Below are 113240 nucleotides of genomic sequence, written 5' to 3' on the forward strand. Positions count from 1 at the left end.
CCTCGGCTGGCAGAGCACGTGCACAGGCAGGGGGGCAGCTGGACGTCGCCTCCCATCGCGGGCACCGCTCCGGGGCTGCCCAGAGGTCCGGGGCGCCGGGCGGGCAGCACGAAGGACTGGGGGCCGGGCGCCCTGCCGGCGTGGGAGCACTGTCGCGGCAGGCTGCGTGCTGCAGGCAGCAGCGGGCTCGGTGCAGGGCTGCGCGAGGGCACAGGCAGCACCAGCCGCGCTGCAGCTCCTCCGCAGCACCGAGCACTGTGACACGGGTGGGGGGACAGGACTGCCCTGCTCCGCGCAGCCCCCCCAAGGACCATTGCCTGGAGATGTCTGCACGGCCTAATGACACCAGGGAAGCAGGGTGACCCCGGGGCGCCGCACGCGCTGTGCACGGGGCCTGTGCTGCACCCGCGGCGTGCCGCATGCGACATGCACCGTGCACTGTGCAGCGTGCACCATGCAGCGTATGACGCCATGCACTGCGCAGTGTGCACCACGCAGTTTATGACAACACACATGCACAATACGCGCCGTGCAATGTCTGACGTCATGCACTGCGCAATATGCACCACGCACCATGCCGGGTACGACGCCACGCATGCGCAATGCGCCCCGTGCAATGTCTGACGTCATGCACTGCGCAACATGCACCACGCACCATGCGGTGGATGACGCCACGCATGCGCAATGCGCACGACGCGCCACTGCCAACCCACCTCCGGCCCCCTTAAGGCCTAAGCCCCGCCCCGCTGCTGTTAGAAGAGTGACGGCGGCGCTACCCAATGCGAAGCGAGCTCGGCGCGCGGGGCGGCCTATGGGCGGCGAGGGGGGGAGCTGGCGGCCTGGCGGCGCGCGCGCGGCGGAGCCCCGGGACGCGCGGTGAGTCGGGGGCGGTGCGCGCTGCTCCGGCGCATGCGCGCGGCGGAGGCGCCCCGGGGGGGGCTGCAGGCGCCCCGCGAGCCCTCCCCATTGCACCCTGCACCCCCGAGCCCTTCCCTGCTGCACCCCGAGCCCTTCCCCTATTGCACCCTGCACCCCCGAGCCCTTCCCCTATTGCACCCCCCGTGCACCCTGCACCCCCCAGCCCTTCTCCTGCTGCCCCCCCCGTGCACCCTGCAGTCCCCTGAGCCCTTCTCCTGCTGCACCCCCCGTGCACCCTGCAGTCCCCCGAGCCCTTCCCCTGCTGCACCCCCCGTGCACCCTGCAGTCCCCCGAGCCCTTCCCCTGCTGCACCCCCCGTGCACCCTAGCAAACCTTTCCCCCATTGCGCCTTGCAGTCCCGCAAACCCTCCCCCTCTCTCACCCTGCAGACCCCCGAGCCCCTCCCCTGCTGCACCCCGTAACGCAGCAAACCCTCTCCCGCTGCGCCTCGCTGTGCGCCCTGCACCCCAGCACACCCTTCCCCTCTTCCACCCTGCAGTCCAGCAAACCCTTCCCCCCTTGCACGCTGCAGCCCAGCGCACCCCCTTGCACCCTGCAGTCCAGCACCCCCTTCCCCTTCTGTACTCTGCAGTCCAGCAGACCCTTCCCCTACTGCATCCTGCAACCCAGCACCCCCCCACGAAGCCCACACTCCCCCAAGCGCTTCTTCCCAGGCACCCCACGCTCCGGCCAGCCCTTCTCCTACTGCTCCCTGCAGTCCAGCCAGCCCTGGCCCCCGCAAGCTGGCGACTCCTTCCCTAGTTACAGCCCCCCACGCACCCCGCCGCCGAGCGAGCCCTTCCTCTCCTACGCCCCCCTGGACATCCCCCAGTCTAGCCAGCCCTTCCCCCCCTACATCTTCCAGTCCAGCAAACCCTTCCCCCCCTACATCCCCCAGTCCAGCAAACCCTTGCCCCCCTACGTCTTCCAGTCGAGCAAGCCCTTCTCTTACTACAGCTTTCCATGCATCCTGCAGTCGAGCCAGCCCTTCCTCTACCGCAGCTCTCCGTGCATCCCGAACTCCAGCGACCTCTTCCCCTATAGCCCGCTGTATGCCCTGCAGTCCAGCGAGCCCTTCCCCTGCTGCGCGCCCCCGTGCATCCCCCAGTCCAGCAAGCCCTTCCCGTACCGCGCCCCTCCGGGCATCCCCAAGCCTGCCGACCCCTTCGCGTGCTACCTGCCCCCGTACGGCCTGCAGTCCAGCCAGCCCTTCCCCTACCGCGCCCCGCCGGGCATCCCGCAGTCCGGCCGGCCCTTCGCCTACTGCAGCCCGCCGGGCATCGCCAGGGCTGGCGACCTCTTCCCCTACTACGTCCCTCCGTCCTTCCCCTACTTCAGCCCGCTGGGCGTCCCCCAGTCTAGCAAGCCCTTCGCCTGCAGCCCCCCGCAGCCCGGCGCCCCCCAGGCCAGGGACCCCTTCCCTCACTGCATCCTGCAGCCCAGCGAGCCGCCGTTCCCGGGCTGGCGGGCCGCGGCCCCCCGCCTGCACGCGCTGCGGGTGCCCTCGCCGCCCCCCAGCCCCGCGGCGCCCTGAGCCGGCGCCTGAGAGCTGCCGTGCCCCGCAGCGCGCCCGGGCCGCGGTGCCATGGCGGAGGCGCCGGCGGCGGAGCTGCACGCGGTGCTGAGCGGCGGAGCCTGGGACGTGGCCGAGAGGTACGACTGCTGCCCGCGGCCCGCCGGCCCCGCGCGGCTCCGCAGGAACGCCTGCTACGTCGTCCTGGCCGTGCTCTTCAACGAGCGGGTGAGCGCCCGGCGCCGGCACCGGCCCTCCCGGCCTCCCTCCCTGCCGGCCTCCCTGCCTCCCTGCCTCCCTCCGCAGGACGAGGTGCTGCTGACGCAGGAGGCCAAGCCCGAGTGCCGGGGCAAGTGGTACCTGCCCGCCGGCAGGATGGAGCCCGGCGAGAGCATCGCGGCGGCCGTGCGGCGGGAGGTGCGGGAGGAGACGGGGCTGGAGTGCGAGCCGCTCACCCTGCTAGCGCTGGAGGAGCGAGGGCCGGCCTGGATCCGCTTCGTCTTCCTCGCGCGCCCCACCGGTGCGTCCTTCCGCCTTTCGGGGGGGTGCATGCTCGGCCCTGGGGAAGAGCGGGGTATCGCCAGCCCTGTGCTGGGGTATCTGCATCCCCGCCATCCCCATGATGGGGTGTCAGCATCCCTGCCAGTGCTGTGCTGGGGTATCGGTGCTCCCTGCAGCACGATGATGGGGCACGCGCATCCCTGCCTTCCCCGTGATGGGGTACCCGCATCCCTGCCATCCCCGTGCTGGGGTGTCAGCGTCCCCGCCAGTGCCGTGACGGCGTGTCGGGGCCGCTCTCCCTGCAGGTGGGACCCTGAAGACGCTGCAGGATGCTGACGCCGAGTCGCTGCAGGCCACGTGGTGGGCCGGGGAGCCGACGGCGCTGCCCCTGCGCGCCCCCGACATCCTGCCCTTGCTGGAGCTGGCCGCCCGCTACCGCCGCAGCCCCTCGCACCCCGCCACCCTGCCCCAGGAGCTGCCCTGCGCCCTCATCTGCTTGCGGCTCCTCGTGGCCTTCGCCAGCGACGCCGGGGAGCTGTGGGTGCTGCTGAGCACGGCCGGGACCCCCCACCTGCCCGTGACGGCCTGCGGCACGGCCGCCTCCGAGCTGCGGGGCGGGCTGCGCGCGCCGGTGCTCCGGCTGCTGCGGGACTGCCTGCCGCGGGCCCCGCCGAGCCCCGCGCCCCTGGGGCTGCTGGGGCTGCAGCACCGCGCCGGCGGTGCCGGCGGCGCGGACGGCATTTGCTTCAACGTCCTGCTGAGCGTCGCGGCCGGCAGCCCCGGCGCCGGCCCCCCCGAGCTGCGGGGCCCCGCGTTCTGCTGGTGGCGAGTGGAGGAGGAGGGCCTGAAGGGCAGGATCGTGCAGCGGCTTCGCGCGGCGGCCGTGGTGCCCATCTACAGCTAGCGCCCAGGTAGGCTGCGCGGGGCAGCACCCGGGGGTCCCTTTTGCACCGCGACCCTTTCCCCTGCGCCGATGTGCCGGCCGCATCCAGGCGTGCGGCGCCGGGGGAAAGCACCGTGCTGGGGCCGCTCGCCGTGACCTGCCAGCTCTGCTCGGCCGCTGGCTCCTCGGCTGAGCCCGGTGCCCGTGCTCACGCGCAGCTGATTTTTGCATCGCAGATCAGCAGCTCCGAGGGCCCCGGCGCTCGGGGGGAGCACGTCGGTGCCTCCTCGGACCCGGGCTGCCCTCCACCCCGCAGCGCTCACCGGGATGGGGATGAAGCTCGTTGGGGCTCCCCGAGTCGGCTCTGAATTGGGACAGCGGTGACAGACGGGTGAGTGGAACCGGCCTCCAAGGCGGAGGCTGCGGGAACCTGGGGCACAGAGCACGCGGCCCCGGGGAGGATGGTCCGGGGCGCCGCGCCCTTGCCGGAGGGGACCGAGAGCCAGCCAGAGCCGAATAAAAAGGGCCATCGCTTCCTCGCATCCGTGTGGCTCCTTGCTGGGACCGAAGGCGGCTGCGAGCAGGACGCCCGCTGCGGTGGGGAGGGCAATGGGGACGGCAGGGCGGCACGCTGTGCACCCGGCAGCGGTGCTGGGGGGGCCGGGACGGCGCCGTACGGACGGAGGAGTCGCAGCGTGCGGTGCTGAGCTCACGGCTTTATTGCAGCAGGCAGAGACAGGTCGCTCGCGGGGGACGGCCGGTGCCGGCGAGGCCCCTCGCGCCCGCGGGCGGGAGCCACACCAAGCGCACAGCAACGCGCACGCCGTGCCCGGGCTAACGGGGGGCTGTGGAGGTCGAGTTGCCCCAGCAGGAGAGGGGGTAATAACCCCCCCCCAGGACGCCCCCGAGCAGCTAACAGCCCCGCGGGGAGCCGGTCGATTGTCACGGGAGGGCAGCGCCTGCCGCGTGTAGTATTATTGCCAAAACCACCATGCCGAGGCGTGCCGGGGGGCAGCACCCCTGCCCGCACGGAGAAGCAGCGTGGTGCACCCCGAGGGGCCCGTCCCGGGCCAGGTGAGCGGGGAGGTAGTTGGGATTTAGCACCCGCTGCACCCCACGTCTTGTGCCGCCGCCTCGGCGCGGAGGGGGCCAGTGCAGCGCCCGTTGCAGGCTGCCACGGCCCGGGGAGGTGCCAGACGGGGCAAGCAGGGACCAGAGCACAGTGCTGGGATTAGGACCCACTTACTGCCGCCCCGCTGCACCGGGTGCAATGCCAGGAGAGGGCTGCGGAGCCAGGCCGGCATCCCGGCTGCTTCGGGTCGGGTCGGCCGCAGCCTGGTGCTGTCCCCGGGCTTGCCGGCCCCGGACACACGCTGTCCCCGGAGGCCACCGCAGCCCGGCAGAGGAGGACAAGGAGGCGGCGCCCCGGGGAGCGGGCGCCGGGCTCAGGCGGGCCCCTCCGGCGGGACCTTGACCAAGGCGATGGCAGCCAGCTCCTTGCAGAACTCCTCCAGCACCACGACCCCCTTGAAGAGCGTCGCGTGCTCGATCCTGCGGGGAAGCGAGCGGGGCGCTGCCGCGAGCCCTGCACGGGGCACGTGGCCCCCGGGCCCGCGGGACGCCGGCACTTACTGCTCTCCGGGCACCAGCCCCATCAGCTGCCTGCGCACCAGCAGCAGCTTGGCCCTGAACTGCGGCACGCGCTGGATCCTCTGCATGAGGTCCCCGATCACCTGCGCGAGGCAAGCAGCGGGTCAGGGTCAGCCCCGGTTTCGGGGGGGGCATCCCCCCCCCCCCCCAGCCCCGACGGTGACGTTACCCGGACGAGGACGGAGAAGAGCGAGCGGCAGCCGGGCGCCAGGTTCAGGTAGGGGTCCAGCAGGTACTCGTGGAGGTGGGGATGGGGGAAGGCGGCCAGGCGGGACAGCACCGAGGTCACCTGCAGGTTCAGGCTGTAGGGCTGGGACACGCGCAGGACGCTCAGCGGGAGCCGGCACGCTCCCACGGGGATTTCAGCCCCTTCCCACCACCCGCGGGCTCGGGAGGGATGAGCAGAACGAGCCCGTCTGCAAACGCTGCCAGTGCCCAGGAGCCCAGGCTGATGCCTGCGGCAATCTTACCCCTGCTCTCAGGGGTGGAGGGGTGCCTCGGGGGGCCGGTCCCATGCTCAGCCTCGGAAACCGAGCAAGGCCTCCACGGCATAGCCAGGACCCCTGGAAGGAGCGGAGGGCTCCCACCCGCCCTCCCGCGCAGGGCTGACAATAGCGACGCTAACGCACCGCATCCCCTGTTCACATGCACCCGGCTAAGACAAAGGGTGGCTGCGGTCCAGGAGAGCCCTTTGATCACGGGCAGAGTCGCTTGGGAACTGTCACCTCCTGGGAACCTGCTCAGAGGGGCTCCCGCCACCCCGGGCCGAGGTTATGGGAGGATCTTGGTGGAGACTGGGGGTTGCGGGTCCCGCTGGGGTGGGTGGGCTCTGCGACGGGCCGGCAGCCTGAGCAACGAGGCTCTGCTGGAGCTCTCCCAAGGGATCTGCGGTCCCAGGGGCTGGCTTGTTAATTAAGTGAGGAGCAGAGGTGGTGGCAGGACGCCTTGCGCAAAGCCTGCACCTCGTCACAGCTGCCCCGGGAGCCCGGCTGGAGCCAGCCTGCGCCTCCGCCCCGCCCCTACCTGGTCCAGGATCCGGGCCATGCGGGCGAAGAGCACCTCGAGGAAGTGTCCCTCGTAAAAGGCCGCTTCGGGGCGGCAGGCGTCGAGGGGCCGGGGCGCGGGCGGCCAGCCCCACGGGGCCGCGGTGGCGCGGCACGCCTGGACCTGCGGCGAGCGGCGGCGGTGGGCGAGCGCCGGGGCGGGCGCCAGGGTCTCGGGGCCCCCCCGGGTACTCACCATCCCCAGGGCGTCGTGCACGTAGGTGTCGTACCCGGCTTCTTCCACGCACGAGGAGGTCTTGGCCTCTTCGGGCACCAGGCACAGGAAGCTGGAAGAGCAGCAGGCGCCGGGGACGGGAGGGCTGCGCGGCGACACAGGGCCCCTTCCCCATCGCCGTGGCGGGTGGCCGAGTCCTACCTGCTGACGACCTCGTTGGTGTGTCCCTGCCCCACCGAGCGGGACGCTCCCGCGAGCGGCGGCTTTTCTGACGGCTGCAAGCCGCAGTCTGGGAACCCATCGGTGAAATAAGGATCCTCCTCCAGCTCCCTGTGGGGCCGGGAGAGCAGCGTTAACCCGGCGGGAGCCGCGGGCACCCCCAGTCCCGCCGCGGCCCGGCGCTCGCCCCGCTCACGGCGCGTCCTCGTCGAGGTCGGGCTCGGGGCCGCCGCGCTCGTCGGGGCCGCGCTGGGCGTAGCCGCGCGCCTCCAGGTTCCGCAGCGCCAGGCTGTGCAGCACGTGCTCGTGGGGCGCGCGCAGGAGCTCGTCGAAGAGCCGCAGGCTGGCCAGGCTGATCTGCGGGGGGGGCGGAGGCGGCGTGAGGCCGGCGGTGGCGGGGGGGGCCGGCGGCGGCGGTGATGGGCTCACCTCGTCGGAGAGGTGGTCGCAGCGCTCTATGAGCTGGGCGCGCAGGAGGTGGGCGCAGGCTCCCGGCGCTTCGGGCTGCCGCTCCGGCCCCAGCAGGAAGAGCACGAGGCCGCGGAGCAGGGCGGGCGCCCGGAGCTGCCGCACCGTGCCGGTCAGCATGGCCGTGGCCCTGAGGATGGCGAGCTCGGACCTGCCGGGACGGCGCGAGCGCTGGGTGCTGCGAGGGGGGGTGCTCCGAAGCAGCCTGGCCCTCCCCTAGCTCCCACGGGGGAAATGGAGGTGCAGGAGAGGCCGAAGCGAGCAAGCCGGGAGGAGACCCCAGCAGCCGCGGCCCCAAGCAGCCTCTGCTGCACCGTGCCCAGAGAAACCATCTCCCAGCCGTTATTTTGTGCCCCGCTCCACCTCTGCAGCGGGCTCAAACGCTCCGTGCCCGGCAAGATGCACCTTCCTCCATGGGAATACGCGGCTAATACCGCACGGTGCTGCGCCGGGAGCCGCAGGCCGGGGCTGCGGCACTGCCAGGATGCAGCAGGACTGCAGGAGCGGCTGCAGGAGCTGCAAGCGGGCATGCACCGTGCAGGGCTTCCCCAGCGCCCTTGGCTCCCCCCTCCCCGTGGGACGGCGAGCCCCGTGGCACCGCCCCCGGCACACTCACATCTGCAGGAGCTGCGGCTGCAGGATGCCCCGGAAAAGCTTTTCACACACGGCCTCGGCGACGGCGTCGGCGACGATCTGCGGGCGAGCACAGAGCCTCAGCGCCGGCGCGTGCGAGCCAGCTCCCCACGCCCGGCGCGGCGCTCCGTACCGGGTGCGCGTCCCTCGCCAGCTCGTCCAGGTAGTCCAGCCAGCTGAAGAAGGCCGCCAGGCTCTCCTTCCCCGGGAAGGCACCGTCACCGCCGGCCTCCCCCTGCGACCTGCGCGGGCACAGGGCCGTGGGCTTCGGCACGGCGGCCCCCGAGCCCCCCCGGGGGGGATGCACCGGGCTGGGGCAGCCCCGCCGCACCTCCAGCTGGCTCTGTCCAGGGCGAGGATGTCGGCGGGGTCGGCGGCGGCGGGCACGGCCCCGTACAGCTCGCAGAGGTGCTCCGCAGCCCGCTGGCACAGGGCGCTGCGCTGCAGCAGGCGGGCAGCGGCGGGCTCCTGCGCCAGCCCCACGAGGAGGAGCAGGTTCTCCCGGGCTTTCAGTGCCACCCGGCTCTTCTGCGAGAGGAAGAGGAGTCAGGCAACCACCCGCGTCCGCCCGGCCCCCGGGCCCGGCGCTCACCCCCTACCTGGCTCTTGCACAGCCCCACCAAGGCGGTGATGAGGTTGTCGTCCCTCCGCGGCGAGGAAGGCTCGGTGTCAGGCGAGCTCCCGGCTTTCCCGGCCGGGGGGATGCCGGCTGCAGCTCCCTGCGGATGCTCTCCGCCCTCTCCCTCGGGGCAGGCGGGCAGCTCCGCCGCCCTCTTCCCATTCAGGAGGCTCTTGCCCTGGTGAAGAGAGGAAGAGGAGCTGTAAAGCATCCTAGCCACAGCCTTCCTCCCCCTTGTCCCTAGGGCTGGAGCCCAGGGAGATGCAAAGCACATGAAAACACCCAACTAAGCAGGCCAAATCCAGCCCTGAGGCCGGCAACGCTGCAAAGTCCGCAGAGCGATTTGGGCGCAATAGGGCCCGTCCTGCACCGCGCGCTGCCTCGAGGCTCCTCACCTCCAGGATGTGCGGCAGCAGGGCAGGATCCTGCTTGATCTTCGCGCACAGGACGGCGGCGAACTGCACCTCCTCCTTCTCCGTGCTGGAGCCCAGGGCGTCGCTGCCGAGCTGGAGCAGCTTCTGCGGGAGCGCGGGGAGCTGGGGCAGGGCAGCCACGCCGTGCCGTGCTGCGCACCCGGCTGCATCGCTCCCCCCGGGGCTCGGCGGGGCCAAGGGCAGCATTTTCCCCTCCTCGGCGTGGGCAGCAGCGGCCCCGGAGGGGCAGGCCCGGGTGAATCAGCGTTGGAAGCAACGCCACGACCAGCCCCAGCACGCAGCGTGCCAGCACGGCCGCTGCCATGCACCGCCTCAGCCCCCGCGCGCCTGTTTTCGGGTGCTCACCTGGACGGGCCGGTGCACGTTCAGGTAGTGCAGCAGGGGATGCTGCACCTGCCCCAGGACCCTGCTGAAGAAGAGGAGCACCTGCTGCCTCATCCCGGGGGGGTACTGAAAGGAAGGGGAGCAGAGACGTCAGCAAGCCCCCGCCGGCCTGTTTACACACCCGATGCCCTTGCAAATGCCCCCAATCTGCCAGGCAGCCTGGAGCCCTGCAAGACCATGTCTGAGCTGAGCTCCCCAGCCCTCCTGCGGAGAAACGGCGGTGGGATGATCTTCCCCTTTCCCACCGCTGCGTTAGTCCTGGAGCGCTCTCGCCAGGGAGTTCAAACCCAGCGCCCCACACAAGCAAGTCCTCGCAGCAGCGAGAGGGCCAGCGTGCACTTCCAAAACACAAAATGAAGAGCACTATTTCTACCATTACCATTTTCCTCTGCTTGAATAAAAGGTTATTTATAGGGAGCCACAGTATTATTAGTGACAGAGCCTGGGAGAACTGTTATTTTGAGGCTGTACTTACTTTGAGAGGTGTCTTTTTAAAAACACAGTGTCCTGCAAATCACAGGACTGATGTGCCAGCAGTGTGAACTCCCACTGCAGACTGCACAGCACCCTCCACATAAATCCATGTTTAGGAGATGCAGGAGGCATCCAAAAAAATTGAGCAGGAGGAATGATCCCAGCAGGGAGGAGGGAGTACCTAGGCCAAGCAATCCAACCCCCCAAAGACACAGGTGGGCACTGCCACGCCAAAAATCTCTCGGAAATACCAGGCCAGACTCCACAAACTCCTATCACCCCAATATAATACCTTCAAAGCTAAAACTATGGAGTGCTACCACAAGCCACGGGAGAGGGATATCGCCAAAGGCCCTCAATACTTGCAGCACGGAGGTTTTGGCGGGGCTAACCCTCCAAGAGAGGTTTCCCCAGCGATGCACACGCACCTCCGCTTTGCCCAGTGTGCTGAGGGTCTCCAGGACCTTGTGCTGCAGCAGGTACTCCAGGCACGGCCCGGCCTCCCCCGCCGGCCGCTGCTTCTCCTCGTACACCAAGATGTCCAGCATCTGCTTGAGGCGCCAGGGGATGTCGGTCTCCTTGGCCGGGGTGCTCTCGTCTGGCAAACACAGCGCGGGCGCTGGGGGAGCCGCGGGGTCTCCTCCCCCCCCGCCCCGTCCTCCCGGCGCCGCTTCCGGCGTGCAACACCCAAAATGTTTGGGGATTCCCAGAATTCCCCATAAACAAAGGCCGTTAATGCTGGCGACGCTAGATGGCAACACTATGGTGCGTCCCAGTGGGACGAGAGGTTGTTTCCTCCACTCGGGGCCTGCTCAGCTCCCCTACGTCCCCAGTCCCTGCCGGGGCTGCAGGGGTTTCCCGGCACGCGGTGCAAGCCTGGGAAAGCCTCCAGCACAGCCCAAGGGCCAAATTCCTGCCGGGGAGAGGACGTGAAGCAGTCAAGGCCTTGTTTTTAGTGCCCTGGGATGGCACCGTGCACCTGGGGAGAGACCTACCCCAGGCTGGACACCGCTGCAGCCTCTCAGGAGTGTCTGCACCAACCCAAACCCCCAGGTTCCCCCAGGGACACAGCCCTGCCTGGCCCCATGGCTGCCCCACACCCCGGCCCTGCGCGCCCGCTGCAGCCACCTCGGGGAGCAGGGCGAGGGCTTTGCGGCAGCGAGGCGAGCCCGCAAAACCAACAGCAGCGTGCTAGGGTCGGTCCCTGCGCCCTGCTGCGGCGTGGGGTCCTGTCCCAGGGCGCAGGCCCCTCTCCTGGGGCGCGGGAACCCCACTCCCAGGCCGTGGGAACCCCATCCCGGGGTGCGGGAACCCCATCCTGGGGTACGGGAACCCCACTCCCAGGCCGTGGGAACCCCATCCCGGGGCGCGGGAACCCTGTTCCCAGGCTATGGGACCCTGTCCTAGGGCACGGGAACTCCGTCCCCAGCCTATGGAAGCCTCTCCCAGGCCACAGGCACCTACGTTAGGGCCCGGGAACCTTCTCCTCGGGCACAGGGACCCCGTTCCCAGGCCGCGGGCCCTTGTCGCAATGCCCAGGGCCCCCCCGGGGCCGGCGCCCGCCCCCAGGCCCCCACTCACCCGTGGCCTCCAGGTAGTAGCCGGTGATGCCCTTCCAGTGCTCGGTGAAGGCCTCCAGCAGGTCCACGCTGGGCTCCCGCTGCGCACACCGGGACGCGGTCAGGAGCGCCCGGCCCCGGTCCCGGTCCCGGTCCCGGTGCCCCCCCGCGCCCCCCGGCCCCACTCACCGTCTCCACCGCCTGCTGCAGCAGCGCGCCCAGGCGGCTCAGCATGGCTGCGCCGGCCCGGCCCGGTACCGGCCCCGGTACCGGTACCGGCCCCGGCCCCGGCGCCGCTCCCTGCGCCCGGCCCGGCCCCCGCGGTGGCTCCGCCCAGCGCCGGACGGGGAGGGCGGCTCGGCCGCGGCGCCTCCCCCGGCGGCTCGGCCCGGCTCGGCGTGGCGCTGCGGGGGGGGAAGGCGGCGGAGGGAGGCCCCGGAGCCCGGAAAGGGCCGCGGGTGCGGGCGGGGCGCGCAGCGGGGCGGGGAGACCCCCGTGCACACCTTGCACCGGGATGGGGGGAGACCCCCGTGCACACCTTGCACCGGGAGACCCCTGTGCACACCTCGCGCTAGCAAAGGAAAGACCCCCCTGCACACCTCACACCGGGACAGGGAAAGACCCCCGTGCACACCTTGCACCGGGATGGGGGGAGACCCCCGTGCACACCTTGCACCGGGAGACCCCTGTGCACACCTCGCACTAGCAAAGGAAAGACCCCCATGCACACCTCACACCGGGACGGGGAGACCCCCGTGCACACCTTGCACCGGGACGGGGAAACCCCCCGTGCACGCCTCGCAGAGATGAACGAGAGCACCGCTGCGCCATGCTCCTTCACGCAGTGAAAGGAAAACCAGCAGCTCTCCCGCAGGTTAGGGAGGCCCTGCCCGGTTAGGGAGCCGCTGCTCGGCCCGGCCCAGCTCACCTCTTCCCCCGACACCATCTGGTCCAAGCCAGGTTTGTTTGTTTTTTTAATCTCACAGGATGTTTCTACAATTAGAAACAACAACAAACACAACCCAGCTGCTCCCTTAGCAGCCCAGGGCTGCAGCCCGGCGAACAGGGCGCGTGCGAAGCGGGCCGCAAGGGCCCGGTGCCAGCCCGGGAGCCCGCGGTGCCCCTGGCCCCGCTGCGGGCACGAGGCCGCGGCTGGGCACCAGCCCGTCGCTGCTGGGGCGCAGAGACAAGGCGTCCCCTTCACCCTGCGGCAGCTAAACTCGCACCCGGCGGCCCCGCTCCTTGCAGAGCCGCTGCCCGGCGGCATCTGCCCCGGCGGCTTGGTCCTCGGGCGCATCCAGGGGGGCCGCGACCTGCCCGGGCACCGTTCTCCAGCGGATCTGCGCCAGGGACAGAGCTGGCGGCAGTGAGGTTGCAGCCGGAAAACTGGGCCCAAAGCGCAAAGCTGCTGGGAGCAGCCCTGACCCCGGGCCAGGGAGGGGGACAAGGCAGCGGGGCCCGCGAGGGGCTGCCCGCCCTCGGTGCCGCTGCCGAGAAACTGGAAACCCAGACAGGGAGTTCATATATATATAATATATATAAAAAATAGATACACGTAGTTATAGCGTTGATACCAATGGTTAAAAAAACAGATACCGAGGCGGTCCTGCACGGTCCACGTGCAGCGTTGCTGTGCTGAGAGGTGCCCGGGCGGGCAGGGTGTGTGCGGGGCGGATCCTGCCCCCGGGACGCGGCGCGGGCACGAGGGGCTGCTCACAGGGCAGACTTCATCTCCCACTCCTGGAAAGCAGCAGAGCCGGGGCAGCTTCTGGCAGGACCTCCGGGGTCCCGGGCTGCACCCGGGTCACCTTAACTCTGCCCACGTGTGAGCGAGCGTCCCCGCCTCCCCGCTCCAGCCGTACCTTCCTCTTCTGCAGCACCTTCCCCTTTTCGATGACGACCACGGAGGGAGCTCGCTTCAGGGCGCTCTTCGCGGAGGCCGTGCGCTTCAGCAGCGGCGTGAGGAAAGAGCCCTGACAGCAAAACCGGGGCGGGCAGAGGGGAGAGGGCGATGCCTGCTCTGCCCAACCCCGACGAGCAACGCACAGAGACCCCGCTGCCTTTCCCACCCGGCCAAAGGCCCCTCGCAGCCCTCCCCAGGCCACGCGCGCCCCGGTCCCCGCCACCGCGGCCCTCCTACCTCGGAGCCGGCCGAGCTCGCGGTGGCGGCTATGTGGCCCTTGAGCGACTTGCCGATGGCCAGCAGGTTCATCTCGGAGCCGGCTTTCAGCCTGCTCTTCACGCGGCAGGCCCTCTCCAGCTGCCCCACCTTCTCCTCCAGCTTGGGGAAGGCTCTCCTGCCTGCGCGGGCAGCGGGAGGCTGAGCCCGGTGCTGCGCGGGCCGGGGAGCGGCACCCCGTGCACCGTCTCGCGCGGGCTCCGAGCCCGCCGCATCCTACCGATGAGGAAGTCCAAGCCGTCGCGAGCCCCCTTCCTCTCGGGCAGCGTCAGCGTGCGCTGGGAGCGGAAGAAATCCCTGCTCTTGAGCTCGGGGCTCACCTCCGCCCGCTGCCGGCTGGCAGCCTGGCCCAGGCGAGGCGCGGCGGATGCTGCGGGAGGAAGGGCAGGGGAAAGGGCAGCCGCGGCGCGGGGCTCGCGGGCACCGCGTCCTCTCCCGGGACGGTCTGCACGGGGAGCACCCAGGCGCGGAGCGGCTGCCCCGAGCGAGGGGCCAAGGAGATGAAACGAAGCCAAGCGGAGCCGGAGCCCGCTCCTCACCTGCCTGCGCCGGCACGGCCCCCCCCAGGGCGGTGCTGCAGGCCCCGCTGGGCACCGCGGAGAGGGGTCTCCTGTGCGGCCGGGGGGCCGCGCGGTCCAGGCTCTGCTGCTGCAGGAGAACGGCCCGTGGGCGAGCGGCCGGAGCGAGCCGGCCCCCCTCGCCCTCGCCGGCCCCGGGACCCGCGGGGGCATCGGTTACCAGCTGCTGCAGCCGCTCCACGTTGGAGTAGACGGGGTTGGGGGACGCGGCCGGCGGGAGCTGCCCGAAGGGGTCGTCCATGTAGGCGTTGGGGGTCGGGAAGCGGCGCAGCAGCAGCCCGCTGCAAGCAGGGGCGGAGGTGAGTCCATCAGTGCTGGCAGCCCCGTGCCAGCCCCACGGCCGCCCCACGGCCGCCGCTGCCTCCTTACCCTGCAGCCGGGCAGCTGCCGGCATCTCCCAGGCTCGGGCTGTCCGGCGGGGTCCGCTCGCAGGCCGGCTCCGCTGCTCCCCTGGCCCGCAGGGTCTTCAGCCAGGCCTCCCTCTCCTCGTCCGAGCGGGTCTGGCCGGCGGGACAAGGGGGACGGGCTCAGGGCGGGCGGGCAGGGGGTGCAGGGGGGCCGTGGGGGGCCGGGCGCTCACCTGCAGCACGGCGAGCTCCCTGCCCCGCTGGGCGATGCGGATGCGGAGGCGCTGGGGGGTGCCGGCGGCGGCCCCCGGGCTCACCTCGCAGCCCCGCAGCGGCACGGCGCACACGGGGTGCCGGGCGCCGTCGGGCTCGGCGAACATGCGCAGGGCGCCCTGCCGCACCGCGCACCACAGCCGCTGCCAGCGCCCGCTCAGCCGCACCGCCAGGAAGCCGCCGGGCCCCGCCGCCTCGCCCCCGGGCTCCCCGCGGGGATGCCCCCGCTCCCCATCCCCGCCACCAGCGCGGTCCCCGCGCGGGGGGCTGCGGGCAGGGCTCCGCGGCGAGCGGTCCGGGTCTGAGTCCGAGCCGAGCCGTGCGTTGGCGGCCTGGGAAAGGAGAGCGCCGGGCTGAGCCGTCCCCGGGGGGGCCGGACCCCCCTGCACCCCAGTTTCCCAGGCGCAGGCCGGCGACTCACCCTGCCGAGCCGCGCGGCGGGCGATGCCGGGGGGCTGGGGGCCGCCAGCCCGCTCGCAGAATCGCTGCTCACTTCGTCGATCACCTGCCGGGGCAGAGGGAGCGTCGCTGCCCTGGGATCCCCGGGGCAGAGTGGGGGTCCCGCGCCCCCATTTCTCCCCCCTCTCCTGCCCACGCAGAGCTCTGCCAGGCTGTGACACCTCCAAACCTTCCTCCAGTCCTCGGCCTGCTGCCGGCTCTGGAAGCCGATGACCAGGGCCTCGCCGGCCGTCCCCGTCACCCTCAGCTGGTGCTGCACCTTCTTGCCGGGCTTGGCCTTGTAGGCCACGCGGCAGCCCCGCAGGTCCAGCTCCAGCACCGGCTGCAGGTCCTTGGCGCACCGGAAGCACTGCGGAGGCGGCGGCCGCGTGAGCCGCGGGCTGCTGGCACGGGGACGGGCGCTGGGATGGGACGGGGACGGGTGCCGGGGCGCGGAGCGGGCGCCCGGGCTGGGACGGCGCAGGGTTCCCGCACAGACCCCCGGAGAGGGGGCTGCACGGGGCCGGGGGACCCACTGCCTCCCCCCAGCCGGGCTCTCACCAGCAGCACGTGCTCCCTGACGATGAAGAGCTGCTTCGTCCACTGCCCCAGCCAGCGCTTCCTCCAGAGGAAGCCGCAGAGCTGGGCCTCGGGGCGGCCGGGGGGGTCGGCGTCGGGCCCCGCCGCCGGCGGCCACTGCAGGTAGTGGGCACGGTCCTTTGCGCACTCCTCCTCCTCCCCGTACGACTCGTAGTGGCTGCTGTCGCTGTCGGCGCTGCCTGCTAGCCGGGGCAGAGGGGCAGCGTCAGGGCGCGGGGCGCGGGGGGGTGCCGGGGACCGGGCGCGTCGGGGGGCTCACCGGCACCGACGGGCCCCCCCAGGCTGGAGGGCTCGGCGTCCTCGTAGGAGTCATCGGCCGGTGGCGCGGCGCCCGGCGCCTGGCTCTGGGGAGGGAAGGGGCAGGGAAGGCAGCATCCCCGGAGCTGGCAGGCAGCATGGGAACATTCCTGGCCTGGCCGGGCCCCCCGCGCTCCCGGCTCGGCACTCTTGGCGCGAGCGAGGCTGCAGCGCAGGGATCTCCGCTGGGTCCCCCTCTCTCACGCCCTCGCGCGCCCTGGGGCCGGTGGTGCTGCGGGCTGGCGGCAGGGCCCCCCCCAGCCCCGTGCCGCCCGCTCTTACCCCCCCAGGTGAGCTTGGGGCGCTGGCTGGGGGGCACTTGCACGCTCTTCCTCCCGGTGCATCCGGAGTCCCAGATCCTGGGGGGAGAAGCAGGATGAGCAGCAGCCCTTCCCCGCTCCACAGCAGCGGCAGAGCTGGGCAACCCGGCCGAGCCCCCGCGGTGCGGCCACTCACCCGGCCGGGGGCCCGGGCCGGCCCGGCCCCGCAGGCTGCCGGTCCCCGAGGACGGCGCGAGGCAGCGCATGATCATGTACTCGGCGTCCTCCGCTGCGGGGGGAGCGCGGCGTCACGGCGGGACCCCGGCTTGGGACCGGCCTGCTCCAAACACCCCCCACCCCGCAGCCCCTTCTGGGCTGGACTAAAGCTCCTGGCCAAAAGCTTGGAGCTGGCGGAATAGGGATGAGAGGCGGCAGGAGGCCGGGTGCTCCGGGGAGGAGCAGCCCCCGCGCCCCCCGCCGCCCGCTCACCCGGCGGGCTCCGGAGCCTGCCCAGCAGCTCGCCCACCGACTCCTTCTTGGCCTGGGCCGCGGCGCTGAGGTTCTCCCGGTCCAGGATGAGCAGGAAGGACCGCAGGTCCGAGAGCAGCTTGTCCAGATCTGCGGGGCACACGGACGCGTCCCCTCGCGGCCGCCACTGCTGAGACCCAGCGACGAGGCCGGGGCGACGCGGGGACAACGGTGACGGAGGAGCGGGGACGAGGGCGGTGGTGGCTCCTGCCCCGTGCCGGCCACCTGCCCCGGCGCCCCGCACAATCCCGCTATTGACGGGGCCGGGGGCGCCCGGGGCAGGGCTGCGGTGGGGGGGCCGAGGCTGAAGGCCGCTCTGTGTGCGCGCACAGAGCCGGCTTGTTCTGCGCCGCGCCGGCCCCGGGAGAAGGGGGCCAGGACCCGTCGCCCCGGCCGGCCGCGGGGGCGGCCCGAAGCGCAGCTCCGTCGCCGGCGCCCCACGTGCCCGCGGAGGCGAGGAAGAGGAGGAGGAGGCACGCTGAACGGAAACAGCTGATGGAGGCTGCTGCGGGGCACGCCAAAAATGCCGAGCACGCACCGGCTGCCCCCTCCCGCGGCAGGGAGCACCTCCGTCCCCAGCCGGGGCCGCGGGGTCCGGGCTGCAGCATCGGCAGGGAAGCCCCGGCCCCGCCAAGCCATCCCGGCGGAGCGGCACGGAGCCGTGTTATGCCCCCTCGCCCCGGCTGAGGCAGGGAGCCAGGCAGGCGTCGCTGCTGGCCTGTGGCCCCCAGGCGAAAGGGGCCCCCCGCCCCATGCAGTGGCTGCATCTGCTCCGCGTCCGGGCAGGCGTTTCCTGTGCTCAAGGCGCAGGTGGCAGAGCAGGGTCCTGCATGCACCCCTGGCCCGGCCTGTGCCCCCTCCCTGCGCCAGCACAGCCCCCAGCCATGAGTGGGGACGGGGACAGGGACGATACCCCCCAGTCCCCCCGGTCCCTGCCCGCCTTTCCCCAGCTCCTTCCTGCCGTGCATCTGGAAGCGGTTTGCATCGCTCCTCTCCAGCCGCTCCGGGCTCTGCTCCCTGCTCCCAGCTGCGCTAAAACGTTGCAGACCCGCTGTCGAAACCCCTTGCCCGCTGGTGCGGGGTTGGGCCGGCCCTCCCGCCGCGCTGTCCCCCCCCGGCCGCCGCGCTCTGCTCGCCGAGTCCCTCCTCGCCTGCCCCCTGCTCCCAGCTGCAATTTCCCGCCTGGAAAAGGCCCAGCGTGGGGACAACCGCGGCCGTCGCCTTCCTTCCGTCCCGCCGAAGCGCCGCGGGCTGCCATCCCCGTGCTCCCTCCGCACCCCCGCGCCCGCGATGCCTCCGGCCAGCGCAGACCCGGGAGCCCGGCACCCCGGGCAGGGCCGACCCGGGAGCGCACACGCGCTGGCCCTGCCCGGGGGAGCGAAAACATCTGGCAGGGCAGCAAGGCTGAGCAACGCCGGAGCTGGGCCCAAACATCTGGATTTCCCTGGAAACCGGGGAGGAAGGGGGGGACTAACTCCCGGCGCTCCCCGGGATGCCGGTGGGGGAGGCTGGGGACGGGGGCCGGCAGCAGAGCAGCCGTGGGCAGAGTGCGAGGGCGGAGGGGCCGGGGGGGCCCGGGAACGGCCCCCGCTGCCCGTGCCCGGTGTGCCTGGCTCTTCCCTCCCCTCCCTTTCTCCTCTCCTCCACCCAGGCCAAATTCCTCGGCAATGACATCTCCGTCCATCCGCTCCCCCCAGCCCTCTCTCCGCATCTCGCGCTCCCCTGACCTTCCCCAGCCCCCCCGGTGCCCGCGGCCCCCCCGGCCCGCCCGCACCGGAGCCCGCAGCTGCAGCGCCCGGGTTGTGCAGAGCGGCACCCGCGCCAGCGCGGCGGGGTCCGCAGCTCGCCCTGACACCCCGCCAGCCGCCGGGGCCAAGGAAACGCAGCCGAGATTAAAAACAGCTGCCTCGGTCTCCATGGCGAGAGGGAGCCGGGGAGGAAAACGCCCCCCAAACGCACTCGCGCGGCTCCGAGCAAAGCGCCCCGGTCCTGCAGGCCGCGGCCCCGCCGGAGCTGCACCGCAGGCAGGGCACGACCGCGGGAACTGGGGGGCCGCGCTGCCCGGCCGGCACGTGGGGCACGGGGCGCCCCTCGGCCCGGGCGGCCCCGGGGGCACGGCCGAGCTCCAGCGCTGGGGGCTGCGCTCGCCAAGCGCCCGATGACTCAGAGGATGAGGCTGGACGCGAGGCCGTGGCGGAGCCCGCGGTCCCTCCTCTCGGCAGCGTGACCGCTGCGGGCCCCTCGTCGCGGGGAGGCTTGGCCCTGGCGGCCGCTGGGTCCCCAAAGCGCCCCTCGCAGCTGCCGGGCAGGGTGCCGGCAGGGCCACGGGAGAAGCCAGCACGTCCCAACGGCACGGCGCTGGGGGGGCACCGCAGCCGGCCCTGCTGGGGGGCACCCGGTGCCCGGGCACCCCGTGCACGCTCTTCCACCCGCACCTCGTCCTGTACCACCTCGCACAGCCCCCCTGCCCCGGCCCCCCGGGAACCCCCAACCGTCCCGCAGCCCCTCTTCACACCCGCTTTGCACCCACCGTCCTCATCCTCACAGCCTTCCCGTGCGTCCCAGTGCCACCGTGCCACGCTCTGCCCTCCTCCTCCTCCCACGCGTGTTCCCCTGCCCCACGCACCCCCTTCCCTTCCACCCCCCCACACCCCCGCTGCGTGCGCTCCCACCGCCTGCACCCTCCTGCACGCTCAACCCCCCCCGCCCCCCGCACCCGCTCCGGGCGCCCTCGCACCCCCTGGGCACTCACTCCTCCCCCGTTTTCACCTTTCTGCCCCCGCACGCCCCGCCGCACCCCCTCCGCACACACTCACACCCCTCCGCACCCGCCCTCGCCCTCTTTTCACCTCCTTTGCACGCTCGCAGCCCGGCTGCCCCCTTGCCCGCTCACGCCCCGGTCCTCCCCGCTTTGCACGCTCACGCCCCGCTCGCACCCTCGCACCCGCCCTGCTTTGCACCTTTCTGCCCCGGCCCCGGCCCGGCCGCGCCCGCCCCTCCCGCTCCCCCCGGCCCGGTACCTCTCTGCCGGGCCATGGTGCGGGCGGCGCTCACATCGCGCCGGGGCCGGGGCCGCTGCAGCGCTGGCCCGGCCCGGCCCGGCTCGGCTCGGCTTGGCCCGGCTCGGCTCGGCCCGGCCCGGCCCGCACACGCCCTGCGGGCCCCCAGCGCAGCCCGCCGGGGAGGAGGGAGGGCGGGGAAGGGCTCCGCAGCCTCCTCGGAGCACCACTGCCATCTGCAGGGCAGCGGCCCGGACGCCTGGGCCCTTCCCGGGCCGGGGGGGGGGCGGAGCGGCGGCGCCGTGCCTCAGTTTCCCCAACCGGAGCGAGGGGCCGCGCAGCGGGGAAAGCAAGGCGCCGGGAGCCGGGTGGAATAAAGCCATTTCACCTTTAATTATAAGCAAAAATCACTCTCACACGGAATTCTCTGACACCAGCAAATAAAATAAAATCTAACAAAACAGAGAAAGTGAATCACTGTATTCAAATCAGAAAACAATCCATATTTATATATATATTTATAGATATGTCGTTTGTAGAAGTAGCAGTGAAAGGCAAGAATGGGCCAGTGATTTCCCGATAAATTACATTCTTTACATCCCAACAAGGTTTAGCGGCTGGAGAGTGGCGGGAAACAGAAACCGGGGAGCGTGGGGGGCCGGGAGTGCGGGGCAGAAGGGTCTCTGCCCGAAACGTGTGCCCGGAGAGGGGACGGGAGAGGGGCGGGAGGGAGGCGCTGCCCGCCGCGGGTGCCAGGGCCGCGACGCCTGCCGAGCCCTGTCCTGCGCTTTCCCCCCGGCCGCCCGCAGCGAGTCCCGCGCTGCCCCGACGCCGGGTGATGGGCGAGCGTCGCCCGGGACGTTTGCAGCCGGGGAAGGGCGGCGAGCTCCGGAGCTGCTCCCCGGGCTCCATCAGCCCCCGCTTTTGCCGGCGACCCTGCTCACCGCCGCCGGCTGCGAGCTGCCATCCGCCCCGCGGCGCGGCTGCCCGTCCCCGGCAGGAGCACAGCACGCCGGGCCCCGCCGAGGTGCCGGCCCTGCCTCCGCCGGCCCGCGGTGCCGCTGCGCCGGGCGGCTCTGGCAGTGTACGCGTCGCCGTGGTCCTCGCGGCAGGAGCCGGCCCCGGGGGGATGTTACCTGGGGCTGGAGGGGAGCGGGGCGGGCGGCCGGCACGGCTCAGGGGAGCCCATCGGCCCGGCCTCCGGGCTCGTCCCAGGCCGCGGCACGGGGGGGATGCGGGCACCGGGGCTCGCAGGCTCGGGCGAAGGGAAGCGCGGTCGGGAGGGAGGCGGGAGGGGAGGGGAGCCGCCCCGGCACGCTGCAGCCCGCCGGCCCGAAGCGGGGCCGGGCAGCCTGGGGGGCCGGGGGGCCGCCTGCCCCGGGCACCGGCCGGCCCCGCGCGCAGGACCCCCGGCCTCCCGTGGGGCAGCGTTCGCCCCGATGCCCCGTCGCGAGCAGGATGCCGAGCAGGAGCAGGGCAGCAGGGCGGGCGCCGGGGCAGGGCAGGGAGGGCCGAGCCCTCCGGCCCCCATTCCCCCGGGGCAACTGCGGCAGGGGCTGGGGGGGCCGCGTGTTCGGGGGGGCTGGGGAGGGGGACGGGGTTCCTAGTTAAAACCGGCTGAGAGCCCTAAAGCGGTTACACTGCGCGACGCGGGCTGAGCTCGGGGCCGAGGCGGGCTCAGAAGAGGAAGGCTTTCTTCTTCAGCTCGTTGCGCTTCCACAGGGCCAGCTTGCTGAACTCCTCGGGGGGCATCTCGAAGACCCGCAGGAAGTCCTCGGGGGAGAGGTGCCGCTGCGGGGACAGGCCGGGTCATGGGGCGCCGGGTCCCCCGCGCTCGCCCCGGCCCCCCCGGCCCGGCCCCTACCTCTAGCCGGGTCCTGTCCACGCCGGGCGGCAGCTTCACACGGCCTCTGTTGGTCACCATCAGCATTTCGTAGGGGTAGATCTGCGGGCCGGGAGGGGGAGAGGCGCTGAGTCCGTGTGCTCTGCCTCCTCGCCCTCCTGCCACCCCCGGCCGTGCCCCCCCGGCCCCCTCACCTTCTGCTCCAGCATGCTGGGCAGGGAGTTGCCTCTGTCCATGCGCCCGCGCTGGCCGTTCTGCGGGGACAGAGCCCAGCGTCAGCCCCGCCACGGGCTGCTCGCTCCCGCCCGGACCGAAGCCAGGGTGACGGGCTCCAGCCTGGGCGCTGCCACGCCATCCCTTCCCCCCCCCCCAACCCCGTTTTCTCCCCTTTTTGCCCCTCCATCGGCAGCTGGCCCCGGTGCACCCCGCTCCCCGCCCCGGCGTACGTCACCCTCTCGCTGGGTCTCCGCGCCGGCAGCCAGGCGAGCGCTTACCTGCAGGCCTGGAAAACAGAAAGGAGGGGGCTCAGCGCCGGGGACCCCTCCGCGGTGCCCTCCGGGGCGTGGGGCAGCGGCCCCCCCAGCCGCACGGTGCCCCAGGGGACACCGAGCCCCCAGCACAGCCCACGCTTGCCCTGGCCCCCCCCATCACCTGGGCTGCCCTTCTCGCTGCCCGCCGAGCTGAACTCCGCCGACTGCAGCTGCGGGGAGAGGGGTCGGCGTCAGAGCGATGCCGGCGAGGGACAGGCGGGCCCCGGCGCCCGGACCCCCGCCCCGCGCCCGGCCCGGGCCACCTACCCGGGTGAGGGTGCTCCTGCCGGAGGCGGGCAGCGAGGAGCTCTTGTAGCTCCCCAAGTGCAGGGCTGCAAGAGAGCGCGAGGCCGTCAGCGGGTCCCGGGCGGCCGGAGCAAAGGATGCTCCAGCAGGAGCCCAAGGCCGGGCCAGGCCATCGACAGCAGCACGGGGCAGGGCAGGGACGGGGGAGAGCCAGCACTGCCGGCAGGGCACGCCGGGAGCTGCGCGAGCGCCCGCATCCCACATACACGTGTGGAAGGGCGTCCGGTCAGGCAGCGAGCGGGTTTTCCTCCGGATGGGGAGAGACTTCTCCATCTCCTCCTTCAGGATGAGCTTCCCAAGGTTGGAGGTGACCTGGGGGCGGAGGAGTGTGGGGGTCAGTGCCAGCGCGTCCCCAGCCCGCCGCACCGAGACCGGCTGCCCGCCGTGTCTGCCCCGCACCTTGCTCAGCTCCTGCCTCTGCAGCTCCCGCAGGTTCTTCATCTCCTCCGTGAGGTCCTCTTCCTCCTCCTCCCCTCTCTTGGAGGCCATCCGCCGCCTCCACTCCGTCTCTGGAGAAGAGCAGGGGACGTCACGCCGCGGGTGCCCGGGGGGACAGAGCGGGCTGCCCCGCCACCGCCGGCCCCTCGCCCGGCCCCCCACCTACCCACGACCGCCAGCGACGGGGGGCAGGGCCAGTAGTCCGTCTCGATCTTGGCGGGCTGGTTGGGGTCCGGGGGCTGGGCAGCCGGGAACTTGGAGGACTCGATGATCAAGTCCTCGATGAGGTGCTTGCCGTGGTGGGCGCCGGGCTGGTGCTCTGCGCGGGACGGGGCGGCGGAGGCGGCTGAGGCCGGGCCCCACGGTGCCGGGCTCCCCCGGGCCGCCGCAGCCCCGCGCTCACCTTTCTGCTTGTAGATCGGCGGCTTCTTGTATATGTTCAGCTCCGTCGTGTCGGTCTCTGCAGCGGAGAAGGGGTTTGGGGAGCAAAAAAGGGTGAGAGGGGTCCCGGGGAGAAGCAGCCCCGGCAGAGCCCGGGCCACGGCGCGGGGCTCCGCGGCAGCAGCGTACCGGGGCGGTGGAAGTGCTGCACGCTGCTGCGGGCCGCGGTGCCCCCGGGGCGCGGGGTGCTCTGCGCGGCGCTGCCCGGGGTCCGGCTCTCCAGCCACTCCCGGATGACCTGCGGGTAAGCGGAGCTGGTGAGAGCCGAGGGGCCAGCGCAGCCCCACTCGGGGCGATGCTCCACGTGAGCCCCGGCCATGCCGAGGCCAGGGGCCGGTTCCCTGGTCCGGCGCGGGAGCCGTGCATCCCTGGAGCCTTGGGCCGGGTCCCCAGCTCCGTACTCACCTCTGGAGACGGAGGAGGAGAGATGGATTTAGGCGACAGGGAGCGCTGCGGAAGGCAAAAAGCAGTTTATCCAACCCAGTGCAAAGGCCGTGCCCTCCGGACAGGCGCTGGACCCTCTCCGTCCAGCCGCTCCGGGGCAGGGCAGGGCTTTCCCCCGCCGGCCGGCAGCACGGAGGACAGGGGGACGTGGGGGGAGGCCCGAGGCACCCTCACCTCTCTGCTCCGGGGCAGCTCCACGTGCTCCATGAGCGAGTAGGTGAAATGGGGTTCGTAGATCATCAAGTCGGGGCGCTCGATGTCCAGGATCGCTTTGTCCTTGGGGATGGCTGCCAGGTCCTTGTAGCCCAGAACCTCGTTGTCCATTTTGGCCTGGGAGGAAGGAAAAGCTCCTTCGCATTCAGGTGCAAAAAGCTCCTTTGCATTCGGGTGCAGAAAGCATGTTTCCCCGGGGCTGCCGTGGTGCCTCCCTCCCTCAGCGGCTCCCGCCGCCCGCCGGGGCGGCGGGGGGGCTTGGAGGGGCACCGGCAGGCCCCGTGGGTGGAGAGCCACAAACAAGCCGCTTACCACGATGCTGGAGGGCGATCCCGGGACGCTGGACCCGCGGGAGGAAGAGACGCTCCCAGGGGAGGTCAGCGGTTGCTGGAAGGAAGGGGAGATTTTGGCGAACCTCATCCCTCGGGACGCCGCCGGGGAAGCCGCCCGCGCCGTGCTCGGCACCTCCCGTGCCGCAGTGGGAGCCGGGGACACCCCGTGCCCATGGCCCGGGCGAGATGCCCCCGGGGACGGGGTATTTCTGGACGGACCCTGGGGTGTCCTCTGGAGAAGGCAGCTCCAGCCTTGCTGTTTAGGGCTGGGGACACTCAGGAGGTGACAGTGCCTTCGCCAGGACACGTGTCCACTAGATGGTGCCACCTGGCTGGGCTGGGAGGAGGGGGAGGAAGGCAGGGGAGGAAGGCTGGCGGAGGGGAGAGGAGCGTGTCCCTCCTGCGCCCACCTGAGAGCTGGCAGCATCCCAGGGCCGCTACCTGCCGATGCCCTTGGCCGCTACCCCCCGCGTGTCCTCCCTGTCCCCCCACCGCGTGCGTGCCCGAGCCCCCTGCCCAGCCCCAGCCCCCTGCCCGCGCCAGCCCTCACCTTCTGCAGTCTTTCCATTCAGCTGCGGGCCGGAGGGGCTGTGTCAGTCACAGAGTCCTGCGTGCGGAGGAGAAGGGGTGTTTTGGGGCAGGCGCCGGCGTGGGCACGGCCACGGGCTGCCAGCAGCGCCCCGAGGCTCCCCCGTGGCCCCGCGCTGCCGGTCGGGGGCTCGCAGGGGCCAGGCGGCTCGGGGCCCCGCAGCCCACCGGGCACGTGATGCTAATGCACTGCGAAGCATGCACGGCCCCGCCATCAAATATTGATGTGCCAGCGGCTGCGCAGGCTCGCCGGGGGAGCAGGCTGTGCCACAGCCGCCCAAGCCCCCGAGGCGGCCGAGCGGCTCCGAGACGGGCCGGGGGCGAGGGGAGGGCCGGGGGGGGGTGTTGGGGCCCCCTTACCGCTGCCTCTGTGCCTCCACATCCCTCTGGGCGCTCACACCAGGCTGGGGCTCGGTGCTGCCTCTGCAAGGGAGACGGGAGAGGTGAGCAGGCGCCCGCGCATCCCCTGCATCACCACGGGCTCCCCGCGCCGCCCCAAGCCGCGGTCCCGGGACGCCGGGCAGGAACGGCGAGTGCCTTTGGACGCAGCCCAGGCCCTCGGCACCGACGCACACGCTCCCTGTCCGGCCCTTTCCACCTCACGTGAATCCTGCTGAGCGGGGTTTTCCGGGAAGTCCAGGAGCAGCTCTGCTCGGCTGCCTGCTCCGGGGCGCATCCTGCCCCAGGGGACCCGGCTGCGACAAACCCCCCCGCTGCAGCTTGGCAGCCGCGCAGAGCTCAGCCGCGGAGCGGGAGGGCTGCCTCCTCCCTGCTCCCGGCACAGCCTGCCCTCCTCCTCCTCACCCTGCTCCGCAGAGGTCCCCGGTGCCCGGCGCGCTGCACGCCGCCCCGTGCCCAGCCCCGCCGAGCCGCGCGGCTGCTGACGAGCGCTGACAAGCAGAGCAGAGGTAATGCGGCCTTTTGTCCCCCGGCAGCCAGCGGCCTCGAGAAGGCTCCAGCGGCAGCGGGACGGGCGACGCACGCCCAGCCCGCGCCCGGAGCCCCCGGCCCCGCTCCGCAGAGGGCCGAGCCCTCGCCGTGCTCCGAACCCACAATAGCACCGCAAACAAAGGGGAAAGTTCCTGATTTTCCTCAAACTTCTGCTTTTAGCTGGGAGACCACGGGGAAAACTTGGCAAAGCCCAGGCCCTGCTTTCCAGCAGCGATGCCGAGCCCAAGCCCGAGGCCAGCGCTCAGTCCAGCCCCCCCGGCCTCTGCTGCATCGCAAGCCAGGGGAAACCAAGGCAGTTTGAGGGCAGCAGCGGGAGGCCCAGACACTCCGTCGTGCTGGGACCGTCCCCCTCCCCGCGCCCCGGGCGCAAAGCTGCACAGCACAGGCAGGTTCATGCGGAGCTGGGGCACCTGCCCGCCACCCCCCTGCACCCTCCAGCAAGGGCTCGGAGCCCAGCCCGGGGCGCTGCCGGCCGCCGGAGCGGAGCCGGGGGGAGCGGCTCTGGCAAACCCCGGAGCATCATCCAGCTGCTGGAACCGAGCCGTGCGTGGGAGCTGCCGAGCCGCCCGGGAGCAGACGCGGGGTCGTGCCGGGACAGCGGGCCCCACCGCAGCGCTGGCCCTGCCGCCTGGAGCTGCCGCGCGCGGGGACCGCTCGCTCCTCCGAGACCCCCGCTGCCAACAGCGCCTCGCCTGCGCCCCGTGGGCTGCGGTGCCGGCGGTGCCGGACGGCCGAGCGTGGACTCCCCTTTCGGGATCGGCGCCGGGCAGGGCACAAGGCGGCATTGTCCGGGCCGAGCCGCGGCCCCACGCACCCATGAGCTCACACTTTCCACCGGCCACGGCCGCCGGAGCCAGGGCGGGATTCCCGGGGCTGCCGGCTGCTCCGGCCGGGCTGGCGGGCTGCTGCAGGGCTGAGCAGGGCGCGGGAGCTGCCGTGCGCGGAGCCCACAGGAGCTGCAGACCCCGTCTTCGCGGAGGGGAGCCCAGTGCACCCGCGGGGCCGAGCCCGCCCGGGCACGGTGCTGCCGAGCATCCCGCAGAGCTCGGTGCCCAAAGCGCCGCCGGGGCCCGGAACGGCCCGCGCGGTGCCGGAGCGGCTTGCGGCGGAGGGGCCTACCTGCACCCGGCGGCGGTGGGGGCGGCGGCGAGCAGAGGGATGAGATAGCAAATCGCCGGCGGCGGAGGAAGCGGCGGAGGCTGGCGGGAGGGCGGCGCGGGGACGGCTGGCCGCGAATGCTGATGAGGAAGGAAAACAAGCAGGAGCGAGGGGTCTGCAAGAGGGCGAGCGGCCGGGAAAGGTGCCGAGCGGGCGCGCGAGGGGCGGCGGAGGCGGGCAAGCGGCGCCGGACGGCCCTGGCAGCGCTCCCAGCCCGTCGGCACGGCCGGGCGACGCGGGGACACCTTATCTGGAGCCAGCAGAGAGCCAACGCCCAAATCGGCAGCCTCGCTCCCCATGACAACCCCCAATCTCCCCGGGCCGGCGGGCCGGAGCCGCGTGGCTCTCGCTGCCCGGTCTGCCCCGCTCGCGCCCGCGGAGATAAGGCGGTGCGGTGCGTGCTGGGGATTCCCGCGGCCGGTCACTGCATGGGACGCGTGGGAGCGGGGTGCAGGCGGGCGGCAGCGCCGTCACCCCGTGCATCCTGCAACCTGCGGCACAGGCGGGAGCGGGGCGGACGGTGGCGGCAGCTCGGCCCTGCTGCAACGCAGGGAGCCAAAGCTGCTGGGGAGGGATGAAGTGGCAGAGGAAGAGCAAGAGAGAGGGATGGACAGACCCTGTGCGGAGGGAGGCTTCCTGGCGGCGCCGAGCCACGCCGTGCCCGGGCGGTGGGGATGCCGCGCGGGGATGCTGGCGGGATGCGGGATGCCGGCGGGATGCGGGACAGCGGCTGTGTGGCGTGCGGCGGCACGGCCTCGGAGGCTCCGGTGCTGCGATCAGGGCTGCCGCCGCCGCGCAGAGCCGTCGGCTCCCTCCGCCCCCCCCGAGGAAATCCGGATTTGACTTTTCGCAGCCGCCAAAGCCATTAGCTCGCGGCCCCCGGGCAGAGGGCCAGGCTGCGCGGCCCCGGAGAGTCCTCGCTGGGGGTGGCGGGAGGCAGCCGCAGCCTTCCTCTCCCCTCACTCCTCCTCTCCGCACCGCCCTCCCTCCGCAGGGCGCGCGACCTCTCCACCCGGCATTTCCACACTCGCCCCGGCTCCCGGCCCAGCCTTGCACTGCGGTTGCCATGGAAAAACTCCCGGGCAGAGCTCGGCGCGGGATGCGGCCGGGTCACAAGTTCCCCGAGCAGCCGGGGAGGGCGAGCCCTGGGAACGGGCGCCCGGCGCTTCCCGGCCCGCCTCCTGCTCCTGCACGCACGCACGCGCTGCTCCTAGCGACACCGCCAAATAAATAACACAGGCGGCGGCCCCGGCGCATCCGCGGCCCCCGGGGACCCCACCGCCGGGCTGCCTGCCCCCCGCGCTGCCTCCAGCGGGGAGAGGAGGACGGGGAAACCGAGGCACCCGCGGCGCGCATCCCGCCGGGCGCGCATCCCTGGCCTGAGACGGAGGACGGAGGGGGAGCGCGGCCAGGTGCCGGTGGAGCATCTCCAGTGGGGAGGTGGGATCCTACCGGCAACTTGAGCCGCGGGGAGGCGGGGGCACGTGCGTCCCTGGCCGGCACCGCGCCGGTATCCGGTTCCTCCTGTCCTGGTTCTCGTCCCGTGCGGCCCCGGGAGCCGCGGCGGAGGGGAGCTGACCTCCAGCTATTGACAGCCTGTTCCTTCCGTGCCGTTGAACGCTGCCCGGCGCAGCCGCCCGGCTGCAAAGCGACGGCTCGTTCGCGTTAAAAGCCACCAGCTGCCAGCGGGAAGCGCCTGGGGTTTTTCCATCTCGCGGCGCGGCGGGTGCAGCCGGGCGAGCGGGGCCCTTCCCGTGGGCCGGGAAAAGCGGGTCAGCGCCGAGGCCGGAGCAGGCGAGCAGCAGCTTGCAGCATCCCGGGGCTGCAGGGCCGGGGGGGGGCAGCAATCCACCCCCACTTCCAGGAGCAACCGGAGGCAAGGGGGGCACTTCCACCTCCTCCAGCCCCTCTGCTCCTCCCGTCAGCTCAGGAATTACGGATTGACCTGGCCAAACCAGCTGGTTCCCGGCCCCAAGCCCAGCTCGGAGGCGTCAGGTCCCCAAAGCAGTCGGCAAGTCCGCGGCAGCGACACGCGCTGCTTGCCCTGACGGCCCGGGGGGGCCCGGCCCCAACGGCCCCGCTGCGGCCGCTTCGGGCAGAGGCTCACGTGGTGCGTAATCTGGGATTAAAACGGGATTAGCCTGCTCATCCCGCACGCAGAGGGGCCGGAGGGACCCAGCGGGGGTGTGTGCGGAGGCGAGCGGCGGCTGCGCCCGGCCAGCCCACGGCACAGGGCAGGCGATGCCCCACGGCCCCCGGCTCGCCCGCTCCGGCCCCCCCCGGCAGGCTGCCTGGTCCCAGGAGTGGGGAGGCTCTGAAACCCCAGCAGGGACCCGGAGCATCGCGGGGACACGCGTAGGAACCCCGCACCGGCCCCACGGCTGCACCGCACCGAGGGCAGCTCCAGCCTTGCCGGCTGCTCCCCGGGGAGCGGCATGCTCCGCTAGCTGCGGCGCTGAGGCCTCTCAAACTCGCTCCGCAGGTGGAGCTGCGAACGGCAGCTCCGGTCCCTCCCGCTCCCCCGGGAGACTCGGCGCAGAGGCCGGTTCAGCCGCCGGGAGGGAGGCGGGGAGCATCCCCGGGATGCGGTGGCCGGGGGCACCACGGAGCCCCCGGGAAGGACGGCATGGCCGTGCCGCGTCCCCGCTGCGCGGGCGGCGGTGGGAGGCAGGGCCGAGCCGGCAGCAGGGCCATCAAGAGCGAAGGGAGGGGGGCGGCGGGCCGGAAGGGCGAGGGGAGAGCAGCGGGCGGCCACCGCCGCTTGCAGCCGCCCCACCGCGGGGGCCGAGCGCGCCCCGAGCCCGGCACCGCCCCGGCGAGACCGCGGCACTCACCAGCACGTCGGGACGCCGGCGGAGGGGATGCTGCATGCCCCGGCGCTAGAGCCAGGGCCGCCGGGCCGGCTGCCCTGGCGCGGGCCGAGCTGCCGCTCTGCAGCGTGCAGCCGCGAGCATGACAGCCGTGCCTGCGCGGGGTGCGTGTGCGTGTGCGGGGTGCGGGTATCTCCCAGCCCCAGAGGCCGGGGCTGCGTGCCGATAACGGAGCGGGTCGCGGCGGCGCGGGCGGGCGGGCGGGCGGGCGCGGGTGGGGGCCGTGCGCCGTCCCCGCCGCCGCTGCTGGCTCAGTCCCTCTCCCAGCAAGAGGAGAATTAACCGGCATCATGACGAAGCAGTATTTGCACCGGGCGCTGCTCGCTCGCGTTCCTGCCGCACCGCCGGCACAAAGAGGCAGGAAAACATCAATAAACCCGGTCTCGGCAGCACCGCCTCGCTGCCGGGAGCAACGCGGGGGTCCCTGGCGCCCCCTCCTTCCCTCCCCGGCGCGAGTGGGGGGCAGCCGTCGCCCCAGCCCCTGGATGAGATTTCGGTGCCCCGCGGTGCCCTGGCTGTGGGCACGGGGCCAGGAGGCCCCCGCACGCCCCACGGCACCCCGAGCACGGCGGGCGACGCGGTGGGGCTGCATCCCACCCTCTGCAGCCGGGCCTGCACCGGGCTTTGCGGCACGGCCGAGGGCGGCACTCGCCCATCGCCGGCGCGGGAAGGGGAAGCGCGCAGAAAAAGACAGGGATCGCGGGTGCCAGCGCTGCTCAGCAGAGGCCGGGGAGGCGTTTGGCATCCCCCAAACCAAGCCCTGCTCTCTGCAGCCCCTCGAAGCTGCCAGCGCTGCTGGAGTGAGCTGGGGCGGCGGGGCGAGCCCCCTCCCTGCATCCCAGCCCCATCCCGGCTGGAATGGGGCAGGGCAGGGAGGGCTCCGGCACGCGGGCCTGCAGGAGAGGCCGGGCGAGGCGGGGGCGGCAGGGGTGGCGGCGGGAGCTGCAGCACGCGGCCGCCCGGGATCTATTCCCGGCTTGGCGTGGGAGACGGCTGCCTAGTGACAGCAGCCGCCGCGCTCCTTTCTGGTCCTCGCCCCGGAGCGCCGCCCCGCACTGCCTCGGTTTCCCCCGCCGCGCGCCGGGGGCTGGCGGGCAGGGTGTCCCGCGGGGGGGCTGGGGGCACCGGGGGGGCTGCAGCCCGGGCGGCGATGCCCCATTGCCTGCCCCGGTCCTCATCCCTCGGATAACGGAGGCTGCGGCTGCCTCCCCCGCGCTAACCCAGTTTCCCGAGCACGGAGGCGACGCGCTCCCCGGGCTCCCGCTGCACGGGCGGGGATGGAAGCGGGGGCCACCCCGGGAGAGGGGGGGCTCCCCGGAGGCGGGAGACCGGGCCGGCACGCATCCGTCCCCGGCCGGACGCCTGGGCACGCGGGACGCGCAGCCTCGCGCCGCGCTCACGCCTGCTCTCGCGCGCTCGCCCCATCACGTGCAGGCGCTGGGCACCGCGCAGAGCCGCCCGCCGCTCCCTGCCCCTGCGGGGACCCCCGACCCCCCCGAACCCCCCCGATGCGGTGCTCCCGCCCCGCCAGAGCCGCAGGGTCACCCCTCCGCCCGCCGTGCCCTTCAAACCCCGCAGGCCCCGCGCAGCCGGAGCGTCGCAGCCGCCGCGGTGGAGGGGGGGGGCTGCAGCGGGCCTGGGGGTGAGGAAGAGGAGGCGGGAGGGGAAGGGCCCTACCTTCACGGGCGCCCGCGGCCCGCGGCGGGCAGGTTCGCCTCTCTGCCGGGAGCCATGCCGGCGCCGAGCATCGCATCCCCTCCCCTGCGCCGCACCGCACGTTGCTACAGCGACCGCCTCCCTCCGCCAGCCGAGCCCAGCCGAGCGCATCCAGCGGGGCCGGCGGCCAGGGAGGGGTGCGGGAGCCGCTCCGTGCCCCCGCCGCCCAGCCGGGCCCCGCGCCGGGGGGCTGCCCCGCACCCCCACCCCCGAAGCGCCGTTGTCCGCACGGCCCCGCTGCGGGGAGGCTGCGGTTTGCAGCAGAGCATCCCGGGGGGCAGGGATGTGCATGCGGGGGGGACCCACGGCGCTCGCCCCCAGCGCCTGGCAGCATCGCCGGGTGCCCCACGGCTTGGGGACCTGGGGGCGGGGGGGACCGGGCGAGCTGGGTCCGGGGGGGCACCCAGCATTGGCCACCCCTGCGGCAGGGCGGCCACGGCCACCGCGGGAACGGCCCTGGGTGCTCCTGGTGCAGCACCCCGAGGGGCTGCTGCGGACCCCCAGCCCTCCATCCCGGCCGTCCCCCCAAACCCCCCTTTGACCGGGGATTTCAAGGCCCCGGCCGGAGCTGGCGAGGAGAAAAGCCTTGGGAAAGCGCTGGCGCGCCTGAGCCGGGGCGGCGGCAGGGCGAGACATCCTCCAGTGCACTTTCTGCACAGAGCATTCCTGTCTCCCCTCCGCCCCCGCCCCGGGTCTCACCTCGGAAAACAAGAAAGAAACAGTGTGAGGTTTTTCTTCCCCGGCCATAATTAAAAAGGCCTCACCCCTCGGAGCCCTTTCTATCCCGGGAGGTCGAGAAGAAAGAGAGGGGAGGAAGGGGAAAGCCCTGAAAGAAAAGAGAGGAAGGGCTTGGGAAGGAGAGGAGAAGGGGAAAAAAGGGACGGGGAAAAATTAAAGCGGAGATTGCACAAAGGGACCTCCTCTACCTTTGAAGCCTGGCTAAACCGGGGAGGGGGCGGCGGGGGCGAGGGGCGGCATGGCCCTTTCTCAAAGAACGTCCCGGATTCCTGCGGGAACAAGGCGCCGTCGGGGAGGCCGTGGGGACGGGAGGGGAGGCCGAGCCCCGCCGCCGCTAATTCCCGCGCCGCACCTGGGCAGCCAGCGCCGCGCATTGTCCCCGTAATTGCCGGGTGCTGCGGTCCCCCCCGCTTGAAAGCTCCAGTGAACTCAAAGCGTTATGATTTCCCCCCGCACCACGCGTGCCCCCCGGCCCCACGCTGGTGGGGCCGGATTAGGCGCTCCAGGGCCGGGATGCGGGACCAGGCACCCTCCCCTCCACCCGGCGAGGCCGCGGCAGCCAGGGCGGGCTGGACACTCGCTTTTATTCACCATCGGGGTTCCCCCCTTGTTTTTTCTTTATACAAATAAACTCCCAATCTAAACGTTTAGGCCTAAAACAGACCCGGTGTGGAAACGGCAGGGTTGGTAACCGCGCCGAGCGAGCGGCCCGGGGAGGTGGTCGGTCCCTCCCGGTGCAGCGCAGCGGCTGCCCGGCGCTTCCCGGCCAATAAATAACGTGGGCACCCGGGGCGGCCGCGGGGGCAAGTGCTGGCCCTGCTTCTCCGTGCAGCCCCCGGCGAGCCCGGGTGCAAAGCGCGCAGTGGGCGCGCGGGAGAGGCAGGATGGACGGACGGATGGACGTGCTGCAGGGATGGAGGGTCCCTGGGTGCCCGGCCGCTGCACGGCTCCTCCGCACCCTCCTGCAGGGCTTTGCCTGGCAGCTCACTGCTGTCCATCCCTGCGGCTGCGTGCCGGGAGCCGAGCCTGGGAGCAGCAGGATGGACAGGGATTGCAGCCCCGGGCGGCCTCAGAGTACAAAAATAGAGCATCTTCCTTTAGGAAAAAAAGAGATGGGGGAAAAAAACAGCGCTGGGGGTGCAAGGAGAAGGGACGTGGGGGGCCGGGCCGGGCGTTAGGTGAGCGGGCGCGGGGCGCGGGTGCGCCGGGCGCGGCGCGGGGGGGACGAGGCGCCCACGACCTCGAAGCGGGGCTGGCGCTGGGCGTTGGGGAAGGGCGGGGGGCCGCGGTACGGGCGCTTGATGAAGTGGGCCTCGCGCCGGTGCTGGCGGCCGCGGGAGGCGGCGCGGGGGCGGCCGCGGCGCGTGAAGGCCAGGTACCAGCCCTCGGAGCGGGCGTTCCGGAAAGCCGTGTAGTTGTTCTCCAGCACGATCTCCGTGAAGACGCAGTCCTTGCTCTTGCCGTGGGGCTGCGGAGGGAGCGGAGGGGCCGTCAGCGCCGGGGGGGGGGAGCGCGGCACCGCTCCCGGCACGGCAGCGGGGCGACGGGGACGGGCAGGACTCACCTTCCCGACGAGCTTGCCCCGCTTGCTCATGCAGATGTACTTCTCGCTCTCAGCCCCTTTGATGCGCACGCGGCTGCCGAAGGTGTCCGTCTCCACGACGAGCTTCGCTGCCGGGGCGAGACCCAGGGCAGGGGTGTCCCGCGGGGGCTGCCGGGCTCCCTGGAGCGCTCGGCCTCCCCGTCCATCCCCCCCCCCCCCGGGAAAACCCATCTCCCTGCCTCCATCGCGCCCCATTTTGCGGCACCGCCGGGAAAGGGGCACCATGGCCCGGCACTGCGCGATGCCCGGCGGCCTTTGTGGGAGCTCGGTGGAGGCGAACGGCCCCCCCCCCCCCCCCCCGCCCCGCCCCGGCACGGCGTCAGATGCTCGGCGGCTGCCGCAGGGCTCGAGCGGGTCTGGCACCCGGCGGGTTCATGATCCTCGTCCTCATTGTTCGCGACAACACAGGGGTGGCTGGAAAGGTTGGGAGCCGACACTGAAACCAATGACCCCGCCGGTCCCGCGCTGGCGGCTGACGGCCTGTGCTCGCCCCGGCATCGATAATTTGGGGAAAGACCTGGAAACGTGGCGAATCAGCCCCGCCGAGAGCCTTTCGTGAAGCTCTTGGGGCTCCCGGCAGCGCCCCGGGGCCACTCGGCTGCCAGTGGGCTGCGGGGACGGCGCTCGCTGTGCTGCTTTCTCAGCTCCCTCTGTGTATAAATATTTAAGACACCGACCCGGGGATCAGGTGATTGCAGCCGGCACGGGCAGCTGCATTTCTCGTCAAGTAGAAGTTGTGTTTCTCATGCAGGGAAGAGATTAGAAAGCAAAAGGCTTAAATACAAGGCTTAAAAAGTGGCGTCGCGTGGTATTAGAGAGAAACGTGGCTTTGGCAATGTTGAGGTCGGCGCTTGCTGGGCTTCAGCCTTGTTCTCCTGGGAGCTATTTTGGTGGTGGTGGGGCAGCGAGGGCATCACGGACCACGTCCGGGCGGATGCCACACAGCGAGGTGTCCGGGGGGGCCCCGCTGCTGCCCCCGCCCGTGGGGGGAGGAGGGGGTTTTGCTCAGTTATGGGCAAAACCCTGACGGGAAACCGAGCCCTTGAAATGGAGCCATGCCAGGGCATAAAGATTCATCGATCCATCTCGCAGAGGAGCTGAAAAGCCAGTTTTTAACCGGGGTTGAACTCGGTCCCTAAGCAGCTACGGGAACTGGCGCAGGAGCCGTGGGCAACACGGGCCGAGCTGTTATCGGCCGCCCCGTGCCAGGAAAGTGCTCGTCCTGGTGCGGGAGGAGACCGCTCCATCAGGGCAGCTGGAGCCTTTAACCCTTCCCTGGAGCCGGAGGATTTCGCCGCGGCTCGGGCCCAGCCCTGCCCTGTTCCCTCCCCGCCGGCTCCTCACCGAATTTGTTGCCGTCCTCCGCCGTGGCGGTGATCCTCTTGCCGTGCACCTGGACGTGCTTGCCGCTGGTCCGGCTGTAGAGCTGGTACTCCCTGACCTGCCTCCGGCTCAGCTGGTCGCTCACGGCGCCCTGGTCCCTCACGTACTGGTTAAAATTAGGAGACGGTTGATTCTCCCCCTTTGTTTACAAAGGGAAAAATAAAATCAATTTGTTTCGGACAGCCCACGGCAAGGGGAGGGAGAGGGGAGCCTCGCAGGGCCGCTCCTGCCCCGCCGGCGGGATGCTCCGGCCGTGCCCCGGCCACGCGGATGCTCACCGGCATCTCCGCCTCGGGGACCGATGGATGGACGCGGACACACAAACCGGGGCTGCGAGGCAGGAGGGTGCGAAACGCCCGCCGGGGACGTCTCCTCCCGCACCCGCACCCGCGCCGGCCCCGAGGCCGATGGATCCCGGCCGGAGGAGCGCGGCGCACGCGGACCCCGGCCGGCGCTGGGGCTTATGCTAATGCAGCTCCACCGGCACGGGCTCCCCCGGCACAGCGTTGTTGTACGGTAAACGGCAGCTAATTACCGCCGACGAGCCGGGGCAGGATTAGCGCCCGGCAGGCAGCCGCCCGCTCTCCCGCGGCACCGGACCGCAGCAGCGCCTTGGGCTTCACGGGAGCAGTAAATTCCCACTTGTTGAGCTCCTGCTCCCAGAAACCGTCATTTTGGGTCAAAACGCATGTGCACTTGCAGGCCTGGATTGCAGCCGCGCTTTTCTGCGGGGGGAAAGCGGTGGCAGCGGTGCGGGGAAGGCTCCCGCACGGCCTCAGCCCTCCGCAGGGTGGAAATCCCGGGGGAGAGCGGAGCCTCCCATCCCGCCTGCACTGGGCTCACCCGGCCCGGCATCCCGGGAACCGGCCACCTGCGTCCCTTGGGGACCCGCCGCCCCGGGAAAGGCCCCCGTGGCCCCCAGGATGGGCAGGACCCGGCTCCCCGCCACCTTTGTGTGCGCGGGGCTCATTTCCTGCCCGGATCCACTTTAAAGCCTCTGGGGCTGGCGAAGGAGGTGGGGGAAGGCCCCTCTCCATCAAAGGCAGCTCCCTTCCCTCTCATTTTCAAAGAAATAAAGGCATTTACCTTGGGAACAAAAAAAAAAGGAAACAAGAAAAAAGGGTCCCAAGCGCATATTAAGGCCTCCGAGGGTGGCGGCAGTTTTGTTCGGGCTCCGGGAGAAGGGTGCTGATATGGAACAGTGCATTTTAATAGCCGCTGCCTTTCTAAAGCGCACAAACAGGGACGGTGCATCCTTAACGAGGCTGGGGCGAGGGCGGGGGGGGCCAAGCCTGGCACCGCCGGTGCAAACGTGCAGGGCCGGACTGCGCGCTGCCCCTCAACCCCCTTGTCAAGCAGGTAGCACCGGCGCGAGCGAGGGCAGAGCCCGGCCCCGAGAGCTCAAGGCTGATGCACTTGGCACGTCCCACCCCGAGCCCGGCTGCACGAAATGTATCGGATGCATCTGCGGCGCGCGGGGAGGTTTCCCCGCTGACCTTGCCCGCGCTTGTGCTCCGCGCCAGCCCCATGCGCCCGGCCGCCTCCCGCCACCGAGCCCCACGCAGCAAAACTCCCCTCCGGCCGGGTCCCTCCGCGTCCAGCCCCCGCGGGCTCTGCGGGCGGGGGTATCTCAGAGCGGCACCCAGGCACAGCACGGAAAGCCACCCGCTTCCCGAAAGGGCATCCCCAACGCGAACGGCCCTGAGCGCAGTCCAGCACCCCGAGTTGGCACCGGGGGCCGATGCGGCTGCAAACCCGGCGCCTCAAACTGCCCAGCTTCGCAGCAGAGCCGGACTGCGGCAGACACGGACCAGCGCCACCGGGCTCGCACCGCTACGGCATTAGTAAAACAGCGTTTTATCAACATACCTGGGTCTGACAGGAAAACATCAGGAGCTGGAAACATCTGCATTTGGAAACAAGAGAGAAACAGGGCGTTTTGTTTGGGGTTAGGTTTTTCTTTTTTTTCTCCCAGCGATGAATGGCTCTGTCCAACCGCACTAATAATAAACTACTGATAAAACCCGCGTTGCAAAGAATCGCAACAAAACTAGCGGCGGGGAGAGGGAAGAGCAGCGCTTACATGGAGAGGTTCTGCAGGCTGATGGGCTGCATGTCGCTCACCGAAGCCCCCCAGACAGAGGCGTGAAACGGAGGCGCCGAGCCGGGCGCGCGGCAAAGCCCCCGACCTCAGCGCCAGCACATCCCCGCCGGGGCGGCGGAAACGAAGGCCGTCCTCGTCCTCCTCGCGCTGTCCCCTCGCTCGGAGCCGGCCAGGGGAGAGCGAGGAGAAACCCCGGCTCCCGTTGCGCTTCTAAGCCCACGTGCGATGCCGGTGCCGCTGGAGCGGGAGCGGAGGCGGCGGGGAGAGCGCGTCCGCCGGCCGTGGTCCTCTCGTCTCGCACCCCTCCGCGCCGCGCGTCCTACGCTGCGGGAGCCTCCGGGGCAGCCAGATCCGCGGTGTCCCCCCCGTCCCCACCCCATCGGCCTCCCGTCCTCGCGCCGGTCCCCGGGACGCGTCTGCTCCGGCGGCCGGGAAGCAGCTAGCGGGGAAGGGGGCTGCGGGCAGGGCACGGCCGCCCTGCGCGGGGGAGAGCGCCCCGAGGCCCGTGCCCCGTGGGGCCGGGAGCCGCCCGGTCCCTGCGCCTGGCCGGCTTGGGGACAGCCTTTAAAGCCCGGAGGAGCCCGTGCGAAGAGGGGCCGAACCTCTCCCGGGAGGCAGTCGGCACTGCGGAGGGAAGGAGGATCGGACCTAGCAGGGGCCCGGGAGGGAGGAGGGGAAGGGGGAGGCGGGGAGGGAGGCAGCTGGGCTCAGCGGCTCGGGGTGTCCCCGTCCCGCGCACGCGGGGGTGGCAAAGCCCTGCACTGGGCAGGATGCAGGTGCTGCCGTCCCCCCCGTGCCCACCGCTGCAGCCAGGTGCATTGCAAGAGCGCAGGGGGTGGGCAAAGCCCCAGGCACCCCCTGCGCGCGCGGGAGCTGTGCTGGGCCTCGGGGAGGTGGCAAAGGACGGGTGCTTGCATGGAGGATGCTTTTTGCCACCCTCCTTTTGCCAATTCACCAGGCTCGTGCCTGCCAGGAGTGTGGGTGCCTCCCCGCGAGACCCCCAGACCGTGCCGCGCCAGGGAAGGCGTGAGAAAGGCACCGTGCACCGTCCGTAATCAACAGCTTGAACGCTCCCGCTGCCCTGGAGCCGGGAGGAGGACCAGGGCACGGGCTGCGCGCCCGCCCGGCTGTCACATCTACCGCCCATTGCGGTGGCCTCCCTGCGATCTGGCTGGGACGCTGCCCTGAACCCCAGGGCTGGGTGCAGAAAGGGGCTGTGCGTCCGCTCGTGCCTCAGTTTCCCCACGGAGGAGCACCCCACGGTGCTCCTGCCCCACCAGGGCACTGCAGAGAGTGGGGGGAAGCGCTGCCTGCGCTGGTGGGGGCTGCCGAGGGCAGCGGGTACCTGCACCCCCCAAATTCAGGGGTGGATTCAGCGCTAACCAACCAAATTAAACCTCCCCTGGTGCTTTCTCACCTCCCAGGCCAGAAATTCAGCCCAAACCACAAACCGCTGCTCCCAATAAACACAGGCGTTGCATTTCCCCCCGGTTCCCCGTGGGAAGGGCACATCCCATGCCAGGTGCAAATGTCCCCCAGGGAGCTGGCGGCCCTGGCCCAGGGCTCAGCACAGCCACGGCAGGGAGCTGCCCCCGCGCCAGCGAGGGGCCACGTCTCTGGTCCCCCGGCCGATGATTGATGCCGCAGAGCCATCATCACTCCCGCGTCCCCTCCCCGGGCCGGGGCAGAGGGTCCCGGGGAGCCGTCAACGCGCTGGGGGGAGCCGGCTTGTGCAAGCAGCTCCCGCGGGGAGAGGAAAGCCTGAAGGGAGGGGGCCGTCCGTCAAAGCCCTCCCTGGAGCTGGCCACACGTGTGGCCGGCCAGCAGCCACCTGGGCCAGCTGCCCCGGGAGCACAGTCCAGCCCAGCTCCGGGACACCCCCGGCCACCCCCTGCCCCACACCTGGAGGCAGATTAAAGCCTGCCTTTGTGGCCGGCTCGGCTCCCCTCTCGGGGCCAATCTGGGAGCACAGCAGTCTCCGCGCGCTGCTGAGGGGCACCAGCCCCTCCACAAATACCTGCTAACTCCAGACCAAGGCCAGGTCAATGGGTTATAATCATCTCCCCGCTGCTCGGTAATCCCCCATTGTCTCCTATTCACAGCAACACTCGCTGCCCTGCGCGGGACAGCAGTCGCGGGGGGAGGCGGGGGCCCTGCCGCCGGCTTTGCCCCCAGCCCGAGCAGGGACCCCGTGCAGCGGGTCGGGAACAGCAGGATGCTCGGAAGCAGCGGTGCAGCGAGAGCACCGTGGCAGAGCCAAGGGGGAGGTTTGCACGGCCCGACGGCCGTATGGGAGGGCAGCGATCGCTCCTCTGCGGGGCGGGGGTCTCCTTGCAGCCCCCAGGCAGCCCCGTGGGAGGTCCGGCCCCAGGCAGCACGAGGATCCTGCAGCGCCGGGCACCCGAGGCTGCTCCCGCAGCGGTGGGTCAGGCATCTCCCGCACAGCAGCACCGGCCAGGGCCACCGCCTGCCCCGCTGCAGCCCCGGCCTCTGCAGGGACCGGCGAGAACTGCACAACCCCAGCTTGCTGCAGCCTGCACCGGTCGAGTGGCCAAAGCCTCCTGCCTCGGGGTGGAGGTGCTGTCGGCCCCGGGGCATCGAGCCCCCAGGCACATTCCCCCTCCCTCCCCAGCAGGGAGGGCTAGGAGTGCAAAACAGACCCTTTATTTAAGAAAGGCAGCACAAAAATAGCAGGCTTCCGGACTCCTCTGCACCAGGCCCTGGAAGGGAAGGGGAGAGGGCTTAGACGGGGCAGTGGGGCCCTGCTTGCCCTCCCTGGGGCTGGGCTCCCTCCTCTCCCGGGGCCATGCAGGGAGCAGCTGGAGCTGCTCGAGGCCTCAAGGGCCAGTCCTGGCTCCCCTCGCCCACGGGAAGCTCCCTGCCCGGGCAGTGCAAGCAGACGCTGGAGCCAAGCCCTCCACAGCCAGTGTGCAGAGCACTAACGTGCTCAAGCCACCTCAGCCCAGCATCAAGCCTCATCCTCCCTGTAGGGAAGGAGAAAACAGGCACTGGCACCCACCAAACCTGCTGCTCCCAGGGAAATCACGTTCCCCAGCCCTGCTCCCCCCTTACCTGCCAGGCCCTGCTGTAGCTCGCGCTACTTCTTTGCTGCTGGCTTCTTGCCCCTGCCTGCTCCTCGCCCCTGCGGAGGACCGAGGCCACGGCTCAGCACAGCCGCGGGGTGCTGAGCGCAGGGGGCCCGGCTCAGAGGGATGCACCCAGCCGGGACAACCCGGCCCTCCCTGCTCCCCCATTTTAGAGTTCAGCAGCTGGCTGGGACCACACTCAGCATCACCAGTCCCCTTCCCTCCCCGAGGGCACTCGGTCCTGAGCAGCCAGGATGAACCAGGCAGCCCCCATGGTCCCGCAGGGGCTCGGAGCCCTGCCCGGAGCCAGCCGGATGCCCGGCTGGGACGGAACCGCGGGGAAGATGTGGACAACCCCGGCAGCACGGCCAGCTCCTACCTTGCTGGGAAGGGGATCCTCGGAGGAGACGTCGTTCCTGCTCGGGAGGGAAGGAGAGGGCTGGGAGCATGGTTCCTCCTGCCGAGCTGGCACAGCACCCCGGCTGGTCCACGCTCCTCCTCCAGCCCTGCACCCGCCAGCTCCCTCCGTCATACTCACAGCTCTTCCTCCTTCTCCAGCCTCCTCTTCTAGGAGAGAGATGTAGTTAACAGGGCTTAGCATGTCCGTGAGCAGCCTGCAACTGCTCCAAGGGACAAGCCACATGGCTCATCCTGGGTGGAAAGGCTCGTTCAGGGTGGCTGCAGTGGGGGAAGCTCGGAGCAAACTGTCCCTGTGGCAAGGCCACCACCCCAGGCACCAGCATCCCCGGGACCCCCCTTCTCCCGCCTCCGTGCGAGAGCCGCGCGCCCAGCCAAGGCATCGCTGCCGGGCAGCTCCATGGGTACCTTGGCAACGCTGCCCTTCTTGGCAGCCTGGACCTTGGGGGGCTTCTCGGGGGACTCCTCCGCAGACTCTTCCTCCTCCACCTCCTCCTCCTCCTCCCAGGACAGGCTCGGCATCACTGCGGGAGAGGCCAGCTCACCTCTCACTCCCGGGCGGGGAGGAGCCCCCCGGGCAGGTTTCCCTTGGGGCGTCCCATCCCATCGCCCGGCTCCGCATCCCGGCGCAGAGGGCGGCTGGGAGCAAGGTCCCGCGGGAAGCGGCAGCCCAGAGCATGCGCTCCCCCCCCACCCCCCCAGGGCTTACAGGAGACGTGCTGCCCGCTGATGTAGACGGGGCCGGAGCCGGCTCTCAAGCGGAAGGTGACGGGAGGCGTCAGCTCCACTCCCACCAGGGTGGCCTGCGGGAGAGGGCGCGTGGCAGTGCCCGCCGGTGCCAGCCCCCCCGGCAGCCCCCCCACTGGGCACTCACCATCGGCAGCACCGAGGGCTTCAGGGTGGCGAGCGGCACCGGGGCACGGGGGGCCTCACCGTCCTCTGTCGGCACGATCTCCACCACGTGGAACTCATCCCTGGCCTTCTCCCCCAGGCAGATCTTGGGGAGCAAGAGCAGCCCCCCCCATGGCACCCCACCACCTCCAGACACCCCTCCCCAAAGCCTGATGGAGGGCTGGGGTCCTCCTCCGGGCCCCCCCAGATCTGCCCCCGGGGGCGACCACCTACCGTCCGCAGGGCCAGCTGCTGCTCGTACTGCCACTCGTCCGGCACCTGGAAGGTGTAGGAGTCCTTCTCGCTGCTCAGCTCGCAGCCTGCGGACACAGCAAGCATCAGGGAGCCGCCAGGGCAGGGGGCTGGGGGGGACCACGCATCTCCTCCCCCACCCAGGGGGACCAGGGACATTGGGGACCGGCTGCAGCAGACGATGCTGCGGTACCCGGCAAGGCGGGGTCCTTACCCCAGATCAGGGACATGGGCTTCTCGGACTTGCTGTCGATGTCGATGCTGTCAGTGAGAGACATAGCGGCAGGATCCCACCTCCTGGGGGGGCGAATGGCGTTACCTGGGAGGGCTCCCGGGCTGCAGAGGCCTTTCCAAGCTCTCCCCCCCATTGCCCCCCCCCCCAGCACCAACCCAGGGCTGCAGGAGGGCATTTACCCCTGCCTAGGGCTGCATGTGGCTGCAGAGCCAGGGACACCAGCCCAATGAGCCCTGCTCTCCTGGGGGCTCACCCTGGGCCCCGCTGGCCCAGCCAAGCTCCAGGCAGAGATGCTGCTCCGGCTGCCCCCAGCCCCGCTCCGGGTGCAGCTGGAGGCTCCGGCTCTCCATCCGCAGCTCGGAGAGGAGACCGGCCCACGCAGCTCCCCCCACGCTCCTCCACAGCCCGGCAGCAGATAACAACGCTGCCTTAGAAAACTCACCCTGGGCCCTCGGCTTACATCAACCCCCAGGAGCCTCCAGAGCAGCCAGCAGCTGCCCCCAGCACCTGCTCAGCCCCTTATAGAGGCGGAGGAGCCCCCGCCCGTGCAATCAGCCCCCCCAGCAGCAGCCCGGCAGGGGGGCAGCTCCCCGGCTCGTCGGGCCGTGACGCCCCGCAGCTGTGCTCCCCCCGAGCGCCCCGCTCCGCGTCGCGGCTGCGGAGGAACCCGGCTCTGAGCTGCCCCCTGCACCGGCCGGCTCCCCGCAGCCCCCTCCCGCCCGCAGCCCCCCCGGGCTGGTGGGTCCCGACTCCCCTTCGGACGGGCTGAGCCTGGGAAATGGCCCAAAATCGCTGGCGGAGGAACGGACAACACGGTGGCATCAGCCTTATTCCCTGCACAACCCCCCCGAGTGCCATCCTGCGGCGGGCGGCAGCGAGGGGAGGCCACGGTGTCCCCCCGCCGTCCTCGTCCAGCCCCCCCGGGACAGCTACGCGAGGGCAGGGACGGGGGGGCAGCGGCCCCGTCCCGGGGGGCGCAGAGGCACCAGCTCCGGCCCCGGGCGCTGCTGCCTGCACGCGGGGCTGCCCCACGGCTGCGCGGGAGCTCGCCGAGCCTCTGGGCTGCCTCGCAGAGGTCCTGGGGTGCCACCGTGCCCTGCTGGGTGCCACCGTGCCCTGCTGGGTGCCACCATGCCCTGCCACCACTGCTGGGTGCCACCATGGCCTGCTGGGGGCCATCATGCCCTGCGACCACTGCTGAGTGCCACTGAGCCCTGCCAGGTGCCACCATGCCCTGCCACCCCTGCTGGGTGCCACTGAGCCCTGCTGGGGGCCACCGTGCCCTGCCACCCCTGCTGGGGGCCATCATGCCCTGCCACCACTGCTGAGTGCCACTGAGCCCTGCCAGGTGCCACCGTGCCCTGCCACCACTGCTGGGTGCCACCATGGCCTGCTGGGGGCCACCATGCCCTGCGACCACTGCTGGGTGCCACTGAGCCCTGCTGGGTGCCACCATACCCTGCCACCCCTGCTGGGTGCCATCATGCCCTGCGACCACTGCTGAGTGCCACTGAGCCCTGCTGGGGGCCACCATACCCTGCCACCACTGCTGGGTGCCACTGAGCCCTGCTGGGGGCCACCATACCCTGCCACCACTGCTGGGTGCCACTGAGCCCTGCTGGGGGCCACCATACCCTGCCACCCCTGCTGGGTGCCATCATGCCCTGCGACCACTGCTGAGTGCCACTGAGCCCTGCTGGGTGCCATCGTGCCCTGTCACTCCTGCTGGGTGCCACCATACCCTGCCAGGTGCCACTGTGCCCTGCCACCACTGCTGGGTGCCACTGTGCCCTGCCAGGTGCCACCATACACAGTCGCCCCTGCTAGGTGCCACCATGCCCTGCTGGGTGCCACCATACCCTGTCAGGTACCACTGTGCCCTGCCAGGTGCCACCATACACAGTCGCCCCTGCTAGGTGCCACCATACCCTGCCAGGTGCCACTGTGCCCTGCCACCACTGCTGGGTGTCACTGTGCCCTGCCAGGTGCCACCATACACAGTCGCCCCTGCTAGGTGCCACCATGCCCTGCTGGGTGCCACCATACCCTGCCAGGTACCACTGTGCCCTGCCAGGTGCCACCATACACAGTCGCCCCTGCTAGGTGCCACCATACCCTGCCAGGTGCCACTGTGCCCTGCCACCACTGCTGGGTGTCACTGTGCCCTGCCAGGTGCCACCATACACAGTCGCCCCTGCTAGGTGCCACCATGCCCTGCCAGGTGCCACTGTGCCCTGCCAGGTGCCACCATACACAGTCGCCCCTGCTAGGTGCCACCATGCCCTGCTGGGTGCCACCATGCACGGTCACCTCTGCTGGGTGCCACGGTGCACTGCCACCCCTGCCAGGTGCCGCTGCCTCCCGCCGGCTGCCACCGCTGCCTGCGCCCCGCCCCCGCCCCTCTTGGCCACGCCCCCGTCTGGCCACGGCCCGCCGGAGGCGGCGCATGCGCGCCGGGGCGGCCGGAAGCGCCGGGCGCCGCCTTCCGGCCCCGCTTCCGGACGGCGCGGCGGCATGGCGGCGGCGGGGGCGCCGCTGGGCGCCCTGGTGAGGCCGTGGGGCTGCGGCAGCTCTGGGAGCGCGGGGGGTGCCCGGGCCGCGGGGCAGCCCCGGGGCGGGGGGTGCGGGAAGCCCCCGAGAGGGCCGCGCTGGGGCGCCGGGGTGCGGGGCAGGGCCCCCGCGGAGGCCGGGCCGCTCCGTGGCAGCGGCCCGGGGGGCGGCAGCGGGGGCCCGGGGGCTTCGCGCGTCCTTTCCCGCTCCTGCAGCTTCTCTCCTGTCTCCAGGGACCCAGCGAGGCCGCGGCGGCCGCTCGCGCCTTGTCGCTGCCGGCCGAGGCTTACGGCAATGACGTGAGTATCCCCGGGGCGCGGGGAGGCAGCTCCCGGGCCCCGCCGGCCTTCGCGCACCCGTCCCGCCCGGTGCCAGAGCTCCCGGGGGTGCGGGAGCCCCCCGAGGCAGCCGTGGCCCCGGCTCGGCTGCTCCTTGAGCCTCCCCGGGGCCGCAGGGCCGAGGACAGGGCGGGAGGACCATCGGGGCGGTCACAACCTAACACGGTGCGTCTGGGTTTGGAGCCATCGGTCCTCAGTGCGGGAATCTCCCTCCTGCCTTTCACAGCATCCTTTGGGAGTCTCGTGATTAGCTTGGGCCTTCAGCTCTGATCCGAGTTCACTTGTGCTCTAGAACCAGGTTCTGGCTAACACAGGACCCTCCTGAGGAGGTGCGTGGGCTAAACCAGACCCCAAAACCACCACCGCCCTCCCCAAAGCAGCAGCAGGAAATGACTTCAAGATATTTGCTATGTGGGAGGCTAAGTTGAAGATGGCAGTGTTTAATCACCTTTGCTCCTGTCTGTCTGCAGCCCAACGTTGAAATGATGTGGGCCATGAAGGCGTACCAGCACGCTGAAGTCTATTTTAACGTAAGTCCGCAGGGGCTGGGTAGTGGTCGAGTAGCAGAAGGGGCAGCGGGGTCGGATGGGATCTCATGTGCTGGTTTTGTAAGACAAATACCTATCACGCAACATGAGACCCAGGGCTGAAACGGCTGGAGGGGAAGCGCCGGTCAGAAGGAAAGGGTGTGAGCTCTGCTGCTTCTTGTGTCTTCCCTGGTAGCTTATTTCCTCCGTTGATCCCAAGTTTCTGAACCTCACCAAAGTCGATGACCAGATCTATGGTGAATTCAGGAAAACCTTTAGTGATCTCAAAATTGATGTACTTGACCCAGAAGAGCTCAAATCAGAGCCAGCCAAAGAGGTAAGCGCTGAAGGGGTGGCAGGGAGGGGTGCGTAGCCCATCTCTTCCTCGGCCTTGGGCTTCCAGTGGCTCTGGAAATGAGGTAGATGTGAACATTGCTCTCTAGAAATGGCGCCCATTCTGCATGCAGTTCGAAGGGGTTGTTGAGGACTTCAACTACGGCACCCTGCTCCGCCTGGACTGCAGCAAAGACTACACTGAAGAGAACACGATATTCGGTGAGCGGGCCCGGGGCTGGAGGGGGTGTTATGGCAGCGGGCCCGGGGCTGGAGGGGGTGTTATGGCAGCTGTCACACCAGCCCTACTGGCTCTAGGATGCTAGATGCAGCTGCCAGGTTCGTGGACTGACCTGGCTCTTCCCTGCCGTGGGTGCTGATAGCATTGCACCTTTCTCTCCTCCTCCTTCCCAGAAATCTGCACTTTGTGCTCTGCCTTGAGTAGATATGACTTAGGACGGTTACAATTTTCCTTGCCTTTGGACAGCTGAATTGCAGAGAGGTAACAGAGCAGTCTGCTGTATGTTCTGCTAGTGAGGGATGAAGCCTGAAGCAAGTTCCTTTTGTGCTAGAGTGGAAGGCTCTGCTGTTCTGTGGAGTTGGGACCGAGGCCGCATGAGGCTGTAGGAATTCTGAACCCAACTTATTCACAGACCGGCTCTAAACCTTTATTTCCCCTCTCTCAGCCACCAGAATCCAGTTTTTTGCCATTGAAATAGCTCGGAACAGAGAGGGTTGTAACAACATTGTCTACACCAGTGCCAAAAACCCAGCGTCTGCTGGAGCAATGGAAGCAGCATCTGCGTGAGGATGGGATGGAGCTCACCCCCGGCGCTTAACAGATGTGAGACAACTTTGACACAGGAGCACCTGTTCCTTCAGGAAGGAGGCATGTACAGACCCGAGTGAGGGTAGATGCTCTCCCCAGGACTGAACTGTGCTTTCATTGCCTTTCCTACAGAAACAGCCTTTGACTTCAGATTCCATTTACAGATTGTAAATAAACACTTAAGAAACTCCCTTGTGCTGCAAGAGTTAATGGACCTGCTGCCAGCCTGTCTGTATAAATGGGTTGTCAGAGGCCCCTAGAACAAACCTAAAAGCTAACAAACTACTCCTGACTCCACTTTGATTTTAGTCAGTTCAGGCCAGGAATCACCATGGTATTAGCAGTAAGTAGCAGGGGTTAGTACTGCTGCTAGAATATTAGTACCTGACTATGATCTATATACATATATATCAAATACACTTTGACCTGCCACCTCATTTGTAAAAACAAAACCTACTAAGCATTGGCCAGCTGCTCCATCAGGTCTGTGCAGAGAAGAGCCCACAACACAAACTGCTGGCAGAGGGATCCATCTCCCAAGCACAGGCAAGGCCCAGATAGACACAGCTCAGTAGAAACCATTGAAGTTTATTTGCAGTCACAATGCTTACACTGTATGCAGCAAACACCCTTACAAGTCAACCAGCAATCTGCTCACGCGAAAAAGGACCCAACACACAATCGCCAGAGGAAAGAACAAAAAAAAAAAGGAAGAAAATAAAATTAAGAATAGGTGGTGTCCAGGAAGAGAAACTGAAACCCTAAGGACTGAGTGTCTGTGGGGTAGAGCTGAGCAAGAGAATGCACACAACTAGCAGCAACAATAGTGGAAAAAGTACAAGGCAAACAGGTTCCCCCTCCCCCATCAGCTTTCCTCTGTAAGTAAATTTTATATCCAAAACATTTATTATGGTGACTTAGAAAAAATGGAATTATTTTAAAGGGGGTGTTAAATACTTCATGCTAGGCAAACCTTGTTATTAAGAACCCTCCAAGGTGGCTAATTCCCTGCAGCAGTCCTGCGCTCCTGGCTCTGTCCAAGTACGCACGCCCTGCCCTAAGGGCCGACTGCACTCGCTCCATGGTGGGCGAGTTCACAAGACCATGGCGAGTTCACCCCCGGCCTGATTATTCTGCGTGTGCTTCCAGCTTTACAGCAACTAGGAAACAAGTACAAGGTACAGTCAGGAGAGCACCTACTGCAGTGCTGCTGGGCAGGGGGGGGAGCCAGTGCCCCCACGATGTGTCAGTTCAACAGGTCACCCAGAGGGAGGGAGGCGAGGGCCCTATGAGAAGCAAATTGACAAGGGGGACAGCGCCTACTGTTACACCGGGGGGGAGAGGAGAGACACCCACGAGCAAGCACGAATGAGAGATCACGCGGCATGGCTTAGAGTTCCTAATAACAAGGGCAAGACGGTAACAGGAAGTTGTGATTTCAAGGGGCTTAATAAGAAAAAATATACATTTGGAATTTTACAATGTTTTTGTTTTTTTGTTTTTGTTTTTTTTTTTTTGCTTCTCTCTACACTTGTCACTAAATATATCTCTGCACTTTCACACACCCACCCCTCGCCCAGTAAAGCTTCAGGCCTGCAGGACACACTTTCCTCACTCGCATACACAACCCTCACGCCAGCACTGGTGCACCAGGACTCTGTAAAAATTTCAATCACACTTTTTTTTTTTTTTTAAATTGAGTCAATATAAACCTTGTTCAAAATGTTATGAAAAAATGTACATGTTTATACAAGGCAGGCTGCAGCAGAGCGCTGGCGTTCCACGCAGACATTCTGGTAGGGAGACGCTGGATTCTTGCACCTGGCTTATGCCCTTCCACCCCCTCCCACGGAAACAGAAGCACCCTGCCCTGGTGAGCTTAACCCCTCCTGTTCCCTCCTCCCTCGGGACGTGGAGTACGGTCAAAGCGAGCGCCGCAATCCAGCCCTAGGGAAGAGCAGGGATTAGAAACGCCCTCTTTTCTTTCCATCGGAAACGGTAACCCCTCTGGGCCAGGCCAAAGAGATGCTGCTCTGTACAGGTGGAGTTGGGAGACGTCAGCTCATCATGTCATTGCTGTTCACACCGTAGGTGGAGTTCTTCATGGAGTCGTTTACCTCTCGCCTGAACGCTGACAGGTTTTGTGTAAACCTACGGAAAACGCAGAGCAGTGCATGTTAGAGCAGGAACCTGCCCATGCCTTGAGTGTTTTGCTACCCGTGAGGCTGCCACAAGGATCGCTGTATGCTGGGTTCTCTAGGTTGTACTTCCACATAAACCTCTGGGCTCAGAACACCTCAGGACCCAGGCAGGTCTCAGTCCTACATGCAGGTCCTTGGCCCAGTGGCTTCCGTACTGACCTGTCCCGGTTCTTGGTTAGGAGGTTGCGTTCGATGCCTTCCATGAGGTTCTCAAAGCACAGGTGCATTGCCTGCTGTTTCTCTGGGGGCTGGCTGTTCACTATACTGTTCCTCAAGTCAGAGAAATACTGGGGGAGACAAGAGAAGGATGGGTTAATTTTCAGAGCAATAGGCAGCTTGGCTTTGGAACAGGGCATAATACATCCTCTTCAGGAAGAGGGGGGGAACGTGTTACAGCTCTTCACGTGATTTCTAGTGCTCTTATAAATGAGAGTTTAATAGGATTCATTAGTGACAGGGCTGCTGCAGGGAAGGGCTGGATACCCTTCTGTCTTGACACACAGTCTCTGTCCTGACTTCCCAACCTCCTGCTCTGCCACAGAACTGCTTAGTTCAGCCTGAAGGCTCCAGCATCGTTCAAGCCCAGACAGCTTCTCGAGCTGGGATGGCAGGTCGGGATGTTTACCTTTTCATTGAGCAGTATCAAGCCAAGCAGAGGCCGAGACATTGACCACTGGTTCCTGCAGTCCTCAAAGATGATGATATTCAGCACTGTTGACAGCATCTGGAAAAGGGAGACTGAGGCTTAAAACCAGCCCTTCAAATACAGCTCTCCCCTTGCCATGGCACTGTGTGCACACAAGAGTGAGCATTCACCTCCACAGTTTCCTTCCCACGGGAGGAGAAAGCATCCCTGCATTACACGCAAGGGGTGGAACGGGCATGCTCACACTGCCAAGATGAGCCCCCTCTGAAAGCTGACTGGCCTCTGTACCAGGCTAGAAAGATCATCAGTGACGTCAAAGATACTCAGATGCTGAGATTAAAAGCCAAGCATATACATACAAAGGGCAGCTCATGCTTGTTTAATGCTTCTGGTATTGTCTCCTATTGGATCCTCAATGCTACAGTGCTCCCAGCATCATGGGACAAAAGGAGCACCTGGTTAGTAGAGAACAGTGAACAGCGGTTAGTAGAGAACTCCTCAGCGAAGGCACACATAGCAGGTGCTGAAAGCTCTTACAGTATTTATTTCCGACACACCCCATCCTGCCCCAAGGCAGCCAGGGGAAAATTGTCTGATCTTCAATTAAGGTAACAGCAAGAGCTTAACCGTACAAACTGCACACGGGCATGTTTTGTGCCCTGGGAAGCTGCTTCTGTTCAACACTAGTGTCTGCATTCCCTTCCACAGCCTTGTTAGGGTGTAATAGCAGGAACAAAACTGAGGTCTGGTTTGGAAATGCAGCTTCTCTTTTATCCCCAGAAGACACAATTTCTAGCTCCCGAAATAGCCTGCTTTTGTTTGCTTTTGATCTACCCAGGTGGAAGGACAGAACAATATTTCCTGCTTTCACGTGGAAGTCATGCTGACACCTTGCCTAGTACCAGTGACTGAAGCTGGATAACACTGTAAGAAACGCACTGCATGCTGTTGTTCAAACGCAGCAGGTCAGGTGAGGGACATATACAGAAGTGTTTTGCTCTGAGGTAGGGATGTCCAGATCCCAGTGCTGAGCCCTCTGGAGTGCCAAAACCAAGACCTCTGCAAGCAGAATCACCTGTCATGAAGAAATGCTACACAAAGATACCTATATGCTAAGACTCATCTAAGCAAGGAAAACGTGTCTTCAGCTCATTGATCTTCTGCCATCACATATGCTGAAGACTAACAGAGGAGACAAATCCCAGCAAGCTCTATGTATATCAAAGGTGTTGTGGATAGAGGCAGGAGACAGATGGTAGATGTGCTACCAGCATGTAAGACTTGATTATCAAATTCACCCTGCGGAGGCCATTCTGAATCCAGGCACGAACAGTGCCAAGATAGCGCATGCTCTAACAGGCAGCAACTTCCACATGGTCCTAACACGAGAGTCACAGCAGAGATTGCTCCTGTATGCTGAAGTCTAACCACAGCCTTGTTAGGCACAGGGACCCCATGGTTTCTGCTCTGCTGTGAGTGCACATGTACCACTGAATTATTCCAGGGCTTCAAACAAGCCCTGTCTTAAAGCAGAACAGGATCACATGCTCATTGGCAGAAGGTGTATTTCCTGGCTCCATTTCTACAAGCTGCCAGTGCAGTCCATGCTATTTTTTCTCTAAAAAAGGAAAACAAGTCTTGTTTTTTGCTACTTCCTTTCACTTCTAAAATGCAAAAATGGTGTTCTTTGCACAGGGAAAACCATTGCTCTGAAGTGCATTTTCAGATCAGACCTACCACACACTGAATGCGTAGGAGAGATGCAGCACTAGCCAGAAAATCCTTTTCCCTCAGGAAGAGCCCAGAGCTCTAGAGCAGGAATCATGCATCCCCCATATTATGTCATGCTAGAAGAATTCAGGGCTTATCAGGCAGTTTACCATGCCATGCCACAAGAAGGCCCTACACCTTCACTCTTTACCTGCTGAATCATCTCTGGGTGCTGCTGCATAATGTGCAAGAACCGGTCGCTCTCCTGGGTCAGAGGTGTGGTCCTCTTCTTGGTGCTGCGAGACAGCTGCTTGAAGAGATAGGTGACAATGTGGTCCAAACAGGAGCAGCAGCCTGTGCAAACCATCGTGTCTGCAAGAACAGGAGAGGGGGAGATGTTGGAACACTGCCAGCATTTCTCTTGCTCAGACGCACCTGGGCCTACTCCCAGGAAAGCATCACCATTCATCTGGTTCCATTCAGGGACTTGGCAAACAAGCCATTTAACCTAGACCAGTCAGTGACTTCCTCACTGACGTGTTCATCATCTCTAATGTTTCAGCTTTAACAGAGGTGAAACAATTCAACAACCCATTCCACCCCTTTCTATAAGCCCTGTTATGAGTGCAGAAAAAAAGATCAATATAGGTTTACACCAAGATCAATTACCCACAGTCAGGACAACAGTCCACAACTCCATGGCCTGAACCTGACACTTATCTACTACTTCGGTTGCTTTGAATTCACAGTATTTCAGACTCTTTCCTCATTTCCAAATCAAAGCTCTAAGAGCACAACAGAGAACAGAAATAGTTACCTAGTGCAGTGAGGCCTTCTGAAATGGAAGAGAGAATATACATGATTACATGAGGCTCCAGACTGGCTATAAAGTTCATGTGGTCCTGGGTAAGAACTTCCAGCAAGGAATAGTATGACTGGCTGAGCTTGGGATAATCCTGCAGAGAGAGAAAAAGACTTAAGGCCTCTTGGCTACTCTGGAAACATCAGCCAGACTTTCTGCAGTGGGATATACCCAACCTATTCATTAATCATCTCAAAATTGCTTACCAAATCTCCTGGAATGAGAACAAACCAACCTCCCTCACAGCATAACTTATGAACCAATATATTTCCCCCCCCGCCAAACTACTGTCCAAACAGGCTCCAACACCAATGGCGCAGCAGGCTTTCAACACTGTTATACCAAACATCTTTCCTCACTGCTTCGCTCACTTCTAATGGGAAGTGTTAGCTGACTAACGCCAGTGCTGGAGATAAAGAGATAGGAATGGCTCTCCAGGTGTCCACTGCAGAGTGCCAGATCACCTGAAGTCCACGTGCACAGTGCTGGCTCAGCAGCCTGCACTGCTGATTCTTCTGCAGTCAGTGACACAGATCCCTCAGCAGACCCCAGACGAGGACGACTCTGCTGGTAGTCCTGCAAAGTGGTCCCGTTGTAAGAGCTGCACTTGAACTGCATGTTTCAAGAGCCATGGCTTGGCCACTGCTATATCAGATCAAGAAAATGCTGAATGCAGTCACAGAGATAACTTATTGCCATAGCAAGATCTGAAAGAAGATGAATAAGACAGACTCTGAGGGATACGTTGTCCCCTCTCCCCAACATTTTGCCAGGCAGGACTGTGCTGACAGGATCTCAAACATCTGCTGCAAAATGGATTACTGTATTTGAGGTCTGGATAGGAACAAGACTCTGTAGGTGGATGTCTTCAGCAAGCAGGTTGCTCTGTAACTGCTGACACATTGAGATCTTTGCCCACAGGCAGTACAGGGAAGAACAATCCTTCGCTTGCAGGAAGTACTTTTCAGGTAGAGAAGCAACTGTTTTGGTAATTGCTCTGGTGAGACTTGGAACATATCCTGCTGGAGAGATGAGCAGCAGGGCTGCCCAGCAGGCCCTTGGGTGACAGGGTCACAGCCTTCGCACAGGACTTGCCACTGCACATTTCAGGAGCTGTAATTTCCTGCCGGCCTGTGCCTAGCTGGGGTTCCAGGAAGTGGCACAAGTTCACTTGTCTCTGTGATTAAAGTATTCCTTTACTGTATAATCTTCCACCCCGTCTTTCCTAGCCATGTGTTTACACTGCTAATCACAGGTGTCAGCTTACCAGAAGGTCACTGTGAGGGATGGAAAGCAGAAGCTTGATAAAAGTTTGCAAGGCATTGTCCAGTGCATCATCCCCATACAGACGGAAGACCCCAAAGTTGACGTAGCTCCCGCTCAGCGCGGCCTTCAGCATAGAGAAGCAGATGGAAATCCCCTTGAGCTTCAAGGCATAGACTTGATCCTTTGGGACCTCCCCAAGCGTTAGGATACGATTTCCTGCATGAGCACAGAAGCAGAGTCAGTATTTTAGCAACCGTGTCCAGATACTTTCTCCCTCAGGGTGCAGGAGAAACAAAGAAGCAGAGCCATAAGGAGCAACTGAGAAGTCAGTCACAAACACTGGAGACTTACTTCCCAGCCAAAAGTTAAGGAACCCATTACATGTTAACAGCATAGTTCTACTAGGAACCAGGGAGAACACAGCTGCATGCAATTTTGCTGTGGAAACAGGACAGCATGAATATAGAATTGCTCTCTACTTGCTTTACGGGTTCCCCTCTGCCACCTCGAATACTCAGAAGGGGCTCGGCTGGGCTTCCTGTTCATTGCTGTCCCTTTTCTTCCTTATTTGCAGGGCAAATACCCTACTCCTACTTGCCTGCCTACCCAGCACTTCAAGCAGAAGCCTCTCCCTGTACCCGAGCATGCATTCAGCAAGTGACTTGGTACTGCTTCCCAGCCTGGGCTCATTCTCCGAGCTGGCAAGTGCCCCAGTTCTCCCTCCCCAAGCGCGTGGGGGAGTCAAGGGCAGACTGAGACTGCCTAGATCCCACCTGCTGAATACTCACCATAAGTAGTTATCATTTTACTTGTTTCTCGGAAAAGCAGGATGCCATTTGGGGAGGACACATCAAACTGCAGCCGTTGGGATCTAACGGAAAAACAGGGAATAAATATGAGCTCATACAGATCAGAATGAAAACAGAGACAATATTGTAGCACCTCCGTGTGCTGCTATGTACTGGGGCACCCTCCTCTGAAATCCATTCACAAGAGTTCAACAGAACGCCCCAGTCTGGTAGCATACTGTTGTTCATTACCAAAGCAAGATAGGACACAGCCGTTTAGGGACAGACAAGCTTTGCTCTCAGAAGAAAGGGCCTATATTTCACAGACTTTAGGAATATTACAAGTCTGAGTCTGGAAATCCTGTCTTGGCAATAGTCACTAGGCTACTGTACACAAACACAGTGAATATCTTGGAAGAGAGCACTGTGGGGCAGGCTGACTAGCTCCTATTCATAACACAACCAAGAATCCAGAGCTTGGCATTTTTTCCCTGCCACAGTGAACAGATCTTAAAACTGAAGTGCAGTGAGTTTTCCAGTTCACTTCTGAAATAAGTAAGAGGACATGTTCCAGTAAGGTTTGTTCTACTGCAAAGATGCCATTTGGTTGTGGTAAACAGTCTAACAGTATGGACTCTCAAGAACTCTAAAGCAACTGCGTCTGAACCTTCTGTCCTTTTTGCTTGGCTGTAACAACGGTTCCTTCCTATAGGGTTGTGTTCAGCTGGCTGTATGCCAGAGCCACATCTTGGCAAGTTTCCACTGCCAGACTAGACGGCTTCTGAATTATCTGAATATCATCAGATACACCTCTTCTAGCAAAGAGTGGATGGTCTAAAGCAAAAGCAGTCGTCTTGCTGCTGATTCAACAATGCTTGTTTTAAACCTAGGTTTTAAAAATTAATACAAGTTGCCTCCCTCTTATGATGCTGGCCTTAAAAATAGACGCTCGAGAAATTCAGTGTGCTTACTGATCTTGTCTCTTGCTCTGACTGACTTGTGACACATGACTGATATTTGTAATTTTCTTCCCTGCTGAAACAATGCCAGTTCCCCCCCACCCCCCTTCTTGGCACCCTGTAAAGTATAAATAGATTGAAGTAGAAAAAACACAACTGGGCACCAACACCCACCAAACAGCTGAAGCAGCAGACAGACACAAATCCCTGCCAGCGCGCAGGCACTGGAGGTTCATACCTATTATGTACCAACTCAGCCATCAGCTTGAGGACAGGTGTAGTGCAGGCTGGGTCATGGTACCAGAGTTCAATTGCCCGCTGTAGGATTGGCATGTAGGATGGGTAGCTGCAAGGTAAATGCTAAGGAACTTTGTTTACATGAAGAAAAAGGCTCAGCAACTTCTACCAAAAGACATAGCTTGTGCACTGCCTCCAAGCCTTGCAAAGCAGCTTACTTAAAGCTAAACGTAGCTGATGCTGCTAGCTGGGGTCTGCTTTACCAGAGAAACATCTCAGGTCCACTGAAGGAATTGCATACATGCTTCTTATACTATAGCAAACCAGAAGCAAAAGGGTTTGGGATAAAGGGCAAACAGATACAAAGATCTGTCAGAGCAGCAAACAAGTAACCTTCACCAGCCAAAGGGGACTCGAGCACACAGATCCCAGGCTCTTCTAGCAGCTATGGTCTCATCAGGAGGTCAAATACACCAACTGCTGTCAGCCTTAGTAAGTAGGAGGAAAACTTTTGTTGTTACTGAGATACATATATCCCATTAAAAGCCTTTGAGAATTACAGGCCAAATCTCTAGGTTGCTGCTCAGCCAGAGCAAACCAAAGCTATTTTAAAGCTTCCAGACATGACACCAGGTACTATAAAAGTGAAATGAAACCCCACTCAGTATTTAGCTGGGAGCATACGACATTTGGATATGGCCAGCTAGTTTCCCCTCTAACTGGCAGGGTGGCTCAAACTGTAGGGCAATAGAAGGATACATCCATTCAAACAGCATCATGAAGCTGGTCTTGGCATTGAAGGCAAAAGCTATTCCCCTCAAGTCTCTCACCAAACCAACCAATGTTCTCTGCATTGCAAAAGAAAAGGCATTACATGTTAAAAACACACCACACAGATGTCTCCCTCAGTTCCTCTAGCCTGGAGTTGCTAGCCTTCTTCCCATCCCAACAGTAACACAATGTTTCTGTGGTGGCTGCCAATCTCAAGTTAGCCAGTTCTTCCTCTTCAGTCAGTGCCAGAAGCCTTCCTTCAGCTGAGCCAGTACAGTGACAGTACTGGGGTACTTCATTCCCAGCAAGGGGAAAGCTAGCAGATTAGCCTCACTGCTTAAATGACGCACTACATCCAAAACCCAAGGAGTTCAGGGGATATCACCTCTTCCCCACATACTGGGAAGAAAACACCACCCACTCTGGCAACTACTTGTCTTGTCAGAGGCAAGAATGCCTCCCTCTCATCAAGATTTCTTTGTTCTCTCCTGTGTGACTGAACCTGAAATGTCTAAGCCTCTGGGGGAAGAGTAGGGAGAGCACAGATAACATGGAAGTTCTGCCCAACTTACTTTTGCCTCTTGTTCATTGAAAGTGTTTGTGCTGAACATCTGTGCCACAGTCTCAAAAGCAGCTGTAAGGGGAAGCATGAACTGCTCATATTGATCCTCATCTTCCCCTGAAAGAAAAAAGAAATCAAGAGGAAATAGACTGCACATCCCTACACCCTGCTATCTGCCTCAGCAAAGTATGTGTTGCGAGCTTCAGACACTGGTCACCCACAGAGCTAGAGAGACCACACCTCCAGGCAGAAGTGCTGTCACTGTTCATCTCTAACTTTAGAAAAGCTTAGGAGAAACCCTGCCATCCCAGGAAAGCATTTGGCATATTATGAAGGGAAAACTTAGCCCCAGTCTTACTGGCATGCACGTGTGGACTACTTGCACACAACAAAACAGCCACTCTTTGGCTTCTTTCCCTTCCTTTTTCTTATCTCATTTGACTTTTCCCATCCCCATGTCCTTTCCTGCCATTTAGGAAGCTGCAGGACCAGTACCCATCACCCTGCAGAGCCCAGCATCCAAACCACAGTGTCACCGCTTTGCTCTGGTTCCCAGGAGAAGACCGTAATACCTAAATCCACCATGAGAAGACGCCCAAGTGCAGTATAGAAAGTAGTCCGACATCTCATGTCAGTCAGGTTGGACTGATTGTTAATACCCAGGAAGGAAAAGTGCTCACTCTGCAAACAGAAGAAAACGGTAGGGTTAAAAACAAACCACGAGCCTGAATGGGTTCCTGTATTAGGGACTGAGCCATTTATGAATCCTCCATTCTAATTCTTAGCCTCTTCAAGAATAAGAGCTGAATTGCACATTATCTTGCTAAGCACTTCACACGAATGGTCTCAGAGACTAGGCCACAAGAGGGCAATACGTACTGGGTCTGCAAACTGAAGTATTAATGCTTAGAGCGCATCCTGTGTACTGGCAGATACCTGCCCCAACGCTTCTCGTCTGGGAATTCCCCAGTACAAGACGAACAAGGAAAAGTCTTGCTTTGCCTCTAGAACAGAGAAGCATCTTGCCCCTCATTCTCATGGGGACTCCCAAGGGGTTAAAGCTGCTGAAAATCAGCCCTCTGCAGACAGATTCACAGCTACTTTGCCTACGTTCTCCACGGGCAACTGCAGCACTGGACAATGCAGTCTAAATGCAGTTTCTGGACCAGGCACAGCACATGTGACTACCTACAAAAAAATCACCTAGATCAAGGAATACAATGCCTCATTCAATAAGCCAATCCAAACCTCCTGGACATGGTTTCAGGAGTCCTATTACTACAGCATCAGAGCATCAAATGATCAGATGTTCACAAAGGCAAGTCAGTAATCTGATGCTCAGTTGCTCACTTCTAGTTGCTCATTCTGACATTCTTGCTTTCAAGTCAACATCCCAGTTCCACACAGGGAATACCATACTGGTAGTGACCAAGACACAAGGCTGCTATCCTAACCACTGCAGCAGTGGCACTTCCTCCAAGTCAGCAGTGTTCAGAATGAAAGTCAGGGCATTAGAACACTATTCTTTCCTGTTTTAAATTTCAGAAAAGGTGCTCACTGTTTTCTGACTGCATGTGTAGCAGTACCAGCTGTCTCCTGCATTTCACCCTGAAGATGGCTGTCTTTCAGCGCAGAGACCCCCACATTAACTCTCCTAGGATGCAAGGTATCACATAACTACAACCCATCAAAATTGAAGGGCAGGCTTTGAACAGAGAGAGAAGGAACAAAGATAACTTTTCCTAGAAATTCCTCTCATACGATGGAAGCATCTGGGAAACAGATAAACTTCGAAACTGTGCCCAGGTGTTAAAGTTTGGGGATTTTCTCAGCTGCACAAAGGCACATGTAGGAGTTTGTTGCGAGACAAAAAGCAGAAGGTAAAAGGACTTACCGTGTGATTGTTCAGCATGAACTGTACAGCGCTCAGTTTCACCAGTTTTCTAACACTACTGTATGTAAAGGGGGTGTTAAGGAAGCAGCAGAGTCAGCAGAAAGTCTCAGGTACCTGCAAAGCATCCTCCAGAGCAAAGCTAGAAGGGGATTTATGTCTATTTTATTTAAAACGTTCTAGCCTCTCTTCTATTTGTTTCAAGAAGAGCTCTTACTACATTGCATTCATCTCTACTGCAGAGACCTACAGTCTATTTTCTTTGGCACAAAGAACAAATAGAAGACAGTAAGACAGACTGTGATTTCACACAAATTAGGACGGTGGATGGCAAGCTACAAAGCAGCTATGATCCACACTAAAAAGCCTATGAAACTACAGCCATCAACTGTAATTCAACAACTAGATGAAAAAGCTGACTGAGAACTTATACTCTGGTCTTCTCACTACCCAAAAGATTAAATGCTTTTGGAATCTGTTATATGCAGAGTATATGCCCAACTGAGCATCTGGGTCGCTCTTCCCCCATCCTGAAGCTTAAGTGCTCTGTACGCTCGCAGCTCTTCTGAAAAGGATATCCAATGGAGAGGTCATTGAGCAGCTGCAGAGTCTTGGAAGTGATAGGTTCACATCGACCCCAGTACTTCAGGTTCGTGATGCTAGGGGAGAGGACAACAAGGATGGATCAGAGGGGTTTGTTTGGTTTCTCCTTTGCTGTGTGGCGGATTCTTCCAGTCAAAGGTCACCCAACATCATCAGTTCCACCCTCCACCAGAACCACAGACATCACAAGCCACAAAATATTGGTATAAAATTACTGTACTTACATTTGGTTGACTAGAAAATTATCCTTCAGATAATCTTCACTACTTGGGTCCCAAGCTACACTGGCCCATACCCAGGCCCTTGGAATTCTGTGGCACTCCAGGGCTGATTTCTGCAGCAAGGGTAAGAGAATTCTGCGGCAGTGACAACATGCAGACGTATGCAATTCTGCACCTGCACCATCCACTGTCAGCTGCAGAATTCTAGTAGCCCTTGCTTCTTCCAGGAGAGCCATTTCACCCCTTGCGGATGTGCAGCTCAGGTGCGCTTGAGTAGGCAAGGTACCATGCACATCAAGATGGGGTGATGCTAAAGAAGCTAAGGGGAAGCTAGTGGCTGCGTGTGTCCAGGCACATGGCACTGAGCTTCAGCCTTAGAGCTGCTGAAGCAGTTTAAAATACTAACGAAGGCTTCCAAAGACACAAAACTCAGTTGACAGGTTTGGTCCAGAGGAAAGCTACTAAGCAGCAGGCTGAATAGGATGTCTACTAGAGTGGAAGAATTTTAAGAAAAGGGCTTGTGCTACTCTGGTACTAACAAGTGCTATTTGGGGGGGGGGGGGAAAAAAGGAAAAAAAAAAAAACCAGACACTTTCAAAGAGTAGTCCCCTCCCCATAGAGCTTTCGTGGCTGGTGATCGGCAATAGTCAAGTGATAGGGCATGAATACTTGAAGCTGTCTCCACTCTGACTTTGATTTTACTAAGCAGGCACTGGAAAGAGAATCCATTATCCTGGTGCAGGATGTATTTTTGTGTCTCCATGGCCCAGCCTAGAGTCCACGGCGGATAAATCAATCTTGGATCCTGTGCATGACAAGCCCCCGATCACAGCTGATAACTCTCTCAAGTAGCCAGATGTTACTAGTTTTAGACTGAACAACACTGCCTCATATTCCAGTTGTCCCAGTTATACCTTCAAACAAACCCTGGAAACTCTGATGCCTGCAAGGAGGAACACTTACATTTTTCCTATGAAGACACTCAGGACCATGGTCTCATCATTCAACCCCAGGACCTCTGAGAGACGACGGTACAGCTAGAGAGGGAAAATAACACCAATCTAAAAGCTGCCGACAAAACAAGTAATGCTCAAGGCGGCAACAACAAGAATTTTCTTGTTCATCGTGGCTTCTAAACATAAACTTCAAGCAGTCAAGGATTGTTTGTTTTTCACTTATTCACCCTTTGCGGTAGACATGCTTGGAAGGGCATATAACGTGGGCTTCCCCAAATCACACAGATAATGCACAGAGATGCTCATGATCCGATCCAGACCAATACTTGCCCTAATCACCACTACCTCTTTTTTTAAGCCACTAGTTATAGCAGCTTCCAATACTGTACACAGAAGCTGGATGCTTTTCCTTGGGAAAAGGGACATCATAACTGTATTCCTCCTCCTGCATCTACACGTGGTATCTTAAGAGTTCCAGAGAAACTCACTAAGTCCTTTGTCACATCCCTGCTCCAAAGTCTCTGGAGTGGGGAAAGAAAGTCACAAGTTACTGTAAGTGAACTGACTTCCAGAATAAGGATGTTTCCATTCTTTACATCCTTTTTTTTAGTATTTTGTATCTCTAAGTACACACAGAGGCATTCAGAGTCCAGCATATTTATAACTGCCTTGTGATGAAGGGAATGGTTATTTATCCTCACTTTAGAGCTGGAAAGCAAAGCACAAATGCTAAGGTTCAGCTCCTCATGGGTGTATGCATCCAGCAAGTCAATAGTTTTGCGTTGGCTTAAGGGACTCGTTTGAAGTCACACACAGAACCTGGCAGATAACAAAACTGAACCCAGGTCTCAAGTTCTAGGCTACTGCCACAGTCACTGGCTCCTTCCTCAGGCATATGGAATATGTTATTTCAAGAACAGCTCATGGTTTGCAATATTAGAACACTGGACATGCATCTAGAAAACAGAACAGACAGGTCTCAAACATTTCTGCTATTTTCCACTTGCTTTCATATTAAAAAAAGCAAAGCTATTACTGCATTTGGCATGACCTAAAGACACACAGGAAAGGGAATTACCTTGGAAGACTTCTGCACCTGATCTCCAATATAGATCTTCCGGAATTGCTCAAAGAAGCTTAGCATTGCAAGTTCCAATTTCTCATTCCCAGCCTGAGCCAGACGAGAGTCTGTCAGGTTCATTAATTGTAGCACCCTGGAGAGAGGTGGGAAAAAAACACCCTTAGATGCTGCTGGACATGGGGAGACAAGGGATTTCTAGCACATGGTATTGTTTCCAAGCTGCATACAATATTTTCTTAATTTTTGTGGGCGCTGTTGTTTTGGATCAAGAACTGACAAAACTAATAATAAACACTAAGGCACATTCTTCCTCTGTGTAAGACCACTATAAGGCTTCTATATCATTCATAAAAGGCACACAAGGCCTTGGCTTTAATTTGTTGCAGAAGTGAATTTTAGGTGCTTTACAGCACTTACCCAGTGTCTGGTCCAGTATGTGCTCAAAGACACTTGGGAAACCACTACCTGTCCCCCTCACAGGGTCAGGCTCTGTAAATGACACTCCCACCCGAGTTTGGCTTTTATTGAGAGCACTGTGGAAACATGCTAGGGTCTGTGCACAGGGCCGATAAACAGACCTCTCTGGTAAGCAAGGGGTGGAGGGATTTCCCTGTAATATACAGGCAATACAATGGGGGGCAAAAGAAGTGATTTTGGCAAGTCCCACAAAACAAAGAGTGGGAAAGGAGGAGATAAAATGTAAACAGACTTCTATGAATGTCTCCCTGGTGCTGAGGGTAGCTGAAATGTAACATGAAGTTTCATCCTTTCCCCTTCAGTAACTATCAGCTACAGGGGAAGCTAATGCTTGATGTTACCTATTAACAATGGCTCATCAACAGGCCAACTTCCGTATATTAGCAGATTTAGCTCCTCTTTCTATCCTAGCTTCCAGAACAGAGCAATTGGGTATTTGTCTACAGGACACTCAGTGCAACTCAAGGTTGTTCGTGAATAGTAAGCAACATATTCTCACATCCATCAAATACAGCTTGCAATGGAGTGGATTTACAATTCTGAATATCTACCAGGTGTTAGAAGACAGTATACAGCTGCAGAACTACAACATTCACAGCATATTTATGGACAAGACCCATGCTGAGTTAGTAACTAGGAAAAACTCCCCACTCCCGGCACAGAATCGTCATGTGTTTAGTTCTACTCCAATGCATGCATTTAAGCATGGTATAAATTCCCTTCTTACATGCTCTTCCCCTCATTCTCTTACTTACAACCCAAACTTCCCAATTTAGCCGAGTCGCAGCAGAAGCCTGCTGACTGGCTCTAGCCAATGCTTGCAAACTCTCCTCTCAGGATGGCCAGTCCCACACTGTTCTTCTCAGTGTGGAAAAGAGGGGAAGAACATGGTAGCAGCTTCATGATAGCGACTCTTGCGTTGACATCGAGTATGGTGCAGCTAGAGAAGTCAGCATCCCTACCGACAAACCAACTCGCCATCCATCGCATCCTGCTCATCCGTGCTGGCGAACGAGACCCTACCACCAATCACTGCCCCGATAATATAGACGAGCCACGTCAGGCGCCCTGAAACCAACAGAGGACATCAGAACCAAGCACGTCACACATTACACAGAGGAAGCGGAGGAGACTCACGTTCTATTTTGGCGAAAACAGGATTCAAAAAGGATATTCTGCTTTAGTGCCCAACTATACGAAAATTACTCAATTCTCCACTTGGTGGAGAAAAGGCATGACGTTACTAGAAGGGAAAGAAGAATGCCAGGTCTGCCCGGAAAATTTTCATTATTTAAAACTTATTCCATTGCAGAAAGCCACTTTCTTACTAAACTACGTTCTGTATATTTAAACACATGTAGATGTCAGCATGCACCATTTATTCTTCCAAAATACATGTGGCTTATAGATAAGTCAACATCATATGGAATTTTGCCCACATACAAACTGTTCTGCTTTGGATCAGACGACGATATTGTTTCAGAAGAAAACTGTAGTTTTCATACTTGTGCTGGCATGTCCAACTCTGGCATGGAAAGGGAAGCCAGCTACATCATTAGAAAGGGGGAAAACACAGCTATACCTGAACCTCTGAAGGAGCTGCTTCTCTGCAGCCAGCATTAAACAATTCCTAAACCAAGCAACTCTGCAAGTATGAAAACCTGTGTGCAGAACCCACCTAAGGCTGTAGACAGACATCATCCTTCAAACAGTGGCACCAACTGAAGACCCCACTCCCAGTCACTCATCACCAGCCAGAGGTTTCTGCCACGCAGCCAGCAGGGAGGTTCAAACGAGCACTCCACACCCCACGTCAGACAGATGGGGTAGGCAGTGCTGACGGGGGAACGTTCACATAACTTGTCTCTCTGGAAGCCTGGGCTGGGAGATGCTCTAAGTGATTTCCAGGAGAGGGGTGGAGTCTGTTGCAGGACAGCAACTGCATCTTCAGCCAGCACTGCTGTGTGCATTGGCAATGTCTGTCCACAGCCATAAATATTTTACACCATACAGCCATCTCTCCAAGGGGACATTTGCAAGATCTGCCTCCCCCCTACACGGATTTCACCAGGAACACAGGCTTTTGGAATGGTACTTGTGAGAACAGGCAACCTACTGCAAACTAACAGGCCACAGGTCTCCAGACAGGCTCACCTTCTTGCACAGCAACATCCATAGGGCTGGCAGTGGCACTCTGCAGCAGCTCCTGATAGGACTGGGCTGACTGGTCAAAGAGCTGCACAAGCAAAGCACAGGTCTTCTCATACTCGCACCGGCCAATGGTGGATAGCTGATCTAGCTGCTGTTGCACAAGGCCAGTATCTTCGAGTGGATCCTCCAAGCCATCCCTATACAGTGAGAAAGCAGATTAGAAAGGGACTTAAAATGCAGAAATAGCCTAACCCACAACATAGGCTTATTTCTACCAGACAGGTGATGCTTTTCCTCAGTCATATAGCAATTCCGATGACTAAAGTCTCTTTCTCTCTCTCTAGTATTTGTCATGATGGAGAGCTACACAGACTGACATAATAGGCTGATCATTACTGTTGCTGTGGCCATAAATCTGAAGAACACTAGTGGCCCAAATGGAAAGGCTATCAGGACCTGGGATGAGTAAGCTCTTCTTACATCTTAATGTTTATCAAGGTCTTTAAACAGAACAGGCAGTGCCAAGAACAAGGTCTCTTTCTGGCTGTCTTTGATAAAAAAAATTTCCATCTTTCATGTTTTAGTTCCCTTTTCCTCTAAACACACTAATCTCACCATCAAGTTGCACTGTGAACTCCAGAACTAAATAAATCTCAAGTTCCTCCCATGCACTGTCAGACACCTAAGAAGAGATAAGCCAACCAGCATCGCCCTCAGAGGGGCATTCATAGCTTATTTTTCTATGCTCAACCATTTATTTTCATCAAATGCATTCAGACACGAGATGGAATTCATACCACCCAAGTTCAGGCACTGCAGCAGAGAGTTCTCCAGACTGCCCTTGCAGTCAGAAGAAATAAAGTAAGATACTTTTAGGCATAATTTGTGCCATCCTGCGGTAGAGATCTAAAAGTGAGTGAATCACACCTTGCGTACTTGTACCTCTCTGCTATGATGGCAATACAGAGCATTAACACTACGCTGCAGATGTACAAAGCTAGGTAAGATGAATTCCACTGAACAATAAGTCAGGGAAGAGAGAATACCGCAGACAGTGACAACATAAGCATTGTTTCTTCAGAAAATTCACCTTAAAAATAAATCCATGTTCTGTTTTGCGTAAGAGAGAGAATATACAATTTAGGTAAGCCTCCTTTAGAAAGCCTTTGGTGACTCACAAAATTTCCCATGGTCAGAGTCCATTTTTACAGGAAAATTCAGAACAAAAACACACCATAGCCTTCTGCGTTGGGTTCTGGTGCCTACAGCAGAAGTACTGCTCTCTCTGCTTTTCTTACCTCAGTATGATGTGCACAGATTCCAGCCTGGACGTGATGTAAGCTTTCGTGACTTCTGGTGTGTATGTTTCTAGCATGTGAGGCTCTGTGGCTTTAACATAGGGCACCGACGCAGCCAGCCGCTGCCACAAGCTTAAGAGATAGTGAACGCTGTTTGGCGCAAACTCCCAGTGCTACCAAGAAAAAGAAAGGGAGAGGAAACCAGTAAATTATGATCTTGATTATTTTGTCCAGATTACTTTGTTTCACATAACACTATAAATGACAATATCTTGAACCTTTAATGATACAGTTGCTCATTTTAACAATGAATTTCATGCAGAATCTAAGTTCAGAGGGCATTAACAGCATTCAGTAAAAAATGAAAGATACCACAAAATAAGTTCCAGTGATGCGTAGCTAAGCCAAAGCCTTTGGTTCCAAATCGCTGCTGAGCTCATACTGTAGCATGCTACAGACAGCTCCCCAAATAAATGTACAGTTTAAAGCTATTTTCCAAATAAATACTTTGTCAATTTTTAATATTCATGTAAGCTATACAATCTTTTACTTGTATTCTGTACAGAGGTGTAGTTAAAGTGTACACCAGTGGAAAACTCAGTGGGAATACAGCGTGATATTCATATCACTAGCAATTCCTGCAACTGTATTTTAATAGTGAAGTGATACATAATTCTAAAAATAAGCCTTATTTAACAAGTTCTTTTTTTTCCCCTGCTAGGACATGGAAAGACTCTAGAGGCATAGCAACCCCGCCTTCCTCCACCTGCTGCTCCTGTTCCATTCAGTAGGAAATCACAGCATAATCAATGCTACACTGCAGGATTCTGTCACACAGCTTACAGGCTTTTTTGTTTTTTTAGTAGTGGGCTTCTTCACAGGACAATTATAGCAAAGTAAGGGGCAAAGAACAGACAAGAGGGCGATAATTTTGTTTCAAGAAAAGACCAGGAGAGAGGAGGGAAAAAAACAACTATCAAGGGTAAGTGAAACCAGTTCCTACCTGCAGGCTGGTCACCGTGAAGTTGGCAATGAGTCGGATAACCTCCGGGTAGTTCTCCACCTTCACCAGCTCTCCCAGCTGGTAATTGCTTTTCAATCGAGCCAGCAATCGGCAGAACTCATGGTAGTTGTTTGGGTCTGACAAACTCTAGGAAGAGAATAAAGAACAGCAGAATTGAGAAACAGCACTGTGTACCACTACCTAGCAGCAAGAAGAGGCAAAGATTTATGGTAAGGGGTTAGGAAATGGAAGAGGAAGAGCAATAAGATATTGCACTCTTCTGCCCAGTGCCACAGGTCATGGCAAGGCATGCATTCATACTGCGCAGCCCCTCTTCCACTCAGTTTGGGATGGCTACAGCCATACCAATAAGGGATAGAAACAATCTGCAGTGTGCCATCCTATTTGTCTGGGTAAAGCTATCATCTACCCCACTGTTCTTCCAACATCCCTAAATTTTAGGCCCTTCAAATCTTTACCTTGGTAGAGCACTACTCTCTTCTATGCCAACATTTAAAACTCTGACTTGTCATCAAGTTATTGCTGCTACTAATTCTTTAAAAACCCTTTACTAGGCTAAACATTTTTATTACTCTGACCTTCCTTCAGCTTCTCTACTTTCTCTTTAAAAAAAGCAGCTGGTATGAAATGGAAATGCTAAGGAGTACAGACTGGGACAAATATAGTAGAAATCATATTCTGTCAAGATACTTGATGTAGAGAGGAAGCTGAGCAAATTCCACTGACTGCATCTGAAATACTCACCTGTGGGTTTTCCAGTATTCGTTTTACTCCATCGACGAGATGAGATAGGAACTTTGCTCTTTCTGCATTGTTAAAGAGGGATCTGCGTACAGAAGCTATCTGCACTAAGCAGGATAAAACCTAAAAGGGGCAAAGAGAATAAACAGAAAGGAAGGACTTAAAATAATAGAATGAATAGCACAGATTTCCTTTTCATGATATAGAATAAATCAGTTAAGTTTGATGCTTCTTTGCAAGCTGCACATTAGCTGATTTAGTTCAAAAGATGGATTTGAAATTACAGCCACCACCTTTATAATTCTATGCATTCTATAAAAAAAAGTAGAAACAAATTACAGCAGAGATAAAAGGACACATCACCCAAAAGAACAACATTTCCACTCTGACAGTCAAAGATGTGTTCTAAACTCTGCTATGCAGCCCCCAGAATAGTGAGATTTCTTCACATGGAGGACACAGAAAGCATAAGACTGACAATACACTAGCAGAGGGAAGGAAAGCTGGTAAGCCTAATATAGACTTGGAAGAGTAATACAGAAGATAGAAGACTGACAAGAAAAGTATTAAATCATTCTCAACCCAAACCTCAAATTCAAACCAAATGTAAATTGCAACGATGCAGCTGCACTAGTAGCAAGCTGCTGAATGGGTTTATGAACAGCAGAAACAAGTAAGTTATAACTAGTACCTTGGAATCCTTATCTGGAGGCAAATCCCCATTCCCTCTGACCAGTATAACTACTATCTTCTCAGCTGTTAAGCCTCTCATTCTTGCTGGCTCTCACATTTAATGATCAAAGACTCAGGACAATTACAGGCTTAATTGCCTCATATTTCTGTTCAGTAACAAAAAAGTCTCACACTGTTAATGTCTCTCATGAATATTTGAGGCTCTAAATTCAGAACTAGCTAAGTAACCCTGCAACATACTGAACAGTGCTGAGAGTCTCAGCGGTAAAAACACTTCTGAAGGACCCTTCCCTCCCTAGCCAAAGGGCGAGTTTTCATTGTAGCATTAATTATGAAAAATATCTGTTAGACAGATAAGTGACTGGCAGGCAAATTTTTTTTTTCCAAGAAAGAAATTATCCAACTTTTAGTTCAGTTGTGCTATTGGCCATTTCATGCAATTGGGACATGGCCTAGTTTTAAAGTGTGGAAGGGGAATTCTAATTCCTTAGCTGCACTCCCAGACTTGCTACCTATTTGTAGCATGGTTTTAGGATCAACTACATTAGCTGTACAGTGGAAATAGCATCAGCTGCATCCATCCAGAAGGACATGCTTGAAGATTCAGCAAAAACAAAAAAACATTGTTAGCTGATTTTGTAAAGAAAACAAACACTAAAAACTTACCAGAGGAGAAAATGAAGGAGGGATGGAATGATAAAGATCAAAAAACAACTGAAGGGTCGAGGAATCCAAGAATGCTAAAACAGAAGGGAGCAATTTACTGACAACATGTCCATTTAATACATTCCATAGATTTAATGCTTATGTGTCCAAATCAAGAATGGCATGCATGCTTGTCATGTTAATAACAAAGATTTCTAAGTTTTGACACAATGGCCTTTCCCAGAAATAAAGTAAAACTGTTGGTAGTCAGGTAAAATTACAGGATAATATTTTAAGAAAGCAACCTGTGGAACTACCTGCAGAGTGGCTGGTGAAAAATATGAGGATGTCAACAACAGGTGCTGAGTTGTTTGTTATTTACATTTCAGTGTTTTTTTTTTTTTTTTTTAAACAGTTTGCTGTTTCTTGAATTGACAGGTGTAAGACAAAAGATAGAGGAGTGTTTGTATAACTCATGATAGCCAACACAACAAGCTGGATTGCATTTGTAATCATGCTAAGAAAAGGCTGGATTTTACATCCGGCATCTGCAGAAGTTTGTTAGGTGCAGAGAGGGCCCTAGCAAGTCACCCACATTTTCAGCTGGTATGCTACAGAAGATGAGCCTCCAGGAACATTACCTGATCTCCAGCTGGTTGGGATCTGCACTGTGCAGAGATCATCTGAGGACTCGTCTGTTGATGTGCCAATGAAATCAAAGTTCAGGCAATTATGGGTGAGCTTAAGGAGCTGCATGAGCAGACCATGCTGGCTTTCATCATTCAGATTCAGGTTCTTCCCAGAAGCCTGTGAAATACAATGGATTGGGGGGGGTGGCACCCAAGAAGGTGACAGCTGAGTCTGAGGCAATAATTTAATTTCAACAGGATGTGACATTCATAAAGATCATATACCACAGACCCCCATCCCAGCTACCCCACACTTTTATAGACAGCATGTGTATTTACACACTTAGTCTTTACACAAATGAAGTGAGCAGACAGCAGCTCCTTTTTCAGTCAGCCTGTACTGCACAGGAGAAAAGGAGTCAGGCTTGCCAACTTGCAATTATACTGGGAGATTCATGAGATAAGGAAGTTCTTATTAAGGTTAAACACAAGAATACATTTTCTGCTTGACAAGCACCTAACAGCAGGGAATCCTGTTGCTCCACCTAACCCTCACATGGAAATGAGCACATTCACTTTTGTTGCTCAGATTCGCATAAGCCCTGCTCCAGTTACAAAGCTCTGTTATGGGCAGGGAAAACATGGATATTCTCAAGTATCACAAAAAACTTAGTGGATACGAAATACTAGGTCATTTGACAGCAGTTTACATGTAGCGCTCAGGACTGTACTCCAGGGATAGGCCAGTCTGTCTATGCTTTGCGCTATTGCTCTGTGCTTAAAATCAAGCTAACTTCTTTCAGCTTAAGCCTACTGCAAAGGATGTTTTGCACTGTATTGAGGCTGCCAAGATCAGTGCAATTGGTTGCCGAAATCTCTTCCTCACTCTCTCCAGCATGCGTATCACAAAGACTTATTCTTCTGTGACTGCCTAATTGCATGCTGTTTTACGGACAATGATGTAGACATGATCACCGGTTTCTAGCAGCCCAATCCATCACCCTCCCCACTCAAAAGGATCACCTTGGAAACTTCTGCTTTATATACAGAAGCTTGATACAGCTGCCAACTAGATAAAAAAAGAAGTAACTTGAGTAGAAGGTGTTTAATCACAGAAAAACAAGGATGTTACGTGAGACAACAGAAAACATTCCAATCTGTCTTAAATCACAGCATCCTAAGAAACAAAAGCAGGATGATTAAGAGTTAGGGTGGAAACTAGAGGCTTCCTCCTCAAACAAGCCATGTCTTTCAAGTCTCCAAGTTCACATGGTCACACAGCAAGAGTAGTGTACTTAATACAGCTGGAGCTACACATACAGGGCAATGTTAAAAGGGCAGTTCTGGGGACACCAGAATTAATAAGGCCTAGCCTTTGTCTCCTGGCGGAACACAAGTGCTTGTAGAACTTTCTCCCACAAGTTTGGACATTTTAAGAACCCTGTTCTGCCTGCAATCCCTGGCATGTAAATACATGCAAGGCTGCACCACAGCCCTTTCTGCAGCTGGGCCACCGAACCAGGTACTTCTCTTCACAAAAGTGGAGAACGCCTTTACTTTGAGACCTTTGTCCATCAAATGCAGATCAAATAAGCCAATGAATCCAAAACTTACTAGAGCTGTTACAGGTCAGGCAGATAGGTGCATATGAAAGGATGACTAGCATAATTGTACAAGCCTTGTTTCCTTTGGAAACCAGAATAAGAAAAAAGATCAAGTTACACCCACATACCCACCTCTATTACTGACAGAACCAGAACTGCTCATTTTGAAAGATCTTTAAAATAAAATTTGCTTTTCATGCTTTGTGCTATTTGTCAACTTTGACACTTCAGTCAGCTTGAAGGATAAAAGTTAAACTGATCAAATCTGTGCTACTGCCACTCAGTTAATTGGGCTAGACCTTCCTATAAAATGCTGTTCTTTTGAATGCACCTTTAGAACTTTATAGATCAGCTTTTTAGAAATGAAACCAAATGCAGAATCAAGAATTTTCTTCAGATAAACTACCTGCTTATAAAATACACGTTATTTCTCTAACAAAAACAGTACTTCAGCTGAAAGAAAAGCTACTCTTCCTGTAAACAAACAAAAACCCCATACACCCTTCTCACAGAATATTGTCATCTTATCTCAAGGTAAATATTCTCACAGCACATGAGCTAGCGTGTGATAATTAGCACAAAAACAAAAACCTGGGGAACACAAGACAATCTAATACTTATCATGTGTAAAAAGATCAAGGACAACCCTTTAGTCTCCCTTTAATCTACTAAACTTCTCATCTTCAGGAGGATATTTTTCTCTCACCATGTGGATTTTAATTTGAGGTTACAACAAAGACTTGTTTTATAGCAAGTTTCTCTGCCAGGATTGTAAATCAAAGATATCTAAAACGTATAACAAATACTTCATCTCTCTCCTGATGCTTGAAGCCAGGAACATTTAAACCCAAGCCTCAAGGTCCAAGCACGTATTTCCAATCAAAAAATTTTTAAAAGGTTACAGTATTTCAGTATTTGTGATAGATGTTCATTTTCAAAAAAACGCAAGCCTGAGTCAAAGCTTTCCTGAAAAACTGACCTGGAACACAGCTCTACAGATAAACAAACTTCTCTGTGCCATGAGAAAACATTTCTTAGAACAAGAACACTTTTTCCAAAGGAATTACATCAAAGAGAACTTCAGCCCCAAATCTACAGCCCCAACATGTATCAATAGAGGAGATGACAAACTGATTTTCTTACCTGTTTCAGTAAATTGCATGACAATGTGAATATATCAAATAAGGAGGAATCTCGGAAGGAAGAGGCTATTTTCCTGTGCTTGGTCAGTGGATGAGTAGTATCCGCCTGAACAGAGAGAAAAATCAGTAATTAGAACTCATTGGCAAAAACAGAACAAGACAAGCAGAATGCTCAGGAACCCTGTCAAAGCACTGGGACATCAAGGCTTTCCCTCCCCAGAACCATGTTATACCAGCTGGCTAAACCAGAGGGACATCTTATCACTGTAGCATGTGCTTTTATTATAGAGCAATGGTTCCTTCATTACCCTTAACTTTTCCACTGCTAAAAATCACCTTGCTGACTTATGACAGAACATTCTACCTATATATTTACAATGCACAGCTCCACTGTATCCCTGCTACAAAGCAGTTACTTTACTCTAAGTTTACTTAAATCTCTTCCAAAGCACAATTAAAGGTAGTATTTTAAACAGCACTTAAATCGTTTAGAAACTTGAATATGACTTTCTGAAGTGCTCTGAACTCCTAAGAGTTAAATCCTACCTGAAGCCGTTGGGCAGATACATGGTCAACTACTAGTAATTTTAAGGTCACTTACATATCCCCTCCTGAACCTGCACAGATGAGAAGAAAACTACAAGGAGAGTTAACCAGTGACAGCCAGTTTAGACTTTGCCACATCTGTTAAAGCTCCAGCACTGGACCTCTAACCATATTAGAATAAGATGATGACATATGATCTGGGAGACAAATACACACATATGGTTTTACACAGCATAACAAAATCGTACTCAATTCAACCAATGCATTCTAAACATTGACTATTAGAGGCTGCCAGCAGCACAGGCTACATCACTTTGTAGACTACCTTCTAGGCAGGGGAGAAGACTGAAGTGATACTTTAAATCTTTTTAATTTACTTCAATGCAGGCTGGCAAAATTCTACTTGCCACTTGCCCGAGATGAGTTATTTGACAGGCAGTGAGTCACTGTAGTACATCAGGGAAGCGCAAGGACACTTGCATCCCAGCGCAGACGCACACAATTTGCATCTCCATTTTGTTTATGTTTTTGTTACGAGCCTGTTGTTAATCTCAGTTATACATACACTTCATCCAACATTGCCGCAACCAGTGCGGCCCTCGATGCTGTGGGCTTCATTTTAATGTATTAACCTTCACAGTGACCCCTTGAAGGGGGCAAAACACTCTTGTCTCTCACATTACAGATGAGAAAGAGAAGCCCTGCATGACACAGTAGTGGGTAGCAGATCAGAACTGGACCCAAATCCGTCAGATGCTCTAACCACAGGACTATCATTCCTCTGGTCATGCTATTAGATTTCAGGCTCTTAATGAAGAAGAGCATTATTTACTCTCTTCATGCTTATTACAAATTTCCTGTATTTCTGGGCTTGTGGCAAATCAGCCACAAATTCCCTTTCCTTCACCATATTGCCACGTAGTACAAATCAGTGGACACTTTCAGTACTTCTGGGCAAGTCTGTGCAGTATTTTAGGATGAAAAGTGATACTTCAACATAGTTACTAGCACTCTATTTTATTTGTACCACGAGCTTTTAGAACAAGCTTTAGGAAACAAAGCTTTAGTAAGCTTGGCTCTCACGTAAGGTAATTGGAAGTTTAAAATATTATCACAAAAACCCCGAAGAGAAGCCCCACAGGTGTGTTTTTTGCCACATGCATGTACGTGACTCCACTCTAATGAGCAGGCACACTGACAGTTCTACTTTCGCAAGTAGTAGGGGTTTCAGATGTTCTAACATGAGTCACTGAATCCCGCCCTGTGCAATTGCTGGCATAAAGCATATTTAGGAAAATGAGTAGTAAACTGTGGCAGATTTAATATCCAAGATAGTAGGAGATTTTTGATCAAAGTCTATCTTCATTGCTTATTTAAGTATCAGTCTGTAGATACTCTGGAACTGGAATAGGTGACAGTTTCCGTGCTGTTCCTTCTCCTGCAAGCAGAAGTCACAGCCCTGTACAAACATGCTGACAGATGCATACTGCTTCACAGAGGTAAGCAGACTTGCTCTCATCCTTGGTATGAGGAAATGAAGGACTGGCTCTCTGTGTAGAGTGAGTTAGAATCTGACAAAAGTTTATGCAAGGAAATTGTAACAGTAGTTACACATGGCATAAGAGTTAGGAGAAGAGCTACAGAATCTGATTTACTGACAAGGCCAGGCTTAAAGAATGAAAGTCAATTTGGGGTATGAAATGGATGTAGAAGCCATTTAGACTACAGTGTAAGGCTCGGGAAGTTCTGCTTGGTAGCTCCCAAATGCTCAGAGGTGCTGAACTTCATCAGTTCCAGCATAAAGAATGGGTGCTTTGCTCTAACCAGGACAAAGCCTCTTCCTACATTTCCAGTTCTGAAAACAATTTGTAATCAGCCTTCAAATCCCATGCAAGGATCCCATTCCAGTGCCAGGATTAATCAATATGCTAGCAAAAATAAAATGTTAGTTTCCTTAGCAAAATATTAAAATCAAAACCAATCCCTCCCCTCCAATTAACTCCTGGTCCTTTTAGCAAATTTAGAGACAATTCCATAAATGGTAAGCCACTCCAAGCCACTTCTTAGGACATGTGATAGCAATGAACACTGCTACAGCAAAGTCTGCCTGACTGATTAGGAAAATCACGTAAGCTTAGGTGGCATCAAGTAGTGCCACTCGTTCCAGCTTTCAACATTGAAAAAAAAACCCCACAAACAAAAAAAAACCCCACACATACCACACACACAAAAAAGCACCACAGAGGGCTCTACAGCACACAGAACTAACCTGGACAGATTTCTACATCAGAGTGGCACAACCTGCTGCAGCTGGCATGACTGGGTGTCACACCAAGGACTCAGGGTGCCCAGTCTTTTTTTCTGCCAGCTTTCCAAGGCTAGGGCTGTGCAAGGGAAACCGCATTTGACCCGGATGAACCCAGGTTATTTGAGAACTGCCTGCTGGTAACACCAGGAAATTTGGTATTAAATGAAAGGACGCTTTAAAAGTCTGCACAATTTGACAGATTCTCTATGTTTTCTCTCTCTGGTCAACACTGGGAAGGGCATGCTCTATTCACTTCTTGACACAAGAATGCTTTAAGCTGAAACAATGTACAGGGGTTGAAACCAAAAGATGCTAAAGAAGTCTTCATGCTTGGGATCTTGTCTTCACCAAGGAGGTTTCACCAGTTGCTTATTCTTTTTGCTACCCTTTCAAATCTCAGGTTACACCAAAATATGACAGAAGATGGAAAATGCCAGAGAGAAGCAAAACAATTCTTCGCAGCACAGGCGGTAACAGTGTCATACCACAAAAACACATGACTGCATAAAACAACCCCTCTCCCCCGAAAAAAAGCACAGAAGCACAGACACACAGCAGGACACAGCAATATGAATGAGAAAATTGGACACTTACTTCACTGAGGAAGGCTGTAGCACTTACTTGATTAATTTCATTAGTTAGTTGGGACAGGATTGTCACTCCTATGATGCAGTGTTCTACACTATCCTGATGAAAGAAAGGGAGAATAGGGAAAGGAGTTAACAGTGTTAGGCTGTTTTCATTAAGCTTCATTGTCATTCAAAGATCTTTCTGCTCAGAAGATTTCTGGACATGTTTGTCTAATGCTTCATCTTCATAGTACTATGACTGGAAAAAGCCTACAAGCAATTCCAAAGGCAGAAAACAAAGTATTCTAAAAGCACATTTAAAGTTATTAACAACGCACAAAAGTTTTGGAAGCACTGAAGACTAGACAAAGGATACTAAGGTGTAAGATAACTAATAATTGAAAATACATGAGCTTTCAAATCCCACAAAGATAGGTATTCATCTAGAAAACAATCTGACCTGTAAAAACCTTGTGACATCCGTGATCACGTTCCTGAAGACATATTCATCCTTCTGACAGTCAAACCAGCCCAACTTTGTGATCCTGGCATACAACTGGATTAGTGCTTGCGTAACAAACGTTGCCAACTTTGGCCTAGTGGCAAGGTAATTGAGCACATAGTTCCCTGAAATACAGAGAAGAGGCATATCTGTAAAGAAAGACTTTGCAGGTGGAGGCGAAACTGTGACACTGAGTTAGGAAAAAGCGTATTTTAGAAAGCTGTTTCAGAAGAAAAAATCAGCACAGTGGTGGTTTAGATAAACACAATAGAACAAAACTGAAAAACGGTTAGAGACTCAGGTAAGAGTTCTCCCCAAAAGCCCTCAATTTATTTTGTATTATCTGATTAAGTTATACAAATAACAAGAAAAGCTGGAAAGGTCTGAAGACCCCTCAGGTCTGATCATCTACCACATCATTTCCAAAAAAGAAAGCAGACTGAATAGCATTCAGACACTTTCCTTGGAAGAAAAATATCATCAATCACTCTCCAGGAAAGTGTGCTGTGAAAGACTGACTGTTCCATTTGGAGGTGCTCTAAACGGTATTTCAGAGACCCCCACAAAGGATTTGCAGTTTCGAAACCATGTCCTCAGGAGAGTCAAGCACCATACATATTTTATGTACCAGAAGAAAAGTATCACAGACACGCTCTTATTCTGTCATCCCACATGCCTGATCACTATTTAGCAAGACAGGACATGGGAATGTTCTCCAGTCTTAAGGCAAGAGTTGATTTCAGACCTGGATCACAGAATCCTCTCTTTTTCAAGCTGCTTTCTATTCTAACTCTTCCCACTCTTTAGAGGCAAGGCCATGGTAAGAACTCAGGCCAAGGTTGTCTAATGATCCCCTGACAACAGCAGAGCTACAACACTGATGTGTTTTGGCCAATCTCACAGGGATAATTACAAACAGAAAAAACTCTTTATGATTCACAAACTTTATCCAGATCTCCTTCAATGATTTGAAAGAGAAAACAAGGAGAAAATATCCCACATAACTTGTGAAATGCAAAAGCAAACAAGGAAATACAAAAGAAATGTTCATACTCACTGGATTTAAGATCCTTCCCTTGTAATCAAGGGATTGTTATGGAATAATTACGGGATAAAGTATGACTTTGCACAATCACTTGGTTAAATGATATCTTGGAGTTCCTTTTGCCTCACATTTCTATGAAAAGGCTATTTCCTACAGAACAGAGCAGCTGCCCCAGTATCAGTTTATTCACAAGACTGCACAGATGCCATTCCCTCGCAAGTGAAAAGAAAGTCTCTGTATCTGGCCTTGAAATCTGGTAGATGCTGTGAAGATGCTGTCTGAGAGCAAGGCTGCTTTTCCACTGTGTACCTTAAGATACCCAAACAACCGTAAAGTGCAGTTGTTTGCAAAAAGCCTCCCACTCGTGGTTAAAGCGTGCATGACAATCATTCACATTAGCATTAGCCTGGTTAGAAAAATTGTACTTACGAATGTCTATTCGCTGCTCCAATGGTAAAGGGTTGTTTGTGCGTGACACAAGTTTGGTAAGGCATGTAGCTGCCAATAACTGGGAGTAGGATGACTGTAAAGGAAATAAACCCACAAACGGTAGTTTACTATACACTTCAAAACAAGAAGATCAAGCAGCAGAACAGAATATTAAGCTAACTGCTCCCTGGAAATGAGAGTCTAAAGCATTAACTTAATTGATAAGTCTAAATGCTCTAGATAGCGTTCATTCTGTGTTGTTATACACACTAGGGTAAATCAAAACACTTTTTAAAAGTGTTTAAGAAAGAAAGGCAAAGCTTTTAAAGAGAGTAAGACAACAGAACTGCCACAGAAGGCAAGAGCTCATGTGCTCCACCCGCATGCTCCACATAGGTGTCATTTTGCCTCTCCTAGTAAGGTGCAGGTGCACCTTACCAAGTAAGGACTAGGTGCAGAGAGCTGCAGCAGGCGTAGAGTACTTCCCGTGACCAAGGAAAGTAGACCCAGCAGACTGACTTCAGGAGCACAACATAGGAAAAGTAATACCTGTTATGCTATGAGACAGTGGAGCACAATACCCATTACAGGATATTTATACTAAGTGTTAAGTGTCACTCACTCTCCTCCCCTTCCCTTCATCACTGCCTCCTCCTGGTTGACTTATTCTTTACCATAGGCTGTTTAATGTTTCCTATTTTTGTGAACAAGGCTCCCATCTGATAGATATAAGATCATGTGGCCAAGCCATTCTAAACGTGATTTGTGCTGACACAAAGTAAAAGCAAATGGCTACTTAGAAAAAAGCTGAAGAAAAGTTAGGGAGGATTTACTGCTAGCATATTTTATATCCCCTCTGTAACACTAATTCTGAAGCATGTGATCTAATTTTCCCCGTTTTAAATCACTGATTACTAAAGCAACACTATAGCAAAGGCAATTTTCTGAGGAAAAATTCTAGAAGAAACATTGCTGTTTTTATCCCCTATGAAGGGGGAAACCTCTGTGCATGTATCTGCCCCCCTTTCCTCCCCCCAAGCCAATAGAGAAGGCAGTGGTTCACATACTGCAGTCTATGGAATACCACTGCTATTATAATATTTTCAACTTAAAGCTTGACATGTCTGTGTGGCAGTCAGTGAGGAATGCAGCACGGTCCACAAGACATTGGAATTGACAACCATTCGTAGTAACCATTGCAGCAGCATAATTAGATACCGGAGCCAATGCTTTCTTTGGCAGAGGCTGTCCACAAATTGCAATACATCACAGCATACTGGCTATACAATACAAACATTGCATACCAGAACTTGGGGCTGTTACCCTTATCAATGCCCCAAATACCAAGACATAGTTTTTGGTTTTACATACACTCCCTCTTTCTAGAAGAAGCTGGCACTTGCTCAGGCAGTCTGGACTGTTGGTGAATTCAACCAAGGCTTTCTCTGCCTGAAGCCGTGTTGCAGTGTCCGTAGTTTCATACAGCTGTTTGCACAGGTTCTCTAGCTGGGCTAGGCTCTGAAACACAGGAAAAAAGAAAGAAATCAGAAACAAGGTTTTTACAATTTGGCTATGTAGTAGTTTACCCCACAACCCACACACATACACGTTAAAATTTGTGAAAAAGGAGGAAGATATTCAACTCATATTTTGTTCTTTGGCTTATTAAATGAAGCCTGTATTTACCTCCTCAGAAATTTCATAGCTATCTCTGTTTAGATTTAGAGGACTCCAGATGGACTGGCAACAAATCCATGCTCAGACACCTCTCAGCATTTCTATGCTCTATCATGTACTACACCCAACAACGTACCACACTGCCTCCCTACTTGTGTGTCTCCTAAGAGTGAGAGTGAACTCCAACACTGCTCCCAGTGCTCTAGTACGTATTCCCAGGAGGTCAGCTCCCATCCAGCCTGAGCGAGCCACAGTGGGACTGAAACGGTCTGGAAAACAAGCGTGTCCTCTAACTGTGATAATCCTAACCTACTCATCTTAAATAGTGAAAAAACAACCTGAAATATCAGGTCTGGTTTATCTGTCAAAGCTTCAAAACGCCCACAAACTTATTTTACATTCCCTTTACAGGGCACGGTAACATACCCCAATGCTCCATGATCCCATATGAAATCTTATACACTACACGTGCCAAAAATACCTAAAGCAGAGCAGAACAAACGATGAATAAGACAAATGCCTTTGAGCGGCATCTTTGTGCACAAATCAGAACCAAAATAAAACTACCAGGCAGATTCTGTGTGCTCAAACAACTGGAAAATATTTGCCATAAATTGTGATCCAGGCAGATGGTTTCCCCCAGTGAAATCTTAGGTGTCCTAGTTAAAGAGGGGCTTCACAGATGGGTATTTATTCCCTCACAGTCCTCCTGATAGATTAGGCAGGTATTTTCAGCTGCTGTAGGGCTATATTCTAGGTTTCCAGGGATAAATCATTACAAGCATACCATAACTTTGTGCCTTGACTTCATTTGTAAAAAGGAGCATAGCATCAGTCGCTTAATTTCTGGAGAAGAGAGACTGTTATGCAAAAGCCAAGTTACTGACACGGTCAGCTGACTAATTCAAGCACCACATCAGCCCACAGCTGAATGCTTTCTTATACACAAGTACAGCAATCCCAGGCCAAAAATACACAAGTTTTCCATGTTCTGTTGCTGAGGTGATCATCAGATAAAGGGTGTTATAAATAACAGAGAGAGTGAACCTCTGCACAAACCCTATTACCTTGCACCATATTCCAAAGGGTTTTTGTACCTTATGGAAAACACTGCCATGTCAGCTTCACTGCTTTACAGAAAATCACTGCACCAAGCGCAGAAACACTGGTGAAAGAGACAGACTGCCAAACAAATGTCCTGTAGATCCATTTTGGGGTTAATGGCATTCCAGAAAGCAGGAATGCAGAAACATCTCCAAGGGGCATTTTATGCTAAGACCAACTCAATTTCTTAAAGCGACTGAAAAAGAGACACCTTTCTAGTAGAGTATAAACCAGAGTGGAATATAAACCACTATGTAGGCTGCTATATTGCCCCTACTGAGTCTCTTTGCCCCCAGAAAAGTCAATGTACTGGGAAGTACTGCCTTTCAACACCTAAGAACACATTGCATCCATTGCTTTGAGGAGGTCTCCCTTCCAGGTTTCTTTGGTTGGTTCGTTTTCACTCTAGGAACAAGCAACTTGCGACAAATAATTAGAATTCTCTCACAGCCCAGCACAGAGTAGTAAAAAGAGCAATGAATTTGTGTATCCTGGTTTTGTGTTCAGCGACAGCTGTCAGACTGAACTTTACCAAGTATCATACAGAATAGTTCAGTAGTTCAAGGTCCACTGTTTCGATTTTGTAAAGCCAAAAGCCGAGGACTTAAACTCCTCAAAGAAAATCCTCGAAAATCGAAGATGAATTTAAACTGATGCTCCAAACCTAAAAGTAGAAGAAACCAAAGATGGAACTAAATTAAAAGCAAGGAAGTCACTAGATGAACAAGTAGACGTTTCTCCTTGGCCAGAAACACAGATGTTATTCTCTGAACACACAGAATCTCAGCAGCAGCAAGCAGGGGCTGCAGCAACGCACCGTGAGTGCACAGGAGCAGCTAAGTGGCCACGCTGATGGACGTGCAGCATGTATTTGCAGAGCTTTCCTAAATGCCTTATCAACCTGCTCCATTAGCTCTTCGCTATTACAGTAACACTGTTCACATAACCATGGCTAAGCATTTGGCAGCACCTACCACTTCTTATTACAAGTCTATTTTTGTCTATTTAAAATTGGTTGGCAGAGTTTACTTGCAGGAAGATGTTGGTTATGTACATCACCTCCAGCACAAGAACAAAGTAGCGTTCTCTCCAAACCTCCAAAATACTTGTGACCATTTATGAATTCGAAAAGCTAGCATGAAGCAACTCTTCCACACCGCCCTCTCCAGAAAGGGCACAATTCTTCTCTGCATATCTTCCCAGGCAAGTCTGCCAATCAGTCTGCCTTGTCCTTCCCCAAACACAACCTAGCTCACAGCAAATACCCAGACCTGGAGGAGGGGGGGGAAGCCAAGCGTATTCAAGGGCAGAGTCTGCAAACCTTTGCTAGGTAATGAATACATTTACTGGACAACAGTCCTTCTGCTAATGTCCTTTGCAATTAAAACTTTTAAAAATATATCACAGCATCCTTCAGATTTATGTCCTGCTAATAAAGCAGGACAAAACTAAAAGAATTAGAGAAGCATCATATGACCTCTACTACTTTATACCGAATAAAGGGTTAGAAAATCTGTGGTTTACAAAACATTTGTAAATGCTTGCAGCTAGAAGACAATGTCTTTTTACGCAAACCGTACTGAATCACACTACCTACCGGGAGTACACACAAAGGATCAAATTCTTGGGGACCCTTTCCACAGCCTGTGGTCCCAAACTGAACCAATGAATATTGATCTAGAGACTGTATTTTACAAATCTGGAAAGAAAAAAGTATTTTTTAAAAAGAGATCATAGTACCTAGTTTTACACCATCCAGTTTTAATTCTCCGAGAAGCACAGACATACTATGTGCCATCAGTGAGCTCTCTCCGCACTTGGGACAAATGCTAGTTCTCCCCTACTGTTCTGAACTTCGTTGAAAGAAGCACGGCTCCTTTTGTTTAACACTACTGGCCACTGCCATGACAAAACACCCTTGTTTGTGCACAGTGCATGATCGCTGCCAGCCCTCTTGCAGTGTGAGGTTAGTTAACTCCCTCAGAGCCACAGAAGGAACACACAACCTGAAGGGCTCAAACACAGCCGCTTTAAAAAGCCAGCCCCAGCAACTGCGTGGTCCATCTGCATCTCCATCTTCAACATTTTCAAGGTAGGCCTCATGTTGTGGTTGCCAGTCCCCCCCCTCAAAACATTCACAGTCACAAGAGACATTAAATCACAACTGTGTTAATTATTTACAAGACAAAAGCTGAAGGCAGCTGTAGTTAAACTATTTCTAGTGAACATACATCACGTCTACAGAGTAGCCAAGACTTTTGGCTACTTAACTGTTTAACAGGTAGAAACACCCACAGCAGCCAAGTGATTTCTCCCCCAGCAACATCCCTGCAGCAGCTGCCTTATGTCAACTCTACACATAACACACTATACTGGGAATGTAACAGTGGTAAAGGAAATGAGAAATAAAAATATTCTTGGACTTCATTAAAACAAAGAAAAAACCCACACTCCTGCTGGCAACCAAACTCAAAAGGTCAAACAGTTTTTTTTTGGGGGGGGGGGGGGGGGGCGCACAGATTTGGAAACGCTAGTCCATATTATCCAGAAGTGTGAATCTATAAACTCACTAGGGAATAAAAGTTCATTCCATTCACATTAGATTAAGCCAACATTCACACTGGGCTTAAAACACACTTTTAATATCATGTCTACAATAACCCACGAGCCCTGTCAGTTTTCCTGAGCATCCCTGTCCAGACAATCCTCAAGCTAAAATTCATGTTATATGTCTTCCTCCAGTTATCCCCAAATACACAGCTGCAGAGGCAGCTGCAGGATGGAGAATATTTTAGAGCACATATGAAGAAATATTAAAACCTACTAGTGCAACTTAAAGTGAGAGTGTATGTCTGAATAGGGAATTTTCATGCATTTGTCCAACTTTGTAGATGGTAATTTTATTTTTTAATTTAACATGCTCGAACAGCCAGAAAACATTCATGCTAAGCTGGAATCCACTCAGAAATTTCTCTGATGAAAACCCTCTAGGCAGAATTTTTAGGGATGCCTCACCAATAGACTTATTTTCTCTTTATGTGCCTTAACTCGATTATCTGTTACATCAATAGGCAGAACAGTTAACTTATGCTGATACTGCGTTCTAGGCTTATAACATTAAGCTTCAGCACATCCTAATACTTCAAATACAATGGCAGATCAGTGGAGTTCCTTTCTCCTCTTCCAGGGCAAGAGAAATCAGGCTAGCTTTGCTCTAGCATTAACTTTCTGAATGTCAGAGCTGTTCTGTAGTTAGAGGTAACAAGTAGGCGAGGATTACTTCACTGCAGAGACTGGGCGATATCTACTGTTTTAAACAAGATAAAAATACCATTTAGTAGAACGATTATGCAGGGCAAGAGCCCTGCATAGTCTAGATAAGGACTAAAGCATGAGACAGCAGAGTACTCAAAACACTGAAACAGCCCTGGAACTCTGCGAGCGCTGGGTGCTTGTGTTGAATTACAGAAGAGAAAGGGAGGTGGTCAGGGAACAGAAAAAAAGACGGCATTAAAGGCAAATAATTACAGCTAATTTTGTTCACTGCTCCTTTTGCAGTGTTTTTAAAGAAGTTCTGGAGTTGTTCAAAGTTTCATAACCCATTCAAGAGAAGAAACTAGTCTTATTTTGTACCCAAAGAGACCAAGGAAGAGCAGTGTAACAGCAGGAAGCGGCAAGCGAGCAGGCGGGATTACCGACTCGCAGCCACGCTCTCGCTCTCGAGCGTGGGACAGCAACTCGGTGCCATTTTGACATGAGAAACTGCTGACTCACAGAAGGCACCAAAGGCAGAAACCTCTTCCCTCGCCGGGCCCCAAACTTCTGAGTTTCTCTCACATGCTCCTCTCATGGCAGCACGGAAATCCTAGGACTTTCCTACACATGCATACACCACATTCTAGTAACACACACTAAGTAAGCCCGAAGTATTTTATGCAGTGGTGGAAAACCATTCGGTCCAATTTCTCTCATACCCTACGCTATACCAAGGTAAACTGAGAGCTGAACAGTCAGTGACCAAAGGGAAGTGCTTGTCTTAAATACATACTTAAAAGCTTAAATTGCCTCTGGATTTTTTCATATAGCCACAGCTCGTAACAGATTCCTCAGCTCCAAGATCAGAATGGACCATGATCACTTAAAATCACCTCCTATATGCATGCACAGCTTTCCCCCAGAAGCCTTGGAGGACCTGCCAGCCACAGGGCGTTAGATAAACAAGCATACGCTGCCCCCAGCATATTTTACACTTCTGTAAAGCTGCTGTCTTTAAGTGCTTCACTCATTTAATGTTTTCATTATATAATGAAATATCTCTAAAACATGTCTCCCCCCCCCACTAAAACATTTATGAGCAGCAAGGATACTATTGAAAAAAGATGTGTAATGAAAGAGATCAGTTTCTGATAGCTTTATTTTAAAATTAACTTTTTTTTAATTAAAATGTCATTTTCTGCATTGTTTTAAAATCTATATTTCTCTAGCCCACCTGTATTTAAAAGAACTGACTCAGGGGTGCCAACAATAGAGAAAGTTAACAAAAATCTCCTCTTGTAGGTCATTTTACTGTGTCTATTTATTATACAATCCCTGTGCTGATGTAAACAGAGCTCAGAAAGGCTTGTGTGCGCTCCTGGGAAAGAAAAAAGAACACATTTTTGATCGCCCTCCCCAAACTGAGGTTCAGCACTAAGAGAGAACCATCCTCACCAACACTGCAAAGCACTGGACATTGGTTCCAAGTCGGCATTACTGAAAATGCCCTGCGTTTTACTCCAGAAGGATTGTTTCCTATGTGGTAGAAATGTTTTTCAACAAGGGAAAGTTTATTTATCTGAAACCAGCAAAAGTAATTAGCAAAGCTTCCACTGCCCTTCCTCCTAACAGCCACGAGCCGGGAGGGAAGCCTTGCAGCACGCCAGCCTGCTACAGCAAGCTCACCGGCTGCTGCCTCTTTCCTAGCCGGAGCCCTGCAGCCGAGCGGCTGCCGCATGGGCTCAGGGGAAGCTCTCCGAGAGCCTGGGTTGAGCGCTCCCGAGTAGGAATCGCCAGTCCAGCAACCCCTCATATAAACTTTGTGTCATATTATTGCTCATTTCTTTAATAATATCAAATGCTGAAAAGGAATGAGTTTTCCTCTGTAGATGCCACATGATGTTTGCCTGAGAAAGGCCCCTACTTGCAAGCCTGTATTTAATACCCTCGATGCTGTTGACTCATGTTAACCATTTCTGAAGTTCAGGAGGCTGTTTTTCTGTTTTGAAATGCAATGTTATACAAGATTCACTGTTGATTCTATCAAGACTAACCAAAAACAATAGTAAGATGAAACAAGTATCAGAGGCAAAAGCCAAAAATCCAATTTTCAAAAAACACCCTAAGATCAAGCAGCTCCCGGAGACTTCAATTTGCTGCTACATTTTGACACTTAGAAAAGATAAAACAAAATCCAGAGAAATCAGGCCCCCTGACTTTGGCACTTAACTTCAGGCATCCTTTTTTAAGAACTTAGCCTCAGATGCTTGTCCACTGAGAGCAGCTGTGAAGCTCAAAAATTGAAAAAACCCAACAACCTATCAATCTCATTTATGCTACAAGATAAAAATAAAACTCACTGTTCAGTGTTTTCCCCACGGTGAAGATAAACAATGTGTGATCATCTTTAAAATGATAAATACTACAAGGAAAGTAACAGCTACCTAAAAGGAGTCCCCAGGGGATGGCTGTGGAATTGATCCTATATTACACGGTTGCTTAAGCAACGCTCTTTACATCCAAAGGCTGCAATAAGCTCTAGGCAGGTTTAGTTCAGAGTTTGACTTAGCCATGCTGACAGTTCCCATTTCAGAAAATTGAGGAAACGCATGCTGTGTTTGGCATACTCAAGATGGCAGGGCCAGAAAGCAAGCACGAGTGTACCGCAAGACCAGATCGCTCTGGGGGAAGGAGGCAAGCAATAACCTCACAGATTTAGACATCTAAAATGGAGTATTTGGCATAACAAGATCAATCCAAACTTTCCTGATGCCTGGCAGGTTTTATCCTGAAGGATGTGCATTGCTGTAAATCCTCCAGTCACATATCGTGTCCAAGACATTCCTTCCTCCTGCCTTATGGTTACTGACTCCCTGAGCCAGAGAGTCTGCAACATGTTTAATACAGTTATTTTTGTCACAAGCACATTCATCCATTTTGGTTATAACATATGGGGGAATGGGGGTATTAAAGTCAGGCTTTGCAAGCATCAGGCAGCTGCAGGGCATGCAACGAGATGTGCAACAGCATCAATGCCTGCGCTAAAGTATTCTAAACAATGCAGCAGATGAACGTAGTTAACCACGTTACTACTTACAGGATGTGTCACCTCAGAAGAAGAAAGGGGTGGGGTGGGGAAAATAGAGGGTTATCCATACTATTCCTTTGCCTTAAGTTCCTTAGGTTTAAAGGATACCAATTTCTACAGCTGCCAATGAACACACGCATCCGTAGTACCCATGGCATTAAAATGAGTGAGAAGATGGAGGGGCTATGCAAGCTTCCCTAATGAAGCACCTGAAGGCTTGCATCAGCTACACTGGCACTGGCTTTATGTGCTGCCCAGCTTACCTCAACTTCTGTTATTGAAAGTTCACTAGTTTTCTTCAATTGCTTGCTTCCTTTTCAGCAAAACAGGGAGAAAGATGCAGCAAGCAGGGCTCTGAAACACTGGTTTTCAGCAAATCTCGCCTTGCAACACAGTAGTCAAAGGGCACTGGTGTTTTAAGTGACTAAGGCTTAGAGAGAATGTCTCAGGTCACTTGCTGAATGTCAGGTATTTCAACCAAAAATAAAAAAAAGCTTTTATGCTGAACACTGCAATTATTAACTGCCAAGGACCAGTATGATGCACTTCATAAGTGCACATCACAGTAAAATCAAGGTCTCATGGCTCATCACCCTCATTTGTTAAGAGAATCTGAACAACAAATTGCCCCATTTCTATTTATCCTACTAACAACAGAGAAAACAAGCCTGCTTATGCCCTTCCAGCATATCTCAATATTATTTACTGCAGTAGTATTTTCAGGCATCTCCCTGCATCTCTCAGGGTATCAATAAAGCTCTCATTTCTTTCTGTACAAGAAATGTCCTTCAAGCTAAGATGAAACAGAACTTCCTTCCAGGATTCAGCCCTGCCATTTTACTGCGCAATGTTTTAGAGCGGCTCCACACACGTACTTCAAAGTGATGAACAAACCCACCTATACAAAACTCCAAAGGGTTTCTCTGGGTCAGCCCAGAGAATTGGGAACCAATTCCCATATTTGGGAATCAACCATGTGTTGAAGTACCATCTTTATACACCAAGCACAGAACCACTATAACTGAATTTTCCTGCCACAAAGCAGAGATCTCCGATTAGAAAGATGTGCTAGCATCCCTAGGATAAGCCTCCAGGAATCCACAAGAGGTACAAACCTGGTACTGGCTGCAAAAGCACTGTACTGCAACTTAACATTTGCTCACACTTCCCATAATCTAGTACAACACATAACATCGTACAGCACACTGAAACAAAGACTGTTTCTGCCCTAAAGAACAGCAGTGTGAGAACCTTAGTGGGTGGTAAAGCTGTTGACTTACAGCAGAAACTTTTCAATATTTTAGCTGGGTGCAAATAAAATTATGCAGTAGTATTTATCAAGGCTTAGCTCTATTCTTCTTTTAAGGACAGCAATTTGTTCAGCAAAGAAATGAGAGGGAAGGCAATCTCAAGCTTGGCTTTCTAATACAGGCATGTTTTAAGTGAAACTGAAGCTAATCATACCTTGGAGGCCAGCAAAACTGAGAACAGATGGAAGGCTAAAATATCCAAAAGAAACCCCTGCATTTGTGCTTCAGCGAGACTTCCAGATGCTAGCGGAATCTGTGTGCAACACATTTCATACGCTGTTTGCACATACCACGAAATAAATTAAGAAGAGGTTAACAATACAGTGGATCTTTTTTAAAAAGGAGATGAAACAGACACAGTAAAAATGGGAATTAACACAGCTTTCTGTCCTGTCTGTCCAGCTGGAAGTAATGTTTATTACACCTTGATTGTGTTCTGGGTTTGCAGTTTTCATGCATTTAATTATCCAATGCAAATAAGTGAACCAAGAGGGCAACCCCAGCACTCGTTACTTCTCTGGTAGGACAGAATCCCAATCCACTGCACAAGCAGTTCCAGAATTCACAGAACAAGGAGTCTTCACATCTTTGCACTGCACTTCTGCACTCACTCACACTCTACCTGTTCCATACCGAACTGCCTGACACAACCACCGAGGACTTGTCCAACTAGCCAGGGCACAACATAGTGTTTAAACTGACTGTAGGAGGACAAACAGCCTAAAGTGTGCTGAACAGCTGCACCTGAAAAGTGTCCAGAGGATTAAAGAGAACCTGCAGAGTGAATTTCCAAGTGTTTAGCACTTTGTGCCATGCAGCTGCAGTGTTCTTTGATTTGGCAGTAGATGCCCAAAGGCAAATTTACTATCTCATGAAGCCACAGACACAACATCAACTTTAGATACACAGAAAGTGGGGAAAAAAAATGGCAGAAATTGATGAATTTTTTCTACACACAGACAGACATACAATTTGACTAAAAGTTTCACATGAAAGCAGCCTTAGCATTTTGTTCCTGCAGCCAGGTAATATTTAGTTATAAACCTAAAAATGCCACTAAAAATGTAAAGTTGCTGAGATATCTATAATTTCTGCATCATAGTATTTGTTCAAACAGTTTCATTACCCATCTCAATTCAAAGTGTTCACACAGCATCTTTGCTTCCCTTAACGTGTAGTACCAAGTCTGATATAATGCACAATTTTTTTTAACTGCTAATTTGAAAAGTCTGACTCCTACAGAAAAATGGTAACATATCTATTATCTTCTCTGAACACTAATGTCCAATCCTCCAGTGTTACTCAACCAAATGTAAAATTCAGGTAAGAGACAGCAAACAGCTTGTTGTAGAACAAATGGGAAAAGTAAAACAGAGATAAGATGGCTCAAGACGCCCAACTTCAGAGGGGTTATTAGTGACTAGGCCATCAGTGGAGGAAAAGGGGAGCAGGCTCAGAAGACACACACAGCTGTAAATTGTAGTAGCTGTTCCTTGCAACTTAGAGATGGGAAACTTGCCAGACCTACTTGAGAAAAGGTTAAGTTGAAAAAAATCCATTTACTTGTCTTCTTTAAAAGTTAGCTAATTTCTGAAATATCTCATATCTTGTTCTGAAGAAGCTATCTTTATACCATAACAGATGTTTGCTAAGCTTAAAATAATTTTTCCCAAGTTTGATCCCCATTGATGCTGTTGAAGTAGTGATGAAAGATAACCACGGTGTTGTAATACAAGCCTACATCTAGGAACAGATGAACTGCTGAATTCTACCCCAAAAAAGGCCTGTGTCTCAGTGGGAAAACTCAGCAGGGCCCTAAGCAAGGACATCAGTACAGTCAGCCTAGTAAGTGCAGAAACCGTGTGCTCCTTCATTTTTTGGAACAAAAACAAGAGAAGCTAGTGCAGCACCAACACCTTTGCTACAACAATGGAGAATGAGTCACTCCTATTTCTTTACCTTTTTATTCATACGCCACAGCTAATATACTGACTGCTTTTCCAATCACATGATTTTAAGCACCCTTTCTGAGAGCTGAACATTCCCTGTATGTCTGAGGGCTTTTGATGTGGTGAAGGCTGGACATTTCCTAGCGAGCAGCAACCAGGAGATTAGGAAAGAGCAAGCACAACAAGCACATGGGACCAACACAGTGCTCACAACTACATGGAGAAGGGAAAGCTGCAACCACCAGCTGAGACAAACCTCCCTCTCGAAATCACTTCTACCTGTTGATAGCAACTATAGAACATTTTATAAAGAGAAAGCATATTCCTGCCATGCAAATCGACATTCCTCATTTCAGTAACATGCATGTTAAGACTGGACACTCAATCTTGCTGAAGTACAAAGGTCACTATTTCGTGCAGTGAATAGAAATTTTTTTATATTATTAGGAATAACAGTAGTACCCTGACACATCTAGATGTACAAACAATTTCAGAAAACAAAATCTTACTTTGAGCATTTAGGCTGAAAGCCACTTCTAAGATATTTAAAGTGATTATTTTGAAAAGAGAAAGGATGGGCAACGTTTTGCGTTTAGGAACTGGAAAATTGGCAACAGTCGCCACAGTTCTTCACTTCTGCAGGTTTGTAAGGATCTATGACGCAGTCAAAGCATTGCCCCCACATGATCCGAGCAGGAGCTGGAGCTATGGAACAATGTTTATGCCACCCGATGGAGACTGTAAATAGTACGACATAAGCGCTGTGGAGGATTATTTTCAATTTGTTCAGATAGAACAATAACCCCTGTGGGGCTCCACATAAGAAAACTCCTAGACTTCTGATAGTTTTAACTGAGTAACATTCTTTGAATTCTGAAGAAGTCATTTACAAAATAATCTAGATGAACTAAAACACTGCTTTTGAAGTCACAGATCCCTCTGCTTACTTTGCATTTGGCTACAAAGGAAGGAAAAAGTAGTCTTCAACATTACCTACTTCTACCACATTTAAGACAAAATGGAATGAAAAATAAGGAATTTCATGGCAGATACCAGAGCTCAAGAATAAAAACTAAAACGACCACACTACTGGGCAAGCTAGCTGCAGCGAAGCAAAAAAACAGGCCTCTGGATTGCTGGACTGCATTTTCTCCTGTACTAATAAGGTTAAGAAACTTAACTTTCAGGGCTCTAGCTTTGCAAAATAAGCCACCTTCAGGTGCAACAATCAAAATCATACATCAAGGCATTGTAAGCAGTGAACACAAATAGGAATCTACTACCAAAAAACCCCAACCACTCAAAACCAAGCCACATACACCAACAGGACTGCCCCATATGCACAGCATGTCAATTCAGAAACACAAAGCTGAGCTCCAAGATGATGGTTCAGGAGAAAACAAAAACCCTCTAAATCAAAATACCCTGAAAAGCCTGGAAGCATCTCAGATCACACAAAATACTAAAGCTACTATAGGACTGCGCAAACTCATCATCCAGAAACAGCAAAGAAATTCAAGGACTGCAAATTATCTTCAGCTTACTGGTTAAACTAAGGCAGCTACACACGTTATCTAGTGCCAGAAGAGAAACAGAATTAGTATTTTCCAGTACAATGTCCTTGGACTATAACTCCTGTAATCACCATGTTCACAAACATACCAAACTAATGATAAAAGAGCTTTCAAATAGGAAATTTCACCAAAACACTTAAACGATACAGAAACGACAGTGCTGTCCAATGGGAACAGAGGAAACAGAACAATTAACTCAGAGTGATGGGCTATGGAATAAACCACGTAAACACTGTGTTCAAGAACCTCACTTCATAGGAAATGCCAGTGCACGACAGGCATAAATCCTTTGTAGACCCACAGTTGTGAGTCCACAGGGAGTATGGATGCAGAGCTCCTTTTACTAGCAACAGATAAAAAGGATGGAAAAGATTTAAAAAGTGAGCCTGAAGTGGAGGTATTTAGCAGAAAAATGTGAGGCTATTCCCTTCATAAACTGATCTTACAACATGAGAAAAAAACACTGCTGGAAATCCTGTTACAAGATAAAGATACCAGATGATACATATTTCTACCAAGAAAAATCTTTCTGATGATTCTACCTAATCAGCTATCAGATTTGCTGGACACTAGATAGAGGGAGTGAAGTAAAAAAGGTTAAATGAGCTGCAGAAAATAGTACATCTTCCTTCCTTTTGTATGGAAGGCAGCTGGAAAAGAAAAATTTTGAATCTTCTTTCTATTGCAATAGCATGATTCTTTACTTCAGAGATTACAAAGACATTTGACTGAAGCCAAGAGTCGCATTAAAAGGTTCAAATTTCTAGATCAGGTGCTTTTGTGGATCTGGCTCTTTAGCCCCATTAAATTCAGTTCAAGTTAGAAGAAACTGCCCTATCTATTCTCTCATCTCCAGAGACATGACTCCAGAGCTACCAACAAATCAGATGATAGCAGGTTAAAGCCTGTCCTCTAATGCTCAGTTACAAGGCCAACACCCCTTTCATTTATAAACAGAGATATCATATTAATGTGCATCACAGAATCACCCGTGAAATACTTCAAAAGCTTTGTGCCTTCTGTATCAATTTAATATTCCTAGAACCATGTTATTTTAGTTCTTACAGTTACAGGGAAAAACTCAATTACTACTGCCAGACAGTCCAGGTCTTTCAGATTATTCAGTTAAAAAAAAAAAAAAGATACATGACTGCCCAGTGTCAACATATTAAGTTACCCAGCACTTTTGTATGTCATAAGCATAAGGAAAACAGCAACAGTAGTTGTGCTGATCAGTCAACAACATCCCAGACTATTACTGAATCTTGAAAGATGTTAAAATACATGTAGAGAAATGTACAAGCAAGAAATGCAAGAAGCAACTAGACTAAAGCTTCCGAATAAGACTGGGAGCCGTGAATCTCATTTCATTCTGGCCCTGTCTTAAGTCACTGAATGCCTAGATGAGTTAGTATTACTGGTCTCTGGGCTTTCTGGAGAGATCAAGATCCCTCCTTCCTCCTCAGAAGACAAGTCACACTCAGCTCTTTCAACATACCACGGTTAAAAGAAAAGAGGATAAAGAAAAAAGGAGAGAAGGCAGGTAGAATTTTATTGCAAAAAAACTTTTAGGAAAAAGCATAACTTTTATAGACTTAGAAAAAATAAGCTAATAGCAAATTATGGGTACTGTGTCAATTAGGCATGAGAAAAAAAAGAGACAAAAAACAGAAAAGAAAGCAATTGCTCCCAACCTCACTATCATTTTCCTGCTATCTGGTTACGCAGATACATACACATTATAGGTTTTTCTGACCTGCCAAAGCGGGAAACAAATCTTCAAAGCATCCCCACTCCCATTTGGAAAAAACGAAACCAAAAAACCTCCTTTTATGGAATTGAGCCATTAACCACAAGTTCCCCACTACCAGAAACCAAATTAAGATTCAAACTAGCAATGTAGTTAATTGACTGGCAGGTCAGTGCACAATTTGCCTGTTCTATTCCTGTAAATACTTTCTGGTTGATTTTCTTGTTCTTTTGATATTAATAAATTGTATACAAATACTTACTATTCTGTTAAAAGAACTGTAAACTGTAATTTAAAAGAGTCAGCTAGAAATTCACAGTTACACTTTCAACTACAAAAGTGCTATGAGCAGGAAGAATAAGTGATCTTATCTGTATGCAGTCCGAACTGTCTTAAACAAGGGAAAGGGAAAGGAGGGAGTTTACAAAAACATTTTAGCGCTAAAACATTACTTTTTGCTATCACAAGCAGGGATCTGATTCACATGCAAGACTTACACCAGGTGAGTTTCCAGTTCTCTGAAACACTGCAGCCAAACTGTTCTGGGAGCACACAATATAATGTTTAACTAGTGTTCCCATTCCAGATACCGTAGCATTATATGCCAAGTGGCATACACGGATGTCCTGGCATGTGTCTCTACTCCGAACCCAACTGCAGCATGGCCAAGGCTGCAGAAGACACAGCCCAGACAAGCTGTAAACAACAAGAGTACACATTAGACAGCAATCTTTGGCAAACTGCACCCGAGAATGTTTAAAGCATCAAAGAACTGCTAAAAAATATCTCCTGTTCACAGCACTCAGCTAATTGACTGCAGAATGTTATTTTTCCTCAAGTGCAACTTATTTGTTACCCTGGAGAATCACCTCTGATTTCCAGAGCAGAACAACAGGTGGGGGGAGAGATAAGAAACTTAACAGATGCAGGTGCATTCCTGATGCCCATGCAATACCTGCTGCACAGAAGAAAGGACAGGAACATCTTCCCCAATGTATCTGAAGAGCTAGTGCAGAACACTGCCCTTACGAATCAAAACACATTACACTCTCAAAAGACTTTTATAATAGAGATCACACATTACTCAATTTTCAAAGTATGCCACAAATAAGATGTTAAGCACCAGAATGTAAAGCTGATATTTTATATTCTGACATCAGGGCAACAAGCTTCCCACTGGTAAACCATGATGTTGTAGTTAATAGGAACCATGGAATAAATTCCACTTTTTGTCCTTTATGAGAAATAAAAGCAAAAGTATCAAGCTTCTGCCTGAACTTCTGTAGAGATACTTTGTGAGTGGTTATCGACCTTCCTTCAACAGTGTATTTTATTATTTTGCTAGAAATAACACATACTAAAAACAATCAACAAGATACCATTATCGTCATCAACTGCATACACCTGAGGTTACATCAGATGTAGTCAAAAACACTAACTAGTAATTCAGTGAATGAAAGACAGATCCTTATATCCCAGACTGATTTGGAATGCAAAAGATGCATGTCATTAAAATTCCTCCCTCTACTAAGTTAAGTACTATATATGCTGCACAATTAAGGACAGAAAGAACTCAAAGTAAGCCAGGAAGTAACTGCTGCATGTTACTTGTCCGATCAGCGGGCTCTGACTTAGGGATACCAGAATTATTAAGACTGTAAGCAACACCTGACCACTTTAATACACAGATGCATTTTGTATGACTAGCCACAAGTAAAGGGAGGACTTATTTCATGCCTGCAGTATACAGACATTTTTCTGGATATATTTGGTATTTTATTCAACAGACTAATTTCACTCCTCCACTTCCAAGAGGTTACACAAACCAGACTTGGATCAGCACCAAAACATTTTTCAGGTAGTCCTTCCCAGGGCTTCAAACTGACTATCAAGAGAAAAACAACTGTGCCAAAGTTAGATGAGCAAAGGAGTAACAAAATTCCTCTTGCAAATCAAGGCTGAAGAGGCACAGAGACCTTCACAGGGGTCAGATTTTACCAGCACTGCTACCACACAAAAGGTGCACCAGCATCATATATTACTCTGGTTACTCTTACAAAAAAGCTAGACTTGCAACTAAACCACAGAACCACATCACCGGAAAAGCATCACAAACTATTCATAAATTTCTTGAAACCACAGTTTAGAAGCAGGAAGATAGAAAATCGCATCTTTGATGGCAATTTCAAGTAGTAAAATGTAACTCCTTGAACTCTACTTTAGTAGGCCTGAGCCGTATAGACTCATTAAAAAAAACAAGTGCACTGTCCAAAACCATGGGCAACAAGACATTATGAACAGTAGTAAAGTTCTTGAGCTACAGAGCATTCAGTGTTCTCTTAAAATGATGATTAAAATGAACAAAGCCTCCTTAATTGTATTAGCGTTGGCTATCAGAGGGAACATAGCTCAGTCACTAAAACAGGGAAAGGAGTCCAGACTTCCAAAACCACATTTGCAGCACCGCCGCTTACTGCATGACCTGGCCATTTCACTTCTCTCTGCCTTTCTTTTATTGTCGTAACATGGATCTAGCTTATGCCAAATGGGGTAAGCCAAAGCTTGCTTTATATTACAAAAGTTCTGAGATCTTCAGATGAAGTATTATAGAAGGTACTGTTACCTGAAAACAGACTGTGAGACTCCAGCTTACCGAATTCAATGACAAAGTCTCCCACAGACTTCAGTGAGGCTAGGATTTCACCTTGAGTCCATCTCTCAGCAGGCAGCTAATGAGTGTGAAAAATCACAAAGAAGCCAGCACATTCTCCTGTCCCATATGGACTGCTTCAAAACACAGTCATCTAAAGGCAAGATACAGTGAGCCGGGGCTGCTGTGAGTAGCTATCTGTTGGACAGTGTGCCTTACCTGCTACCTAGGATTATTCTGAAGTATACTCCAGATGCAGACAATGAATAAACTGCTGGTGCTGGGAGCCCCTCGAGCAGAAAAGGAACATCCACTTCGTTTTATTTCGAAGTTTGACTGCAGAGATCCTGAGCTTCTGCAACTATATACTTCTAGATTTCAGTGGAAACCCAACTGAATACCTATCACTAAGTGCTTCCGCAACTCTGTTGCTGAGCTCCCAGACAGTTAGCATGGTTAAAAAAAAAAAAAAAGCATAGTTTAAAAAAAGCCTAATTTGCAAAAGAAATGCTGCCAACTCTATTTTTAGTTGAACCAGTGCCTCCCCCTCCCCAGTTCCTGAGTACTCCCCTTGGGCTATTCTGAGATAAGTCCAAGTCCTTAGCAAGAGCTTTCAGTGAGTCCAATGACAAACTGAAGGAAAAAGGTTGAACTAAAACAAACGAAAAAGTATTCTAAGCAATTCGTAGTTGGGCAGTAGGCTAAATCGTGATTCTTTTACCAAGCAAGTGCAAGGTTACAGAGATATCGAATGGGAAACACGCATCCAGTCTCCAGGGTTTCCTCTGGAGCAAGCTGAATGTTATAGATTTCTAGAGCCAAATTAGATTTTGTTTTTGAGCCAAAACAATGTCCTTTAGAATAGAGAAATACACAAGAAAAAAAAAATCAGGTCCTATTAAGGATGGAGAGGGAACTGCCCCTATGAAACAGTCTTAAAACAAAACAAAACAAGTCCCCTTTCCTCCCCCCATAAAGACAGTACTTAAGAATGGCACAAAGGAGCCATTGACACTTGTGAGAAAATCCTGATGTTCTTCCCTGTTACATTCACACCCGATGCAACCAATTTCTGTAAGTTACCAACACACAAGGGGAAAGTGACACGGGAGAACCCATCTCAACATGGGATATATGTTTAAATACACATTCTTATATAAATTAAATACGGATAGAGGCATGTTTATAGGTATATATGCACACACATATAAAATGCATATTTTATGTATATGTGTATACACATATACATCATACACACACACACAGATCAGACACATTCCAGCTTCTTAATCTAGGTTTTTCCTTACCTTCCACAGGGTCAATGAGAAAACTACCGTCTCTTGGTTTTCAGACTCACGTCTCCTTCTTAAACCCATGGTCCTGTTCATTTAACACATACACTGAATCCAAACAAGTTTTTCCACCAAGTTTCCCACTCAATGGTTTTGAGATGAGAGAACTAACTTTTGTTTGCATCCTATCCAGTGCATTTCGAGGCCCCAGACGAATACCCAAACCCACTGAAACACACAAATACAGGACTTCTCCAAACATGATTTTTTCCAGCTTGGAGTACAGAGCTGTTAGCTCATTTAACAGTTAAAAAGATGGAAAACTTTGTACTTATCTCTTACATTTTAAACAGCCAGGCCTGAACCTAAATTCAGATGATGCAGAACCAAGAAAAGGGATGCTAGTCACCCAATTTCCTCTTTAGATGCCAGATTCCTTATTTTTCTATTAAAAATACCTATCTCACTATCTGTCTGGTTACATCTCATGGACATAAAATTCTTTCATTTCAACTTAGAGTCAGGTTACTGAGAACAGGTAATAATAAAGTCACTTGCAAGTGACAACAATTTTTAATTGGTGCAATGACTTCTTAAACTCAAGATGAATGAAACATTCTGTACACAAAGTCACAGAATTAATCATCATCCTACAACAGACATTCTCCCAGAGGAATAGTCTCACTCAGTAACTGTATCCCATTTTAGGGCAACAACATGGAAAACATCCAAGGGGAAAGGAAAGGGGAAGGTAAGGGGAAGGAAAAACAAAGATGACATAAATCCACCTCCAAGAGAGAGGGGAAAAAAAAAGGAAGGGGAGTGGAAGTAAGGGGACTCATACTCTGCCCACAAAGCTAATTATAATGACATCCTTGCTACTTTCCTCTCTATTTCTATTGTGAACAAGGTTAAATGATGCTCACAAGACTCAAAAAAAGACAGAGATATTAATCCAAATGAAGGTCATATGAGGTTTTTGAGAAATGGAAGAATTGGTGTACAGCAATTCTCTCTAAGACTGCAGGACTTCTTTCCAGCCATACAAAATCATCCGATTCTCTCTGCTCCTGTACCACTATCACTGCATCCTTTGTTTCTATATACTAAACAGTCCCCCCCTTGAAGGGCTGCTCAACATGGAAGCATCATAACTAGCTTTGACTACATGAAATCACTAACAGAACTGATGCGCTCTCACAATTTCTATAATCTCTTATTTAAGGACCTATGAACACGATATTCTCTGTCAATATGGTCTCAAAAGTTCATCTCCATTCTTACTAGTGCCCCATACTGCAAAGGAAATAAACTTTAGTACAGATGCCTTTTATAAATAATATTTGTGCCTCATCAAGTATCAGCATACCAGTTATAATTCTTTGTAACTCCATGAAAGTTACACTGTTAACACATAATAAATAAGTGAAAACTTTCATGAAGATTTTACTAACCTTCTAGACATTGTACAGCTTTTGACAGTCAGTATTTAGTTGCAAATCCCTGTTCCCATTGAAGTATGACCAACTCCCACTGCATATGCCATAAAAACAACTCTCTCAATTGCTCAAACTGATAGTCAACATCTTCCCATGATACTGGATAATCCAGTATCCATCCTGTTAAATAAATATTATGTTTGACAGGGGAGCCTGTACAACTTGCTCAAACAATGTCCAAAGGACTGGAATTTCAGGCTACTAAAATACCTCTAACCGAAAACTGAGTTTTATTAATATAAACCACTACTTCCTCCAGCCACAAGAAATAGATTCACTTTTGAAATGAACCTTAGCTACTACTTAATACCTTTAACTGGAATACAGATAAGAAAAAGATAATAAAAAGCAAAAAAACCCATCTAGTTGCAATAAATAAGAATTCCGTTAGCTGTGTTTGTGCTCTACAGGAACTGCACCAAGCTGCAGGTGTCTTAACAGTGTTTGCAAATATGTTTTCCTTTGAGGGGAACATCTTCCCCTCAACTGATGTTAAAGTTTAACTAATGAACATAGCAATTGCAACCCTGTTCTTATGGCTCAAACTTCCATTTGCTCAATTCAATATTTAACAAAGAAAAGCACGGTACGAAGCACAATTTTAAAGCAACACAAGCAGCAGTTTCTCCAGACTTCAGTGCCAAACTGCAGGGTCACCAACTAAGTTTTTAAGGTAGGGTTCCACTAATGGCAAATGAATGGCAAATAAATATAGATCTTCTTCAGTAAATTTAGAGTTTGTGAATTGTTTAATAATGCAGTAATTCCTCTCCTCCCCAGGGATTACCCAAGAGACATTTGCTAGCAACCATGCCAGACAACCTGAGCGTTGCACAGCTCTATTCTGAGTTAATAAACTGCTCACCCTTGTGGCTCACAAGAGTATCATATGAAGAATATATTTATCTAAAAGTTGCATAGATAATATGTAACTATCGGGGTCATTACAATTTAGGCAGTCGTTTGGACACCATGCAAATTCTGCGCAAGTTCTGCATTATGCAAAAACCCACCCCCCCAGTTTCCTCAATTGTATCTATTTTTACTTTTTCTGTCAGTGACAGCACTACTCTTCAGAATGTTTTTCATACTACCCTGGAAGCCTCACTTGCTTAAAGGCACCATCATCTTTGATTTGGCTCTCAGTTTACGTTCGCAAGATCAATACGGTTATCCACGCAGGGCTCTGTTTTTAATGCCGATAAAAACAGTTTATCTAAGTAAACAAACAAACGAGTCTCATTCACAGTTGGAAAAACAAACCTGGATGCAAACCCAAAGCTAAAGCCGGAGAAAGTGGCCTCACGGTCCGGGCTGGGCAAAACCAACGCGGCGGGGGCACAGAAAGGGATAGAAGGGGAGAGTTTGGAGAACTTGCGGTCCGCTCCGTAACGAAGCGGTTTGTTTACTTACGGGGTTTGTCTGGCGAGTGTCCCTTCCCGAAGGGTTTACCAGCAGCGCTGCGAGAAACGCCACACCGGGAGCAGCACCGCGTAAACACCGCCGTGTTGGTAAACACCGACACCGGCGAGCACCGCCGCTCCGCTCCGCCAAGCCGCGCTCGGCGCCGGCCGCCGCGGGGCTCCCGCCGCCGCCGGCCCGGCACCGACCCCTCCCCGCGCTGACATGTGTCAAAGTCGCGAATTATCCCCCCAAGCAGGGCTCGCACCGCCCCGGCCCTCCCCAACTTCCCCGCGGCCCCCTCGGCGGCGGCTCCGGGGCTCCGCGGCTCGGCCGGGCAGCCGCCACCTGCCGCGGGCAGACGGGGCCCGCTGGCGGCGGCGGGAGCAGGGCCGCGCGCCCCGCCGACCGTTAACGGCCGCCCTCGACTGTTAACGGCTCCCGCCGAGGCCGCCGCCATGCCAGCGCCCGAGCCCCGCCGCGGCCGAGCCCCCCCCGCGGAGCCGCGGGCCCCGCTGCCGCCAGCGGGGAGCGCCGAGGCCGCCCGGCCGCCCTCGCAGCCCGCCAGCCGCGGCGCCGGGGGAGGCGGCGCAACCCCCCCCCCGCCGCCGGGCCTCCGGGCCCGCTGCCACCGCCAGCCCGGCCGGGCCTTCCCCCGCCCGCCCGGCGCGGCGGGCCGCCGCCGAGGCCCGGGCCCCGCGCAGGGCCGTGGCGGGGGCCCTCCCGGCCGCCCCCACCGCCCGCGGCCCCCCGTCCCGGCGCGGCCCCCCCTCACCTGCACATGATCCGCCATTTTGCTCCATTCATGCTCCTCTCCCTCCGCCTCCGCCGGCCCGGCACGCGCCCGCCCCCCCCGCGCCCGCGCGCAGGCGCCCCGGGCCCCGCCGCTCTCTGCGCCTGCGCCGCCTCCCCCCCCTCCCGCCGCCAATCGCGCACTCGGCGTAACTCGCCCCGGCCCGCCCCGCCGCGCCGCCTCAGTCCGCAGCGCCCCCGCCCCGCAACTCGCGTCGAGAATAGCTCCGCGCCCGCTGCGGCGTAGGGTGACGTCAGCGACGCCGGCGGCGCAGGGGGAGGGAGGGCCGGGCTTTGTTGACATGGCTCTTAAAGGGGCCGCGCGCCCGCGCTGCCGTGCTGCGCCAGTACCCCCAGTACCCCCAGTGCCCCCGGGACCAGTGCCCCCAGGTCCCGTGCGCTGATGCCCGCAGTGCCCCCGGGACCAGTGCCCCCAGTATCCCTGGCACCAATGCCCCCCATATCCCCAGTGCTGCCAGTGCCCCCAGTGTCCCCTACACCAGTGTCCCCATGCCCCCAGTGTCCTTGGCACCAGGGCCCCAGAGCCCCCATGCCTCTGGCACCAGTGCCTCCAGTGTCGCCAGCACCAGTGCCCCCCATTTCCCCTGGCACAAGTACTTCCAGTGCTTCCAGTGTCCCTGGCACCAGTGCCCCTAGCCTCTGGCACCAGTGCCCCCCATGCCCCTGCCACCAGTGCCCCCAGTACCGCCAGTGCCCCTGCCACCAGTGCCCCTGTGCCCAGAGCCCCCAGCAGCAGTGCCTCCAGTGCCCTCAGGGTTCCCGGCCCCTGGCCCCGGTGCCCCAGTGCCCCCAGCCCCAGGCAGGGACGTCCCCGGCTCCGTGCCCCGTGGCCTGCACCGCCCGCGGCCCCACGGGCTCCGCCAGCCTCGGGGACCCCCCAGGCCCCCTCCCGGCCCAGCCTGCTCCAGCCCGGGGGCCCCGCGGCCGCCCCGAGCCCCTCGGCGCCGCCTCGGCAGCGAGGGAAGGAGCGTGCGGAAGGGGCCCCTGCATCCCGCAACACTGCGCCCTGTTTGTTCCCCCCGCGCTTCAGGCCTGCGCGGAGGATGCAGCAAACGCTGGTGCCCTCTCGTGGCTCGAGGCCGAAGGCCCGAGGTGCCAGCGCGCCCCGGAAGCCGCCGGGCCCTGCATGCGCCCAAGGCCTGTGTCCCGCGGGCACGGAGGCCATGTGTCCTGCATGCATGAAAGCTGTGTGTCCTGCATGCACGAAGGCTGCGTGTTCTGCATGCACCAGCAGCCGTGTGCTGCATGCATGAAGGCCGTGCGTCCTGCATGCATGAAAGCTGAGTGTCCTGCATGCACGAAGGCCGTGTGTCCTGCACGCACCAGCAGCCGTGTCCTGCGTGCACAAAGGCCGTGTGTCTTGCATGCACCGAAGGCGTGAGGTCTCAGCTCCACCTCGCGGGCTGCGCTGGCCCCAAATCCCAGCGCCCGAGCTGCCAAGCAGAAAGCGCGGGCTGCCCCGCGTTTGCCCGGGGCCGAGGAAGAGCCCGGTAACGGCGGAGTTTGAACCCCGCCGGCGGGCTGGCGCCTCCCGGCCGGTGCGGGCTTCCAGTGGGAAGCTGGGACGGTGCCGGTGAGGAAGGCTTTGATTAGCGGAGCTTGGAGACGCGCTCCCGCTGCTCCCGGCATGAAAGGCGGTGGCACCGGAAAGCCGGGGGCTGCCTGGCCGGCCCCCACCACCGCCCGAGCCCGAGCCCCCGCTGCCACCTGCCTCGCCTCCTTCCCGAGCCTTTTATTTGGAGGAATGTCTCTGGAGGGCGGGCAGCCCCCCGGCCCACCGCCTTTCTTCCCTCCGGGAGCTCACCGGCTTCTCGCGCCGCCTGAATACCCTCCGCGCAGGGGCTTGGAGGGGAGCCGGGGCGAGGGGGCCGAGCCCAACCGGCAGATCCCCCTCCCTAGTGGGGCTGAGCCTGCGGGGGGTCGGGGGGCTGCAAGAGGCGTGCAAAGCCTGGTGAGGAGGAGGAGGAGGAGGAGGAGGAGGAGGAAGGCCTCTGGCTGCAGGGACCCCCTGCGCCCCTGCTGCGCACGGGCCGGCTCCGGGCCGCCAGCGCCGCGGGGGAGAAACCGAGGAGCTGGTAAAGCGGCTTCCTGCGAGACGCGTAACCGTTTCCACCCTCCTGCCGCGGCGGTGGAAATAACGGGTTTCCGGGCAGGGAGCAGCCCGGGGGCTCCGCAGGGGCCCCAGCGCCCCGGGAACGTCGTTCCCAGTGCGGCTTCCCCGTGGGCGGGGGCTCTGCCCTCCGCCGGCGCTTTCCGGCCCGGCGGCTGCGCAGCCCCAGAGGGGCGTCTCCAGCCCCATTTCCCGGCTAGGGAAACTGAGGCACGGACGGGGTTTGCCCGTGATGGTGCCCCCCCTGGTCCCACCGGCTTGAGCCCGTACGGATGGGCAAAACGCGCTGCTCCCGCATCCGCGGTGCCGCGGCACGCATGGCTCTGCAGTGGCGTGCATCACTGCTGCAGCATGCATGGCTCAGCGGTGGCGTGCATCGCTCTGCTGCAGCACGCATGGCTCTACTGTGGTGTGCATTGCTCTGCGTCGGCGTGCATGGCTCTGCGGCAGCGTGCATGGCTCTGCGTCGGCATGCATCACTCTGTGTCAGCGTGCATGGCTCTGCGGCACCGCGCATGGCTCTGCGTCGGCGTGCATCGCTCTGCAGCACTGTGCATGGCTCTGCTGCAGCGTGCATCGCTCTGCGTCGGCGTGCATGGCTCTGCGGCAGTGGCGCGGGGTGCCCTGCACGAGTGCGCGCTCGCCTCCGAGCAGCGCCCACGGCTGCCCTTTTTGGTAAGATCGCAAATACAGGAAGCTCGAGTGTAAAACGTACATGTGTAGGAAATGAAAAAATATATATCTGCACCGCGGCCGCGCGTCACAGGGTGAGACAGCGCGATTGGAGGCCAAGGCAGCGCCGCGGCAGGGCAGGGCTGGCGGCCGGGGGCTGCCGAAATAGGAGCGGGGGCGAGGGGACGGGCGCGCCGGGGCGGCGCAGGAGGATGCCCGGGGCCCGACGATGGACGAGGCGGTGGTGAAGCAGGGCTCGCTCTACCTGCAGCTGCAGCAGACCTTCGGGAAGGTGAGGACGAGCCGGGCCGGCGCCGGGGGGGCCGGCGCTGCTCCGCGCGTGGCCTTCTGCCTCCTGCCCCCGCGCCCCGACTTCGCCATCTTGCAGAGGGCTGGTTTGGCCGTTCCTCGCACGCACGCTCCGAGCCCGCGGCGCTGCCGGGGCAGAAATCAGGGTTTCCCGTGCGGGGAAGGACGCGCGGGGTGGGAACGGGTGCACCTGAAGGAGCGGGGCCGGTGCAGCGGGCCGGGGAGCCTTTGCCGAAGCAAAGCCCGTGCGCGAGGCAGGCGGGAAGGCTCCCGGGGGTGGTGGGCGCTGGATGTGCCCTGCGAAGAGCAACGGGGTGGCTGCACCCCGGGGTGCCCTGCAGTGCCGGGCGGGTGTTGAGCGGGCGCAGAGCCCGGTGTGCAAGCGGCCGCGACACCCCCCGCGCCATTGCTTCAGGCGGGCGATAACAGCCGGGTTTGGCAACGGCTCCCCGCCGGCCCCCGCTCTTGTGCAAGAAGGGGAAGGAGCTGCCTGGGCGTCTCCGGCTCGCGCCCGGCCGGGACCAGCTGCATCGCGCTCCCACGGCTGCCGTGCGTGGGGGAAAGGGCTCAAAAGGCCGCGGGGCCGGGCCGCGGGGGGAGCCGGCGGTGCCTCGCCGCAGACGACAACAGTCTGCTGCTTTTTTCCTCCACTCGGCGCCGAAGCCGTCCTCGTGCAGAGAGGCGAGAGAGGGCTGCCCCGGGGTTAGCGGGGCTCGTGGCCCCGGCGCAAGCCTGACTTTTGTCAAGTTTCTGCCCCGCGGGGCTGCAGCAGGCAGAAGGGCTGTCCCCGTCGCCCTGTCCCGTTGCCCGCCAGTGCCGGGCAGCAGCCGCGGGTCCCTCTGCTGCACAGGGGCTGCCAGCGGCGAGCGGTGGGGCCGAGGGTGGGAGAGGTGCCGAGCCTGGTGCGGGGCAGGGATGCTCGGAGGGATGCTTGGGGGGCTGCTCGGGGGGATGCTTCGACAGATGCTCAGGGGGATGCTCAGAGGGATGGAGGGATGCTCGGGGTGATGCTCAGAGGGATGCTCGGAGGGACGCTCAGACGGAGGCTCGGAAGGATGCTAGGAGGGATGCTCGTGGGGATGCTCGGGGGGATGCTCGGAGGGAAGCTCGGGGGGATGCTCGGAGGGAAGCTCGGGGGGATGCTCGGGGGGATGCTCGTGGGGATGCTCGTGGGGATGCTCGTGGGGATGCTCGGGGGGATGCTCGGAGGCACACCGTGCCCTGGAGGAGCCCCACTGGAGAGGCTGTTTGGATGCTCCTGGGGGCCGGGCTCGTGCTCGAGCCCCAGGAAGGGAGAGTGCCTCGAAAGGCCGAAGCAGAGCTGGTGAATGCTTCTGACCCGTCCCCTACGTCCCCCCCCCCCCCCCCCCCCCGGCAGAGATGGAGGAAGTTCTGGGGCATTTTGTACCGGGAGAGCTCCTGCTCCACGGCCCGCCTGGAGCTCTTCGAGGGCTCCGCGCCGCCCAGCGCCGAGAGGCTGCGGCGGAGCGAGGGCGGCAGGAGGGTCGTCCGGCTGAGCGACTGCGTGCACGTGGCCGAGGCGCCCGGTGACACCAGCGGCCCCAAGGACACCGTCCCCTTCCTGCTGGAGACCACCGACAAGTGCTACCTGCTGGCGGCGGAGGTGGCGGAGGAGGCGGACTGGGTCGGGAAGCTCTGCGAGCTGGCCTTTCCCGTGAGACGGCGTGGGGCTGGCGCGGGGGCGGTCGGGGAGGGGGGACCGGGGGGGTGCGGATGTGGGACCCGCGCAGGGACACCGATCCGCTCGGGGCAGTGCCATGGGGCAGAGGGGACACCGGGCATGGGCGGCCAGCCGCTCATCCGCCGCTCTTTCCCGGGGAGGAGCAGGCGGCGATGGGGAAGAACGGCCAACAGGCCATGCTGAAATCCGAGGATGGCAAGTTTTCCATGGAGGAGAACTCCCTGTACAGCTCCGGCGGCAAAGGTGGGCAGCACTGCGGGATGGGGCTGCGGGACGGGATGGGGCCGCGGGAAGCGGGAGGGTGCAGGGGAGCTGGGTGCCTTCGAACGCAGCGAGACAGCGCTACACCCTGTGCTGGATCCATGGGTGCATGTGCAGAGCAAGACGTGGGCTTTGGAGGTGGAGGGATGGACGGAGGGATGGACGGAGGGATGGATGGAGGGATGGAGGGATGGATGGAGGGATGGAGGGATGGGCAGGGGAGAGGAGCAAGGAAGCAGGGAACCTCCTCCGGCTCCTCCCCAGCCCCGGGGCACAGTGCTCCCCTGCATCCCTCCCCTGCAGGGAGCAGCACGCATGTCTCACCCAGCGCCGCGGGCCGGGGCCGTGCGTCCCTGCCGGTCCCTCCTGCAAGCCCGGCGGGCTGCAGGCTCGGTGCTGCCTGCCGCGGTGGTCGTGCACAGGCCCGGCTCGCCCTGGCCCCGCCGCAGCCCGGGTGGCTTGCCTCACCCCGCGTGTGAAACAGCCGCGGCGGCTCACAAGCGGCGTAGAGGAAAGCCGCGTCGGAAATAGCCGCTCCGTGCTCTTCCTGCGCTGCGGTCTGGCAGGGCAGAGCTGCCGCGCGATAGCCGGTGCCTCGGAGCCCGTATCAGCCGGACGCCGCTGCGCCGTCACCGCTGGCCCCGGGTCACGGGTCTGCTGCAGCACGGCAGGGCTGAGCTCAGGCGGGTGCTGGGCAGGGGGACGTGGCGATCCTGGTGAAACGGCAGCCCCGGCCAGGGAGAGGGGGGTGGCAAGGTCCCCAGACCTCCCAAGCTGGCGGGTCGCGGAAGCCCGGCACTGGAGCTGCTGCGGCTCTCGGTTAAAGCCCGGGTCGGGCTGGGCTGCCCTGCCCTCGCCTGCGCACATGGGGAGGTGGCTTGAGGGCACCCTGACATGCAGGCGTGGGCACCCTGACATGCAGGTGCGTGCACCCTCACGCACGGGCACCCACGGCACCCACGCAGGGCAGTCCCCACTCGCCCTCGCAGATGCTCCGCTCCCCAAGGCTGAGCTGGGAGCTGGAGCAAGACCAGGGCTGATCCCCCCCCCGAGCCGCCTTTTGGCCACCGTGCCCGGCCCTGCGCCCGGCAGCCTCGCGGGACACCCCTGCCCTGCCCCGTGCCCGGGCTCCACCGCGAGCCGCCCGCACTGCTGGGCTGACGCTGACGGACGCCCCCTCCTCGCCCCCCAGTCGGCTTGGAGAAGGAGTTTGAGGTGACGGTGAGGGCCACCGAGTCCTCGGAGCGCTGCCGCCTCTGGGGCCGGTTCCTGCTGCGGGCCGAGGAGGAGGCGCTGGAGCTGCGGGACGCGCAGACGCTGGCGGTGCTCTACAGCTGGCCCTACAGGTTCCTGCGGCGCTTCGGCCGCGACAAGGTGCGGGGACGCCGGGGCGGGGGACGCGGGGACGGGGGGTGGCGCGGGGACCTGACCCCCCGCTCCGGCAGGTGACCTTCTCCTTCGAGGCCGGCCGGCGGTGCGCGTCCGGGGAAGGCAGCTTCGAGTTCGAGACGCGGCAGGGCAACGAGATCTTCCAGGTCATCGAGGCGGCCATCGAGGCGCAGCGGGGCCGGGCGGCGGAGGAGCCGCGGCGGGACGACGCCGGCCGCCCGCCCGGCCACGCCAAGGCGCCCAGCCGCCCGCCGGAGCACGAGGAGCGGGGCTCGGCCGAGGCCACCAAAGGCCCAGACAGGGCGGCCGCCAAAGCCAAGGGCCCCGCGGCCGGGGACCCCGCGGGCGCCTTCCTGCCCTCGCGCGGCGCCGAGAGCCCCTACGCCGAGCCCTGCGACTCCCTGCGCCGGGCCGGCTGCCCCGCCGGCGCCAAGGCCCCGGAGAAGGGCAGGAAGCCGGAGCCCGCGGGCAAAGGGGCGGCGGAGGCCGACTACGCCGTCCCCTTCGACACCATCGCCAAGTCGCTGGCGAGCGGCAAGTTCGGGGGCTTCCTGGGCGCCGCGGAGCCGCCGGACCCGCTCTACCACAGCATCGATGCCGCGGGCGGGCGGAAAGGCCGGCAGCCCCCGCCGCCCCCCGCCGCCAGGCTGGAGCACATCTACGACGAGCCGGAGGGGCTGTCGGCCCACTCCGTGTACGACGAGCCCGAGGAGGTGAAGGGGGAGGCCTGGCGGCTGCAGGCGGCCCCCGAGGACCCCCCGGGCCACGAGTACCCCTACAACCCGCAGCGGGACGACTACTCCGTGCCCAAGAGGCCCGTCCCGGTGAAGCAGCCCTTCGCGGTGCAGGGCAAGGAGTGGCTGGGGGACAGCGAGTACGACAACGTGGCCCTCAAGTTTGCGAGGAAGAGGAACCTGCAGTGAGGAGGAGGAGGGGAGGAAGAGGCTCTCCCCATCCTGCGCGCCCGGGAGCGGGGAGTCCCGGCCCCGGCGGGCAGCTGAGGCCGCCCAGCTCATCTCACCCGCGGCCGGAGAAGCGGGCGGCCTCGGGGCGCGGCGGGCGGGGCCGGGCACATCTGCCCAGCTGTGCCGCTGCCGGGACGGGACACATCTGCCCAGCTGTGCCGCCGCCGGGGCCGCGCCGCGCCGCTGGAGGGCAGTGTCAGCCCGCGGCAGCCCCCGCCGGGCGGCCCCGCTGCGGCTCCCCGCGCCGGGCGGACCGCGACCCCCCCAGTCGCGGCCTCCCCCCCCGGCCTCGCACCCCGCAGCCCGTCCCGACCCCGCCAGCCTGGGGGCGGCCGACGGGACCCCAAAGCCCGGCGCCCCCCGGGGTCCCGCGCGCTCCCGGCGCCCACGCCGCACTCCCGCCCGCGCTGCCCGGCCGCGCTCCGCGCTCAGCACCCTTCCTCCTCCGCTGGCACCCGGGGATGTTCTTCCCTCTCTGTTTGCCACCCAACCCGTCCTGCACCGCGAGGGCTGGCTGGGCGATGCACAGCCCTGGGGATGCCCGGCCCCGGGGATGAACAGCCCTGGGGATGCCCGGCCGCGGTGATGCACAGCCCCGGTGATGCACAGCCCCGGCGACACACGCTCCTGGTGTTGCACAGCCCCGGTGATGCCCAGCCCTGGGGATGCCCGGCCCCGGCGATGCACAGCCCCGGCGACACACGCTCCTGGTGTTGCACAGCCCCGGTGATGCCCAGCCCTGGGGATGCCCGGCCCCGGCGATGCACAGCCCCGGCGACACACGCTCCTGGTGTTGCACAGCCCCGGCGATGCACGGCACGCACCGCGAGGGCTGACCGGTGATGCACAACGTGGCCCTCAAGTTTGCCAGCTAACGCCAGCCTCTTGCAGGGCAAAGCCCTCCCGCCTGCAGGTTTCCTCACCCCTGCGCTGATGTTAGCGTGCTCGGCCTTGCTGGGACGGCGACGTGGCCACGCTCAGAGACCGAGCCCATTGCAAGGCTCTCACCCCCCCCGCGTCCACCCCCCCGGGCCTCCGGCAGCGTGGAGGGCTGTCCCGGGGCTCGGCCGGGCCGGCACCCCGTGGCCGGCGGCGGCCGATTTGGGGGGCTGCTGGGCGGCGAGCGGCTCGGCCGGGCCGGGCACAGCGTCCCTGCCTGAAGGTCACGCTGCCTCCTCGCTCAGCAAGTACCGTGGCATAAATTTCTACTGTCTCAGCTAGGTTTTTAATTTTTTCTTTTTTATAAAACCACTTTCCAGCTGCCTCTGAATTATAAATGAAATACTAAGCTTTATTGTCATGGTGATCGTAGCGGCTGGCTCCTCTCCTCCCAGGACGCCGAGCCCAGCACCGGGCCTGACACAGACTGACTTGTGCGGAGCTAATCGCTTCTCCTCCTCCTCCTCCTCCTCCTCCTCCTCCTCCCCAAGAGGATCTCCAGCCCTGTAACACCCCGTCCCCCCCGCCGCAGAGGAGCCAACGGCCCCCGAGCAGGGACACGGTGCAAGACCCTCACCGCAGCCGGCAGGCGCTGGGACGGGGACGGGGACGGGGACTGGGATCGGGACCGGGAGCAGCCCCAGCGGGGCAGAGCACTGCCGCGCATTTCGGCCCCCGGCACCTCTGCAGAGCGGGGAGGCGGAAGGAGAGGCCATTTCGGGAGGCGGAAGGAGAGGCCGTTTCGGGAGGCGGGGGGGCTCCGGGGCAGTGGGTGGCTCAGCCGGCGGAGGCGATGCACCGCCGCGGCCGCCCGGGAGGGGGGTGGGGGCCTCTTCTCGGTGGGGGAACAGTCCTAATTAATCACAATAATTCTTCTTTGCACTTTGCAAAGAGACCAGAGAGCGGAAGAGCTGTGCTCGGACACACGTGTTGCAGAGGAGCCAGGTCAGGGTCCGGCTGAGCATCAGCTGCTGTTTCGGTGACGAACCCGTGTGCAGAACGGTTTCACCGTGGCCGACGCCTGTCGCCCCCGCGGCAGCCGGCCGGGCCGTGGCCAGCGCATGTCCCCGGGACGGGACCCTGCCGCCGGCGCCGAGCAGGGCTCGAAGCCGGGCACCGCTCTGGGACAGCCTCCCCCCTCGCCCGGCGGGTCTTCCACCAAAGGGAAAGAAAAGGCATGAATTATTTATAATCTCTTTCAATCAAATAAATGGTTAGGTGCTTGAGTTAATTTCCTGGATCCTGAAAATCCAAAGTGCAGACTTTTAATAAGGCAAATTAAGTGCTTTATATATTACACTGATTAAAGCTCCGTATCAATCTATCTATCACAGGCGGAATTGCCGGGGTTGGGAAACAAACAGACCCCCAGCAGCCGCAGCCTCCCGCCCAGGTAGCGCCCGGCGCGGCGCGGGGGGACCTCGCTCCCGCTCCCTAACGTGACCCCGGCGCCGGAGGGAGCGGATTCCCAGGGCATCGGCGAGCTGCTGCTCCTCCTGCACCGCGGGGCTGGCGGGCGATGCAGGGGGAGGGATGCGGATGGAGCGAGCAGGACCTGCTCCCCCGGCCCGGTCCCCCCCGGCGGCTCTGGGCGTCCTCCCGGGCAGCGCTCGGGGGGCTCAGCTGCGACATCGGAGCTCCGCGGGCGCGAAAGCAAACCGGTGATCGCCGGCGCAGCCACCCTGCCACCAGCGCCGGGCAGCTGCTTACGCACGGAGTGAAAGTCGGAGCGAGGGAGAGGGCGAAGCACTGCAGAGCTCAGTCCCCGGCTCTAAGCAGCTTATTTATCCAGCTGTCATCTAGCTCCCCGGGGATGGGGCTTACTGTGCCGGCAGCATCTCCGAGCAGCCTGTTGCTGCGATATCGGAGCGGCGCAGGCTTGCCGGCTGGGAAGGGGCGGCTGAGCCCCGGGATCACGGTTGTGCCGGCCCGCGGGCCGCCCCGGCACCGCTACCAGCCGGCGACGAGCCGAGCAGGGGCGGAGGAGGCAGCAGGGCGCATTTGGGGGAATTGCTCTTTAGCTGCGGCTCCCCCAGCTTTTTCCCGGTTCGATTTTGGGGCTGGCCGGTGGGAAGGCAGGCTTGGCTGGCTGGAGCAGCAGGGACTCCTCACGGCATCATCCCCTTCACCAGTAATCAATTGCCTACGGATGTGCAATTATTAATTAGTACTCATTATGGTGGTTATTTATTATTAATCAGTGTTAACACGCTCTCTGTGTGCCGTCCTCCGGCCTGGCTGCTGCTCCGTGGTGCAATCCCGGCTGGCAGCGTGCACGAGCCGCTCTCTCCTCCCAGCCGCCTCCACCGCGCTCCACCTCTGTGCCCGGTTTTTGGGGTGGAAAAGGGGACGTGCACAGCCGCGGCTGCAGCCGGGGATGCCGTGCCCTGCCTGTCCCGGGCCAGGCGCTTCCCGGCTCCGTTGAGCTGCCGGAGCATCGGTCCCCGTCCCGGTCACGTCCCGCTGCAGCAGCCGGGCTGGAAAACCCCTTCGCCGGGGCTCAGCAGGGCAGAGCGGGAGCTGGGAAAGGAAAACCGACGGCGAGCAGGGGTGGAGGAGATTGCAGCGCAGAGCCCCAGACGGAGCAGAGCGCTTTAATCTGATTAGGGAGTTATTGTCATCATTGTCTGATGCTGATTATAAATCATTTAGGAGCTCAGCCTAATCAAAACAGAGACTCGTCCGAAGCTTTTGGGGTCGCATCCTCCATCCCTCTCGCTCTTCGTGGCAGGGAAGGGCAGGGGGGACCGGAGGGCACGGACCGGGGGGAGAGCCCGGAGGATGCCGGGAGCACGGCCGGACCAGCAAGGTTTGGAGGAGCAGAGCGAGGAAAAGGGGGTGAGGACGTCTCCCGGCACGGGGACGGCGGGAGGAACAGGGAAGGAGCACGGCGGCCGAGCCGAGGCCCCGGGGGCGCGTCGGTGGGGAGCCCGCGGCCCGGAGCAGCCGCTCCTCGGGGCCGCGCTGCGGGCACCGGGCTCGGCCGGGGTCTGCCGCTGCAGCCCGCCGCCTTGCCGAGGCAGCTCCTTTTGCCGAGGCAGCTCCTTTCCTCATTACTGTCTCCGCGGATTAGGGATGCGCTCGTTTCGCAGCGCGCTCCCCGCTCGGCGGCCGAATCCCAGGCGCCACGGTGCAGCGGCAAACTGCATTAGCGTCTCGCCAAGGAGGCCCTAATGCCATTACGAGGGAGGCATTATAGGTGCTAAATGACGAGCTCCTAATCAGCCCTGGGATTTATGTCGATCACCTTCCCCGCGCGGGGCGGAGCGGGGCCCTTCATTCAGAAAAATTGCCTAATTGGGAGGGTCTGGATTGTCTCTGCCTGTCTTGTTTCTGGAGCTCTGGGTCGGGATGAGGATGGGGAAGGAAAGGAGCCGATGGGAAGTCGTGGGAAGGGGAGCAGGGAGGGGGCAACGCCGACGGCTGGCGGGGCAGAGCGAAGCCATGGCCGGCTCCTTGCTCACCCCTGCCCTGCGACGCCGGCCTTGCAAAAGCTCCGCTCTCCCCACCCCGCCCACCCCCCCGGCTGCTCCCCAGCATTTTCCTGAGGTTTCCTGCCCCCGGCTTCCAGTGGCTTCGGCAGGATTAATTGGCAATTACCAGAAGGCCATAAGCACTCGCCCTTCTTGGGGAAGGAAGCTGTAAAGCTCCGTGTCCTCAGCCATATTTCCTTCACTGCGCATTGATCCCGCGGCCTCTCCGGCCACGGCGGGGCCCTGGGGAGGAGCGATGGGCCCCCGCAGGCCGACCGCTATCGATCCGGGGCGGTTTCGGGGCAGAAACACGGGAAACATGGCCGCGGCGTGACCGGTGCCCTCCGGCACACGTGGGTCTGCACTTTCACTATGGGAATCCCATCAGAGGTGTCACCTGGACCCCAGTGCCG

General features: G+C 57.5%; 8 protein-coding genes across 16 annotated transcripts; 3 read left to right on the forward strand and 5 right to left on the reverse strand.

Moving 5' to 3' along the window:
* The first annotated feature begins 794 nt into the window (after positions 1 to 794).
* On the forward strand, positions 795 to 4357 carry NUDT18 (nudix hydrolase 18). Of its 4 annotated transcripts, XM_064497731.1 has the most exons (5): positions 795 to 876; positions 2484 to 2571; positions 2738 to 2951; positions 3238 to 3843; positions 4052 to 4357. In XM_064497731.1, exons 1-4 carry the CDS (start codon positions 812 to 814, stop codon positions 3834 to 3836), a joined length of 966 nt encoding a protein of 321 aa, XP_064353801.1. In that variant the 5' UTR covers positions 795 to 811; the 3' UTR covers positions 3837 to 3843; positions 4052 to 4357. The 4 variants fall into 4 exon arrangements, with proteins under 4 accessions (XP_064353801.1, XP_064353800.1, XP_025978153.2 ...); XM_064497730.1 differs by having other exon boundaries at positions 829 to 876; positions 2484 to 2951; XM_026122368.2 differs by lacking the exon at positions 795 to 876 and having other exon boundaries at positions 1831 to 2659.
* A 154-nt stretch (positions 4358 to 4511) lies between these two features.
* FHIP2B (FHF complex subunit HOOK interacting protein 2B) lies at positions 4512 to 11893 on the reverse strand. 2 transcript variants are annotated; one of them, XM_026122399.2, is made up of 17 exons: positions 11663 to 11893; positions 11496 to 11574; positions 10343 to 10512; positions 9402 to 9506; positions 9018 to 9140; positions 8603 to 8800; positions 8335 to 8531; positions 8137 to 8245; positions 7987 to 8063; positions 7332 to 7521; positions 7099 to 7259; positions 6885 to 7013; positions 6705 to 6795; positions 6489 to 6632; positions 5635 to 5775; positions 5448 to 5548; positions 4512 to 5366 (listed from the first exon to the last, which is right to left on the reverse strand). In XM_026122399.2, the coding sequence occupies exons 1-17, from the start codon at positions 11705 to 11707 to the stop codon at positions 5261 to 5263; spliced, it is 2166 nt and encodes a 721-aa protein (XP_025978184.2). In that variant the 5' UTR covers positions 11708 to 11893; the 3' UTR covers positions 4512 to 5260. The 2 variants fall into 2 exon arrangements, with proteins under 2 accessions (XP_025978184.2, XP_064353779.1); XM_064497709.1 differs by lacking the exons at positions 7099 to 7259; positions 7332 to 7521.
* An 8448-nt stretch (positions 11894 to 20341) lies between these two features.
* On the reverse strand, positions 20342 to 31849 carry DMTN (dematin actin binding protein). 3 transcript variants are annotated; one of them, XM_064497715.1, is made up of 17 exons: positions 31764 to 31849; positions 25468 to 25530; positions 25070 to 25126; positions 24500 to 24574; positions 24149 to 24304; positions 23936 to 23980; positions 23660 to 23768; positions 23493 to 23549; positions 23256 to 23408; positions 23051 to 23160; positions 22858 to 22963; positions 22613 to 22677; positions 22467 to 22515; positions 22262 to 22317; positions 22010 to 22069; positions 21837 to 21917; positions 20342 to 21763 (listed from the first exon to the last, which is right to left on the reverse strand). In XM_064497715.1, the coding sequence occupies exons 3-17, from the start codon at positions 25085 to 25087 to the stop codon at positions 21650 to 21652; spliced, it is 1254 nt and encodes a 417-aa protein (XP_064353785.1). In that variant the 5' UTR covers positions 25088 to 25126; positions 25468 to 25530; positions 31764 to 31849; the 3' UTR covers positions 20342 to 21649. The 3 variants fall into 3 exon arrangements, with proteins under 3 accessions (XP_064353785.1, XP_064353784.1, XP_064353783.1); XM_064497714.1 differs by lacking the exon at positions 31764 to 31849 and adding an exon at positions 30051 to 30194; XM_064497713.1 differs by lacking the exon at positions 31764 to 31849 and adding an exon at positions 27178 to 27399.
* A 1266-nt stretch (positions 31850 to 33115) lies between these two features.
* FGF17 (fibroblast growth factor 17) lies at positions 33116 to 37669 on the reverse strand. Of its 2 annotated transcripts, none has more exons than XM_064497725.1 (5): positions 37610 to 37669; positions 37396 to 37432; positions 35488 to 35632; positions 34105 to 34211; positions 33116 to 34008 (listed from the first exon to the last, which is right to left on the reverse strand). In XM_064497725.1, exons 1-5 carry the CDS (start codon positions 37639 to 37641, stop codon positions 33715 to 33717), a joined length of 615 nt encoding a protein of 204 aa, XP_064353795.1. In that variant the 5' UTR covers positions 37642 to 37669; the 3' UTR covers positions 33116 to 33714. The 2 variants fall into 2 exon arrangements, with proteins under 2 accessions (XP_064353795.1, XP_025978118.2); XM_026122333.2 differs by having other exon boundaries at positions 35488 to 35665.
* A 2609-nt stretch (positions 37670 to 40278) lies between these two features.
* On the reverse strand, positions 40279 to 44926 carry NPM2 (nucleophosmin/nucleoplasmin 2). 2 transcript variants are annotated; one of them, XM_064497752.1, is made up of 10 exons: positions 44822 to 44926; positions 42491 to 42573; positions 42259 to 42344; positions 42008 to 42130; positions 41843 to 41936; positions 41542 to 41657; positions 41255 to 41280; positions 41096 to 41132; positions 40703 to 40772; positions 40279 to 40350 (listed from the first exon to the last, which is right to left on the reverse strand). In XM_064497752.1, exons 2-9 carry the CDS (start codon positions 42552 to 42554, stop codon positions 40728 to 40730), a joined length of 591 nt encoding a protein of 196 aa, XP_064353822.1. In that variant the 5' UTR covers positions 42555 to 42573; positions 44822 to 44926; the 3' UTR covers positions 40279 to 40350; positions 40703 to 40727. The 2 variants fall into 2 exon arrangements, with proteins under 2 accessions (XP_064353822.1, XP_064353821.1); XM_064497751.1 differs by having other exon boundaries at positions 41255 to 41283.
* A 4-nt stretch (positions 44927 to 44930) lies between these two features.
* On the forward strand, positions 44931 to 47279 carry PBDC1 (polysaccharide biosynthesis domain containing 1). The gene is made up of 6 exons (XM_064497754.1): positions 44931 to 45058; positions 45295 to 45360; positions 45870 to 45929; positions 46123 to 46263; positions 46370 to 46481; positions 46946 to 47279. The coding sequence occupies exons 1-6, from the start codon at positions 45026 to 45028 to the stop codon at positions 47065 to 47067; spliced, it is 534 nt and encodes a 177-aa protein (XP_064353824.1). The 5' UTR covers positions 44931 to 45025; the 3' UTR covers positions 47068 to 47279.
* A 377-nt stretch (positions 47280 to 47656) lies between these two features.
* Positions 47657 to 101091, reverse strand: XPO7 (exportin 7). Its single transcript, XM_064497755.1, has 29 exons — positions 100970 to 101091; positions 93850 to 94048; positions 79017 to 79163; positions 77646 to 77739; positions 76130 to 76296; positions 75695 to 75787; positions 72248 to 72352; positions 69513 to 69678; positions 68893 to 68966; positions 67537 to 67656; positions 66772 to 66918; positions 65769 to 65941; positions 64474 to 64667; positions 63282 to 63387; positions 61840 to 61975; positions 60769 to 60842; positions 59560 to 59640; positions 58985 to 59048; positions 57663 to 57771; positions 57101 to 57207; positions 56517 to 56605; positions 55759 to 55866; positions 54562 to 54644; positions 53775 to 53989; positions 52463 to 52601; positions 51857 to 52017; positions 49915 to 50013; positions 49449 to 49576; positions 47657 to 49239 (listed from the first exon to the last, which is right to left on the reverse strand). The coding sequence occupies exons 1-29, from the start codon at positions 100999 to 101001 to the stop codon at positions 49146 to 49148; spliced, it is 3504 nt and encodes a 1167-aa protein (XP_064353825.1). The 5' UTR covers positions 101002 to 101091; the 3' UTR covers positions 47657 to 49145.
* A 2809-nt stretch (positions 101092 to 103900) lies between these two features.
* On the forward strand, positions 103901 to 109709 carry DOK2 (docking protein 2). Its single transcript, XM_064497796.1, has 5 exons — positions 103901 to 104081; positions 105477 to 105773; positions 105947 to 106043; positions 107254 to 107435; positions 107507 to 109709. Exons 1-5 carry the CDS (start codon positions 104019 to 104021, stop codon positions 108371 to 108373), a joined length of 1506 nt encoding a protein of 501 aa, XP_064353866.1. The 5' UTR covers positions 103901 to 104018; the 3' UTR covers positions 108374 to 109709.
* The last annotated feature ends 3531 nt before the right edge of the window (positions 109710 to 113240 follow it).

Source organism: Dromaius novaehollandiae, chromosome 26 (assembly GCF_036370855.1).
Source record: "Dromaius novaehollandiae isolate bDroNov1 chromosome 26, bDroNov1.hap1, whole genome shotgun sequence".
NCBI classification, from domain to species: domain Eukaryota; kingdom Metazoa; phylum Chordata; class Aves; order Casuariiformes; family Dromaiidae; genus Dromaius; species Dromaius novaehollandiae.

What these genes read in the sequence shown, in the direction of transcription:
- NUDT18 (XM_064497730.1), top strand. Translation starts at nt 2,504, where the DNA reads ATGGCGGAGGCGCCGGCGGCGGAGCTGCACGCGGTGCTGAGCGGCGGA. An exon ending in CTTCCTCGCGCGCCCCACCG is followed by an intron (nt 2,952 to 3,237) that starts GTGCGTCCTTCC and finishes CTCTCCCTGCAG; the next exon opens with GTGGGACCCTGAAGACGCTG.
- FHIP2B (XM_026122399.2), bottom strand. Translation starts at nt 11,707, where the DNA reads ATGCTGAGCCGCCTGGGCGCGCTGCTGCAGCAGGCGGTGGAGACG. An exon ending in GCACACTGGGCAAAGCGGAG is followed by an intron (nt 9,507 to 10,342) that starts GTGCGTGTGCAT and finishes CCTTCCTTTCAG; the next exon opens with TACCCCCCCGGGATGAGGCA. An exon ending in TGGGGCTGTGCAAGAGCCAG is followed by an intron (nt 8,532 to 8,602) that starts GTAGGGGGTGAG and finishes TTCCTCTCGCAG; the next exon opens with AAGAGCCGGGTGGCACTGAA.
- DMTN (XM_064497715.1), bottom strand. An exon ending in AGCTGCCCCGGAGCAGAGAG is followed by an intron (nt 23,981 to 24,148) that starts GTGAGGGTGCCT and finishes TGCCTTCCGCAG; the next exon opens with CGCTCCCTGTCGCCTAAATC. An exon ending in CAGCGAGAAGGGCAGCCCAG is followed by an intron (nt 22,318 to 22,466) that starts GTGATGGGGGGG and finishes TCTGTTTTCCAG; the next exon opens with GCCTGCAGGTAAGCGCTCGC.
- FGF17 (XM_026122333.2), bottom strand. Translation starts at nt 37,641, where the DNA reads ATGCAGCCCATCAGCCTGCAGAACCTCTCCAT. An exon ending in TGTTTTCCTGTCAGACCCAG is followed by an intron (nt 35,666 to 37,395) that starts GTATGTTGATAA and finishes TTGTAAACAAAG; the next exon opens with GGGGAGAATCAACCGTCTCC. An exon ending in GGGGCAAGCTCGTCGGGAAG is followed by an intron (nt 34,009 to 34,104) that starts GTGAGTCCTGCC and finishes CTCCCTCCGCAG; the next exon opens with CCCCACGGCAAGAGCAAGGA.
- NPM2 (XM_064497751.1), bottom strand. Translation starts at nt 42,554, where the DNA reads ATGTCTCTCACTGACAGCATCGACATCGACAGCAAGTCCGAGAAGCCC. An exon ending in CAGCGGGCAGCACGTCTCCT is followed by an intron (nt 41,658 to 41,842) that starts GTAAGCCCTGGG and finishes CCTCTCCCGCAG; the next exon opens with TGATGCCGAGCCTGTCCTGG. An exon ending in AGGATCCCCTTCCCAGCAAG is followed by an intron (nt 40,773 to 41,095) that starts GTAGGAGCTGGC and finishes GGTCCTCCGCAG; the next exon opens with GGGCGAGGAGCAGGCAGGGG.
- PBDC1 (XM_064497754.1), top strand. Translation starts at nt 45,026, where the DNA reads ATGGCGGCGGCGGGGGCGCCGCTGGGCGCCCTG. An exon ending in ACGCTGAAGTCTATTTTAAC is followed by an intron (nt 45,930 to 46,122) that starts GTAAGTCCGCAG and finishes CTTCCCTGGTAG; the next exon opens with CTTATTTCCTCCGTTGATCC. An exon ending in AATCAGAGCCAGCCAAAGAG is followed by an intron (nt 46,264 to 46,369) that starts GTAAGCGCTGAA and finishes ATTGCTCTCTAG; the next exon opens with AAATGGCGCCCATTCTGCAT.
- XPO7 (XM_064497755.1), bottom strand. Translation starts at nt 101,001, where the DNA reads ATGAATGGAGCAAAATGGCGGATCATGTGCAG. An exon ending in AAATGGCGGATCATGTGCAG is followed by an intron (nt 94,049 to 100,969) that starts GTGAGGGGGGGC and finishes TGTTGTTTACAG; the next exon opens with CTTGTCTGGGCTGTGTCTTC. An exon ending in GGAGCAGCGAATAGACATTC is followed by an intron (nt 76,297 to 77,645) that starts GTAAGTACAATT and finishes TCTGTATTTCAG; the next exon opens with GGAACTATGTGCTCAATTAC.
- DOK2 (XM_064497796.1), top strand. Translation starts at nt 104,019, where the DNA reads ATGGACGAGGCGGTGGTGAAGCAGGGCTCGCTCTACCTGCAGCTGCAG. An exon ending in TCTGCGAGCTGGCCTTTCCC is followed by an intron (nt 105,774 to 105,946) that starts GTGAGACGGCGT and finishes GGGGAGGAGCAG; the next exon opens with GCGGCGATGGGGAAGAACGG. An exon ending in GGCGCTTCGGCCGCGACAAG is followed by an intron (nt 107,436 to 107,506) that starts GTGCGGGGACGC and finishes CCGCTCCGGCAG; the next exon opens with GTGACCTTCTCCTTCGAGGC.